Consider the following 144,179-nt stretch of genomic DNA (forward strand, 5'->3'; position numbering starts at 1 on the left):
TATCAACCCCCATTTCACCGCACCCAGCAATGTGGATATAGCTGTGTGAGACCGGTATGACAGACAAGTACAACTGGCAGATGTTACTGGAAAAATTCATCAGCTCCTATCCCACATTTCCTTGAATACCCAATGCCAAATTATTACTTACACACAAAGATATTTGTACCTGGATTAACCGATTTTAATTTGTTAAATTTGAAAAATAAAAGGGGGGGTCGTCGGGAGAAGAGAAGAAAACCACGGAAGCTCTTTCCAAACCGCGCCACCTCCGGAAGAAGGCAGGGCGGCGGGTAACTTAAAGAGGCCTCGATTGCACCGCTTGGGCGGAAGACAAAGGCTTCCTCTTTCACACATTCTTCGACTCGTTGTTCCCAAGCGGCACCCAGCTGCTTTGAGAGGAAAGAAAGGCGAGCCCAGCCCCAGGTGCTGGGCCCCCGGCCCTTAGGCTGGGGAAGCAACTCGACTCAAGGAAACGAAACAGACGCGGGGAGTTAACAGAAAAGGGCCAACGGCGCCTCCTACCTGCCAGGTGGGACAATCCGGAGTTTACCCGGTTACAGGCATCGCCTCATTGTGCCGCCATTGGTACTGCCGCCGCCATTTCACCTTGGCCGCCGCCGCCTCTTCCTCCGCCTCCTCTCAACTGTCAGGTTCTTCCATTTACCTGGGGCCGGCTACGACAAGCTTCCTCCCCGCCCCTGCCTACGCAAAAAGCGCTCCACCCTCGCTTTCCTCGAGGAAGGCCCAACTCCACGCCGTTGGCGCAAACACAGTCTGAGAATTCAAATTCTCCTACTTCTTCACCAGCGTGTCCCAGCTCGCGGCGCGCGCGCGCGACTCACTCACCTAACATCACGGCGTCTCTCTTCCTCGCACCGCGTGCCTCTTTCTCGCCCGTCCGCCTCCTCACCGTTTACTCAATAAATAAAAGAACGGGCGCGATTGGAGAGAAAAGCTGGGTTAGAGGTTAAAGGTGGAGAGATCGGCCAATCGGAATGCCGGAGACGGCCAAGAGTTTGGAAAACTGCTGGGAGAGGAAGGAGGAGTTTGGAGAAGAAGTTCACGTGCGTGTATGGCCGTATTTTAGTTCCTGAAGAGCTTTCTGGCCCTTCAAATGTATGAAACTGCAATCTTCTTACATTTTTAGCTAGAACTGCGTGATCACAGAGAGCTATAAAAATCTAGTGCATCTAACGGACTGAGTAGAAGGCAAAATTGAGGTTGACCTGTTGGATTGTTAGAAATTAACAAAATTAACTGTATGTACTCATCATGCTATTCCCTTTCAGGGTAAGCAACCTTATACAGAGCACGGAAAGGGAAGTATAAACGGAAGAAATTAAAGACATAAGAAAAATACTTGAATCTAGTTTATACTGTCGTATCTATTCATACCTTCCTATCCTGACGATCCTTTCCGCCATTTCTATATTTCATGCTTCTTTAAATCTCTCATCTCTATTTTTGAGAATCTAAACTACTTCCAACCATACGTTTCTCTGATACCATTCCTTTTTTGCAATTTGCTATCCTACTAGCATTTGCATGTCTTAAATTTCTGCATGTTTTCCTTCTGTAGTAAACATGTTATCAAGGTACGCAAACTATCACATCGTTTACTTGCAAACTTGCAATCATTCATTTTCCATACAATGCAACTGCCTCACTTTTTTATGTATTTGTTTTATGATCTATATGCCTTATTATTCCAGACAATTTATGTAACCTGCAAATCCTTCAGGTTCTCAGCCAGCAACATAGCATCTTCTGCACACCTGTTCATGCTCCCAACCAACACATATCTACCATCACCACAAGCGTTCCTTATACATTTATCTAGAAATAACTTAAATAACCAAGGAGAGATCACGCACCCTTGTCTTACTCCATGTTCAGTGCTGAACCATTTGCTGAGCATTCAATCTATTTTCATACGAACTTTCTTCTATCAGACACCACTCTTAACTACATTCAGCAACTACCCTCAACTTCATATTCACATACATTCCAAAATTCAAGCATATTTGCTTCATCATGTGCCTTTTCTAAATCAACAAATGTATAGTAAATTTTCTCATGTTTGTAACAAAACAATAAAAATCTGTTCTGCACACTGACTGGCATAAAGTACTCCCTGATCTTGCCCATTCTTTCCTCTTATGCCTGTTCAGTCAAAAATCTGCCAAACGCCTTCCCAGGCACATTTAACAAACTGATCTCTCTCTAGGTAGTCCTTGAGTTACTACTACTCATTCAATGACTGTTCAAAGTGATGATGACCCACCCATGGTCCCTGCCAACCCATCTGCACTCCATAGTGCCTGCCTGCAGAACCCCCCACCCCCTCATGGCACCCATACATCCTCTCCCCATGCTCTTTGCCTGAGACTCCTGCTTCTTCCTGCTTGATGACCTGTGTGGTTCTGGGGTTGCCATCGCTAAGCGATGTGGTCATGTGATGACGCACTTTACGACCACATCACTTAGCAGCGGTATCCCAATTGCCATCAGAACCCAAGTACCTGTATAGCTTTTTCAGTCATTCATCCAATCATCAGGCACAGATGCAGTCTTCACAAACTTGTAAACAAATTGCAGAGCTACTCCATAAGCAAACCACTTGTGTGTTTTAACATTTCTTCAGTTATACCACCTATATGTATCACCTTAACTTTTCAATTTGCTTACTAGTTGTAAGTTGTTTAGAGTTTCAGAATGATGCACCTTTGAGTATAAATGCTAGAAGAGAAGAATAGATGATACATATTTTGATTTAAGGAGCATAATTATTGGGCAGAGACTTTCACGATATACTCCTGTGCCTCAAATTTACCTCTTTATCACTGTTCCTAGTCTGTTTCATGTGACTTTCTCTTCTTTAATATAAAGCTAAACATTCAGTTTGACATGAATATAAGTTGAAAGGCTGTTCAACCTACTTAAATGTTTGATATTATGCTGCTGCTTTCAGAAAAAAATACGACAAAAACAATTTAGCATAGAAAATCCATCTCTTTTATTTGAAGCTTGGGGACATAAAATGTTTTAAGATGTTCATTATTGCATCCTTTTAAAAAGTATGATTACAGATCAATTGTTTTCCTAACAGACATCCAATTTGCTTTTCCAATGGTGCATACAATGTTTATTTACTCTGAAATATATAGTTTTAAACAGTAATTACAAACATTCATACGCTGAAACAGGAAAAGAATAACCAAAGTATAGAATGTGCTCACATTTCTATCTTTTAAAAATACATTCTTTGTTAAAACCTTATTTCAGATTGTCATTGCTTAGGAAAAATGCTATCATATCTGCAATTTTTGAGGCAAATAGGGTTTATTCCCAACGGAAGTATGTACAGCACTGGAGCCTAAATAAGTGTATTGTACTGTAGAACTTGGTGAGTGAATTGGTTAAGATGCAGCTTAATATATAAAAAAAGTTTTCTTCCGTTTGTCGAGTACATTTTAATCTTGTTATTTTCGAAAGTAGTTTTGTACATTGCCCAGAGTCCACTGGAATTGGGCAGCCAATAAATTTAGAAGAAGAGGAAGAGGAAGAAGTAGTTAAGCAACATTGATTATTAAGCCCCCCCATTATTGTCATAACAATCCTGTGAGGTAGATTAGGCTGAAAGATTACTAACTGAGGTTTATTGCTGAATGGGAATTTGAACTTATATCTCCTTCACCTGCTGGTCTAAATAAATCAGATCAATTTCCCTGGTCCCAGTAAAAAATATTAGACTTACGCATGACAATAGCTTTCCTCAGTTCAGTAACAGAGGTAGTAACGGGACAGAGCAGAAAAGAAAGGACCGATAGAAAACTATAGGTGTCCTCTGATTTTTAAAAGGAACTTCTCAACTTTTCTCACTTTCTCACATACTTAGGAGTATGGTATTGGAATGTCTTTAATTGACAGTGTTTCAGGACTTTCTCTGAAAGCTTCTGCTGGTTGCATTTGTGCTGCTGCAGAATGTACAGCTTTAAAGTAGTTGGCTAAACAATTGTAAGAAAATATTTTACAACAGTATTTTACCTTAAGAGCAAATCAGAAACAAATTGCTGAAGAGATGTTACCCTTACCCCTTTCCCTTCCACATCATAACAACATTTGGGAGGCATTTGTCAGATACTTTGGATACATGTGATACTGCTCTTTTAGGGCACAGCTCTAGCTTTTTTCCATGGAGTTGTGAATGCAGCCTTACCTTCAGTTCTATGCTGTTACCAGGGAATAAGCCTCACAGAATAGAATAAGCCTCACAGAATACAATGGAACCTGATGGTTAGGATTGCACATTGATAACAGTGTTCAGGAGGGCAGAGCTACAAATATACTGGATTTGTTGGGAAGAAAAGTATTTTCTTGGTGTGGATCAATGTATTCAAGTTTATACTAAAAGCTGCAGGAAAGGAGAGAGGCAGATGGCAACAAAGATTAACGCCATGTGTTGCCATTCATATTAGACTATTCTTCCATTTCTAATTCAACATGATTCTTAATTCAGACTAGAAAATTTGCCAGATTGATTTTATTTTATTTGCCAGATTGATCTGATCAATTCTGATGTTTGGGACAGTACTGTTGCTGCTGCAGCTGCATTTAATCTAAGCACCCTGGTTTTTTAAATGTCTATTTGATAGCACAGGAGTGGAATGGAAGGGAGGAATATACAGTCATCCATGTTTTTTTCTGGCAGAAGAATCATTCTGGAAGGCAATCAACACGACAAAGATACGGATTTTGAGGGTTTGGGCTGGTCTTTATGGAGAACTTCAATTGTTCAACAAACACGATGTTATCTTATCTTCTACTTGTAGAGACTTTGGAGGAGGACCGAAGAGGAATGGGATTATTCTTCAATTCTGCTGAAATGCCAGACGTAGATGGCTCTTGTGGTACCTTCCCCAGCAACACCTAGATTGCTTCAGCTATTTCCATACCAGTCAGTCTTTAAACAAACATTTTATACTAGAACTAATGTCTGTGTTTGCTTTTCTTCCCTTCCTTGGGCTCTTCTATTGCTTTTTTTAATTTGTAAGCCTGAGCCCAATTACTGTCTTCATTTTATATTTTTAAAATTGGTCAATAGGCTTTTTTTGGATAAAAAAACAAGTTTAAAATGCTTTCTATAAATGCTTTTGTTTTTCATCTGAAACATTTCTCTACCAATAACACTGCCAGCCCCACCAGTATCATCTTTGCTTATTGTACTACATGTGTAACTTGGCTTCAGACTCTAGTCCCAAAGTGCTATGACCATAGTTGGAATCTAAGATATCATGGAGCCTAAGTAACACTGAGCCCACAGATGATAAATCTTCACATGAAGTTAAAGCTCCACAAATCCTACCTTCTGTATTAGACTGATACTGAGTTTCCACAAATAATGGAACTAGAAAATCAGGAAATATAATTGAATTTCCAGTAAATGGAACTCCAGCTTTGGAAGCACAGGCCTCAATCCAATGAGTATGTACAACCATGATGACCAAGTGATTGGCAAGAATGCGGTGGAAGAATGAATTTATTGCTGACAAACCATTCCTGGACAGTTTTTATTGGTGTATGGATGTTACCCTTGAATGGCATGATGAATACTACCTCAATATAACATCTTTTTTTTAATCAGCTAATGAATTGATTGTAGAAACAAGTGAATAAAGGTACGTATTGACCTCATTTCATATATCGTTATGGATGAATCTTTTATTTAATTATAAGACATTTTTAAAAAGTTTAGGAGAATTAATGAAGCATGGGCCTGTCCATGGTTATTAGCTATGGTGTCTAAATGAAAGATTTAGACACCATACCTCAGTGTGCTAGATGTAAGGGCAAATTGGGCTATTCCCCTCTTGTTCTTTCTAAGCTTTCTCCAAAGATCTAACTAGCTACTGTGGGAAACTACATGGTTCATCACAAGGTCCTTTTTCTTACATTCCTATCCCAACTCTAGGGCAAAATGGATTTCTTAAAAGTTAAATACCAATCTGTTGTTTCTTTGGCTTGTATTTTTTGTTTGAATACAACTTTGAATGACTGGTTTTCTGTACCTATAAGCCTACTGGCCATTAAGGATAAAATATAAAGTTAGTAAAGGGATTCTACACTTTGTATGGGAACATGCCTCCTATTAGCCTGATATTCTCAGAACCCTTCCTTCCTTCCTTCCTCCCTCCCTTCCTTCCTTCCTTGTTCTTTTTCTCTTCTGACTTTGAACTGTGCAGTTCAGGAGCTTACTGACTCACTTTCTCTCCATAATGAAAGAGAGCATGTTACAGGTTCTTGGCGGTGAATAGATTTAAACAGTGGAGGCTTTTCTATCATTACAGGTAGTCCTCACTTAGCGACTGCAATTGGGACCAGCAATTCCATCACTAAGCAGCATGATCATTAACTGAAATGTCACATGACTGCACTGACTTACCACGTCAGTTCTGGCTGTGGTCATTAAATGAATCACTGTGGGTCATTAAGTGCAATGTCCCATGACCAAAACTTGCAACTTCCTGCCAGCTTCCCCACTGACTTTGCTTCTCAGAAGCTGGCTGTGAAGGTTACAAATGGTGATCATATGACCATGGGGATGCTGTGACTGTTGTAATTGCACGCCAGTTGCCAAGTGCCCGAATTGCAATCATGTTACCACAGGGATGCTGCAATGGCTGCAACTTCAAGGATCGGTTGTAAGTCTCCTTTTTCAGGGCCATCATAACTTCGAATGGTTGCTGAATTAGCAGTTGGTAAGTGAGGACTACCTGTAAGCTATTTCCTGAATTAAGCTTACCTTTATTTTCTTCCATGCAAGCACTAGCATCAACAATACTGACAGGGTATAAAAGTTATTCTCTAAGTTAAGTTACACTTCCTCTGTCCACACATTTTTCTGTTGTATAAATCTATCCAATGTTTACTGAAATTACAATTGTCATGTTCACTGATTCAATGTAGTTTATACATCGTAACGTTTCACGTGCCATGGCGCTGACGCGCGTTTCTGCTTGGGAGGGAGCTGCTGTGAGACCTTGTACCAAGCTCTGTATGTGAAATAAGTACAATGGAATGTGTTTGGGTTATTTTCTCTGCTCAAGGACTTTTCCCGCAGACCATCAGAAACCGTTAGGAGCACCTGGGATTGTGAACTTGAGAAGATTCTATGGGGGGAGGGATTTCGTTTGCACCGAGGGTTTTTAGTTTGAATTTGGCGCACTTTCATCATTCTCAGCTTTCTCTGTGATCCTGCTTACTGTTCTTTAATAAATCAAATATGTTTGAATTCCTGCTCATGAGTCTGATGGTGTTTTAGAATAGGCAACCATTACAACAATGCAGGAAACACACTTGTGTAATGTAATTTACGTAATGAGTATTAAGTGGCACGTATGATAAATAATCTGTAATCCACTATGTAGTCAGTTCCTTTATATTAAGTGACCCACGAAACAGCTTCATGCTTGAGCAGGGATACTGTATGAGTACCACAGAGTGATTGTTTCCCCACTTTTTCTAATATGGGAGCCACAGAGCTATTCCTCATGGCTGAGTGAAAGTGCTATGTGCCCTCTTGAGGTGGTAGGAAAGTTTGCTGGCATCCCCATCCCTATTCTGCCACATAATGAGGCTAGTGAATGACATTGTTCTTATTTGATGTAATGGCTCAGTCCCAGACTGATAAAGATCAGAAGACTGTTATGCCAACAACCACCAACAAGTTCCTTTGTTATTGGTAAAATGACCCAACAGCAATTAAAAGTAAGATACATTGGTTTCAGATGGGAAATAATTAAGTTGATGGAATTTATGTATCCTCAACCCTTTCTTTTCATTGAAAGAGAATGGGATTCCTTCCTTTATATCTAAAGCATCACCTGCATTGATTTTTCATATATATTTTAATAGACAAATGGGTCGATCCTAAACAATATGTTTCTGAAACAAATCTTGGAGCCAATTCAAAATGTGTATGTGTGTACGTATATTATCAGCCCAAATCAATTCACTGCAGTATTAAGGCTTCTGCACTGAAGGTTATGGACCATAATCTACCACATTTGTCCAGTGTGGGTTGGTAGATAATAGTTTTTCAAGTTCTCAGTCTAGGATAGAATGACTGACCCAAAGTAACCCAGATGGCTTCGGTGCCCAAGGGAAGATTAGAACCTGGGTCTCCCCAGTCCTGGTCCATCATCTTAACCACTATCCCACACTGGTTGTCTGTGTATATATTAGATTTCATGGCTGTGCAAATAGACTAGAAATATAGGAATAAGTTTTGAAGACCAGAACACTCTAAATACAGATTTCCCTACAAGATTATTCATTTTATTTTGCATCCTATAAAGCAAGGCATAAATGTACAAAAACTCCTGAATTAATCCATTAACCCAATGTCTTCACTCTGTGTAGAGCTCTCTATACAAATATATATTATATACACAAAAGTCTTATAATGCAACAGTAAAACAGTTAAGAATACCTATGGAACCAGCTCTGAGCCCAGTAAGAAAAGATTACAAGATCTGGAGCTTATTGGCTTAGAAAAAAGTAAATAAGGAGAAACCAGCGTAGTTATGGAACATGACCAAAGTGGACAGAGTATCTTTTTTTTTCATTATTCTAGAACTATGGTTTCCAGTGCAGTTGAATGATAGATGATCAGGACAGAATAAAAGTATTTCCTTCAGCAGTTCTATGAAATTTGCTCCCACAATATGTAGCAATGCCCCCAACTGGGGCAGTTTTAAAAGAGGATTAGATTAATTCATGGAGGCTAAGGCTACCAGTGTCTGCTAGTCAAAATGGCTATAAATTATCACAGGGAATATGTATGTGAGTATCTGTTGCTAGGATAATATGAGCAAGAGGATGCTATTGCCTTATTATTCTGCTAATGGGCTTCTGGTTGGCCTTTGCAGGAACAGAATGCTGCCCAGATAGGCTTTAATCCCTCCCTCCCTCCCTCTCTTCCTTTCTCCTGGCCTGTTATTTTGGCAGGCATTACTACATCCTGAAGAAAGGATTATGGGCACATAAACATAAACCTCGAGCTGCTATTTTTTATTACTCTGATGCATTCACAGAGATCAAAGGGGGCTGCTAACAAGCTGTGGAAGGAGTAATAAGCAATAAACCAGTACCCAGAGGAAAACAATGAAGTAAAACAGCTCAGGTTGGTCTGTCCGTGAAGAGCTGCTACATAGAACCTCCTTCTCTGGAATGTCTTCCTCTTCAAGGTCTTTTCTCTTTCTAGAAAGAATGCAGAAAAATAAATTACTAATGCCCATGAGCTGAGATGATCAATGGTGGCCCTTTTCCAAGTGTCCTTGTCTATAGATGTTAGATGTGTGACTATTTAACTTAAGGCCTTTGAGTCCCCATCTTCCCACCCTGAATATCAGCCAGGCATTTCAACTATTACTCATTAAGTTCTAAGGAAAGAACTTCATACTCCAAATTTGGTCTTTTGATTGTTAATTCTGGTGGTCTAATTTAATTTATTATGCCACTTGATTTGCTTCTCTAATATGCAGATACACTAAAGTAGTTAAGAGAGGCAAGAATAATTATATAACATCCAAGCCACAACTTCTCATTTCTACGCCCTATTTCCTCCTCTGTTTACCTATGCATCCACCTATCCTTTACTTCTCTGTTGCACTTTAGATTGTTAAGGCTCTTGAAGCAAGGCCCTGTCCTCTGAGGATGCTGTATAATAGACATCATCATTGTGAACACATGCAGTTGTGCTTTCTGGATAGAGCATGTTACTACTGAGGCAGGCTGCTGAGTGGGTAGGGGGGAAGAGGAAAGGAAGAAAAGACCACAAACCATCCTTTCACTCAGGTGAGTTCAGACTGAGAATTCTAGAGACTGCAGAGGGAGGGGAAAATTGGTAACAATTGCTGTAGCTTGTCATGGATCTGAAGAAGTTCTGTCCAAGAATTCTTTTCAACAGTGATGAGAATTCCACACATCACAAAAAGAACCAAAGAGGGGATGCAGATACACTTCATCAACAGCTGCAAGTTATAATGGCTCCCTAATTAGAGTACTGTAACTGCATGTGATGTCTGAGATAGTAAATACCACTCTGACACAATCACTTATATTTTAAGAGCTATACCCAGTGTTCAGATTATGGAGGCAAGCAGTTAGGTTCTTAAATAAAAATTTATTTAGGAATTGTGGTTTATTCAACAAATCATGGTTAAGCAAACAATGGCTAAGCACAATCTGAACATGTACCGAGACAGAGAATGTACATCACCGTTATAATCCTGGATGCCCTTCAGAGATGTGCTCCTCAGCTCCTGGATTTCTGCAGTCAGTATGGCTGTTGTTAAAAATTCAGGGAGCTGAAGTCCACATGTTTGTGGGCGCCAAGTCTGGGGAAGGATGCTGCCACACATTTCTGGACCTAACAACCGCCAATAGAGTTGAAAAACTGAAAGTCCTGCTGAGCCCACTCTGAGCCAGCAGTAGCAAACCAGGAAAAAAAAACAATCTTTTGGTTACAGTTTGCTGCTTCACTTATTTGCCTCAGTGCTCAGCTTAGCTTATAAACTGCAAAAATGAAAACAGAATAGTGACAATATCCTAATATTTAAGGCAACATTGCAATAGATTCTTCACCCACAATGTGAACCAGACTTGTAGCAGACATACATTTTAACATGTTAAACATCTGAGCCTGCCATCTATCAGCCTCACCTCTCACCACTCTCATCCTTCAAATGTATTATTTGAAGAGCACTAAAATTATGTTTTTCTATTGGTAAGTTCATGTTTAACAAAAAACAAGGATTTGTTGCCAATGTCACGATTGCTAAGTACCCAGTTTCATTATATCAAATATTATATCATTATATCATAATCATATTATATAATATAATATAATTTTGGTTAGGGGCTTTATTCTAGATAGGAACACCAATGGTTAAAGGTACTTTTCAGGCAGCCAAATGTTATGTTTGTTCTTACTTTTAAGGCTCAATGTACACAAAGGAAAGAATGTACCCACCTGATAGCAAGACTTGGGTATTCACTTTTGGTTGTGCTCTTTTGTACATCAGTACTGCCACTTTCCTAGAAATATTTAATCCAGAAGTTTGGCACATTATAAATATGTAGGCTAAGTTTTAAGTGATACTAGCAACTGAACTTGTTTTTTTGTGCATCAAATAATATTGTTTACCCTCTAAATAAATCTGAGAAAGGCATGGGTATTTCTTAATATAAGTACATTTATAACTTTCATTTCAGTCTGTTTATAGCATGTATTTCAATATGGGTCTTAAGAAGCCAGCTGTCTTGGAAGTCAACTCTAATACAGGTAGTCCTCGTTTAGCAACCACAATTGGGACCAGCAACTTGGTCATTAAGTGAAGCAGTCATTAAGTGAAACCACAGCTGTGCTTAAGATCTTACTTCAACTTTCCTTTGCTTTACAGACCTGTGAAGGTTGTAAATTTATTTATTAAATTTTGCCACCACCTGTCTCCCTGAAAAGGGGGGACTTTGGGCAGTTTACAAGAATAAAATCATTACAATTGTCCTAACAGTCAGGAATCACGCTGAGACGAGGAATAGGTCTCTAGTGTTTATTACTGCTACATAAGACAGAAAATCCTAACAAACTGAAGAAGCGTGGGAAAAACCCAGACAGATAAACCCCAAAAGTTAAGGTGATCTGTGACTCTTTGAATGGCTGCTTAATTCCTCAGTAGTACGCATGCGTTTTTCCCCCTGGATAGAGGCCCCCTCCTGCTCGCCATCAGTACTCATGACATCACCCTCCCCTCCAGATTCACATTCCATTTCAGCCCCCTCCCTTCCAGAGGTCTCATGAGAGTCCATCTCCCCCTCCAAGCTCCCATGGGAACTGGGCAACGATGGAAATGCTTCAAAGGAAAACTCCTCCAAGGACGAATCAGTGCTGCTCTCCAGGTCTGATAACACTTCTGGCCCAGGTGGCTGCTGCTGGAAAATAGCTAGATAATTAGAAGATTCTTCCTCCCTCCCCCTTGGGAAATGCAAGCCCGAGGTGGAGGGCTGCGGCTCTCCCTCCTCCTGTTTCTGGTGTCAAGGCTTCAGGCAGGGGTGGAGGCTGCAAACTTACGAACTCCTCTGCTTGGGATTCCTCTGCTTGCTCAGCCAAGTGAGGAATCTCTGGTTGAGTGTGAGGCTTCGGTTTGTGAGGGAACAGCTGATGGAATCGATGAACCAACGTTGGTGCATGTACATCTCTGGCATTCTCCCACGTGCGCTCTTCCTCAGGGTACCCTTTCCAGTGTATTAAATATTGGATGCCCCTTCCCCTCCTCCTAGAGTCCAGAATTTCCTCGACTTCATATTCCTCCTCCTCCTCCACAATTACTGGAGGTGGGGGGGGGGCAGTTGCGATCGTAAGGCACTTGGGGAAGGGTCCTTGGCTAGCAAGGCTCTGTGAAAGACTGGATGGATTTTCATGGATGCTGGCAGCTTTAAGCGATAAGCCACTGGATTTATCTGCTGTACCACAGTGAAAGGGCCCACAAACTTAGAGTCTAACTTCTTGGAGGGCCTGGTAGAGGTCAAAAACTTGGTAGAGAGCCACACTTCGTCTCCTACTGCAATTGCTGGCCCCTTTGTCTGTGAGCATCTGCAGCTCTCTCGTAAGCACTCTTTGCCCTGTTCAGCTGCTCCTTTAACAACTCCTGTGAGGCTTGTTGCTCTTTAAGAAAATCAGCCGCGGCTGGAACAGCTCCCTGCTGGGAGGAGGTGGGCAACACCCGAGGGTTAACCCTGTAGAGTGCTTGGAAAGGAGACATCTTGGTAGAGGATTGCACACAGTTGTTATAAGTAAATTCTGCCATGGGGAGCAGGGCTGGCCAATTGTCTTGCTGATAAGTGGTGTAACACCTGAGATACTGCTGTAACCATTGGTTAATTTTCTCAGCTTGCCCGTTACTAGCCGGATGATGCGATGATGATAGGTGGATCTGGTCCCCTAATGACTGGAAAAGCGCCCTCCAGAACCTGGAAGTGAACTGAGGGCTTCTGTCACTCACCAAGTGATTTACCATGCCTCTATACCTAAAAACATGGTCCATGAAGAACTGTGCTGTGGCTTGCGCAGATGGGAGGCCCTTGCAAGGAATAAAATGCACCTTTTTAGTGAAAAGGTCCACCACCACTAGTATGGAAGTCAGCCCCTGGACCGGGGGTAAATCAGTGATGAAATCCATGAAGATTGTATCCAAAGGCCTACTGGGGGTGGGTAGGGGTTGCAAGAGTCCTGTGGGCTTCCCTGGGAGAGGCTTGGCTCGTCTACAGGTATGACAAGAAGCAACGTAACCCTTTATGTCTGCAGTCATCTTAGGCCACCAGTAGTCTCTCAGAGCTCTATGGAGAGTTTTGAAAACACCTCCGTGGCCTGCCGTTTGATGGTCATGGCAAAGTCTCAGTACTTCTTCCTTCAATGAGGGGGGAATGTATAATCACCCACTATGCCAGAGGATTCCTGCCTCCACATTAAAGGGGGAGGCAGTGTCTTGCGGGCCCCTCTGGAGGTCATCCATCCTGGCCCTGGCATACGGGTTCTGTTGCTGCTGAGCTCTGACTCTTGTAAATAGGTCCTCTGCTTGTCTGCCTGCTGCTAAAATCTCTGTCTGGTTCCCCCTCATAGACTGATCAAAGTTGTGGGGTTGTAATATAGTAGCCTGTACTGCCTGGTGAGTAGCGGGGGTTTCCTGAATGGATCGAGACAGGGCATCTGCCAAACAGTTCTGCGCCCCGGGAACATAAGTAATAACAAAATTGAAACGGGAGAAAAACTGGCTCCATCTGATTTGGCGTGGGGTGAGGGATCTGGTGTTTTGTAGAAGCTGTAAATTCTTGTGATAGGTGCAAACTTTCACAGGAAAGGTTGCACCTTCTAGCCAGTGCCTCCACTCTTGAAATGCTGCTTTAATTGCTAGCAACTCCTTGTTAAAAACATCATAGTTTCTCTCTGCTGGTGAGAGCGTGCGTGGAAAAAAGGCACAAGGAAGCAATGTATTCTTGGTGTTGTTTGTATATTGCAATAGCACCACCCCAATGGCAATATCGGAAGCATCTGAATGCATTATGAATTGCTTCGTGGGATCAGGGTGCTTTAAAAGTGGCTGGGATGCAAAGAGTTGCTTAAATTCTTGGAAGGCTGCTTGCTCTCTCTCCCCCCAAATGAATTTTGATCCTTTCTTCAAAAGCTGTGTGAGGGGTTTAGCCCTGTCGCTAAATTTATTTATGAATCTCCTGTAAAAATTGCAAAACCCTAGAAATCTTCGTACCTCTTTCACATTTCGGGGGGGTTTCCAAGAGAGAATTGCCTGTACCTTAGAAGGATCCATGGATATGCCTTCTGTTGATATTTTATAGCCCAGGAAATGTAATTCAGTTAAATCGAAGGCACAGTTCTCTAGCTTGGCAAATAGCTTGTTCTCTCTCAGTCTTTGTAAGACATTACGTACATGGGTTACATGAGTTGTAGCATCCTCAGAGAAAATTAATATGTCATCTAGATAAATGACCAGATACTTATCTAGTAAATCAGAGAATATTTGATTCATAAATCGGGAAAATATGGCTCCTGCATTAGACAAGCCAAAGGGCAAAACAAGGTACTCAAATTTACCAAACCTGGTATCGAAGGCAGTCAGATATTCAAGCCCCTCTTTCATCCAGATCAGATTGTACACATTCCTGAGGTCCAACCTAGTAAAAATGCATGCTTTCTGTAAGTGATCCAGCAGACCAGATATTAGCGGGAGGGGATAATTTTCTTTTATCGTGAGTTTATTGAGGGAACTGAAATCGTGGACCACTCTCATGGGTGCCTCCTTGTTTGCCGGTGCCAACAGGTCAGGCTTCTTTAGTACGAAGAAGGTAGGAGCAGATGCTGGGGAAGTAGATGGTCGGATGAAACCCTTTTGGAGATTAGAATCCAAGTAATCCTTTAAGGTGGCTAGTTCCTTGGGGGACATGGGATATTGTTTCCTTGCTGGAATCTTGGCTCCTGGTATCAACTCAATGGTGCAATCACAGTCCCTATGGTGGGGGGGGGTAGTGCTGTGGCCTCTTGTTCACTGAAAACATCTGCGAAATCTGCATACTTGGCTGGCAACTGGACCCCCCCTGCTTCCGTGGCTTCGTTGGTTGCTGGAGAGAGGAGAGTGGCTTGAATCTTGTGGTGCTGGCATTCCTTAGCTGGGAAGGAGATTGCTCCCGTAGTCCAGTTGTGCCTATAGTCCTGGGCCAAGGTGTGCCCAGGACTATAGGCACATTAAGTGATGCTGTAACATAAAGTTAGATCCACTCAGTGTGGTCTCCCGTTGTTAGTTGCAAAGGTTCTGTGAACCTTCTAATCGGCCCTGCCTTGAGGGGCTGGCCGTCAATGGTCTCAACTTCTATGGGACATGGCAATTCTATGGTCAGGATGTTGAGGTCTTGTACAGTCTGTACATCAATAAAATTGGTGGAAGCTCCGGAATCCACGAGGGCCTCTAGCTTGACCTGGTGCTCTGGGTTTACGTGCATTATGACTGGTAAGTAGTAAAAGGATTGCCTGGAATCCTCGGAATGAGCCCTTCTTAATTGATTGATGGTCTCCCTGCTGAGCTCTGTGGAGGGAGACCAAAGGAGTTTTCCTGGTTGGAAGTAGAGGCGGAGGTGGCTCTTGTTTCAGCTGCTTGCCCTGGGGCTCTTACGGAATTTGCTTGGCTTCTCGCTGGGCAAGCTCTCACCATGTGCCCCTGGACTCCGCAGTAGAAACAGAGGGCTCTCTCTCTCCTTCTCTGTCTCTCAGCCTCGGAAATAAGCCTCCTGCTCACCCCGATCTGCATCGGCTCCTCTGGTCCTGAGTAAGGAGATGATACGGAAATCCTGGAAGCGCCCTGAGGCCCCTGTTTCTCCCCAGCTGCATCTGTCTGAGCTCTTCTAGCCTGGCGTCTACAACCACAGTCAACTGATATAAACCTTCTAGGGTAGCTGGTGTTCCCTGGCACACTAATTCATTTTTAATTTCTTCATCCAGCCCCTGTTTGAATTGGTCTTTCAAGGCACTCTCATTCCAGTCCAGATCTCCTGCTAACAGCTTGAAATCAGCAGTGTAGATTCCCACTCTCTTGTTTCCTTGCTTGAGCTTCCGAATTTCCCGGCTGGCAGTGATCTCTCTGATCGGGTCGTCAAAGTGTGCTCGGAACCCTGCCAGAAAATTCTGGTAGTCGTTGAGAATTGGGTCGTTGTTCTCCACCATGGGAATAGCCCATTTGGCTGCTGGGCCCTTTAGCAGACTTAAAATGAAGGTGACTCTGGTTCTGTCTGTGGGAAACTCTGCCCGTCTGCTGTCGAAAAACATTGTGCACTGGGTGAGAAAAGTTCTCAACTGACCTGCTTCTCCTCCAAACTTCTCTGGTAGACTGCCCTGGGATCTCAAGACTACTGGCGGAGCTGCTGCTGCTGCTTCTGGCACCGGTTGTGGGTTAACCGGAGCTGGTTGTTGTAACTGCTGTAGCATAGCTGCTTGTAATGTGTTGATCTGGAGATCTACTTGTTGGTGGTGTTGTTGCAGGGCTGCTGCCAATTGTTGGATAGCTTGCCGAATTTCCTGGTTTTCTGAAGACATTTTCCCAAATGTGTCTCCTTTATTTTTCTTTGTTCCTCCCTCTTTCAATGGGAGTAGGAGTTTGTTAGGATTAAAGTCCTAACAGTCAGGAATCACACTGAGACGAGGAATAGGTCTCTAGTGTTTATTACTGCTACATAAAACAGAAAATCCTAACAAACAGAAGAAGTGTGGGGAAAAACCCAGACAGATAAACCCCAAAAGTTAAGGCGGGTCTGATCTGTGTCTCTTTGAATGGCTGCTTAATTCCTCAGTACTACGCATGCGTTTTCCCCCCTGGATAGAGGCCCCCTCCTGCTCGCCATCAGTACTCATGGCAAAAATACCATAACTATAAATACAAATATAATATTGGAGATAAATACAGGATAAAATCCAGATGACGATACTAGTTGGAATATCACTCATGTGTATCTAAGAGGCCATTTTAGGGTGCTAACCATCTCCAGGGGTGATTACTCCCCCTCCTGCCCCAAGCGAGGTGGCAGAACCAGGTTTTTAGTTTTCAGAAGGCCACAAAAGATGGAATCTGTCTTATCTCTGGGGGAAGGAGGTTCCAGAGGGCAGGCGCCACTGCAGAGAAGGTGCACCTCCTGGATCCTGCCAGATGGAATTCTCTTACAGACGGGGTCCATAACATGCCCTCTCTGCATGATCAGGTAGGACGAGTAGATGTAATGGGGGACAAGACAGTCCCTCAAGTACCCTGGACCCATGCCATGAAGGGCTTTAAAGGTAATAACCAACACCTTGAATTGCACCCAGAAGCAGACCAGTACCCAGTGCAGTTCACAAAGCAATGGTGTAATGTGTGCCGATCTAGGGGCACCAAAAATTGCTCATGTGGCTGCACTTTGGACCAGCTGTAGCTTTGGGATAGTCTTCAAGGGTAGCCTCATGTAGAGTGCTTTTGTTTGTAAATTTACTTTTTCAACTCCGTCATAACTGCAAACAGTCACTAAATGAGGCAGTTGCTAAACAAGGACTATACTTCCTTTATAGCAGTAAAACTTATTTTCCTACAGTGCTGGAAATATTTTGATTTTTTTGTTTTGCTATTTATTGAAACAGCTTTTCTGAACTTGCTATGATTTGGATTTGTTGAACAGTATCTCCCATCATCCTTGGACAACAGACTGTTGATATGGTGGGTAGATATGATAGAAATTGTAGTTCAACTCCTTTGAGGGACATCAGATTGAGGAGGTGTTCTATAGTTACAGGTTGCAACAGCATCATTTATGATGCTGGTGAATTTAAAAGAGGATGCAGAATTTTTTCAAGGCGAGAGATATGTTGGACAATATGAATGTTAAACGAACATGAGATTCAATTAATTAAATACAGCTAATATTATTATAATGTATCTAATTGTGTTTCCTTTCTGGTATCTGTAGAATAAGCCAGGGGGTTGAAATTAGTTTGGAGGATGTTGGTACATAGGATTGCTTACTCTACCAGAGATACATAAAACTATGCTACTTCAATTTCATTTGGATAAATATTAGGAGGTGTACATGCTAGTTACAGAAGTAAAAGCCCACCTGCTTACCTTACTTGTTGAATCAGTAGTATTTATTTGGAAAACAACATTGGGATCACTGTGGCTGATCCTGAAATGCATAAACAAATCCATATGTAAGTGAGCCATGATTTGAAGAAAAAAAAAAAGATACTGTTCCCCAGCCTGAAAGGATTCAGGTATAGAAGTAAAACCCTCATTATCCCCATCCAGTGTGGCCAATGCAAAATACAATAACCATAATATTGGTGAGGGAATTACAATCCAACTCATCTGGAAGGCCCTGCTGGAAAAGGGTAGTCTAAAAGAAAGAGATCTCCAGTGACACAGCACATTTCTGAACTCAAGTTTCAGCTATTGAGATCCTCAAATTATCCAGATAAGTGTATCTCTAGTGTAGTCCATGTCCTCATCCTGCAACATTTCCACATCTATAGTTTCAGTCTACTGTAATAAGTGATGTTCTGGAACAATTATTGCTCTTGGCAAGAAAGTGAGCCAACTCTCAGTTTGCACATGCACTAAAAGTTCAGTAGATACTTTCCATTACATTCTCCTATTTATCGCAACATGGTAACATAAATAGGTCTTAAAGAGAAATGTATACTTAAGGAAAGCCGTGAGGAGTGTTTAACACGAGTCTCATTGATTTACCCAACAAAATAGGAAAGAGAGATGAAGAGGTGGCAGAAATTACTGAATGCCAGGGAACTGTTGAGTGAGAATGCAATTGGGGGAAGGGTTAATCAATGGCAGGGGATTAGGTAGAAGATTGAATGACTGGAAAGCATGTTTGTTTAAAGGTTGCCATTGTACTAACAAGGTTTAGCCAGTTTGGTTCAGTGCACTGAAAGATGGACTAAGAACAGTGTTAGAAAACTCAGTTGTGAGTCCATCAAGAGTCTTGGGAAAGTCTCCCTTCCTTCCTCCTCTTCCTTTTGACCTCCTTAGCTCATCTTGACAACATTAAAAAAGATGTACCACTAAAGGCTATTGAAGTTGATTTCCCAAACTGAAATTGTAAATTAAGATGAATTCACCTTATAGATCTAGCCTGCTCTGCCTCCTAGTCATGGATATATTCCAACAGGACTTTGATAAAACTGATTACTGAGTAGCTCTCGTAACAAAATCCTGCATTTAGCTTAGCAGATCAGAAAGGATTCTGGTCTGCTGCATATGTTGCATTATTGATCTTCCAGTTAGAGAACAAGTACCTCAATCCTGGGCAGCTATAATGAAACAGCAGTAAAAATATATCCAGCAGGCAGTGTTTTGAGTACAGCTGATCCTATGGCTGAATGGATCCATTTTTAATGGAAAGTGACCTACCTGTTCTTCTAGGTGATCAGCTGCCATAAAACACAAGCAATTAAAAATATTAAATTCTACAAGAACAAAAATGACAGCACAACTGAAACAATTCAGTGAAAAGCAGATGCAATGGACAATGTAAAAAATACCTTCCCAAGAAATAGTTGAGAAGGAGAGGGGAAAGAACTACACAGATGTTGTTGGAAGAAAAGTATTTTGCTTTATTATATCATGACTAAACAAAATTTAAAAATACAATACCAAGTTCATCTTTCAATTTTTTAATGAAAGAAAAAAAGATAATTACTTTTAGGCACTATTAATTTCCCTGGAAAACTGTGCACTCAATGGTATCCCCTCTGACATGATTAAATGTTGGCCAGATCATATCCTTCCAAATGCATCTGGATGTATAAGCATTTCTATCCCCCACTCGCTTCCCATGCTATAGCTTTTAGGATGGTACCCAGGAAGGCCAGTAAAACGGGAGATGTGGCCGGTAGCTACGCTTCACCTGGAAACTGGGCAAGGAAAGTGGCAAGACAAGTTTTGTGGGTGGGGACCAGAGAAACAAACAGAAGGCACCTTGACAGACCCTGATGGTCTATAAATTCTTCTTCCAGCTTGTCTAATAACCGGGTAAAGCCAGGCTTTGAACTCTGGGTGCTTTCTCCTTGGAAGATTGCCTTGTTCTTCCTTTTTTCTTTCTTTTTACTTCTTTCTTCTGGCAGTTTCCTTTCTTCAGCTGCAGTATCAGATTGGTTTGCCATAACCTATAAAAAACAGTGTTAAACATTCCAATTAAAAACATAAAGAGTTACACTCTTCCACCCAGAAATTACCTTTTTAAATGGTAAACTACGTGAAATTGTTTATTCATTAGAGAGTGATACCCTATTTTCTTCCTCACATGTTTTGTTTAATTGATTATGATTATTAACTTGTCATCACGTTAGGGTGACAAGACTCTTAGCAACTATATATATTTTTATCAGTCATGTTATATCTCCTTGCAGAGGGGTGCTGCCCAAACCATCTCTCAAGAACACGCAGCATAAAAGTAGCAAATAACACATTTTTAAAGAATATATACTAAAATACAAACAGCAGCAGCAAACTGAGGGCTGAGTACAACAATTGTATACAACTGGAAACTCAAAAGCCCGCCAGATAAGAAATGGTTTTAGGTGGCAGTCTTTAGTATAAATTCAAAGAGAAATACACATTGCCACACTAATAATGCACAAGACATATATCTGATTATAACTACATCTAAAGTACAAGCTACAAGGGACGCGGTGGCTCTGTGGGTTAAACCGCTGAGCTGTCGATCGGAAGGTCGGCGGTTCGAAACCGCGCGGCGGGGTGAGCTCCCGTTGTTAATCCCAGCTCCTGCTCACCTAGCAGTTCGAAAACATGCAAATGTGAGTAGATCAATAGGTACCGCTTCGGCGGGAAGGTAACGGCGTTCCGTGTCGTCATGCTGGCCACATGACCCGGAAGTGTCTATGACAACGCCGGCTCCAAGGCTTAGAAACGGAGATGAGCACCGCCCCCTAGAGTCGGATTCGACTGGACTTTACGTCAAGGGAAACCTTTACCTTTAAAGTACAAGCTGTAGAAAGGGGAATAGAGCTTGCTATCTGTTCTTAGCTGGGTTTCTCATTTTGGAGGTGTTTCCTAAAGAATCGCATAAAATACCATTGCTGGGTGGTGGTTATTTATTTATTTCTAAAATTCATACTACCGCCCATCTCCCCCCACAGAGGGACTCTGAGTAGTTCGCAATAAATTAGCTCAAACAGAAAGAAAAAAATCTCCTTCATAACATATCATTTTTTGAGCTGCGCAGCAAAAAAATATAATGTAGAATTATAATTGCCAGTAAAGACAGCATTGGTTATAGTTCTGATTAACCATGAGTACATGGCAAATTTGTTTAATTATCCAGCAAATCTGGGGTGTATTGTGAGAAATAGCCTTTGGAAGTGCACATGTTTTCAGCACTCTTCCCAGAAAAGCAAGCAGGTCTCCACTTACTTACTAGGATTAGTGCCCCTAACTCAGCTAATGCTGGAGTGATAAACCAAGCCCAAGGCAGTAAGCCCCGACTGATGTACCACCTTAAATCTACATTATGCCTTGATGGCCATGCTGGCTGAAGAAAATGCAGCAATAGTCCAACTACATCTGAAGAGAATGAGATGGGGAAGCCTGGCTTTCATCATGTGAAAGCACTACACCACTCAGAAAGATTCCAGTCTAACCTGCAGGAACCCACACTCACTGGCACTCTATTCCAGGAGAATGTCCATTTCTAACAGAAATCATATGAATATAACACCTGAGAAATTATATTACCATGAGAGCAGTTATGGGAGGAGCAACTATCTATTCTGCTTAGTATGTGCTAAATGAATACTTAATTAAAGTTTTATTTTACTATTCTCAATCATTTTTCCAGCACATTTGGCCAAATCAATCCCTGCCTCTGGGTTCATAGTTCACTTCTGTCCCACAGATCTTCAGATGTTCCTGGGCAGTTTTTCTCTCCTATTTTTAGCTTTTACCCTCTTCTTCCATAGCATACAAGCCCTCTATCTCTTGTTGCATCTAAGTATTCTTAAAGTGTCAGCAAATCTTTATAATGGGGTTGTTCCTGAAGAGTTTAAAGTTTCCTTTAAGAGGTTCCAAGATGGAAATGAGGTTCTGACAAAATCTCTCAAAAATGTAATTATCCACCAGCTATAGAGGACAATATGCAATACACTTAAAAAAACTATTGCCTCCTTTATGTGTTATATGCCCCAAAAGGCACATATGAAGGGCATTGGTCCCCATGTTAAAGTAGCTCTTCCCAGCCCTGCCCCTGCAATTATGTTACTTGCCTTAGATTTCTCAGATGGGAAAGCCTACATACCCAGACCTCTATGTACAAAGGCTTCCTTTGATCCCAGAACCTTGTGTGCCCCTGTTCATTGCTATGTGATGGTTTTGCCAGGAGGTTGGCTCTGCAATAACATACACTGAGTTTCCAAAGAGGCAGAGCATTATTTCATATAATAAAAATGCTTACATAATGGAATCTCATTTGTAAAGATACAGATCATGAGAATTCAAATATTTTCATTCATAGAAATTGGACTGCCACTTCTCTATTGCCCAAACTAATCACAGCTAGGTATATTTATATACATTATAATGTTCAAATTAGGTATCAGTTTGGGGCTGTTGAATCTGTTTTATGCTGCATAGTGGGAATAGCTGTGCACTACTAGAGACATAGGCGTGATCCCCAAATTCCGTTTTTCATGCTATAACCTTCATTTTTTTTTCTGTTTGACTCAAATGCCCAATAAGAGCATATGTCCAGTTTCGATGCTATGAACCTACAGCATACTCGAAGAACAATTTATATCATTCTACAAGTTCCAAATTTCCATCTAGTTTATGCACTTCTCTGCAGAGGAAATACCAAAGCCCCTATTTAAACATTACGTCATGAAAGGAGGATTAATGAGTCTCAAAACCTGAATGGACGCTATTTCAGAATGATCAAAGCCCACCCCAAAACTGAAAATAATTACAAAGAGAATTCACATAAGGGTATGCAAAACATTCTGTCACAGAATGTTTAGATCCTGGAATGGGATGTTCTGACTGCAAGTAGGCTTATCTGAGTGTTTCAGAAGTAGCCTAACCTTAGATTAGGCCAAACTTTGGAAAAGCTTGTTTTGGGTTGGAACATCTTCTTGATGGAACATTTTGTACTCCTAATTTTATACTATACATACCATGTAGAATGCAATGAGAGAAAACAATAGATAGTTACATGTGAGAATCACAATGCATATACCTGGATGTAACTAATTTTGGCTACAGAGATGCCAGTTCAATTCCTATTCAAGTTCTCATATACTGCATCATTGCTATCAGATTCCCATTATGCAAACATTGAATAAGTTACACTTATCTACCTCTTATAAAACTCACTGTTATAATGAAACTGATCGTAGCAAAGAATTATGCATATTAATTATTCAATGAAAGCCTGAAACTTGACAATTGATATTTAAATGGTGAAAATCCCAAATTTTGTCAATGCAATTAAAAATAAGCATCATCTAGATGACATATGCTGACTTTCACTGTAAGCTGTTCCTAACTTACTGATACTTTCAAGGGTTTGGACATTCATGAACCGTGTAATAAAATGTCAGCACTTGCCAAAGTGAAACCACTCTGACACACATAGCAATCTTCCCCACCCAGTTCTCCAGGTGCTGTAACATCTATCACCCCTACCCAGTATTGTTACTGGCCAAAGCCCAACAAAATGGGAGACACCAGATTAAGAGAGCCTACTACAGAAGGACAGCCAAGGACACTGTTTCAAGGCCAGCCAACAAATGGAACTCCTATAAGCAGTTCTGAGAGTGGTTATTAGAAAGTCAAAATCCAAAAGAGAATACAGCTGAAAGGCAGATGACTAACCAGGTGGCAGGTTGCAGAAGGGTTTCCAGTGATGAATGAACCTCACTAGAGGGAACAGAACCAAGAAGGTTTGGTGTTCTGTGATTTTCTGTTCTGTTATAAAGATGGGAATGGAATTGTTCAAACCTATCAAACTGTTCCAATTCATACCTTTATTTTTATAATTTAAAATATTTTAAAATCTAAAACAGCATCCCTGAAATTTGGTCACTTTGCCCCCAAATTTAGCAATGTGATCTTGGTGTACTTTAGGAGCTATAAATGAAATGCTAGTGGCTACATGACATCTATCATCCACTCCTGACATACATGGCAATGACTGTTGGATGCTTTGTACCAATGGTTCAGAAATCAATCCAGAAATCAGTCTTAGGGGTTCCTGGTCCCAATATTTAAATCTAAACTCACTATTAAAACAGGGATAAATGTTCTGATGTCTTGCTATGAGCCAGTAAAAAGACATCAGGAGAGCACCTAATCCTGCATTAAATTAAAAAAAGGAAAACCAGCCATTCTTTAAAGTTATTTGAAAGTAGCATGTATTAACCCAAAAAAATTAGTAGTGTTTAGCTCCCTAAATCTATGTGTACAACTTATAGTACAAGTTAAAATAAGAACTATTTTGCTGAACTAAGCAAGTAATGGCAAAAACAAACTTTACCACAGGAACATCTGGGTGTGCAGAATCATTCTGAGTAGCAGCCATATTGCTGTTCGTTTGGGGTAATGTGTTTTTCCCCACCACAGCAGCCTTGTTAAAGGAAGATTTGGTATGACTATGAGAATCTCTTTTCTGCTTTCTCAGGCTTTTATCATCCATTTTTTTGGACACATCCTTCATACTGCTCTGTAGATCTAGCTTGGGAATATCCCCTTCAGTGCTTTGGCTAAGGGACTCATTTTCAGTCAAACAATTCATTAGAATTTCTGAGCAGATTTTGTTGTTTTCTAAAAGGGTAATGTCTGTATCGGAGGTGGAGGTAGCAAAGACATCCAGCACGGTTGATATGGGGACATCATAATGTGGATAATAGAAAAGGTCATGAGGAATTATGGAAACTTTAGAAGGATTTGGTGTCATCATTAGTTCTTCTTCACTAACAATATTAAGGCTTCTGGAAGTATTAGTAATTGGTTGAGAAAAATATTCAGATGTACAAGATGCCTCTGAATTATCTTTAAAGTCATGTTCATCAATTTCCTGATTAGTAGCTGGGATTTTCTTTACGTTAGATGCTTGTCCTGCAGATTCATCATTTTCTGGAAGCTTAGATATTTCCTGGTTCAACATCTGTAATATGTATTTCTGTGCAGTCTCTTGTTCTACAGAATCTGGAATTACATTCTCAGGTTCATCTGTCAGATGTTCCGGTACATTTTTAGATGAATGGGAAGTCCAAGGCAAGGAGCAAATCTTACTCTTAGATGATCCTTTTGTTTCACTGGATGATATCTCCATGTCAGGGTCAAATTCATCCAAGTCAGTTGGCTCAACAGAATCTTTACGGTAAATAAGAACAGTTGATGGGAAGTCATCTCTCTTTACTGAATCAGACATGTTCAGTTGATTTCCTTCAGATTGGTTTACATTACTGGCAAGATTACTAGCAATCGGACTGATCCGAAAACCTGTTACTGGCAATGAGCTAGGCCTTTGAGGTTCTTCTGTGGAAGAATCCATATGATCAGCCAGGCTGTCATTAGGTTCTTTACTTGTATGAAAAATTTGATTCTCCTCATGAAGAGGCAAAGCACGACCATCGATTTGGCGGGGTGATGATTGGCTTCCTACTAGGTGAGTAGGATATATGTGTTCTCCATTTTCATTCAGGAGTAACACTTTTTCTTGTTTTTCTTCCCCTGGTATCTCTTTGATATGGACATAAGCAGATTCAATTGGAAATTCCTTGTCCAGATCTGAAAAATCTTCCTATGTGATATTAAATATAAATAATGACAATTAATACACATAGAACCACAGAATCAGAAAAAAGGTTGAATTCTTACATTTTCCAAAACACTGGGCAAATAATTATTCTAATTCAACATAAATAAAATGTTCTTATCAAGCAAACTCTATTACTACTGATAATAATGGAATGAAATCAGGGAAATCTCTCTGTGACTCTGCTTTTTTGACTCTTACAGCATAGATTACTTTTTAAAGTCTTAAATGGCTCTATAGGACACATCTTCCACCATTAAAAGTTGAAGAGAAGGCAATGGACAGAGTCCTGGATGAAAGTGGACAGTGTATGTCTGATTCTCATATACTGAAAAGTGAGGGTGGGGGGATATAACTATATGCATAAATTAGAGAGTATGCTGATTCCCATATTTTGAAAACCAGATTCAGTATACTGTATGTTTGCATGTAAGAAGGTCTATGTCCAAGGTCCACTGCCTTCAACAAGCCTGTCTCTGGAGCTTGATATCCTGCACCACATAGCAACCCATTTTGATGACCTTTATAATCTAAACCAGGTTCCAAACGGTTCACATAGCCCTATCAGTTATCAACTTAGTTTGGGCAACTCATCACAGTGCTACCTTCTTTCCAGAGTAAAAAAGTCCTTCATATTTGCCCAACTCAATATGGTGCATAATTGTAGGAGATAAGTGTTTAGATTGCACTTTAATTTAAAATATTAGCTGTATCAGCTTATGATCATAATGCTGAAACATTAACATAGCTGACACAAGTGGACAACAATGATGCAAGTGTGAAAGTCTGAAAATCAGTGACCATTCTTTCCTTAACCTATTCAAGATGACAATATATCAGAAAATCACAAGGAGAGATATGATGTAAGTACCTTAAAAAGAAGGTAAGTTAAAAAGTGAGGGGAAGGAAAACACATACCCCTTCCAGTTCTGGGAAGTGCTCCAAAAACTGTGCCACGTATGTCATGATGGACTGCTCATCAGGTGAATCAACCATAATGTCTGGGAAGAAATCACATGAAGCATCATTTCAATATTAACATTTATGAACCTTTATAAAAGCATCTATGAATGAAAATGCATGATAAATTACCATTCCAAAATACTGTCTTTTTAAAAAAGCACCTTTACTTTATGCTTAATTAATATCTTTGTACCTTAATATTCTTCTCCAGGTGCAAAAGTTTCTTTTAAAGAACAAGCATGACCTGGAAGATGATTCTAGATGCAACCAATGCTGGTATCTTCCCTTATAAAGAGTTTGCTAAGTTAAAAATATTGTTGATAGTTTTTTTTTCCTTTCTTCCTTTTTTTCTACAACCTTCATATCAATAAGAGTGATTTTTGTTCTTGGAAGGTTCTAAACAGTGCAGTCTGTCAGGTTGAATTGTTCCATGATTTCTGTTTTGTATTAAATGCCATGAATGTTCTAAATCTTGTTCTGAACCATCTCTCTTAAAGGTGAAGGGCATGTCATGATTTATCTGCCTTGCATGATTTATCTGCTGAATCTTATCTGCATGCTGATGGCGTTCAAATATGAGTAGGCTACCTTCTGGTTCCAGAAGCCTTGGGATACCCAGATGGTCTTGCGCAGTACAGAATGCATTCTCTAAGTTTTCCCTGGGAGATTTCTCCAAAGCTTGCTTCATATCTACCAAGCTAGAATCTATTGCTTTGATTACAGCTAAGAAGGCGAGGCCACTTCTCCAACTGCTGGTAAAGTCCTGAATTGCAACACCATATCTAAAAGAGAGAAAGACATTGTGAAAATTCATATACAAAAAACACAAAGCTTAACAACTTTTGGAACATAAAAAATGGTTGCAATACAATTACATGTTATACCTCATAATCATTAGCCCACAACTAAATCTCCAGATCTTTTCATATATTTATTTCTTTTTTATATTTATATGAAATTTTTATATGAATATTTATATTCATATATTTATTTCTTTGGTATGCTTTAATGTTACTCTTCATCCAAATGTATTCCATGGCAATATTTATGTTTAAGAAAATTATAAAAACATATCCATGTATATAACCTGATGCTGGTTAACTCTGATGCACTTTAAAGCTTAAATATGCTTCCTCTTTTTACTGAACTAACGTAGGGCTTTTTAAAACATATATCTTGCTTTATTAGCTTTTCATGTGTATGTAAAAATATACATGAGCCAGAATCCTCCTTTACTTAATAAATGCCTCTCCTCCAGATAGGCAATGATCATAAACTAGCATGCATAGAAATGCCATAAATTTGTTCATAACAGAGAATGTAATAGGCCCATGCTCAAACAGGTTTGGTGGTACCATAGTATAGGACGTTACCTGTGAGACATGAAGTATTTAAATACTATCATGAAATTAGGGGTTGAAATGATTGACCCCTATTTGGTTCTATGGGCATCACAAAATGCAGCTTGGAATCCACCTAGGAAGTGAATTGAGTCTACCCCATGATCAATTGACAGCACTCCTGGACACTATCCACAGCATCAAAAGGAAGCTGAGACTGGGATTGATTGATTGATTGATTGATTTTCTATGCCACCTTTATTATTTTTATAAATAACTCAAGGCGGCGAACATACCTAATACTCCCTCCTCCTCCTCTTTTCCCCACAACAACAACCCTGTGAGGTGAGTTGGGCTGAGAGAAAGCGACTGGCCCGAGGTCACCCAGCTGGCTTTCATGCCTAAGGCGGGACTAGAACTCTCAGTCTCCTGGTTTCTAGCTTGTTGCCGTAACTACTAGACCAGTTCCGAGAGACACCATCCACTGATCAGTGAGTAACTCAGTTTGCTTCCTGTGTGGCTTCAGACATGTCTGATAATATCTTTAAGAGAAAGGCTCGGTGGCTAAAACTTGCTAGGTAGCCTTTGGCCTAAGCAATCCACTGAGGTTTAAGAATAGATTAATGGACCTTCATGACCAGAAAAATGAAAGTAGGATCATTCTCCCTATCCAGGAATGTGCATCTGTGGGATAATGGTACTTGTAATTTTTAAGGCAGAGAGACTAAGATTTGGGTAGAGACAGAAACACAGAAGGGGTTCAGGGGGAGTAATAATTTGCTCTGTGTAAAAATTTGGAGGCATTATAAGCTACTTCCTGAAATCTAATGGGCAAGAAAGCACAGTTTGAGTGATTTAAGCTGTGAATATCTATCCCTGCACAAGCTGAATATTTGAAAATGTTGCCATAAGCTTTCTGTAATTTTCTTTCAAGGAAAAAAAAAACCTGGGTAGACAGTTCTGACTTAGAATACATTCTTACAGAAATGTCATGTGCATAACAGTATCATTCCACTGACCCACATCACAACTGTCATTACACAAAGAAGACATGGAAAGGCAAGCAGGCATTTCTTGGAATGTGCATGGAAGCTGCTAGCATTTTAGAATAGCATCTTAACTGGCAATGAAGCCACTGTCCATTCCCAGGCACAAAAGACTTGGCCTCTGAGCTGCATGAATAGAGATAAAAATTAATCTGGGGAGGAATGGAGCTTCCCTCCAGATAAACATTATTATAACCCTTTTCTTCAAGATTAATGGATGGAAGAGGGAGAATAGAATCACAAAGCTGAATTCTAATTCAATTTCCTGATGGACAAATTATGATTCTCCCCACTTTCTCCAAGAATACTCACTGAGAGAACTGGTACATTTACTCTGGTTTCACATAATCTTTGTATGATAATGTAGATTTGCACAAAGACATCAATTGCAAGGAAAATCAGAACAGTATCGTCTACACAAAGTTCACAGAACAGGAAGGATCAGGAAAGCTGATCTCCTGCTTGATAACAGACTCAATTACATTCTGGTCTTGCACTAGATCCCCTTTACATTGCTTTACACAGATCAACAAAGGAATTTTTTCTTCCATCTAACCGGCAATGAAATCGACTTACGTTTTAAAAAGAGAGGAGGGGAATCAACTTACTTTCTAGTTTTCCTCTGAACCCAAGTTAAAAGAGCCTTGATTGCTTTTCGCTGATCCTTCACTGAACCAGACATGTTTCTCTCAACATTAGGTGTGCTGGGATGAGACGTGTCCGAATCAGGGCCACTGGGCCCTGATGACAGGCTAGATGAGGAGGAATCCCTATTGAGGTTGCCTGTAAGTTCCTTAATCTGTCATGAAAAAAGCAATTGTCAGGGTCAGAAATACAAAACAAACATCCATCATCTGGTCATGCTGCGTTCCATACAAACAGCCCTTTTCATTGCTTCGGGCAATTGACTGCTTGCAGGCACCTCTAAAAGGCTACTCATTCTTGTTTGTTCGGTGCTAAGTCCCAGAGTTCATCCGAGGCCAGTTTGATGCATCTGAAAATAGTTGTCCATGCCCTACACCACTCAGCATTGGCAACTGGCACTCCAATATATATAATAAAAATGCCCAACACCTTTCAACAGTCAATCTTTTGCAATGACGTGGCTGTCATGTTCCCCGTTGCAAGGCATATGTGCATCACAACGGGGAACATGCACATTAGGTAAGAGGAAGGGATAAGCATAACCCCTAAATCACTCAAGCACCCATATCCAGAAGGGAACCCCCAACACAATAGATAAGCCCTTCAAACCAAACTTAGCACCCATAAAGAGGTAAGGGGAACGCCTTCCCATTCCCCCCGGGGATGCATTCACACCTCCCTCAGGCACGCATGTCCACAGAGGAATATCCAACATAATGGGAGCGCCCATCAGACAGGAATTAACGCCTATCGGAAGATCGGGGAAACACCTTCAGGGGACGCACCCGGTCCGGACGAAGACAGGGAGACAAAGGAGATCGCCAGGATCGCCCATCAGCTGACGCATCGCAGTCTCAAGCACCCATTCGGTCCTGGCCCGAGGGTAGAGAACACAACGTCCGCCAGCAAAGTATAAACAGGGCACCCTGTCACCACATAAGGATTCCCGTCTTTCTCTTTGCACGCACATCGTTCTAATAAAACCATAAATCCTTAGAACTTCTAAGTGAATCTGAGTCTTATTCAGAGCGTGGCTGCCCTGACAGTGGCTCAGATCTGAGGCAAACTATGGGCACTGTAAGTAAACAATCCACAAACACGCTCTCTTAAAGAGTAACATATTTAGTCCGTGGACAATATTCTACTATATTTGTTCAGCTTTAAGAGGCTACAGAAATAAGTAGATTGCATATATTACAATGGGGGCAAATGAGTATATATGTGCAACTATTGTTAAGTAAACTGCCTTTTTTTTTTCATTCAATCATGTCTGATTTTCAGAGACTGCCTGGACAAGTCCCTGAAGTTTTCTTGGCAAGTTTTTTTCAGAAGTGATTTGCCATTGCCTCCTTCTCAAGGCTGAGTGACTGGCCCAAGGTCACCGTAGCTGGCTTTGTGCCCAAGGTGGGACTAGAACTCACAGTCTCCCGGTTCCTAGCCTGATGCCTTAACCACTACACCAAACTGGCTCTCAAAAGTGCCTTAGCCATTAATAACTTAGTTGCACAGCAAAGATGTGAATATACAGTTGTAATTGAAATTATTCAACCCCCATTGCAAATCAGGTTGATTGTCAAAATGTACAGACTTTCAACTGTTTGCAGTTAAGCATGGTGGTGGCTTGGTGATACTCAGGGGCTGCTTTGCCTCCTCTGGCACTGGAAACATGCAGCATGTGGATGGCAAGATGGATTCATTGAAGTATCAGGAATCCTAGGAGAAAACATCATGCTGTCTGTAAGGAAGCTGAAGCTTGGGTGTCATTGGACCTTACAACAGGACAATGATCCCAAGCATACCTCAAATTCCACTAAGGCTTGGATGCAGAAGAAGTCCTGGAAGATTCTACAGTGGCCGTCACAAGTCACCTGACTTGAACCCCATAGAAAATCTCTGGTCAGATTTGAAGAAGGCGGTTGCAGCACGCAAACCCAATAATATTACTGAACTGGAGGCCATTGCTCATGAGGAATGGGCTAAGATTCCTCAGGAATGCTGCCAGAAGCTGGTGTCTGGCTATGCATCTCATTTGTAGCAGGTCATAACAGCAAAAGGGTGCTCTACTAAGTACTGAAGATGCTTGCCATGAAGGGGTTGAATAATTTTGAGACTGCAGAAGTCATTATAAGTTGCATTTTCAGTTGACTTTGGGGTACCACTTGAAGCATTCGTTGTATTGAGCTATTTCAATTGCTTTTGTTTGATTTGTTCATTGCAAACAGCTGGAAGTCTGTACATTTTGACAATCAACCTGATTTGCAATGAGGATTGAATAATTTCGATTACAACTGTATATGTGGACTGCTTTTGCTGATTACATCAAAGAGGTAAGCTTTTGTATTTTTCTTTTTCCAACTATTATTACTCTATCTATCTATCTATCTATCTATCTATCTATCTATGTATGTATCAGACAGGGTCACCTTTCATAAATAGATCTCTTTCTGTTCATGGAAGGGATTGTGTTGTGGCAGAAAAGCCTGCTTGAGGAGAGGGAAGTGCTTCTGCTATTTCCCCCTTAGTTCTGCAGGCCTTCATGTATCTACCATGCTGTCTGAGGGTCCTATATCCCTGAACATAAGATTTTCAGGGGAATTAGTATAAACTACCTCACTGCCTTCCTATAGCAGATTTCCCATGAATTCTGCTCCAAACCCTTCTTGCTTTTGCTAGAACAGAGAAACACATCTTCCTCCTATAAGCATTCATGGAAAAAGAACCCAGCATGTTCATAATATTTCTACTAAGTATAGATTAGCTCATACACTGCAATAACATGATTCATTAGAATACAGCATACTGCTTTTTCAGTAGAAAGTTACCAAATGGTAGAAAGAAAGAAAAAATTACTCCAGAGTTCGGAAGAGATAGCAAATAGCAAGGAACAGACACAGTTTGGAGTCGGATGTTAGTTAAAACTTTATGAAGAATTTATTTTCAGGATGACCTAATAGCAGTGAGACAATGCTAAGATCAATCCCAATGTCACTTTGCAGCAGGGCAGGCTAAACAACCTGATCTTCGATAAGCAATAGGCAGCACCAGGCATGGAAGACTGTCTTTGCCTTTCAAAGGCCTTACATGTTTACTTTTTAACAGAGGGGGGTGAGGGGAATGTCCTCTCATGTTTCCTGGCTTACTAGCTCCCATTTTGCCATTTGAAAATTTGGCTCATCTTTAACGGGAGAATCATGTTTAGGAAATATCAGCTGAAATGGAGGCAGCCTGAAAGAAAATCGTAAATGGTAAAACACTGTAGATGAAAGGAAATGGTAACAAGATTTACTTTGATTTGGCCCTTTTGAGGAAAAAAAGTTTTTAAGCATTCTAGTTAGATTTTTTTTTAGCTGACTGATACTGTATGTTTATTTTGTAGCTGTAATGGTTTTAACGAAACTATCAAAAACGCATAGTTTGGGAAAACTGAAGTCCAGTTGGCTGAGAAAAAGCATCATCATCACCACCGCCGCCGCCGCCATCATCATTTGACCAATCTTGCCTAGGCAAACATTCAGTCTCAGTCTGCAAGGCTGAATACTCCACTTAATACTTTTGAAGCAGATTCATGAGAATAATAATGCTTGTCATTTTAACAGACTCCCTTTGTCTCCAATAGGTATTGTTTTTTCCTTCCAAACACTGCAAAGTAATATGCTCACTTTAAAGTAATGTGGTTGATCATTGGCCACTGAGCAGAAACATGCTTTCAATTGATCTTTTTTAAGAAAAAACAATTAACTTATTTAAATTATGTTAGGTACAAGAGGGCACATTTTCATGTGCTCTCCTGCTGGCTATCAAGTTCTCATGTACGGTAGGTCTTAATCCTGAAATGTCCCACAGATTTCACTGCCTTTCTTAAAATTAGAGGAAAGATGATCCAGCAAATTGGGGTTCAGTTTCCAGAGAAGTACTTCCCTAATTTGATATCCTCCAGTTATGCTGAGATTGCACTTTTCAGAATAGTCCCCACTATACTTGGAAAGTTAAAGAAGGCTAGATTAAAGAACTATGACCATTTGTGGCCATTCTAAAAGATAAGGTCACTTAATAATGCATTACTGTAATGATTGCCCTAGCCCAAATACAAACTTAAACCCTTGGTGCAAACGTATCCCGCCTCCCTCATAACAGCCCCGCCCGGCACAGGGGCTAGCAATCGTCAGAGTTGCTAGCCTGGGAAAGTAACCTTGAGCGCAGTAGATAATGCAAATACATTCCAGAGCAAAGCCAAAAGATAAGTACTCCCATCCTCCCGAGAAAGATGAAACACGCATCCTGCTAATGACATGCGAAACGTTACGATGTATCAAAGACATTGAAACGGCGAACATGACATATACTTTCAGGATAATTATGGTGTGAATATATAGTTAGGGCTGTGCAGTGCTTTGGATTTGAGGGTAAAAAGGTGCTTTGGAGCATGCAGGAGCAGTAATGTCATCAAATCCCTAATGTACATGTGTCTTTTTGTAGGCTCACCCATCAGCTGTAAAGGACAGCTGCAAGATTCTGTAAAGGTGTGGCTGCTTTAACAAGTTTCAAAAAGGTGCTGTGTTTTTGCTTTCAAATTCAGGCATTGCAAAGCCCCAATTCAAATACATACAGTATTTTAACAAGTATAGCAAATAGCAAGACGTTTTTCCTTTAAGGGAACTACAAGGCTATACCCAAAGATGACTCTTCTGAAGATTACCACTTCTAAATTTCCTCAATCTCCCTTACATTAAGTCCACAATGTTTTTTCTTATCATTTTAATGTGTTTTAATGGTTTATTATTATTATTGTTTATTTATTTGTATCTGTTATTTACTGTTTGATTATTTATATCTGTTTTGTTTCTGGGTTGTTGTTTTCTTTAACTGTGTGAGCTGCCCAGAGTCGCATATGCAAGATGGGCAGCTATACAAATCGAATAAATTTAAATAAATAAACAAACAAATAAATAAATAAAATATAGAGAATCTCCCAAAACCTTTTCAGTAGGTGGAGGGGCTTGCGTACATTTGGGAGTGTCAGCAAAACTCAGTTGCCCAAATTAGAATGAGCAGAAACAATTCCCACTTAATTTAAAGGCATTAGCACTGTAGGTACAACCTCTAATATCAACCACTTCCCTAAAGATATATTTTAATACATCTAGAATTCAGCATGACATAGTTACGCAGGATTTAAATTTTTTTTTACAATGTTAGTAAAAAGGAAGAATTTCAGGAAGCATGCAAGATTTGTCCAAAGACAAATTGGATTTTAAAATTTTAATTTAAGATTTTATGTAAATATTCTACTTCAGATATTTGTGCTATTTGTATAGATGTTCAGTGCTGATTGCTACAGCCTCTGACTGTAGAGGCTAAGAAAAATAGATTGAATAGGTTATTATGATTAAATCTTCTACAAAAGTGGCAATTCTCTCCTCCTGGAAAAGGCCCAAATTCACTCAAGAGCCATATGAGCTGCTTAGGTGAATCCCACAGTATAATTATTAGGTTTGAAAGACCTGCTGTCCTCCTTCCTAGAAAGGTTTTCAAGTCCTAACTTCCACGTCTAGCTAATCTGGGTAGCATTTTCGATCTATCAAAACAGCATAAATAGAACTTTCAGTCACATTAAAGGTCATTTGTAGAAAAACAGCAACATTTGAAGAGGGTAGGAATGGGTGAGAAGTATTGTGGCCCAAAACCTGGTTCCCAATCTATAAAATATGGTATGAGATGAGTCAGATCTGAACTGGACTGATGTTTTTAAATAGTTGGAAGCATGTCAACTACATGGATAAATCAATGTGTGGCATTTCTTTTTTTTTAAAATAAGAATTTTATTAAGTTTCAAGCAAAGATAAAAACTACAGAAAAACAAAAAACTACAAAGAAAAAAAGAGAAAAAAGTAAAAAAGTAAAGAAACATAAGATCTTTTTTTTTTTTCAAAATTACAGAAAGAGGTGACTTCTGACTTTTAACAGCAAGGATATACAACAATTTTCCATAAACAATCCCTTACTCTATATTAAACCAAAATAACATTATTTCTATAAATCATTCCATTGGCACATTGTAAAAATCACTAAATACAGTTACTCCCTCCCTTATATTAAGATATATATCCATATCCATATCCTAATCAATTTCCCCCCAAAGGTAACATTTATTTATTTCCTTCCTATTACTGTTCTATACATTCCTGTCTACTATAATAAAGATCAAACTAAAAAACATGAATTGTCTACCATTGTACTTGATAATACAACAATTTTAATAATCTTTATCATATAAAACCCCAAACCATCCAAATAACATTTATTATTATTTCTTATTATACCTTAACAATCTTAATCCAAATAGTTAAAGATAAATAAAATCAGCCAAACCCTAAAAGCAATCCAGATAAATATTCTTAAACCCTTATCCCCAACGCGCACAGAGCGATTTTCTTTAAAAATATCAAACAGCCCAACTGCCCCCCTCAAAAACTCCGACTTCTCTTCAGGAGACCTCCCATACATAATAACCCCTTCTCTTCCATGGTGTTCCACCAGAAGATCAGTTTCACTTATGGCTTGCAACTCGATCTCTCCCTTTAATTTCTCGACCTGGACTATCCAATCTTCATCCAGCATTTTAACAGAAATCCTGATCTCACTCTTAGAAGAGACATTTCTGTCACTATTAAATTCCTCTGTTTCATCCACGACATCCCCAACCAGATGAAACATTTTAGACCTCACATTTGCCACAATGTCCCATTGGGGGGAGTTGGGCAGTAATATAAATTTAAATAATAAATAAATAAATAAAATAATAAATATCTGTTTAAAATCTTGGTGGAAGTCAGAGAACGTCTGTTTAAAATCCTCCATGTCCCACACAGTAAATTATGGCACCCCCTAGGAGCTTAACCAGTGAAAGTTGAAGATATGAAAGGATTTAGAATGTGTTTACACAAGTGAAAGTGAGATAGCAGTTCCGCAGGGAAAGTAGAAGCAGAAAACTGAAAGTTCAAAGCAGCCAATTCGACATGTAGGAAAAGGCTATTATCTTTAAATTTAGTACCAAAATAACAACAGGGAGACCATTATTTACTCTCAATCCTCCTTAATATTTGGAGGGAAAACAAAGTCCAAAACTTAAAAAGAAGTTTTTTAAAAAAAATTAATCCCAAAAATAACAATAAGCACCGAAAGAACCTGCTTCTCCTTGCTGTAGAAAGCCTCTCTTAGGGTACATGTATGTACATACATACATACATACATACAAATTGGGTGATTTAGAAATTGGGTGGCTGCTGTTAGTGTCCCTTTAAGGCTACAGTGTGGCTTGGAAATGGTGACGTCCTAGCCTCTGGCTAGCTCTTACCAGTCGAACGTAAACTCTGTTTGCGATCTTCTGGCTGAAAGCAGCAGTCCAGAGGACAGATGGGGTGATTCCAAGTGTTTTCCTTTTTCCAGAAAAAATATTCCTGGGCTTCAGGAAAAACCTGCCTGAGCCCGAAAAACTGCTGTGTTGTCAGTTCTGCCCGCTGAGCCCGTGGGCACAGCTGTTCAGCCATGTCCCCACCGGAAGTGGACATGTGGCATTTCAAGGTTTAATTTCAGTCTTAGTACAATGAAACAATACACATCTAAAACTGTTTTAAAAAGGAGTGCACAACTTTTATTTTTTGACCAAGTCCTGCACTTGGCTTTTATGCAGCATACTGGGGAATCACATTCCAAAAATTAGATGAGGACAGGGCAAAAAGTGGATTGGGCCAAGAATAACACCTAAATTTGATTTAACATAAATGTAAATGTAAGTAAAATTACATTACGTTGATAACTATGTATAGTAATACGTAGTCCCCATGTATTAATTTTTTCCCCTTCTACAAAATGAAAATGACAATTTGTTGGCAACTTTTTAAGGGTTTCTGGGATCTACATCTGAGAATTGAGAGGTTCAACTGCAACCCTAGCTGGGGCCTCAAGTTCCGCATTTCTATTTTAAAGCATAATTGGCAAGATACACACCATTAAAATGAAGCATGCAATGATCATTTGTTTTCAGCACAAAAATGGGAGACTCATCTAAGATTTGGATGAGAACCAGAAGCATTTAAGTCAGGCTGGACTCAAATAATTTGATGAAGGAAACCATTTGTGAGGGCAAAGGAAAGGACCAGAGGAGGAAGAGGAAGGGAGGAAAGAAAGGTAATAAGGCTCGTGTGTTGGGATCACTGCTGCTGGTCCAAACTTTGCACTATTATTAATGCCAACAAAATAAAGAACTAGACAAAAAGATATAGATGACAGCAAGCATCTATTTAAATTCTATGCATACCAGCCTGTTTTCTATTGAAAGTGAAAAATGTGTGAATTAAACATTGTTTTTTTTACCTGAAAAAACAGGATTATGTTCCATATCAGGCCCAGTACCATGGAGGAGTTCCCATCTGCTATTTCCGAGGCATCAATGCTAACCAGCTTTACCTAAAGAAAAGTAGTTTGCATGTTACAAAAAATAATGTTTTCAAGTAAATAAATAACTTCATCAAATAATTGATTTTCAGTTATGGAACTAGGGAATGTTCACCATCTACATTTTTCAGTAAGAGTAGGTAATTTTTGGTCACACTGTGCTTGTTTACAGTGCAGTAGCCATTGGCTACTGTTTCTATCCAGATTTTTCCATAAGCTGTGCTAGTTTACAATATACAGTAATATGGCCCCACCTGTCTTGTCCCTGGTAGGACTTGCACTTTCCTTTCTTGCTGCCTCCTTTTAGCAGGTGTCAGCCCTTTGAGGTAGACCAGGCCAGGGAACAGGCTACAAGGTATTGGAATTCTACTGTTACAGGGTATAACCACAGAATTTTGAAAGCCTGTTGAAGTTTCCCTCTGACCCTCTTATACCAAACAGAATCAAGTCAGGGTTATCTTCAGTTACTTTCTCACCTCTTCTTCCTTCCAGGGCTAAGTTGATCTTTACTTAATGATTCTTGCATTCCTTCCTCAAGGTTATTTCCATATTCCTCTATACCAATCAGCAGCAAAGATAACAAGTGATACTTTCTATTTTTCTTTCAATGTGAAGAAAAGTTTGGCCATACTGAATGAATGAAGCTGCACATGTGCCTGACATTTAGGTTCCCAAGTGCCCCTGGACCTCATGAGGGGAGGGACAGGAAGATGTTTTACCCAGGCCAGTATTATTGATATTGCATTTAACAACTGCTTTTGCAAACCAGTCACTGTTTATAGGCTAAACTTCCCTGCCAGTACCTTCTGCATTTTATTTTATTCTGACCTCCACAGTCTATCCCACCATACTTGCTGCTATAACCATACATGTATTATTATAGAATGCTAAATCCTGAAGGACTCTCAGTGGTGCACAGATAAGATACATAAGAAACAATATATAATGGCCAAGTGAGCTCCTTGGGGAGAAGGCAGTCCTGCAGATAACTAGATGCCAAGCCATATAGGGCTTTATAGGCTAGTACAAGCACTTTAAATTGCACCCAGAAGCCTGTTGGCAACCAATGCATGGCTCATACCACTGGTGTAATATGTTCCTACAGATGAACACATGGGCTGCTGCATTTTGAACTAATTGCAGCTTCTGAGTGATCTTCAAAGGCAGCTTCATGTAGAGCATGTTGCAGTAGCCCAAGCAAGTTTTGGTGAGGGCATGAATCACTGTAGCAAGACCCACTCCAGGTAGGGTTGCAACAGGTGCATCAGCTGAAGCCGGAAAAAGCCCCCTCTGGCCACAGCTTCCACCTGCTTTTCTAGCAGGAGCCCTGAGTCCAGAAGAGCCTGCAAGTCACAAACCTGATCCTTCAGGTAAAATGCTGCTCTGGGACAAACAAACAACCCCAATGGACAAACAGTAATTCTGTGTTAGTACAATTCAGTTTAAGCCTATTCTCTCCCATCCAGACTGTCAGCCCACTAGGTAGACGAGATCATAAAATCAACTCCACAGGATATCTACAACTACTTTTACTAAGACTGGCTATAATAACAGAATCCTGCAAGTCTGATTTTGCTGTACCTCCTCCTCCTCCTCATATTTCAGTGAAAAAGGGAGGTGGTTGTCTGAGCTGCTTCCAAACTTTATCTGGACATTCTGGGCTTAAGGAATGCTTTAGCCATTGTTACCTCGAAATGGAGCCTGCATATCTCCATCAGGGTAATTTTCCTTACTCCCTACACAGACCCACACAGCCTCCAGACACTGGAACAGGCCTTCAGTGGCATTTCCAGTCTGGCTTGGGGTAGCATATTGATAATACCAAACCCCAAACCTTTGGATGACCTTTCCTAGCAGCTTCATGTACTGTAAGTGTTAAATAAGAGCGGGAAGAGAACCAATCCTTGCACCAACCTACAAAAGAGAGGTCTCCAGCCAATCTCTCCTCCCCCACTCCACCCCAGTGGAACCATCCATCAAGAAAGGAGCATAACCACAGCAATATAGTGTCCCCATTCAGGCCCGCAACTAGGGTCTGTGTCACCTGGGGCAAACATGGATTCCGTGCCCATTTTGGCACCGCCCCAGTGCTCATTTTGGTGCCCCCCCAGCATGGCGCCTGGGGCACATGCCCTGCTTCCCCCCCCCCCGAGTTGCAGCCTTGTCCCCATTCCCCAGTCACTGCAGACTGGCCAGAAGGATACCATGGCTGATGGTACCAAAGACTGCTGAGAGATCCAAAAGGACCAGGATGGATGCACTTTCTCCATCCAGGTCCCAACAGAGGTAATCCATGACAGCATTATGTGATGGTGTGGGCTTGCTCCATGAAATGTTTTTTCATACTATTTTTATTTGCCTTTACTCTGTCAAAAGACTATTGTTTTTGCAGCTAAGATGAGCTGTTCCCCAAAAGTGACTATACTGCACCAAAGAACAAAATATACCCTCTAAATATTTTCCCAACATTCTCCTATCTAAAATCTACTACTAATTCGCTTATGAAATGCTATTACATGATCACAGATCATGCAGTTTACTACCAACAAGTATCAAAATGAACATAGTTTAGATTCAGCATCCTTATTAACAAATATATTGTAAGCCAAAAGCAATACTACAACAAATGCATATCTGCCACCAGAACATGACACTACTTTTTTTTTTTCTTCGTTCCTCTATAACTCACTCATAATTAAGACTATCCGAGGAAGAGGTGTCAAAATTTAATCAAGTAGAATTTGGGAGGGGAATTAACAAAAGCCTGCTTGCAGACTTCCGAAGGAAGAAATGGCAGACTGAAGACACTCTGAAAAGTGGAGCTGACAACCATGGCAGAATAAAGAGCTAGCGAGTAGACCGGCTCTTTGATAATTCCCCTCTGGACAAAGAGAGGACTTGAGATCACCCACAAGTGCTCCAGATATCTACTCCTTGTGAGGAGAACACAAGATAGAGGTCTCCAGTGGGCTTAAAGCTCTGGGAGATGAGGGAATAACCATCTTGCTCAAACCACGGTCAGTGCCTTTGAAAGGACACTAAGTTGGAAGAGTTCCTTTTCTAATCACTTTCAGAAATTGCTTGTTAACTGTTTTTCAGCTATTAGGAAACTTTGGATTGACAAGTTTTACTGGATGAGTTTCCTTCAAGCCTTAGCAAAAGAAGTTTTAACTACACATTTAAGAACTTAATTTTTGAGGGGGAATAAACAGCAAAATGGTGATTAAAACTTTGATTTTAGAAAGTTACAAACAGACTAAGATAACCAAATAAATTTGAAATAATATTTTGGAATTAATTATAAAGAATCCTTCCCATGGGAAAATGCTTTTGTTTTGATTTTTTTAAAAAAAACAAAGATTTTAAAAATTGGACACTAGAGGGAACTAAAGATTACAATTAAAGAAAAAGAACACATAAATTCAACTTACAATTACAGAATGAAGCAAAATATTCTAACATTGGATGTATTGAAGGATATTATTGAACAATGGACTCAGAAGTTAATTTTAATAGTGTCAATGGAGACATCTGCCTTTATGGAGAGATTGGGTCTAAAAGATTGATGGAAGAGGAACATGTTCTACCTGACAAGACTGAGACTGAGTTGAAAGTGGATTTGCAAATGAAAGGGTATAAAAATGACATGGAAAAAGATGCTACACTCGACATACAAAAGAAACCAGCTGATGTCTTAATAATTAAAAGGGATATACAAACAATAAACTAAGGGAGTGACCTGGATTACTTTTCTATATTGGATTTACAAAAGAGGCTTGTTAAAGTTTTGAAGAATCTTGTGAGAAGGGACAAAGAAAAAATGAAAATCAAGTTCTATGAAATTATTTGAATGGATTAAAGATTAAGATTGCTAGAAATAAAAGGAAGGAATATAAAATTGCTTTCTTTGATCAAGGTTAAAACAGATATGTTGTTATATCTGGTAACCCTTAATGGTCTTTTGCTGACACTAGGACTGAAATGACGATGCCTTATGAATTTGTTTATAGATAAGAGATGGAAATAGGAAGAAGAGATCATTTGTTGTATTTAAGAGAAGGTGATAACTTACTAAAATAGTTTATATTGTTGTGATGAAAGTGGGAAGTTACTTCATATATTTCTTTTCTTTTTCTTTATTATTTTTCTTTCTTTTCTTTCTCTTTTTTCCTTTCTCTTTTCTGCACTTTCTACTCTTTCTTTTTACTCTTCTATCTTTTTTTTTAGTTTGCATTAGTTTTTATTGTTGTAATCTTTAATAAAAATATTATTAAAAAATAGCCCACTTGTGCGTTTTTTGGCCAATTTACATTACTACTGGTTAGAGGCATGCCAAATTCATGTGTTTCATTAAATTTCTCATGCTTCAATGTTCTAAATTTTTTTCTGAATATACTGTACGTGTATATATAGGTCAATTTCAATCTTAGTTCATGAAAGCAGCACACCACAAGGGGTTTAAAACATAACTCCCTACTCCTTTTGACACAAATTGTGTTATTAAAATATAGAAATATACAAAGCAACATTCATTACTTCAAGCACGAACATGGTAAGCATCTTCTGATGGGGGATCTGGACAGAAGCCTGCTCCATCCTGGTCAAACTGAATGGATGCCAAAGCACACACTGTTGTCTTGCTCCTCCCTCCCAACTCATCATTGCCAACTGCAGCCAACAATGTGGGAAAAAAGTAGAGGACAACATGCTATCAAGATACATCAACTAGTGGATTCAAGGGAAGGATTAAAATATGTCTTTGTTGTGCATTACCACAATTACTACTTTGATCTTCCGTTAGTTACCTGATTTTTTAATGCTAAGGCAACTAAGTATTTATGTTCTGTGTCTCCATAATCTGACCATTTTATGGTTAAATAAGGTTACAAAGTCCATTGGTCTATTCAAGTTATATTTATCAGGTTACCTTTGATAAATGCTTTCCGGCAAACCGCATGAATAGAACAGGAATCATTATTAATTTGAGCAGCCATATGAGCTTGTGGGTGTTTGGAAATGTGAACCTAACGTACTTCTAACGCAGACGGGGGCTTCAAAACCCTCCCAGCTATCTTGGAGGCATCCGCTTTCTCCATTCATTTTTACTTCATGGCTTTTAAAACAGTCACTGCTTTTTAGGATGTAATCAATTTACTCAAGGTTAGGATTTCAACATTGGGATTCAGGGTTCCCATACTGAAGCTTATTTCACAGGATAAACAACAGCATGTATTACTCATTCAAATAATACTCACTGCAGGCAAAACCGGAAACAAGGGAATTTCTGCTGCTCCCAGTGACAGGGTTAAATTCCAGTATGATGCCTCCAGGATTTCTTAAATAATAATAAGAGTACTGAAACTCTCCCACGATCCTTTCAGATTCTGCACAACTACACACCATGGCAGTCCCTCTGCACCTCTTTCTCTTGAGGTTTAATATTTGAACTAGCAACTTTCCTTACTGCCAAGGGAATTTGAAAATGTTTTCCTATTCGCCTTTCCCTTAAGGAGTTCAATTAAACTGTCTCCTGAGGCTTACAAGAAGAATGTACAATCTTAAGAAGACTTCATTATTCTTCTGTCCTTCCTAATTCAGCCTAGACCACATTAGCTCCAACCAACATGATGACTGTGGGAACTGCAAGCCAACGTATTTGGAGTACACCAGGCTGCTGAAGGCTGCCCTGGAGTGAGGTGTTAAATGTTTAAGTAGGTGATTTTTTTGTTTAAAATAAACCCAGAGGAGGGGGCTTATGCTCAGATACTCACAAGGAGTGATGCCATGTGAAGCAATATCTGAAACACTCCTTGCTGGGCACTGGCTGGCTTCATCCATTGTGCTGAGCTATGGGTTGCATAACCATTGTTAGTAAAGTAGCACAATTAGATGTGGGCTAGTGGGCAAATTGATAACTTCAAGAGCATGGCATGAGCATTGTCACAGAATGGCTGCCACCATGGGTATCATCACCAGAGGGCAAACTGATTTAGGTTGCTCCCCATCACCCTCTCTATCACTTCAGCTTCTTCCCCTCCCCTACCAGGCAGATGACTAAATTTCCAAAAGAAAGTACTGGATTGTAGTTTCCTATTATTTTCCCTTTTCCCTTGGTCTCTGAGGGCCCAACATATTCTAAAAATAAAAGTGATGTCTGATGCTGATGATTTGCTTCATAGCATACAAGCTTTTCATTTAATTTTTTTAAAAAAATGAATCTTAAAAAAATGAAATATGAAGCAGGGGACTTCTTAGGCACCAAAGGAGATGTTGGCAGCCACACTGGTATCCATGGGCATCAAACTTAGAAATCAAGGACTAATTTATGAACCACCATGGCTAGTCACACAAAATGCAAAATCCAATGATCCGCATTTGGTTTCCAGAAATAGAAGAATGCAATCAATGACAAAACATTTCGCTCTGTCACTAAGATAGTTGGACTTACTGACTGACACAAGCAAAGCTGTTACTCCAGGAAAAAACCTGCAGACAACTGATACCTTAAGAAGTCGAGCAGACTCTGATGTTTCCCTTAGCTCTACTGCATATGATATTGATTATAGCACTTTAAAAACTTGCTATTTCTGAAGCCTTAGCATTTTTCATAGCTGAAGGATTGTGGAACTGATGTGGAATTCATTCACAGAAATCTGAGTCAAACTGAGGTTAGGTAGGGGTCCACAATGAAGAATATCTATTAGAATTTGCAAGTTGCATAGTCCTTAGTTTTTGATTGGCTTTCACTGCAGCCAGAAGTGGATCGCTATTATGCCCAAGCTGGAAGTACAAAAACTATGATGGAATTAAAAGTTGCCTAAACTATACAGAGCTAAGCTGTATCCATGAAGTCATGAGGAGGTGAGGCTAACTTGAAGGAGATTTTTTTTTAAAAAATTAGGGAATGGAGCATTATGCTGGGAGAAGTTTCCTGCGCACAGCTACACAACTCTTGGAGATTCAAGAGCTCCCCTTAGATTAGGACATACTCAGATTACACTGTCATAACTTACTCTTCAAAATCCCCCCAATATCAGTCACTTACAAGTATTACAGGCACCCTCAGGAAGGGCTGGACACACAGATCAAATCACTCCATCTGTCCTTTAAAAAGTTCAATATGCCTAAGAGCAGCTTCACCTTATATGTTGAAGATGAAGCACCTTACTATGACATACTAAACCCCTTAGCAACCGGATAAGTATGTGTAAGTGATGTAACAGCACATGCAGAATTCAATGATATAAGAAAAATAGTTCAGGAAGACAATAACCCCCAGGGTCCGCACAGCTGTAGTTTTATTTTGTAAGTCTACCTTTTAGTGCAACCCCTACTTCAGACTTTTTCCATTGGAGATGAAGTTTATTTGTCCAAGGCTAGCAATGGCCTCCTTCCAGATCCAGAATATAAGGAATTTAGGTTCTTTAGTAACATTGGTCAGGGACAGCCAGTTCAGATGATCAGTGTAATAGTAACGATCTAAGTCTACTGTGGGTCAAAGTCACACCTTGAAGGATGTATTTATTTAAAAAATTATACGACTGCCCATCTTGTGGGATACAACTCTGGGTGGCTAACAACAACAATAAAATCACAAACAATTAAAAAAAAAAACAGAAAAACCAGGCAACTAATCCATCATCTGCATCCATTCATCTGTGCAATCTCTGGGTTCCAACCTTACCATCCCAACACCTGGGGTAAAAGCCAGCTCTTTACAGCTTACCAGAAGATTAGGAGGGTGGGGGCCTGCTGGATCTCAAGGGGATGGGTGTTGCACAGGGCAGGGGCTCCTAAGGAAAAGGCATGCTTCCTAGGTCCCATTAGATGGCAACATTTAAGGGAAGGGACTTGGAATGTGCCCACTCTATCTGATCTGGTGGAATGGACAAACACCCTCAGGGAGAGGTAGACCCACAAATAACCTGGCCCTGTGCCATATAGGGGCTTAGGTGATAACCAGTACCTTGAATTGCTCATGGAAAGAAACTGGGAGCCAGTGCAGCTCACATAGCAATGGTGTAACCTGGCAAACTGAGGGGTGTCCAATTCTGCACAAGCTACTGTGTTCTGGACCAGTTGTAACTTCCAGGTGGTTTTAAAGGGCATAGAGCTTACTTTTACATGAAAGGTAGGAACTTGGCATTTGTGTATACAAAAAGGTTGTTATCAGCTCTGCAAATAGCTGAATGAATAAAGCAATAGTTAAGAAGGAGAAAGAACAGCAGTAGTAGCAACTTTGAGAGGAGAGAGAGCTAAATGATACATAATGTAATATGTTTGTTTTTGATACAGCATGATGTACAAACGCTTCCCAGGAAAGAAACCATGATTTACAAACTACAGTTGATCAATTCACCCACTATCTGTGTCACAAACCAGCCAACCAGCCACATTTTGCTTTAGTATTATGTGTAACCCAGGTCAATGAGCTTTATTTTAATAACACTGTTGTTTGAGGCTACTATATTACTATATCTGGGCTGCAAGTATCCAAGTGATCACGAGATGGCTGCAAATAACTTCTCTTTGCTGCTATCTGGTGGACACAGAGGTTTTTGCAGGTCAGATATAGTAAACCTGTTAGTAGAAAGGGAGATTCACATTTAAAGCATCAGTTCTAATTTCTTGCAGACCCCTGGGAGATGACCATCTTTAAAAAGTAAATCTTCATTTCTATGGGAGCGTGCGGGGAAATTTTCTAGGAAGAAAAGCAGGCTTGTACCAGAATACTAATCTACTGTTTTTCCCACTCCCTGCTGCTTTCTGTGAAAATCTATAGGGAAAAGCAGCAAGTATTCTGTTCTGTATTGCTTTTTAATCAATGGCTGACCTGTCTAACACTTGGAAGCTGTTCAGCAAAGTGGTGAGTATCCAAACTATGATTCTGCTGAGTCAAAATAGGTAGATGTGAACTTTTTAAATAATACATACTTGCACAAAACTTAAGAAAGAGTGTTGTTTTTTATATTCTGAAGGTAAGTATTTGTTTTATGAAGACTACTGTTGTTTTATATTGCATGTACACAGTGTACACATTATTTCCTATAGAGCAGTTTTTCTCAAAGTGGTGACTCCCCAGTTCCCAAGCTACAATTTCTAGAATTCAGTCTTGGAAATCAAGAGGTCATAATGTTCTGAAAGTCTTCTCCAACTTAATATTCTCCAATAATTTTTGACTTCAACTTCCATATTACTCAAGCAACAAAGGCCACACATTGGCTGAGGATTATGGGGATGGAAATCCAATACATATGGAAGAAAGCTGTTCCAGATTTTCAGCTATTGGATCACTTTAAAACTCTATTTTTAATAGAAAAATATAAAAACATTATCCTTAACATAACTGAAAAGGCTTTTAAAAATCAAGCAATTCAAATCAAAGCAATTTCAATTGTTCAGAGCCTGTGATTAAAAGCATTTCTTGCTTTCTTCTAATCATTTAATCCAGCTGAAGCCTTTACAACATTTTAGAAATAATCTAAAGTAGATTTTAATGTCTATTGTATGCAGACCTGGCATTAAGAAATAATTTTTCAGCATGTATGTTCCTTATTTAGCATAATTCAGCACCTCACAAATTACTTACATTGCTATCCTCCAAAAACTTAAGGGCTTTTGCAATATTGTTCAGTCGAAAAATACGATGGGTTGAGGGCTTGTACTCGTGCAGCTAAAAGAAAACCAGAGTGGATTGAAAAGGAATATCTTCATACAGATATATCTATTTATTTTTATTTATTTATTTCTCACATTTCTGCATTGCCCATCTTGCAAGCGACTCTGGGTGGTTTACAATTCAACTAAAATAACAAGAGATTAAAATCATAAAAACAAGTGCATCATAAAAATATAAATATAAAATATAGAAAATATTTAAAATTTATGTAAAATATAAATTCCTTGGGACAACATCACTGTGCCAACTACCCCCATGATTGACTATCCTGCCCCCCACCCCAAGCAAGGTGGCAAAGCCAGATTTTCACTCCTTTTTGGAAGGCTGGGAGAGTGGGGACTTGTCTCACCTCTGGTGGTAACATGTTCCACAGGATGGGGGCCATGGCAGAGAACGCCCCCTTCCTGGACCCTGCCAATCAACAGTCTCTCATGGACAGGGTCCATAACATGCCTTCTCTGCCTGACCAGGTGAGATGGGTCGATGCAATGGGTGTAAGGCAGTCCCTCAGGTAACCTGGACCCATGTCATGTAGGGCTTTAAAGGTGATAACCAGCACCTTGAATTGGATCCAGAAGCAAACTGGCACCCAATGCAGCTCCTGCAGCAAAGGTGTTATATGCGCCTTGAGGCTCCTAAAACTGCTCGTGCGGCTGCCTTTTTGCACCAGCTATAGCTTCCAGATGCTCTTCAAGGGTAGCCCCATGTAGGGTGCATTGCAATAGTTTATATGGGAGATGACTAGGGCGGGAGTGACTGACTGGAGGGTCTCCTGATCCAGGAAGGGGTGTAACTGGCGCACAATATGAAGTTGGGCAAAGGCTCCCCTGGCCATGGCTGCAACCTGCTCTTCAAGCAGGAGTCGTGAGTCCAAGAGAACCCCCAGGTTCCGCACTGGATCTGTCTGGGGCAGTGCAACCCCATCCAGAACCAAAGATGTTAAGTTCCTGGATGCCGAGGAGCCCCCAACCCACAGCCACTCTGTCTTACCAGGGTTCAGCTGAAGCCTATTGTTCCCCATCCAGACCCCTACAGCCTCCAGGCGCCCAGAGAGGGTGGCCACGGCTTCACTTAAGTCACCCAGGATGGAGATGTAAAATTGGATATGATCAGCATATTAATGATACCTCATCCTATGGCGACAGATGATCTCACCCAGAGGTTTCATGTAGATGTTAAAAAGGAGTAGAGAGAGTACCAAACCCTGTGGCACCCCACAAAGGAGGGGCCATGGGCCAGATCTCTCACTCCCTATCAACACCGATTGGGACCAGCCTGGAAAAAAGGAGGTCAGCCAGCACAAAATCACACCACTCACCCCCAACTCCCTGAGTCAACCCAAAAGGATACCATGGTTGATGGTATCGAAAGCCCCTGAGAGGTCAAGAAAAGCAAGGATGGATGCACTGCCACCATCCTGCTCCCACCAGAGATCATCCAAAAGTGTGACCAATGCCATTTCCATCCCATATCTGGACCTGAAGCCCGACTGAAAAGGGTCCAGATAATCCGTTTCATCCAGGGTCCTCTGGAGCTGCAACACCACCACTTTTTCAACCACCTTCCCTAAAAAGGAAAGGGGAGGTGGGACACTGGATGAAAATTGTCCAGTACGGTGGGATGCAGCAATAGTTTCTTGAGGAGGGGGTGCACCAGCGCCTCTTTAAAGGTTATAGGAAGCACTCCCTGTTTCAATGTTCCTGGAAAACATCGTAACGGGTTCCCATGCCATGGGGCTGACACAAGTTGCTGTACGGGAGTGGGCTGCTCCTGTTCCTTGTACCAGGCTGCAGTGCGAGGAGTGAAGAATGAGGAATGCATGTTTGGGTTATCTCGCCCTGTCAAGGACGTTTCCTGCAGACAGGCAGGAACCGTTAGGGGCACCTGGGGCATGGAATTGTACTGACTTTGGGGGGAGGGACTGGGAGCCATTTGGGGTTTTAATGGGAGACATCCTGCGCTTTCACTATTCTCAGCTTTGCTTGTGATCCTGCATACTATTCATTATTAAATCAGATATCCATGAAAGCCCTGTGTGAGTCTGATGGTGATTTTGAATAGGCAATCAGTACACCCTCAAAGATGAGTTCACCATCGCCTGGACCCACCCACATGTCACCACCCGAGCTGCCTTCACCAGCCAGGGGGGGCATTGATCTAACTGGCAAGTGGTGGCCCTTACAGTCCGGAGTACCCTGTCTACTTCCTCGGGCCCAACAGGAAGAAACTGTTCCCAGATAACTGGGTAAGTACATTCCCCAGGCATCCCCATAGGCCATGCCCCATGCTTAGCATCCAACTTGGTACAAATCTGAGCAATTTTATCCTCCAGATGCCTGGAAAACTCTTCTGCACAGCCCTGTAGGTGGGTTACTGGACCCACCTTCCCCAATAGGGATCGGGTGATCTTAAACAGGGTTGCTGGCCCTGTTTATATTCACATCAGTCCCTGCCTTTTTAAATTTTAGAAATCTCTAAATCATTTGACCTGTGGGCAGAGCCATATCAGCCCCCCCTTTTTTTTAATTTGGCAAAGGGTTTGGGGTTCTGAATGCCTTACAGAGTTTTTAAACACCATTTTATTTTATTATGGGTATATTACTCCACCCTTGATTGTCAAAATGACTAATTCTTCCTTTAAAAAATGCTGGAAATGTAATGAACAGGTTGGATTCTTTTTTTCACATTTAGTAACAATGCTGTAAAGCCCCAGAATACTGGTAAATTATTCATAGTAGAATGGAACAGATTTTGAAGGTTGTCATTCTGTATCTCAGCCTGAGATATTTGTATTAAATATCACCAAACGACATTTTCCTTCAACATTTACTGAACTAGCACTGTGTATGATAATGACTGCAAGGATTTTATATACTTATATTGGAAAAGGTCTGTAATTCCTTCCTTGGAAGAATGGCTAATGATTCTGTGGGAGTTGCTTTGATGCCAAGAATAACTTCCTAAATAGAAAAGAAATCTACTGCAGAATTTAATTCTAATTGAAAACCATTCTTGGATAACAGTGTTATATACAGTTTGTGTAACACCCAAGATTTGGGTTTACTTTTCCACAGAATCCTATTTCTATTTGATCTATAGTTTTCAATATTGATTTATTGTTTACTGTTTATAGTTCTGTTAGTGATTTGTACTGCGTTAACGAAGTATGTTCAGTTTGAAGTTCAGTCAGGATAAGTATCTGTATCTTATCTTTTGTTTTCTTACATGTTTTTATATCTTTCTCTTTTACTTATAGTTTTTTTTCATATATCTATATCTATATCCATTGGGGATGCGGTGGCGCTGCAGGTTAAATCGCTGAGCTTGCCGATTGCATGGTCGGCGGTTCGAATCTGCGTGACGGGGTGAGCTCCCGTTGCTAGTCCCAGCTCCTGCCATCCTAGCAGTTCGAAAACATGCAAATGTGAGTAGATTAATAGGTACCGCTTCGGTGGGCAGGTAACGGCATTCCGTTTAGTCATGCCGGCCACATGACCTCGGAAGTGTCTACGGACAAACGGCAGCTCTTCGGCTTTGAAATGGAGATGAGCACCGCCCCCTAGAGTCGGACACGACTGGACTTAATGTCAAGGGAAACCTTTACCTTTACCTATATCTATATCCATATGGAAAATCCTAAGTTTGGTGTGTGTGCGTGTGTGTGTGTGTGTATACACACACACACCAAATTTAGGATTTTGGCTCAGCCTACTTTTGGATTATGGCCTCAGCACAGTGCACAAAGCCTAATGTGGCTCTTAAGGCAGGAGATATTGCACACCACTGCTTCAGAGCAACATGTGCACACACACAATCATACAAAGACCACAAAAAGGAATATTGAGTTCAAAACATATGTGTAATTTACAGAGGAGTTTACTTAAATGCAGAATATATAAACAAACAATTCATACAAGGTCTGGTCCTAATTCCGTAACAGGTATATGCATTTTATACAGTCAGTGGGCATAAAATAATCAAACACTTTTACTTATCAAAGAGGCAAAGTATGCATGCAGCCTCCCCTCCCCCCCAGCTCTCCAATAGGCTGAACATTTAGGCTATTGGCATTTGCAAAAAGCCAACCCCTCATGTGGAAAGCCGAGGCATCCACAACATCTACAGCTTTCATCAGGATGATGAAAACGGTATTGTGCCATCATGCCACAAACTCTGCTCATTTTGTATATGCATGCAGTGTCATGACACACATGCAAAAAGAGGTGAAACTTGCATAATATCTGCACAACACTGCTTTTGTAATCCCTCCCCACACAAACGCCTCTGAAGAAAAGGGCTAAGGACTCCATCCACTCACCTCAATGTTGTCATTGTAGCCCCTCCTGAGAAGTATGGCTTGAAAGGGTGGCATACAAGTGTTTCAGTCAATGAAACAAGCATAGCATGCCTTGTCCACCAAAAGCAATAGGAGGGAAGTGGGGATCCCTGATGACAAAAAGGTTGCTAGCTCTAATGAAAAGGAAGCTTCCCCAGTCTTATACCCTCTAAAACTGAACTCCCAAGTTAAGAATTAAACATTTGAATGAATATAATTAAAATATTTTATTATGAATTTAACAATTAATTTAATTAATCCTTCGGGTTAGGTCAGATTCTACCATATTTGATCCTAATGTGTCATGAGTAAGGATGGCGAGCAGGGAGCTCCCATCCAGACTGTCAAGCGCATGCGTAGCACTGAGGAATTGGTCAACCATTCAAAGAGACACAGATTGGGACCGCCTTAACCTTTGGGGTTTATATGTCTGGGTTTTCCCACGCTTCTTCAGTTTGTTAGGATTCCTGTTAAATACTAGCAATAAATATTAGAGACCAGTTCCTTGTCTCAGTGTGTTTCCTGGCTGTTAGGACATCAATCCTAACAAACTCTTACTCCCATCGAAAGAGGGAGGAACAAGCAATTAAGGAGATACGTTTGGAATGTCTTCAGAAAACCAAGAAATGAGGCTCGCCATCCAACAATTGGCAGCAGCCCTGCAACAACACCAACAACAAGTAGATCTCCAGATCAACACATTACAAGCTGCCATGCTACAGCAGTTACAACAACCAGCTCCGATTAACCCACAACCGGCACCAGCAGCAGCAGCAGCAGCAGCAGCCCCGCCAATAGTCTTGAGATCCCAGGGCAGTCTACCAGAGAAATTTGGAGGAGAAACAGGACAGCTGAGAACCTTTCTCACACAGTGCACTATGTTCTTCGACAGCAGACCCGCAGAGTTCCCCACAGACAGAACCAGAGTCACCTTCATCCTAGGTCTGCTAAAGGGACCAGCAGCCAAATGGGCTATTCCCATGGTGGAGAACAACGACCCGATTCTCAACGACTACCAGAATTTTTTGGCAGGGTTCCGAGCACACTTTGACGACCCGATCAGAGAGGCCACGGCCAGCCGAGAGATTCGGAAGCTCAAGCAAGGTAACAAGAGGGTGGGAGCCCCCTGCTCGCCATCCTTACTCATGACATAATGTGCCCACTTGGAAGAAAACATAGCTGAATAGGGTTGACACTATATTGTGGTTCCTAAAACTTGCTGTGTTTGTGTAGTTTCATTAACTGCATAAAACCCAGGATCTATCTTGATTGTAACTGTTTGGCTTAGGAAACATTTCAGTTCATTCTAGGGAAGAGGAATCTATCAAGTTTCATTTTATCATAAATTCAGGACTACACTACCACCTCAGTAATTTCTTTTTACATGTTATACGTACCAGATTTTGTCCAGATAGCACTTCTAATAACGCCATCAGAATTTTGCCATCTTTAATATCAGCCAGCAAATCTTTAACTTCCAGAGGGGGGCTACACTGTGGGGAAAAAAGGAAAGTAATTTAGTAATAGCTTTGAGGTATGCATCCTCGGCTGCTTCCAATGCCTTCTACATCAATCAAATCAATCAGCCTGCATCCAAAACGGAGTCAGACAAAACCTCTGATAGTAGAATTGGCAATGTTCAGGAAAGAATAGGGAAATATTTCAGTTTATTAGAGCATTTTATAATTGCTCATATTGGGGGCATCTTTGAACAAACGGAACTTCACACAGAAGCGTATCAAGAAATTTCAGGTAGTGCTTGGTTAATGACCAGTCACTTAACGACCGTTCAGTTATGGCAGCCTCGGAAAGGGTGCTTTACAGCCATAAAGCACTTCTGACTGTTGCAAAACATTGCCCCCCCCTCCGTTATGTGATCGCAATCTGGGTGCTTGGGAACCTGCTTGCACTTACGACTGGTTGCCAAGCACCCCACGATCATGTGATTGCCATTTGCCAGCTTCTTTGCCAGCTTCCCCAGAAAGACAATGGGGAAGGCAGCGGGGAAGGTTGCAAGCTGTTGTTGCCTGCCTAGAGGACTCCCTCTCATCTCTGGGGGTGTTTCAAGGGTTCCCTGCTGAAGGATTCTTGCTCTGTGCAAGCAGGCATGAAGGATAAATCCTTCGGCAAGGAGCTCTTGAAACAGCCCCCAGAGATGAGAGACAGCCGAAATCCAAGCAGGATTTTCAGCTCCTGAGTGGAGAGACACTTGCGTGCAGCCTACGCTGGGCATCCCAGGGTCTCCCCCACCCCCGAGGCACCCCGCACTTACCTGGGGCTCCACTTAACGACCTGTGAGATTGCTTAACAACCACAACCGGGAGTGCTGATATTGCGGTCATTGAGCAAAGCAGTCACGTGCTGTCTCGCTTAATGACAGCTTTGCTCAATGACCAAGATTCCGGTCCCAATTGTGGTCATTAATTGAGGACTACCTGTATAAATAAGTTGTAGAGCAGTGTTTTTCAAACTTGGCAACTTTAAGATGTGTGGACTTCAAATCCCAGAATGTCCTAGCCAGGGAATTTTGGGAGTTGAAGTCCACACATCTTAAAGTTGCCAAGTTTGAAAAACACTGCTCTAGAGTAAATGTCTCAGATTTGCTGGGAGGCCCTCAGCTTTGGAAAGGCTGACATTTGCCATAATTACTGTGTCTTCACTGCATTTAAAAACATCTTCAGCATCCTTTGAGAACATAAGCAAATTAAACTTAATTCTTTGGGACAGTAAAGTAAAGGTAAAGGTTTCCCTTGACGTAAAGTCCAGTCATGTCTGACTCTAGGGGGCGGTGCTCATCTCCGTTTCAAAGCCTTGGAGCCGGCGTTGTCCATAGGACACTTCCGGGTCATGTGGCCAGCATGACTCACGGAACGCCGTTACCTTCCCGCCGAAGCGGTACCAATTAATCTACTCACATTTGCATGTTTTCGAACTGCTTGGTGTGCAGGAGCTGGGACGAGCAACGGGAGCTCACCCCGCCGCGCGGTTTCGAACCGCCGACCTTCCGATCGACAGCTCAGCGGTTTAACCCGCAGCGCCACCGCGTCCTTTGGGACAGTATTCATGAGTTTTCTTGACAACATTATGGCAGTGATTTACCATTGTCTTCTGGATATTTTTTTATTTCTGAGTCTAGCCAATGGTTCCCCATTCAAATACTAGCCAGGTCTGACCCTGCTTGGCTTCCTAGATTGGCCAAGGGTGGTTAAATAAATTACCTAAGGATTCACATGCTCTCCTGTCTAAAACCTCACTTTTCAGGGAAGATAACAGAGTACCAATATGTTTAGCACTCTTACCTTTTCCAAATGTAAATTAATCCACCGGGTGAAAGTCCTCTTCTGCACATTTTCCCTCTCCACTTGAGAGAAAAGAAATCAGTTAATGGAGGGGAAGTGTCTGTACTTTGCCTATATTACAAAGGCAAAATTCCAAATTTAAAATATTCATTAAAATATGCATTCGTACCACAAATGGACAACCTTTTCTGGGGGTGGGGGCACATTTTAAAAACAGACTCTAAGGACCATGGGGAAATGGCAATATCACAGGGTAACAGGGCCATACTTTATGATCCCTTTTTGGAGATGGGTCAGGGGTTTAACATGGTTGTGTTAAATCTCCTGGAGATTTAATACACCTGATTTACTATTTTCTAGAAAAGAACCCTATCCACGATGCTATTTCACAGGGACAATCTTGGGGGCTTTGGGGACTGCAGAAAAGGCGTTGGAGGGTGCAATGCAGCCTATGAGTCACAGTTTATCTATCTGATTTATAAAATCTACCAAATTATAGTAAGACAAGTAAAATCACAACTATCTGATTACATCCCAGACCTCAGCATCTATGGATCAAGTTGATCATGCTAGAAATGCATGGACATATTTTCTTGTTTAAAAAGAAACTTGCAGAGGTGGGGAAGGGATAAGGACTGGTACTGAAAGAAAGAGGACGGATTAAGATTTCTTAATCACATTCTTTAAAATATTTCTATCCACTTTTTCAGTTAAAAGAGAGAAGGCAGCTTCCAAACCATTTTTTAAAAGATATGGTAACAGTTCTGAAACACAAGCTTTAACACTGAATTGGCAAAAATACACTTATGAGAACTGTCACAAACAGGTTCTTAAAACAGGATTAGATTCAAGGAAACCCTCCAGGAAGTTTAGGGTGATACATATGACTCCTCATCCCATTTTATTCCTGAAACAAATCTGTGAAATAGGCTCAGTTAAGAGATGTTTCAAGGTTGCCCAGTGACCTTGGTAGCTGGGCAATGATTTGAAACTGGGTCCTCCCCAGAGTTCTAGTTCCAATATGCCATCATGGTTTTCACCCATCACCGTTTTCTCTGTGCCAATCCCCCCTCTTTTATGGAACCCCCACCATGAATTGCTTGAATAGACAAAGCGTGTACACACAGCACAAACATTGCATGGATTCTACAGTATGTGTCTCATTGCATCTACCTTTGTGAAAAGGTGCAGCAGGAAACCAAAATTAAAATTAAATTAGATCAGTCCAGTTTTAGATTGCGGCTCACGTGTATATAGTTTACAGCCTCTCTTGAGGGCAATGAGAGAACAGGACCAAGATTATAAATATTTTAATTACATACAACACACAGCCATGCCTGTTCTTTTAGGAACTATACCAGAAAAAAGTAACACTTGTTAGAATTCAATCACATAAGCTGGAAAAGGAAAATAGCCTGGTTTGGATTTAAATTTTACAGCATTTCGGGCTCCATAAAGATGTAAAGAACTCCAGAAGAAACTTCCATCTGACTTCATTCTCTTGCAAGTAAGGTATGCGGGGGAAAAGGAATTCAGTATGGGGTGGGCTTCAGTATGGTTTAAGGCAGGGACAGGCGATCTATCAGTCTCACTGCATAATTCCCTCACTTCACTTAAGTTGTCCCCTGCAAGTGATCAATTTAGAGGTGAATGAGAAGAGGAAGAAAGAGGACAAAATCTTTGGAAGCCCTTGCCTTCTCCCCAAGGGGCTGGAGCCAGCTGCTTCTGGACCTGCATTGCACTAGCCGGCCTCCATGATTCAAGAAGCAGGAAGCAAGTTTTGGGGCCTAACTCCATCACTGAGAGTTGCTACCAACAAAAGAATGTGGATTTGGGGGGGGGGGGAATCCCCATCTCTAGTTCAAAGAAAGCTAGAGTTTCAAAATGTGGTACACTACACCATTCTGGTTGTTTCTATTTCACCTTCCTAATGGTAATAGATTTATACAGAATAAAATAATTCCTAGTAACTGTGAAATGAAAGAGAGCATAAAAATACATTAAAATAAAACAGCCTGATCTCATGAGAAACAGCATTAATAGAATAATAGTAGAATTCAGAGCTTTTTAGGAATGGAGGAATTTTAATTTCATGCTTTTCTGAGTGTCAAATTTCAATTAAGAAAACATCTGCCTTTCACATGGTGAACAGAAGACGTAGCTGGTTCCTAACTGGGCAATGAGGGCGAGATACAGCTACAGAGTCTAACTTGTTAAAAATTGATTCAGAGGAGTTTTTACAGTTAAAAATTGATTGAGAGACTTTTTTTTTAAGCTCTCATACAGGCTTGGAGTGGTTCAGTGAATTCTCCTAATCGTATTGCTGAGACCACGTCAAGGTTTTTCAGATCTGTTTTGAAGTCCACAGCCTACCAGAGAACAAGGGCTACTACAAGCAAGTCCTAGATTTGTCAAGACATTTTAATTTGGTGGCTGTGTTCATACAATACACTGAATCACAAAACAGTCAACCACACTTTAGTCTAGCATATTGTGTGAACCAAGTCAGGGGAGTTACTTCATATTTATATTTTATTAGAATTACATCCCGCATTTAAGTCAGAAGTTCAAAGAAGACCAATTTCATTCAGGAGTTCAAGGATATCAAGGCAGCGTATCTATCACCCCTTCTTACTGTTCCCTTAAACAAGAAGCCTGTGAAGTAGGCAGGGCCGAGAGAACATTTTTAGATGTTGTATTTATATTTTGTGTATGTTTTAATGTAATGTGGGTTTTTTTGTTTATTGTTCATTTTTTGTTGATGTATGCCACCCAAAGTCACATAGTTAGAGTTGGGCAGTCTGATCAGTCTAGTTTAATGTTTCTCCACCTCAGCAACTTTAAGATGTGTGGATGTCAACTCCGAGAATTCCCTAGACGGTTGACACCCACACATCTTAAAGTTGCCGAGGTGGAGAAACACTGAACGAGTGAGTGAGTGAGTGAGTGAGTGAATGAATGAATGAATGAATGAATAAAGGCCAAAAGCTACTGAATGAGATTTCATGGTTAAGAGTGGATCAGAACCTGGGTCTCCCCTCTCCCAGTCCAACATTTTCACCACTATACCATACTGGCTGTATAGGGCAGTGTGCTGGGCATATACTAAGTAAACTGGGTTGAGTAAACTCTAGTTGGTAACCATGGTTAAGCATGTTGTATAAACACTGCCAGTTATGACCACTGGACATAACCAGGTTTGTCACCCACTCAAGATTACTAGCTTAATGACAAGTATATTAATAATGGCTGATTCATCCTACCTTTGAGTCTTATTTCAAACTAGGCTTAATTCTTACTAATAGATTTAAAGCAGGTCATCCAGGCCAGTCAGTGCCAGTTCTTTTGATCCCCTTGGGCTCCAGAATACCTTGACCATTGTGTGCAACCAAGCAACAATGCCTCATGGACATTCTATAGCCTGCCTCTCCATGGTCATCCAAGCTGAGTTGATAAAGAATATTAACTTTTCCACTCCTTTGGATTTGCACTACCTTCAGATGCCACTTAATAAGATGATGTTATTTACTAAAAATAACCTATCTTGTTCCAATGAGATTAGAACAGTAAAGCCTAATTTAATTGAAAAACAACTTCACTCTTATTCTCAGTGGCTGTTAAGGTTGCACTGCACAAGATATGGGTTGCTTACCTATTATTTTCACAGCATACAATACACATACTGATATTCTTCCTAGCAGCCCTCAGTTTTGGCATTCTGTATTGAACATTTTGGGGAGAAGTGGAAAACAATTTGTTGGGTGACCTAGAACAAGGGTCTCCAACCTTTTTGGTTAAGTCGACACATTGGGAAATTTGAGAACACGCAGTGGCTTGCAAAATGGCTGCTGGGCAGCCTATCATTCACAATATAGTCGCAACAAAGTATGTAAGCAGTTACAAAGCACCCAACTGACCAGAACACTACCTGTTATCCTCTCTCATCCGTCCCTTCTTACCTTTGCCCTTTTCTGGAAGGTGACACTGTTAGATAAAAGACCTCAACTTATAAAGTCATTTGGGGTCCAGAGTTATTTTTGGAAATAAAGTAATGCTAGAGGTTGGTATTTTGCTTTGCAGTACACCAGCTTCATATGTTTTACTTATAAGATCTTTTTAAAAAAATAAAACAGGTAAAGTCGGGCAAGATGCCTGGAAAGCACTAATGGGGATCTCTGCAAGCATCATATTAGAGACTCTGGGGCCAGAAGCATTCATCTCATCCAAAAGGACTCTTATATTCAGAGTTGGAATAGACAGCAGGGAAGGGACTGAACAAATCAAGCCATGCCATACCTAAGCCAATAGTGGAAATCCACCTCACCCAAACACCTTATACAATCTTGCTCTACTACAGACAAAGGAATGCTGCCAGCATATCAGTATGAATCACCTGCTGGCTGTGAATGGACAAATCTACACATCCACACCTCCTCCACAAACAAAAGCGCTAATTTGCTCATGCATAAAATCTACAAAGATCTAGCACCATATATTTTCTTTGTTTTTTGTTTTTTCCTTAAGGGAGTTGACTATGCAATAGTACAGCAGTTACCATTTAAACAACAGTATGGCCTGTCCATTTCAGACTCTTTTTGCAAAGAATTCTGACTGTTCATATTGTTTGCTTTTTGTGTAGACCCAACCACTGTAGTGAGACCACTACAAAATGCAGGGGCAGGTTGGGATTTTATGCACGTAAGACTTGTCTGTCTTGCCTTCCAACAGCAGGGATCCCTTTCAAAGAATCCTGCTCATCAAGAGACTTTTGAGAAATATAAATATCAGCCACTAGAAGATGGGGCCAGAACACACAGGGCACTGACTGAGAAGCATTATGGACAGGATCCAGCAAGAAGGTTATCATCCTTCACATAAAGCAGCTTTCCCAAACAGGATATCCTTCAGCTGTAATTACTTCAGTTCCCATTACACCCCAAGAAACATGTCTATGGTGGCAAGGAATGATAAAATTTTTGATCCACTCCATCTAGAATGTATAAGACTGCCAAACACTGCTTTATTTGAATGCTTCCTCTGAAATATCTATGTATAACTTTTCCTTCAAGCAAACTGGAATCAAAACATTACAGATTACCATCAGTGACTAACAGTCCAGTTTGCTTCCACTTTCTCTAAAAATCTAGATGTCATTCCATTCCAGTTTTATTTTTGGCCATTGTCAGCACACTACATATTTAAAATCTATTTCTATCTTTAAGAACCTACATAGTTCGCTATAATTTTCTCTGGTAAGAGTTATATAAAAATTCTTAACAGGATTGGCTTCTTTCTTGTTAATTATAGTTAAACGCATCCCAGAATCCTGAAATATACCACACAACTGATAATTAACCCAACCTCTGTATTACAAAGAGTTAAGGGTGTTCTTCTAGACCTCACTACTCTAGGTGAGATTAGATACAAAAGCCTGATCCACAAAACCTTTATGAGGATTCTGTAGATTGTCACTTGCTAAGCACAAAGGTTTGTTGTAAATAGGATTTTCTGAACAGCTTTTAAGCTTCCCCATTATCAGGAGTCCTTTACCAGACTTGGCTGCTATGGGAACATTTATAAGTACTCCTCCAGAGATGCTCATGTTCAATATGCAAAAGTTGGCTAAGACATGGGGGCGGGCAGGGAACTGCAGTCAAAGGCAGAGCTCTGACACACTCTTCATCTCCCCCACATCTTAGCCAACATTTGAGTATTGAACATGAATATGTACTGAAGTACAGAGCAGGTTGGCTATGTTCCCTGGAGGTACTTAACTGAGATTTAGGCAGGACTAGCATGGCACAAAAACACTTAAATCCAGTGAGTAGGGCATCTGTGTGGAGTAGGTTCAAAAAATTCAAGATGGTGGCCACAACCATGTGACCAAAGCCCTGCCCGTTTTTTAATGCATGTTGCATATGTGACACATGTAAAAAAGGATGGGCTTTGATTGTGCTACTATAGCAACCATCTTGACTTTTTTTTTTATCCCTCGGTCCCCAAGAGGTCCCTGCCTGTCAGTGGTAACTCTTGGCCTGTTTTGGGTTAGGGTGATGAAACAGCCATTTCATGTGAGCAGTCTAACCCAGCCAGAAGTGGGACAGTTGACCACCCTGCCTGCTGAGTTTTTTAAGAAAGAAGTTGGGACCAGACAGCAGTTGGAAGAACCAGGTTTTCCATTACACAATGCACTGCCAGAGTCCTGGAAGCTGTTGAGTGCAATTTGCAAAATTTGTTGGGATGTGGGGGTCACCCAAACTACTACTACCCCTGTCAGGTTGCCTGCAGACCCTCCTCCAGGAAGCACTTACTATCAGCCTTGACTCAGATGAGGAAAAACCTTCACAACCATTCCCAACAACAATACTCCAAATAATGCTATTTAATAGTGCTGTTGGCATGGTTGGCATAAACAATGGTGAGGTCCCTGGTGTCTGCTACAATCTTTTGGGGGGTCTGCCAGTCCTTCTTGACCCTCCATCTGTGCCATGTTGTGTTGCTTTCTATACCCCATTTGGAGCTGTTATAGAGAGGCTGCTTTTCTCTCTCATTAAAGGCCTTTCTTCCCTTGAATAGAGTATGAGAAGGTTTCCCTGATGATCAACCATTTTTGGAAAGACTGGCCTGACAGTCAAGGTGGTGGGAGAGAGAATGGGACCTTTCAGTATTCCCTCTGATGGTGTATCTTCCATCCTCTGAAGACATTTAGGGCTAGGTAGGCATTGGCAAACCACCCCGCTATAGTCTGCCAGGAAAACGTTGCAAAAGTGACGTCCCCCAAAAGGGTCAGACATGACTCGGTGCTTGCACAAGGGACCTTTCACCTTTTTCAGGCATTGGCAAAGTGGATAATGTGTAATGAGGGTTGGGAGAAGGGACTTGCTGGAAGGAAAGGAGAAATGTGCCTGTAGTCAGACAGCTGCCAGACTGTTGAATCTGCTTGTGAGCATATATCCACTACTTAGGAAAGTAAGTTGACTTTGCACCTTAGAAGAATGACATGAAAATTCAGAAATCTGGTTTGTTATTTCTTAGCTCTCAGTATCTTAATTTGGTTCAACTTTTATAGGCATTCCAAAACTGGAGCAAGATGTTCTGTCAATTAAGGCAAGGCAAATTCACATTTGTCCCAAGAGTCATGCAAAAGGCCACATCCCTGATTGCCTGCCAGAGAAAGCAATCTTTGTTCATAAATTAAATTTCTACATTGAGTTGCTGTTACTTTTTGATTAGAAATGCAATCTGTCCTGGATCTGTAGAGAAGGTCAAACCTCCCATATCTTCTGTACCTTATGAAGTTTTTTTCATGACACCATTACTATTATATCACTACATTTTTAGGAGGCTGTACTTTTTAAACAAAACGGAATTGCATGGCCAGATTGCCACAGTAAAATGCAATCCACTAGTTCTTCAGACAGCAGAAAAGTATGTCAATATAAAATTTGCTGCTCTAATGGCTGAGCCTATTCTGCCTCAGTAATAAGGAGAAAGTGGTGCTGTTTCTGTAGTTTTAATATGGGACAATTTGGCAAATCCCCCTGGTTTCATTTCCAGTCCCACCAAGCATCACTTGCTGGTTGGAAAAGTAACCACCAGTCACCCCCTGCTATTTCACCCCATGCTTCTCCTCCACATGTGGCCTGTCAGCCAAGCTGTTTTGGGTGGGGTTTAGTACTCTTTCAAAAGCGTGCAAGACCCATGTTCAGAAACAGTCCCATTGACAGGTCACAGGAGGAACATTGGGGTCACTCCCACTTTATCTCATGCCTCTACTCCATGCCTGTGACCTGTCAGGTGGGTCACGGAGCCAGTTGGTGTCTGTGACCAAATAGGAGTTGGGGGGACAGGGTGACACAGGACAAACAATCAGCAATGACTGATTCGCATTCTCAGTTGCAAAGGAATTGCAGGCAGTATCAAAAGTAGCCTGTGAAATAGGCAAGATGGCACTGCCTGTCCACTAAAATACTGTAACAGAAAGAGTGAAAAATACAGCCATGAGAAATGCCTCCTTGGCAGATACAGCAAAACACCTCTAATGAACTCACTGATGGAAGAACCAGCAACACAGAGTTGACAGAACTGGCTTTCTTTCCTGACTTAAATCAAGCTTCTGCGAAGCAGAGGATTACAGCTCAAGAGAGAGCTAATCCTACTTTTTAGACACATGTAACACTTTCTCAAAGAGTGCCAAACCCATGTTTAAACAACAGGTCTAGCAATCTTTCAGTTCTAAATTCATTTAGAAAAGGAATCCATGTATGACCTGAGAAGCACTTGCAACACACTGATCAGGCAGATGCCTCTGTGAAAGAGATGTCTGGTCTCTCCTGCAGCCAAGCCAAAACTATCATGAAGGATACCTGCCCAGTAGTCAGAGAGTTATCTGACTCCTGAACTCAACAAACAAGGATCATGATAAGAAAAACTAGGCAAGTGATTTACACCCATTCTTTTTGCTGATAATTAAGAGGCCACTTGTTTTCAGTGGAGCTTCCTCCAAAGCAAGCATAAATAATACTACAATTATGCTAATATAAAAGCAAAGATAAAACTTATATTATGCTGATATTGTACTGTACTGTATTACATTACACTATATTCAATCTGAATGGAGAACATGGATAAATCATACAAAAATATGGGCAGCTGTTTAGACTGTATGGGTTAGGCTTTAGTTGAATAAGCTAATTAATAAATGTTCCTAAAGTATAGCATTCACATGATCCCCACTACCACCTCATATGTTCACTGAATATACAAGGGGTCCCCAATATGGTACCCAGGGACTTCTGCTTGGAGCCCACCATGCTTCTTATCCCACCTGACTTTTTAATTGCTCTGATCACACTGTAAGTCTTGGCACTGAAGAATTATAGGATAATTTTAAAGGGTTTACAAACTTTCTGTCACTGCAGTACAGGGGATAGCAGATACTATACCTATAAGTAAAGCTAAAAATGGTAAGGCACCTCAAGTCAAACCTTTCTGGCAACTACATCCATGAAATTTTCTTGGCAGAATTATGGAAGTGGCTTGTCACCACCTTCTGAGATGTTTTTTGACCTTCCAGTATAGCTAACAGAAGTGGAGATGCCCCATTCAAATACTAAACAGGACGGACCCTACTGAGGTCGGCTACCACCTGCTGAGGACATACAGAAAATAACCTTCTATAAACTGGTTGTGCGTGTCCTGTGTAGCTGCTATTTTGTAAATGTCCCTACCTCCCATCCCCCAGCATCTATTTGATTGAGAGTACCCACAATATGCTTTAAAAATTCCGACTGGACAATCTGGTCCTCCAAAAGCTGAGGATTCATGGTTTCCATGATGGTATGGGCACAACTGTGCCAATTATTTCATTCTGCTGACAGCAGAGCCTGCAGAGTTAATGAGCATTCTTCCCTGTGATCAACATGTTTTAAGTCCACAAAATAAATGTATATTTTGAATATTTACCTTCACCAATGTCTAAAGTCTAAAGTGGTATTTGAATGGCAATTTCCTGAAAATAAAACCCCACCTATAGAACAAATGAACCATTCATATCTCTTATCTTCCTCAACTTTCAACACCCTGGCACATAAGTAATGTGAAACATGCTGACATTTTTCAACAGTGCTCCTTTAACATATTTTTATAACACTGTACTTTTTATTCTTAATTGCTTACAAACACCTTGGACTTCACAATAGAGATACAGGTTATAATAATTGGGTGGATGGGTAAAAATCAGCTATTATTTTAAAAAAAATTAAGGTTATTTCTCTGAAATAATCAATGAATATGTCAAAGAAATCTGTCCTGTAAAAAGACAGCAAACACAGCCATGGTTTTTGGATGAAAGCGGAACATTGGTAGACAAGTGAAAACCACACAATTTCAAAGATGTAAAACAGCTTAATAAGCAGGTCCACATCCATCTCAAAGCAGAACAGAATGTCCATTGGAATAACATTGAGGAAGAGCTTGAAGAAGCTGCACATTGCCAAGAATACTGCAGCCTCTACATCACATTATGCTATCTCAGAGATAAATTTCAATGCATGAATGACAATACCAGAAAAACAGACAGCACTTTTGTTTGCTCTGGAATTAAATGACTGAGTTATTGGCTTGAGTATTTCAAACTCCTTTACAACCACTCTGTTCCGGAAAACACTGCAGCAGAACCACCACCTCTTGATGGGCCAGATGGAACCACTGAAAAACGTGAGCCCAGAATAACTGAAATAAAAGCTGCCATCTATCAATTAAAAAGAGAGAAAGCTGCTGGAGCTAATGAAATTACTGCAGAAGCACTAAAGGATGGTGATATGCTAATTTCTTGGCTTTGCTCACTCCTTCAAATGGTCTAGCAGTCTAAGAAAACACCAAATTTGTGGAAAGGCAATAATAGTTAAAATTTTCAAGAAAGAAGACAATCAGGAATGCAAAAATGGAAGAATAACCGTGGAATTAGCTTGTGTCAATTGTAAGCAAGATATTTATGAAAGTAATCCAACAAAGAGAGCCAGTTTGGTGTAGTGGTTAAGGCATCAGGCTAGAAACTGGGAGACTTTGAGTTCTAGTCCCACTTTAGGCATGAAGCCAGCTGGGTGGCCTTGGTCCAGTCACTCCTTTCAGCCCTAGGAAGAAGGAGGCAATGGCAAACCACTTCTGAAATCTTGCCAAGAAAACTGCAGGGACTACTCCAGGCAGTCGCCAGGAGTCAACACTAACTCAAAGGGACAAAAAAATAAAAAATATATATATATTTTTTAAAAGAGTGAAAACAGACAGGAACAACTAGCTCAAAAAGAACAGGCCAGTTTTTTTCCTAGAACAGAATACTGTGACCAAATATACGACTACAATAATTCCTCAAGGAATGCATTTGGTGGGAAAATAGGCTGTTAATTTATAGCAGCATCTGACAGTATCCACTGGACAATGCTTTGGAAGGCATTCAGTGCAGAAGGTGTATGAGGGATCACAAAGCTGTCTTTTTGTTAATAGCAAAATATCCAAAGACTTCCCTATATCATAGAATCATAGGGTTGGAAGGGACCTTGGAGGTCTTCTAGTCCAATCTCCTGCCCAGTGCAGGAATCCTCAAACCATTCTGGATGGCTGTCCAATCTTTTCTTGAAAACCTCCAGTGATGGTCTTGAAAACCTCCAGTGATGCATATGTACTAATGTGAGGTAAGCTGCGTTGCATCTCTCTTGCTGTCCAATAGTGTGATTGATACAGTCATGTGGAAAGTCTTTGCTGGTAAGCATGGTGTCAAATTTGGACAAGATGAATTCATCACAGATCTAATGTTTGCTGATGATACCATGATTTTTGCAGACAGTGAAAGAGAAGCCTATAACATCCTACTTAACCTAATAACTACTGCTGATGGTTTAACCATTAATATTGATAAGACCAAGGTATTCAAAACTGATGCTTCTGGACAACTATCCACCTTGATGGAGCTCAGCTTGAGCAAGTTAAACAATTTAAATACCTTAGCTCAACTGGCCAAAAACTAGATGCCACAGCCAATATAAAAAAAATCAAACTGACCAGCTACTTCAGCCTTCAGAGAACTGACAAGGAGACTCTGGCAGAAAAGCAGCATAAGCATTGCTACCAAAATTTATAAATATGCTTATTTATAAGCAAGCATATTTATCAATTATTAATGCTATCAGTGCTGCTATATGATTCAGAATCTGCCTGTGCAAAATACTAGGAATTTCAATCTATGATAGTATACAAAATGGAACAATTAAAGAATTATGCTGCATCCAACCTATAGTAGCTAATGAAATTCAGAACTGTAGAATGTGATAGTTTGGACACATTTGTCACATAGTTCCATGGTGACTTCCTTATTAACTGCTCTGGGAATTGTGCCCCATGTTGGAAAGTACAATGATCAACTCCAAAGAAAACTTGGCTGAAGCATGTAGAAGATCTAACAAAACTTAGACTCAACTTGATAGAAGCAAAACAACTGATCAACAACAAGTAATAATGGAGGTACATGCTACATGACATCAGCAGACCTATAGTAGCTACAACCGCATACTCATTATACAGTGGGTCATTACCAGATGCAAGCTAAGAACTTCAAGATCAAAACTCCTTTTTTAAACATATATCTTACTACTAACAGCAGCTGAAAGTCGTTATAGTTTTGCTACTGGCCCATGAAGGGGGGCAGGGAATGGGGAAGGAGAGATCAAAACATCCTTTCAAAATAAATTATTAGCCCATAAAAAGTTTTGCTACATCACATTCCTACATATTTCCCCTACTTACCTGGAAACCAAAGAACAATGATTCAACTTTTACAGAGCCGCCCGGAGTCGTGTTTGAGATGAGCGGTGGAAAAATGTGCTAAATAAATAAATACATACATACATGCTGCTCTGACTACCTGTTGAAAGCAGGTAACCAGATGTCAAGATTTCTAAATCAAAATTTATTTTGCTTTCACTGTCTTAAACTTTAAATACATACATCCTTTACCTGAAAATACTTCCAAGTATTCAAAGCAGCTGACAGCAACTATAGCAACAATAAAACTAAAACTGGAAGTCATGTTTTAAATAGTAAAGAGAACAAAAAGCAAGCAGCCACAAAAATCCTGGGAGAATAAAACAAGTTATAATTTTAATAAAAAAAGATAAGATTAGTACTGTCAATGTGACAGTGATTTTGTCCCCCTTGGCAGAGAATTCTAATCATCACAGCACCAAATGCAAGCAAACTGAACCCTGACAAATGACATGATTCTGGTAATGTTAGGAAAATGTATAGGAGAAGTCAATCATTTCAGTACCCTGGTTGAAAGATGGGCCCTTAGACTTTATAGAGTAAAACCAAATTCTGAATTATGTAACAGGACTGAATATCTTGACTGATTTTCAGTATGGCCATCAGAAAATGTTAAGAAAAGAAATTACAGAACTGTGGTAACTCTGCACACACGACAAACACAGACTTCTGGCAACTTCTTGTGGCATAAGTAGACTGTTCAAATGCCTTGAAGCCATTTAGGATTTTCTTGGTCAGAAACTGTTTTGAATCACGACTAGCATTCCATGGCCCATAAAGTGTACAGAGAATAATGTTAATGGCACATTTTGTATTACCTGTAGTTTCCAGAGACCTTCAAGAGATGCTCTCTTATACAACGTATTCATCTATACTCTGTTGGTGTTTCAGATAGGATGACTGGAAACAGGTCCTTGTCCCCTAAGAAGGGACCTAGCTAGCACATCAGCTGAGACTGTACCATGGCGTTTTTGACCATCACTACCTGATCACAGTGCTGGATTCAAAATCCCCATCGCGATGCATATTCTATTCTTTAGAAAAAGTGGAGCCCCATCCCAAACAGGCTGCATCTCAGCTCCTGACTCATCTTTCTAATTTATTCATCCAGATGAAGACTTTCAGTAAGGAATGACAAACAACTATGAGCTGAACTTAAACTAGTCCAACCTCTGTTCTATGCAGCAGTGATGACAAAGGCCCATCCAGCCTAGGTTTAAATAGTTCTCACTGTTAAATGGCTGCTCCTCCTAATGTTCAGTTTGGGCTAGTGGTTCAGGCAGTGGGCTAGAAACCAGGAGACTGAGAGTTCTAGTCCCGTTTTAGGCATGAAAGCCCGCTGGGTGACTTTGGGCCAGTCACTCTCTCCCAGCCCAACTCACCTCACAGGATTGTTGTTGTGGGGAAACTAGGAGGAGAAAGGAGTATTAGGTATGTTTGCCACCTTGAGTTATTTACAAAAATAATAAAGGCAGGATAAAAATAAAATCTTTTTTACCTGCCCCTTATTTTAGAGATATTTGGTGACCACTACTGTTTCTCCCCATAACATTCTTCCCTACAAGCTAAATATGCATATTTTAAAAAATCCATTGCTTATAGGACCTGGTTTTCAGGTGCTTCACCTTTTTCATTATCTCATTATTTTTGCCACATCCACCCTTCTTTTAACCTTTTTTCTCCCATGGAAAGCACTAAAAATGTAGAAAACTTTCACAAAGGAGATTGTAGTTGCCTATTTCCAGTGCCTATCTAATGCATCAGAACAGCCATTATGAAATGTCCAAACTCTTCCATCTGCAACAGTAATTGGAACATAAAATTCCCATGAGGTGCTCAAGAATCATGTTGCCAGGCAGCAGTTGATCAACATGTGCTCTAAATCGCTAATAATGAGATTTGGCTCCCTGAACATATGCTCATTAAAAATGATGTATCAAAGGGGATTCTGATCAAACAGGTCCTATGCAACAGCATAAACAGTTTGTATTGTTTAATCTTGTGATTCAATGAAGCCAGTTTAATACATTTTACACAGTAAAAGAGAAGCTCCTTCAAAGAATATTCATGCACCCAAGGGTCAATGTTAAGACAGCAAACATTAAGAGGCCGCACACAACCTGTCCTTCAAGTTTCTAAGATTTTCCAGGATAACAAATTGGCTCATAATCACACGTATTGATTACCTGATGGTAACATTAATTATGTATCACTGGGGCTGTTAGTAAGTATCCAACTATATATGTCACAAATGAATCTTAGCCACATACGTCAAAAAGAGGAGATGCATTTGGGAGCTCACAATCACACTGAACTACCCAGGACAGCACACAGAAACGGAAGACTTTTGTAATGGACTTCAGCAGGGAAGGAACAATGATGTGCACTGATCCTGCTGAAAGGTTAGACACCGAGGGAGCAGCAGTGATGACTTGCCAAATGTATGCTATGTTTGTCTTCTAATCAGAAGAATATATTAATTACATCTGCTGCAAGTGCAAGCTTCTCTCCTTCCTGAGAGAAAAGGACTGGAGGACTCATCAGAGAAGTATTGCACAATGAGCCCTCTATAAAAGACCACAAAATGAGATCTCCAAGGAAAGCAAGGCATTCAAAATTGTCCAGAAGTAGAGGACCCAACGAAGAAGAAGGCTCCCCAGGGGGTGTAGGGAGCACCAGGCAGCTTCAGCTCAGTTGGTCAACTCCAATGTCATGGACTACATCTTGGTTTAATAACTCTTTCTTGAAGTATATGCCAGGAAAGGGTGAACAACCAAGAGAAGGTCCATGCCATTCAAGTTCATCAATTGATTTGACACTCTGGACATGGAAAATGACTCCCAATCACTTGAGATAGTTTTGTCATCCCAATGTCTCCAGAACTAAGGAAAGGATCCTTAACTCCACAGAGATCAAGGAAATCAAAGCTATCCACTGAGTAGAAAAGGAAAGTGATGGAGATAAGAGGCTCATTACTGTGAGAGAGTTACATCCGTGTAGACCAGACAAGCTATCTTAAGAAGTGTGGCACCTTCCTGGGACATGAATCCAGGAAGTGGTAGAGAGACCAAGGGTGATCAAGCAGAATGATCCCTATGCATTCCTACATACATACATACATAAATACATACAGGGACAAACAAAATTGCCACAAAAGGACAAATACTTCAGGGGATTAAACGCAATTTAAAAGCCCTGGGTAGGGAGGTGAAACAGCTGAAAGCACCAGTAGTGTCTTCATCTACCCTCCTCATTGATGGGTAAGTGACAAAAAGGTAAAGCAGTATACTGGAAGTAAAGAAGTGGCTAAGGAGATGTTGCTATCAAGAAATTCCTAGATCAAAATAAAGGATGCTTATGCAAGCATGACCTGCATTTCACATGGGCTTGTGAAATGAAAAAATGCTTGGCAAGAACCTTGCAATTTTTATCAAGAATGCTTTGAATAAATCCAAATGGGGAGGAAGACAGAAGTATTGACTCAGGTAGTGAAGTGTAAGGCATCAGGAACATGGCTACATATAATGAAGAAGGCAGAGGACAGGAAAGATACCCCAAAATTCTCAACACATAGCAGCACGGAGATCTGAAGAAAGGTGCTACTGCTTTAAATGTTAATTTCAATTAGTAGATTCCTTGAAGCAATCACATTCTTTTTCTGGCTTCCGTAGAAGATTGAAAAAAATGGAATACTTTAGTAAATAGCACAGAAGTACTATGCTCACACTTAGTTCAAGGTTCAATGCACTTCTGAATCACCGTCACAGTGTACACAGCCCTAATAGATCCAAATGACAGTTGAGGGTCTTAAAGTTTGGGAAGGATGTTTGATGAATATCAAATGGTTACGTGATTTAAAAAACCATCCATACACATAATTATAAGGACACGTAGAATATGTACAATTACCTTGGTCATATGGCATCATCCAATGACTGGTGGTAGAGATATAATGCATGGGCCTAGACAAATTTATTTTAAATTTACGTTAGCACTTCAGGAATAAAAAGTAGTCTTTATTTTTTTCTGCAGATCCCAGATTTCTTAAACATATACTTTGCAAGGCGCAGAACTGTCAAGACAGTTGCGTATGGTGTGTGTGTGTGTGTATGTGTGTGTGTGTAAAAGAGATTTTAGAAATGTACAAACAGAAATGTAATGTGTGAATGAGGTAAAGCTTCATGTCTTTTTGGCATACTCTGAAAGCCATAACTAGCTAACCTATCTGCTGAATGTGCACTGCATGAAGAACCTAAGCTGGTGTCTGCATAATAGGTGACATGGTCCTAAGAATCTTTAACAGTCACAGGATACTCATTGGAGCAGGGCTGTGCATGACCTGTAAAACAGCCACAATCTTGATTTTAAATAAGTAAAAGAGAAAAAAAGGAATGGGTCACTTATGCATCTGGGGAGGTAGGGGAACAGGTGACAAAATGTGTGTCGGGCCATTACAATGCAAACCAGTGATTTACATACTTGTGTCTGACATTGAGAAGCACTACCAAAAGGTGAGGTTTGTGTCATCGCACAATTTGCAATTTCTTCATCATCACCATTAGTTCCAGACGCTTGTGTGTGGCCATTCCAGCATCAATGTCACACCTCATGGTTCACACGTCATGCTAAGCCATGGTTTCTTTAACCATGCATCACTGGATACATTACAACCATTTGGATTCACACCTTACCTAACCCAAACGAATCCCAAATCCCAATTCACCCAAAATTCTAAGCAAAACTAAAAGTTTGTGCAAAACAGCTCTCGGAATGGAGCTTCAGCATTATTCACAACTATGGTTTAGTGAAACTGAATGCGTCAATCAAGTTTAAGTTCCAAACAAGTGAAATGAACTGTTTGCTAAAAACCATGCATTTTTCACTGTTCTGAACAGATTAACTAAATATAGCAAGTCCCCAAATGCAACTCCGATTACTGTACTGGAATACTTCCTGAGTTTCCCTGTAATCTAGCCTGACAATCTTTCTCAACTTGAAAGTAGACCTGCCCAGATCAATCTGGTCCTGGCTTTTGTTCTGAGTTCCATATAAAAAAGCTGGTACATGCAGAGGTCTCCTACCCGCAACAGACCCCAAGGCCTTTAGCTGAGCAAGTGACTGCTAGCAAACTGATAGCCCGACTTAGTGAGTCCTTCTTTGTTGAGACTTTTCATTCAAGCAGACGGTATAAATTAAAAACAGAAAAAAATTAAGTTGTTGAATATGCAATATTCATTGCTATATTGCAAGCTTGTTTATATCAGAAATCATCTCTGTTTGTATCATGCCTAGAAGAATAAAAGATTCTGTCCAGGAGGACAGAATCTGAACCCAGGTTTGGCAGGCTTGAGTTACCTTTGGAGTATCAAGGGGAGCTGGATTACATTCAGTTGTAGTCTAACTACATGGAATTAGATTGTGGATGTGTTTGCTGTCTATTGGGAGATGATATCAAAGATTTAGGATGACTCATTCTTTTTCTGCAAGGAAGCCACATTCAACTCTGGCCCTGATTCATGTACCTCAGAAGAATGCAGCATATAAACTCAAGGACTAATTTGCATAAAGTAGAACTCACAGAGATTATTTACCCAATGGCACACCTCACATGGTTATAATTCATAAGAATACCAGCAGCACAGGAGGAAAAAACACACATGCCGTTACTCAAGGTGGCTTGCTGCTATTTGCATGCCAAGCTTACAGTTCGGTATCAACAGCCTCCCCCAAATCCTCCAATATATTGTTTTTGATTGAGATTTAAACACTGACTTTAAATGGGTTAAGTAAGAGGCAACAAATATAACTTTAGGCTAGCAAAACGATGATTTTTATTACTTTTTTCCAATGCAGAACAAAGAATTAACAGTTCCCTAATTCCATCCTCCCTACTCTCATGTTTTCTCCTCTAGGATTCTCCTTTCCCTATTTGAAGCATCATGAATTTAAAGAATAAGCTAACATAAGAATGACTAAGAATTAAAGGTGAAAATTAAATGGTTACCAATCAGAAATAGAAGGATTCAGAACCATGGACCTCTTACTAGTTTATATTAGTTTGTAATTAATCAATTTTTTTAAAAATATTTTTTCTTCTTTTTTCTAATTTGATCTAATAACCATTCTATGGATGGGTAGGGTCAAACAGATTCTGAGTCTAACTGCATATTTTTGGGTGTTATTTGTTTTCCCATTTTGTAAAAAAAAATACGCTAAGTTTTTCATGTAGCTTTACTTGGCCATGTACAATGTCCTTTTAACAAATCCCATTTGCCTCTTCCATGGCCCACTAATACTTGGGTATCCTTTATTTTAAATGAGACTTCAAAGACCATATTGTTCCTAGTTGGTAACCTAAAGTGAGCAATTTAGTTTAGGATGTTTCCCTTTGGATCATTTTCCACACCTTAGTACTGGCTGGGCAATGGACATTGTGGATTGGATATTTGAAGTATATTAGGAAGAGGCTGCTTTTACATCATTTACCCACATTAAAAGTTTTTCTGAAGAAAACTCTTGCCTACCCATCTTAGTGATGAAAGCAAGAAGAATAAAATTAAATGAGAGAATGCAGGGTTGGATCCTGAGTTAATCAAACTTATAGTAAATTCACTGAAGTCATACCAGGATCCAAACCTACCATCTTCATATGCTAATTATCTCAACTGAACTAATAATTTAATGATTCAGAAGAAGTAGACTAATAATAATCTAAATTAAAGTTAGCTTTTATTATGTTTTATTTAGTACCACATTCCTGTACTTGTGTCTTGCAAATATAACCCATGTTTTTCTTCTATGAGGTATCTTTGAACAGCAATTGCAATGTGGAATTTAGAATCCAACAACCAACCGTGACCACAAGCATAATTTTACTGTACAAAAGACATGAACATCCATTTATAAAATTGAATTTAGAACTGGAGGAAGAATAGTGTAAGACATACCACCTTATCAGATAAATAGTTCAGAATTTAAGTTAAGATGACCTAGTATCCCCCCCAACAGAATCTTCAATCAGTCAAGAGCCTTGGTGTTCTCTCAGTTTGGTCCAGCCTCTCAATCAGCAATACCTGAATCTATGGGAATTAGAAAGTAGAGAAGGAGGAAGAGGATGCTCTTGTGAAAGGCCAAAAGTTATTTATAGCAATTTCATATCCTCTGCATTTCCATAGTAAAGGCTTTTCTTTTTCTTTTTTCTACTTGCAACAATCTAATATTTTATAACTACAATGGAAGAAAAGCAGAAGAATGTAGTAAACAACTGGAAAAGAACAAATGTGAGTGTCCTTACCCATAACTATGTATTATCAATATAGCAGGTTGTTAAAAAGTGGAAAGTTCCAGACTGGCACAATTTAACATTTTAGAAGAGGAAAGAAACATCCAGTGATTCAGCAATCAGCTTCCGTAAGAGTTGCAGGTATTCCAGGTATAAGAATCAAGGGAAGAAACCTTGATTCTGTCACTCAAACATACATGGGTGTCTCTGTGCATGTGTGGGCGCATGCGGTTTCAAGTAAGGAAGAAAGAGAAAGAGAAGTGAGAGTAAAAGCTAACAAAAAATAAACACCTGCAAGCAGGTGGCAACAAATAAAAGGGCTCTTTTAAGTTAACCAGATACCTAAACCAAAATGCTGGGCCAGGAGTTAGCTGCACTTAATCCCATTTATTTCAGCAGAAATATATTCAGTCTGAATCTAATCCTCTTACTGTAACTTCAGTTTGTTGAACAGTAACACAACCATTTCTTCACACTAGATTTTCACAGCTTTCCATTCATACTCCCTGATGGTCTGCTTTTATTTTTAAATGCATTGTAATAGTCTATTGATATTATTCTATTTATATGGGCCAATATCATAGACCCATCAATTTTCTTCCCCCATGCTAGATAACCTTGGAATCCCATTCCAGACCAACAGATTCCAGATGTGTCAGATGAACTCCAAGTGGTAAAGAATGATTATGTTGTTGGAGAAAATTCATTTCTTGTGGAAACCAGAATGACTAAACATTGGATTCTTCTTGGCAGTTTCCATCTGGCCTATTCTGATTTACAGCTGAAACATAATTTTTCTCCTATTGCTTCAGGCTGTGATTGGAGCAACACAGAAGAGTTTTCTGTCCAGAACAGCAGCCAGAGGCAGATCTGTGCTCCAAACTATTCATGTGCTACTTGTTCCTGGCCCCACTCCTAGTAGACACAAGTCTTCCTAACCCTACTTCTGTGTAAGACATATTGTTATAACAATGCATGCACGCTAACCCACAAAAGTTAATTAAATAAATTATTACACATCTATTATAATTTCTCTTGGGGAATGCATGTAAGCTGAAGTTCCAAATTCTGCTTAACAGAAGCTTTCAGTTCTATTAAAGGATAGTTCCTCTGATTATAAACAAATACATGAAGCTGCCTTGCACTGAATCAAATAGCCTGCTGATTCAGGCTGTACTACATAATAGATGCCATAAAATCAGACTGGCTGCAGCTCTCTAGAATCTCAAGGAGGAAACTTCCCTAATCTTGACACATAATCTCCATCCTTGGAGAAGGCAAAAATTGGACCACCTGCCTGCAAAACATGTGCAATATTGCTGACTGAGCTCTCATCTGAGAAACTACAGCCAGGTATGTGATCTATAGTAGGAGTAGGGAATGTAGGGCCTGCCAAAATTTGCTGAACAAAACTCTCAGCACCCTAGTCAATATGGCCAATTGCTATGGATCCTACAAACAGTAGCTCAGCAACATCTGGAGGACCAAGATTTTCTGCAGCTGATCCAGAAGTAGGGGGAAAGTTTTCCAGATGGCTACCTTCCTATTCACCTCTTATACAAATCTTTCAGGCTCACTAGCTAGTGGTCACAATCCAAACTGTCCTGATTAACCTTGAGATCTTATTCGTGTATTAACCACTTAATTAAATTACAGTTAAGCAGTGAACATGTATGTTATTATGTGTACACATGCTTCCCAGTTTAGTAATCAAGGCCTACATGTGGCATGAACCAATAACCTTAAATAAGACAGCAAAGTCCATCATGGTGATATCTTGCATGCACCTTTACTTAAAAACACACTTCATATTAGCTACAGATCATATTTCTAATAGTACACACAACTGTCAGAACAACACAAAGTCTCTTTAATAATAAAGGGAAAAGGCAGCAATGGTTCTGTATGTCTGCCACAGACTCTGAAGATGTTCCTCAAAGGTGAATGCTGGATGGACTTAAGGTATTACTCATTGCCAGACAAACAACACAGCCTGCTATTTTGAAAAGCTATGCCTAGGTATGCATAGGCATCTGTCACACCTTTGTACATTCTTCCTGCAGAGGCAATTCAGGATAGTAAACAAAAGGCATAACTGAGTGGCTAAGAAATCCTGAAACATTGCATCTGGGCATTTGCCATTCTTCCACTGGCAGAGAAAAGCCACAGTGATATCTGTTCATAAGCTATTTGTTTACCATGAAACAGGGACACAAACATAGTAGAAGGAGTACAACATGGAGCAAATATTGAAATTATATAAAAACAAGCATATCATTATGTGGCTACTTTAACAATTTAATCCAGCCTTCCTCAAATGTACGCATTCAGATATGTTAGATTACAACTTCCCATTATCCTGATCATAGTTGAGCATAATGGAAAAGGTAATACAAGATACCTGGAGGGTACCAGGTGGAGCAGGCAATTTAACACTGTCAGCATTCTTGGACAACCCTGTTTTCTCTCTAGATGGTGGTATACTTTCTCCATAGTCTCAGTTAGAGTTCACAGTTCCAATATTAGAAAGATATGCCTGCTCTCTGGGACTCCCACAACTTAGTTGGAATTAACAAATTGCCATTTGCCCTAAATTCTTGAAATAGTTCAGAAATGAAATCTAAAAATATTAGGTTCCCAATAATGTTAATTGGTGTCATGGTAGTTTAATTACTGTCATGACTAATGACCATAATTAGCTGGATTACTTAAAAGAACTAAAAAAGGAAACTCCCTCCTAATTCTTCTATGGCTTACAGCAGTGGTGTCAAACACATGGCCTGCAGGCACATGCAGCCCACAACACTCCTGAGTGCAACCCAAACTAGATTAAAATGCAACTGGGAAACATTTAACAAAATAAAATAAAAATACAATAAAACATAGAAAATATTCCATTTTAAAACTAAATAATAAAAAATTTAGTCACCAACCACTCTAACATGCTCGCAACAGCTGACCCCCTTGACTTAACTGCAGCAGCACGGACTGAGCAGGAGCCTCATGTGACGGGACTCCCCTCTCACTCTCTGCTGCAGCAGGACCAGGCGGCTTTGCTGCTCCAACCAAGCAGGGGCAGCGAGCTTGTGCCTTTCCCCAGGACAGCAGGCAGGCCACCCTGCACTGATAGCCGTCCTGCTCTGGACCCCAGAGCCTCCAGTGCTGGAAGGATCGCCTCCTTCCAAAAAGATTGAATTAATTTCTCTCCCCCCTCCCCAAACTTGGAATTTCCCTCCTTCCTCCCTCCGTCCTCCCTCCAAAACAGGTTGAATTTATGTCCCTCCTCCCTCCAAAACAAGTTTAGTTAATATCTGTTGAGTTTTGGGCTGCACAAAGTCCATGATAGTTGTTAACTTCATAAAATTTCCCATTTTAAAATTAATAATAATTAAAGTTTAAATAAGTTCAGAACACATCCAGAGAACCGGGGAGCCCGTTCCGTGCAGTGGTTAAGGTGTCAGACTAGACAGCAGGAGATGGTGAGTGCTAGTCCTGCCTTGGGCACAAAGGCAGCTGGGTGACCTTGGGCCAGTCACCCTCTCTCAGCCCGAGGAAGAAAGAACTGCCAAGTCACTGCTGAAAAATGCTGCCAAGAAAAGCACGTGGGGCAGTTGCCAGGAGTCCAAAATGACTTGAAGGCACAACCTTTAAACGTGGTTGTGATATACTATTATACTTTCTAGTTTCTATATTTTAACTATGTAAATATGTAAATATTTTACATGTCACTATTACATGTATTTGCAATTTACTAATATTCTCATATTGTGGCACACAAATTTGTATTTGGTTTGGGAAAAGCTGCACAACACAATTTTTTCCACCCGTGGGACATCAGAAACTAGAAGGAACATTTCAGGGAAGTGATAAGCGAGAATAGGAGGTGAGGAGGTGGCTTATGTGATAATTTGGCAGTAGGCTGGGAGAAAGCTCAGAGTGGAACGGTGGGAAAATATATGTATGTATATGTGTACACAGACACACACAGAAATGTTGAAAACAAATAGTCAAACTCATAATAATAATAATAAACGTTTCTTTTTATGCATTAGTTACAGTATGTGTAGTTCCTGTTTGATTTTAGTGTGTTGATACATTAATAAAAAAAGAAATATATAAATGTGTGGTTTTCTAAGTCAACATGTGGCCTAGAGGGACCCTTATGTATGGTTTAGTGGCCCCCATTTCTATTTGAGTGTGACACCACTGGCTTACAGGCTTATCATGCATCCCACAGGGCGTTACTTTTTATATCTTTGGGTCTTTCTAAAGGAGTCTACCCCAAACCTCTACATTCCAGATGTATTTGGACCATAACTCCCAGAATTTCCCACCAGCATTTTATGTCAGCTAAATTCTCCATCCTTACAAGAGAGTTCATATAAACACATCAGAATATTCTGATAAGAGCAGCTGAGAAAATTTTTATAGCTCCTTAGTTGACAATAAAACGATCAGAGCAAATAATAAGCCACACGCTACCAAGACAAGAACCAAAGAGAGATTTTATATTGGTCCTCCTGTCTGTTCTGGCTATACTACTGCAGGATTTAATAACGTCACCCATCAACAGCATAGGCAGTTCCTACACCTGTTCATCTTCAGGTGGACGGGCTCACACATCACAATAAGCCATAAGGCACACAGTTAGTTAGGGGCTGAACATGATATGGAGACGGAGCCAGTAAAAATCATGGTTTGTTTTAGGGCTGTAAACCACAATAAGAAACTACTGGTATGCAGATAGGATGCTTGGTTTCTTTGTGGTTTCCTGCCTTATTCTGTGTTTGGTTTTATACCTAGCTCAAACTTAGAGAGCTAAAAGGGAAGTTACCTCATACAGGTAACTATATTGTGCTCTGATTATTTTGCTTGCCTGCAAGACTCATTTGTTTCTAGCTTGTTCAGTAAACCACTGTTAAGATAAACCATAGTTTAGCATGATGTCCCCAATGTGATTGTTGATACTGGCTTTCTGTGTTCTGCGCAGGACAAATAAGATACTGTTTATGTAAAAATAAATAGACCCCAAAAGGAATGGCAATTAATAGTAAAAACTATTTAGGGAATAATTGATTATCCAGGACAAAGTCACTGAATATAAAATAGCCAGCCTGGAGCAAAGGAATGTTTCAGCAAACAAAACAGCTACATTACAATCCATTGAACCTTTTCTTGTAGCATCAGCAGAAACACTTTTTTATTCTACCCAGTTACAATATTACCCTGCTCACTGATACAAGAATATGTGCATTATTAGTGAAAAATTATGTTGTGAATTGCTACTCTTAGTAAAGTAATTATCACTGCCTGTATTTCTCTTTTTTCAAGTGCCACTTCCCTGTTCCCCTGCTGCCAACAAACCCTTTCCACTGACATCTGATTGCATGGTGAAAAGAGTTCTCTTATTTTGGACAGGATGTTACGTTGTAATGGTTCTCCAGCTTTACGGTTCATTGCATCATATAGTCAATACAGCTTAGCACCCTCGCCAGCTTCTGACTGGCACCGTGCAAACGACATGCAGCCTTTCCCAAACTGCCCATCCTCAGATGTACTGGAACAACTCCTTTCACCGCCCAGCGTGACGGTCATGATTGCTGGAAATGATGAGAGTCACGATCCAGCATATTCAGAAGAGAGCAGATTGGACAAAGCTGTATTACAAAACTTGGAAGATCGATTGGGTTCTTGGTGCAAGCAGACTTGGTACATCACACACTTTTTAAAAAAAAATTCAGAATACAAATTACAAAAAAATTGACAAAATGCCTGAATACACTAAAAATACACACGCTTAAATGAAACTACCTGTAACCTTAAAGGAAAAATAATAAAGATGAAAAAATCAAGCAGAAAACAATACCCCAATCTACTAAGGAGAAAACCACACCCCCACCAAAACTGGCAGGGCAAGGCACTGGACATAAACAGGGAGCAAATCCACACTCACCAGCACTGATGATGTTACCTAGTTGGGTAATGAAACGTCTGCAAGCAAACAACCCAGCTCAGAGAACACCAAGGGTCCCAAAGATGAAAAAAAGGAAAGTATAAAAAAACTTAAGCAAACAAATGAAAAAATTATATTATTAAATATAATACTTCAGCAAAGGATTGTTACCTTGTCGTGGTGCTGGAGCTTGAGCATCTCAATGATGCCATGAGCTAAACCGTGAAGGGCCACCCAAGACGGGAAGGTCATGACAGAGAGGTCAGACTAAATGCGATCCCTGGGGAAGGTAATGGCAACCCACCCCAGTATTCTTGCCATGAAAACGAAATGGATCAGTACAACCAGAGATATGTCGGTATACCATTGGAAGATGAGACCCCCAGGTCGGAAGATGGTCAAAATGCTACTGGGGAGGAACAGAGGATGAGTTCAACTAGTCCCAGACGTGATGACGCAGCTAGCTCAAAGCCGAAAGGACGGCTAGCGGCCGACTGTGCTGGTGGTGAACGGCGAATCCGATGTTCTAAGGATCAACACACCATTGGAACCTGGAATGTAAGATCTATGAGCCAGGGCAAATTGGATGTGGTTATTGGTAAGATGTCAAGATTAAAGATAGACATTCTGGGCGTCAGTGAACTGAAATGGACTGGAATGGGCCACTTCACATCAAATGACCACCAGATCTACTACTGCGGACAAGAGGACCACAGAAGAAATGGAGTAGCCTTCATAATTAATAGTCAAGTGGCTAAAGCAGTGCTTGGATACAATCCAAAAAACGATAGAAAGATCTCAATTCGAATTCAGGGCAAGCCATCTAACATCACAGTGATCCAAATATACGCCCCAACCACAGATGCTGAAGAAGCTGAAGTAGAGCAGTTCTATGAGGATCTGCAGCACCTACTGGACAACACACCTAAAAGAGATGTTATTTTCATCACAGGAGACTGGAATGCTAAGGTGGGTAGTCAAATGACACCTGGAATTACAGGTAAGTATGGCCTGGGTGAACAAAACGAAGCAGGACATAGGCTGATAGAATTTTGCCAAGACAATTCACTCTGCATAACAAGCACTCTCTTCCAACAACCTAAGAGACGGCTTTATACATGGACTTCACCAGATGGACAGCACCGAAATCAGATTGACTACATCCTTTGCAGCCAAAGGTGGCGGACATCTGTACAGTCGGTAAAGACAAGACCTGGAGCTGACTGTAGTTCAGATCACGAACTTCTTCTTGCACAATTTAGGATCAGACTAAAGAGATTAGGGAAGACCCACAGATCAGCTAGATATCAGCTCACTAATATTCCTAAGGAATATGCAGTGGAGGTAAAGAATATATTTAAGGGACTGGACTTAGTAGATAGGGTCCCGGAAGAACTCTGGACAGAAGTTCACAACATTGTTCAGGAGGCGGCAACAAAATACATCCCAAAGAAAGAGAAAACCAAGAAGGCAAAATGGCTGTCTGCTGAGACACTAGAAGTAGCCCAAGAAAGAAGGGAAGCAAAAGGCAACAGTGATAGGGGGAGATATGCCCAATTAAATGCAAAGTTCCAGAGGTTAGCCAGAAGAGATAAGGAATTATTTTTAAACAAGCAATGCGCGGAAGTGGAAGAAGACAATAGAATAGGAAGGACAAGAGACCTCTTCCAGAAAATTAGAAACATTGGAGGTAAATTCCAGGCCAAAATGGGTATGATCAAAAACAAAGATGGCAAGGACCTAACAGAAGAAGAAGAGCTCAAGAAAAGGTGGCAAGAATATACATAAGACCTGTATAGGAAGGATAACAATATCGGGGATAGCTTTGACGGTGTGGTCAGTGAGCTAGAGCCAGACATCCTGAAGAGTGAGGTTGAATGGGCCTTAAGAAGCATTGCTAATAAGAAGGCAGCAGGAGATGATGGCATCCCAGCTGAACTGTTCAAAATCTTGCAAGATGATGCTGTCAAGGTGCATGCTATATGCCAGCAAATTTGGAAAACACAAGAATGGCCATCAGATTGGAAAAAATCAACTTATATCCCCATACCAAAAAAGGGAAACACTAAAGAATGTTCAAACTATCGAACAGTGGCACTCATTTCACATGCCAGCAAGGTAATGCTCAAGATCCTGCAAGGTAGACTTCAGCAGTTCATGGAGTGAGAATTGCCAGATGTACAAGCTGGCTTTAGAAAAGGCAGAGGAACTAGAGACCAAATTGCCAATATCCTCTGGATAATGGAAAAAGCCAGGGAGTTTCAGAAAAACATCTATTTCTGTTTTATTGACTATTCTAAAGCCTTTGACTGTGTGGACCATAACAAATTGTAGCAAGTTCTTAGTGGTATGGGGATACCAAATCATCTTGTCTGCCTCCTGAAGAATCTGTATAACGACCAAGTAGCAACAGTAAGAACAGACCACGGAACAACGGACTGGTTTAAGATTGGGAAAGGAGTATGGCAGGGCTGTATACTCTCACCCTACCTATTCAACTTGTATGCAGAACACATCATGCAACAAGCTGGGCTTGAGGAATCCAAGGCTGGAGTTAAAATCTCTGGAAGAAACATTAACAATCTCAGATATGCAGATGATACCACTTTGATGGCTGAAAGTGAAGAGGAACTGAGGAGCCTTATGATGAAGGTGAAAGAAGAAAGTGCAAAAGCTGGCTTGCAGCTAAACCTGAAAAAAACCAAGATTATGGCAACCAGCTTGATTGATAACTGGCAAATAGAGGGAGAAAATGTAGAAGCAGTGAAAGACTTTGTATTCCTAGGTGCAAAGATTACTGCAGATGCTGACTGCAGTCAGGAAATCAGAAGACACTTAATCCTTGGGAGAAGAGCAATGACAAATCTCAATAAAATAGTTAAGAGCAGAGACATCACACTGACAACAAAGGCCCGCATAGTTAAAGCAATGGTGTTCCCCGTAGTAACATATGGCTGCGAGAGCTGGACCATAAGGAAGACTGAGAGAAGGAAGATCGATGCTTTTGAACTGTGGTGTTGGAGGAAAATTCTGAGAGTGCCTTGGACTGCAAGAAGATCAAACCAGTCCATCCTCCAGGAAATTAAGCCAGACTGCTCACTTGAGGGAATGATATTAAAGGCAAAACTGAAATACTTTGGCCACATAATGAGAAGACAGGACACCCTGGAGAAGATGCTGATGCTAGGGAGAGTGGAAGGCAAAAGGAAGTGGGGCCGACCAAAGGCAAGATGGATGGATGATATTCTAGAGGTGACGGACTTGTCCCTGGGGGAGCTGGGGGTGTCGACGACCGACAGGAAGCTCTGGCGTGGGCTGGTCCATGAAGTCACAAAGAGTCGGAAGCGACTAAATGAATAAACAACAAAATATAATAATTTCTCAATAGTCACTGGTTTACTAATAAATGCCATATACTGTACATCACATGCTTAGTAGTATCAGCAGTCCAAACCAAATAGATTCATTTTGTTTGTTTGATTGATTGATTGATTGATTGACTGACTGACTGACTGACTATGTGCCATAAAGTTGTTTTCAGCCCTTAGTGACCAGAGATACAGTATAGACCTTGGTAGAGATACAGTAGACCTTCTCCATGATGATCTGTCCCTAACCTGGTCCTTCATGTCTTCCAATGTTGCACCTATTGCCACCGTAACTGAGTCCATCTACCTTGCTGCTGGTCGTCCTCTTCACTTTCCTTCCATATTTCCCGGCATCAGAGCTTTCTCCAGAGAGCTGGGTCTTCGCATAACGTGTCCGAAATAAGATAATTTGAGCCTGGTCATTTGTGCCTCGAATACCATTCTAAATCTAATTGGATGGGTGTAAATTGCTGGGAAAAGACAGTCCTGCAGATATTCAGATGCTGAGCCATATAAGTCTTTAAAGGTGCTAATCAGCACATTGAATTGCATCTGGAAGCCAACTGGCAACCAGTGCAGTTCTCACAGTAGTGGTTATAACTTGGCAAACTGGGAGGTGCCCTTAACTGCCTATTATATAAGGATGTTTTTAAAAAATGTTCCCACCATTATAAATGGCACAAAAGGATAGGGTTTATAAAAATGATACCCACTAAGCTGATGTCAGAAATCAGGCCAAGAACCACACTGAGCTGATATATCCAACTTATTGTTCTCACCAAATAGACAGAATCTTGCCAGACTAAAGCTACTCTAACTAACCCAAGCACAAATAACCTGAGAGACTCTAGCAGGGGGCCACCTTGAGTCCCTTTGCTTTCCCATCAACAGCCCCTGAACTACTGAGAGTTCCCTTATCTCCCTGGAATGAGCGCCCTCCTTCCTGAGAGCCAGCGGCAGCACCGAGATCCACCACATCACCCCCCACCCACCCTTCAGGGATGCATTCCATCACAGCTAGTAACTTGAAATATGATAGCCATGATATTGAATATTGAAAATAGGAGGCAGGAGTATTAGGTATATTGCCGAGATTTATAATAAAAGGTGGGATAAAAATATGATGATGATGATGATGATGATGATGATGATGATGATGATGATGATGTTATTGAACCAAGATTGCTATAAAGATGTAAAATGTGCTAAAACTTATTTAAACTACTCCAATTTTTCAAGAGGTAAATTTTTCAAGAGCCTTTACTATGTTGTTATTCTTCTTTAAATTTATTATGGCCACCCACTCCAAAAGACTCTGGACATCTTATACACCAAGTAGATAATAGTACAGCAATCTTTTAATGTATTGACCTATACCAGTTTGCTGCCTTCATCAATACAGGGAAGCTCTCCTCTCTATGCCACAGACCATTGGCTGCTTCAGCTAAGGAAGATGGATGTTGTAGTTTAATGTATCTGAAAGGTGCCAGATTGGGAATGGTGAATTCAATGGGAAATCTTCGAACCAGTAAAATTAGAATGGTATTGCTACCTAATTATTTGGGATGTGATATTTTTAACTGTGTCTTTCCTAGCACCATGGCAACTGGTGATGATGCCCAGAATGAAAAATGTTTAAGGAGGTTTTGGAAAAGTGCATTTTTTCAGCCTTTGAGCAGCAAATCCTCTTTGTAGAAGTATATTTTCTTGAGTACTTGTTCAGCAGATAGTCTGTTGATTTGCAAAAAGATGCTTAATTAAAAGTGGAGACAGTAGTTTTAAAACTGCAAATTCTAGCAAGGAGATGTAATTCAGTTGTTTACTAAGGAGTACACCATTACGTTATAACACATACACCCCATTTCAATCACTAGGCTAGCCACATCAAGTGAACTTAACTATGATGGTCCTTAATCAGAGTATTGCTAATAGACCCAATTTCAACAAAATCTACGTACCTGGGAATAAGGAACTGTCTTCTTACGCCTCACCTAGAGAAATCAACAAGATGTGTCCCTATAGTTCAGAATTAATTTATGAAATTCTCTGGCATACGACACAAAGACAGCTATGGACTTAGACTGTCTTAAAACCTTTAAATCAGGTGCTGAAGAGGTGAAATCATACACTGCAATGTCAAAACCAGACAAAACCACATTATAGTAATCTGCAAATCCCATAATAGTTTATCTCATCATGGATCAAATATTCCTTACACATTAGGTACATTTTTTTTTGCATGCCCCTAAAATCCCTATTATGCAAGAGAAACCTGTGTGAAATTAGTCACAGAGTGCTCATGTCAAAAATTGATAATGAATTTCTTATTCTAAAGGTCAACTACAGTACATTGCTGTAAGATTGATTGATTGATTGATTGATTATGTGCCATCAAGTTGGTGTCGACTCTTTGCAACCACACAGATGCTGTAAAATACTGTATCAAATCACTCCAAAAAAGAGCCAAGACTGCCATTAGGAAGGATGTCATGATTTGCACCAGGGGTAGATTTCACATTTATTGCACTTGCCGCATTAACAGATGGCAATTCATCCAATATTTTTATAAATGCATGTAAATTTCCGAGTACGAAGAAGAATTTAGAGTTATTCAGATAATTTTCTTTATGCTGTCAGTTGGTAGAGTTTAACTTTCTATCTACAGTATTGCTATCTACAATGTCTTGGCACCTCTGTCCAAAAATTTCTAACAACCCCAGAAAGATTTCTGATCCCCATTAGGCTCTCTGCATAGCATGCAGATTTGTCCTGCTCTTTCGCTCAGATGTAGCTTCTACAAATTTCAAACTATGGAAAGTTCAATATACTTCAGAATATGAATTTTACAACGGCATCACACTGACAACAAAGGTCTGCATAGTTAAAGCAATGGTGTTCCCCGTAGTAACATATGGCTGCGAGAGCTGGACCATAAGGAAGGCTGAGCGAAGGAAGATCGATGCTTTTGAACTGTGGTGTTGGAGGAAAATTCTGAGAGTGCCTTGGACTGCAAGAAGATCAAACCAGTCCATCCTCCAGGAAATAAAGCCAGACTGCTCACTTGAGGGAATGATATTAAAGGCAAAACTGAAATACTTTGGCCACATCATGAGAAGACAGGACACCCTGGAGAAGATGCTGATGCTAGGGAGAGTGGAAGGCAAAAGGAAGAGGGGCCGACCAAGGGCAAGGTGGATGGATGATATTCTAGAGGTGACGGACTCGTCCCTGGGGGAGCTGGAGGTGTTGACGACTGACAGGAAGCTCTGGTGTGGGCTGGTCCATGAAGTCACGAAGAGCCAGAAGCGACTGAACGAATAAACAACAACAAAGTAGATAGCTTTCAAAATGGAATTGTGGTGATCCAACAATCGTAAGAACACATGGATCTCAACCATTAATTTAGAACCAATTTCTAGTCAATTCAAAGAAGCTTTTCTTATATTGTATTTGGGAAGAATCAATACATATCACTACTTCCTTTTTTTATCTTGGGGAAAAATGATTCCTAGGTTTGAGATGTCCTCTTGCAAGAGACCTGTGTTACCATTCCTAGATTTTATACCTTAACAGCTGTGCTCTGGAACAGCCTTTAGAAGGTGAAGTTGCCTTTGGCACCACAATAAATGGAGTTTTCAACTCCTACCCTACCCTACCCTACCCTACCCTATCAATCAATGATAGATAGCTAAATAGACAGAGAGATAGCAAAAGTCTCTTCATACTTCAAGCCAAAGCACTCCATGCTAACTCATAAAATCTTCTGGTGCATGGAGAATGCACATCGTATTGGATGAATAAACAAAGTAGACACTTAACTGGAGGACTGCTGTAGCTTATATGTTATATCACAATTCTGGCACTGCATGTTGTACTTCCAATTTCCCCAATATTCTCTGACCTGATTTTTTTTACCAAGATTACTGAATAAATCATAAATAACTGTATTTGTACAACCTGCTAAGCCAAAACCACACAAGCCAAATATTAAGATGGTCAGACATCAGTCATGACCCTGGAGTTTCACAATCAATCCCTAACAGAAACTTCACTGCTAGCTGGCACAGTGGGACACAGTGGGATGCTAATGATAACAGGATCACAAGTTCGAAGTCTGCATTGGCCAGGCCATGTCAAACAAACAGAAATCTTCTTGCTTGTTTCTTTGGGGAAAGAACCCAACCACAAATGCATTGGCTGAATTTGTACAACATGCTAAGTTAAAATGTGTCTGTCTACTTTGTGGCTCAATGTGTGTTGTGCAGACCTAACCAATGTGGTTGTTTTATGGCTTAGTTTTGAGAATTCAGGCAGATTTAATAAACTATGTTTCAATTTAAAAGGGGTTACATGTACTAATGCATTCAAAATATGAACAGGACAGTTCTAAAAAGCTGACAAACCAGTTTAACATGGAGTACACTTCACAAAGACAACAGATATAGCAAGTCTTACATCATATATTTACATAAATTAATGTTTCACGATCTGTTGGACAGATATTGCATAAGGATTTATTTACATGAATATGTATATTCCTGTTTGCTTTAAACACTGCAACACATACTCACATGGATATATTTTCCCAGAAGCTGGACACACTATTTTTTATGCATTGAATTTATTCCCCATACTGGAATTTACTTATATGTACCTCTGCAGCTGGTACAGTATTATCTGTCATTTTTGGAAATGGGAGCCAATTCATTGGATCCTTTGGGGGCACAGCAATTTCTTCAAATTTCTGCACATTAATCACCTTGTATTGTTCCCATGCAATTTTCTGCATTCTACCAGAGATCTTTGAAAAACGCCTTTTAAAGTAATAAGCAAACCTTTGTATTAAACATAGTAGCAAATATTATATACAGGACCTGCCTGGTCATAGCAAAGAGCTATAAAGAAAAGATACTGTAGAAACCTATCAGGATGTCTGAAATAATGATTCTATCATGATAATAATTAATGTGAACTTTATAAATGTTTCAGTGTATTAGAAAAGTATATTATGTTCATTACATGTTATTAAAAATACAATCCAGGAAAATGCTGGTAAAGCCATGTTAAGGATATTTGTTTTGTAACCTTTGGAGGCAGTGTAATATTCAGTGAAATAATGTTTTAAAGGTTGTTTCTGTAATATAAGATGCTCAATAACACAGCATTAATACTAGTGGAGCAAATTAGAAACTGCCAAATGATGAAGACAAAAAAATTGCATATAAAGGAAACATATACATATAAATAATAATATGCCAACTAACTAGCTAATATTACAATTCATCAGGCCAGTGAAAATGCTAGGATATCTTATGGAAAGTTGGAGAAATGTTAGTAAATTGCAATGAGAATGGCTTAAGAAAATAGAGGCATAAAAATAATCATAATCATAATCATGATAGAAAGTTTGTTTCAGGATTAGCCTGGTGCCCTTCATGTCAGCTAAAGGGATTTTAGCTAATGCTAAAAATGAAATTGATTCACAGTCCTTTTTGTGAACACAACCTGAGAGATAATAACTGTCATCACACGTTGCTCTATGCCACGCTTTGCTTAAGAGTTGCTTATTTACTGTATAAATCCCTACTGGCAGGTTAGGCAACAAGCTAAGACACATTATGGATTAACGCAGTTGTGACAACTGATAATGACTGACCCAAAGTCACTCCACAGTTCTGACCTAATGCTCATTGACTATATCTCACCCATGCTGGATTTACACATCACATTAAGCCATCGTTTGTTTAACCACCATTTTTAATAAACCAGAATGGCAGGATTCACATATTGTACTTAGTCATATACTATGGTTTATAAATCTCAAAGGCTGGATTCAAACACTTGCTAAGCTGGATCTAAACAAACCACATCATGCTTAATTGAGATGCCAACTATTATCTTTTAAATTTAGTTAAGTACTCGCATAAACCCCTCCTTCTTTAATGCCTTTTTGAGGAGAGCTTCGATAAGCCAATTATTTCTCTATGGGGCAGCTGACATCAGTGCTTTGTTATTGCCACAAACCTGTCTGGTTCTGACCTTGCCCATTCTAATGCCCCCACAGGAACATCAGACAGGTCACCTGTCTCATCAGACTATAGGCCAAATTCTGCTTAGATAAACTGCTAAAACTTAGATTTTCACTTTGAGCATGTGTTTCAACCCTTTTTAGGACTGCAACCTCTCCCAAAATGGGCTGTCCTGTTAGAAAGATGGCCAGTCTAACAACTATCTTTTAAGTATAATTCTATGCATACTTGTATAAGTCCTATAAAGTGTATGGGACATATTTCTAAACAAGTAACAGAGCAAGCTTTTTCAAGTGATTCCTATGTCATTTATGTATTGCAGTTTCACATTTCCAGGTATTATATTCCAAGCAGCAGCAGCTCTGAGCAAAATCTGGATCCTCTGAATTAATATGAGCTTTAGTAGTAGGAGGAAATCTTTTACTCACGAGGGCTTAACTAATGCAGAAGCCCCATGAGTGGGATAATAAGAGGAGGTATGCTGGGCCACATCACACAGATGAGTAGAATCAGGATTTTTTATTTGTAGGAAATCTTTTTTTTTCCTTTTTCTTGTTCTGTGTCTTCAGGTCAGTCTTGGCTCCTAGTGACTATACAGTACTTTTGATTAAGATTGTGCAGAGCTCTGGAACATAGCAGAATAAGCAGTTGTTTATTTACCCAAATTGCATGGCAGTTGCAGAATAGCCACACAATCCCAGAAAAGGATGTGTCTATTTTAAACAGCAGCAGAGAGGCATCAAGTTCAAATCCAAAGCACTGCATAGCCCTAGTTTTTAAGTATTTCACACTTCAGAACAGCAGGAAACTCCACCACTGATTTTTGGCACCACTTAATTTTGTTTCAATGTTGGAGGGAACTTCAGAGGATGCAAAAAGATGTTTTACTGTTAAATACAGTCTATGAGATGCACCCCAGTTCATAACTAATTTTTTTTGCAGTTATCCTAAACCATCAACCATTATGTAAGAATCAGATTACCTTAATCTTTACTGGTATTCTGCCAAACTGAAGGACTTTTCTCTTTCCGCAAGGTTAAACTCTGTTGCTGTTTAAATTCTTATGAATTATTGATTGGCTAGCTTTGTGTGTTGCATTTTTATGCTGTTTTTATTATTGTCCTCTTACCGACTTTATGATTTTAATGATGCAGATTATTATTTTAATTCTGTTAGATCTTGCAGATGTTTTGAGTGCTTTCCTGCAAGAGGGAAATGTGGGATAAAAGAAAAATAATAGTGCAGAAAACATGCAACCTTTTGTTGCTTTGGTAGAGTCTAGGGAGGCCATCAGGTACAATCTCAGGTTCTCCCTTTTCTCTTATCTTTCAGTCAGTGCTTGCAGACCGGTTGATACACAAATCCAAATACAGTAGAATAAATGGATAAAAAGCCAATTGAGTTCTATTAAAGAAAAGACTTATCCTGTCCTAAAATCAAATAGATGGTGACTGGGGGGAAAAAAGTCCCACTAAATCAATAGAATATATTTTCAACTGCTTACATTTCTGTCTGGAATGTGTGTCATAAATTCATCAATGTATTTATTACATTTATATCACCAGCTTTTCTTCAACAATTCAGTATGGCATATAAAGTTCTTCCTTCACATTTGATCCTCATAACCACCCTATGAAGTAGGTTAGCAGAAGAGAAAGAGATTTTCTAAAGTCACATTGAGAGCTTTGTAGCTGGTTTTCCCCAGTTCTAGTGTAACAGTAATAACTACAACATCTGTATGACATGTGCATTACATTTATTGACTGTAAATATAAGTTTATGTAAAACTGTGTTTTAAGAAATACACTAAGGGAATGAGAAAGTAAAATCTGAAGCTGAAACACACAACTAGCTAAATCCACAAATGAATCTAAAAGCATTTATGCTAATTCTCATGTTCTAGGATAGATCCTTGGAATAAAGGGGACATCAGATTAAGAAATTATAGCTTCCTTATGACTGCTATAAAATACATTTGGGGTCCACTTTAATCTTGGAGTGATTTATTCAGCTGAACTTTGTTTTGTTTATACTTTCAAGTGGAGTCAAGAAATTCTGCAGAGATCACTCGCTCTCAGCTTGCTTCACTTTTGCTTCAGAATATGTGCCAATGTGAAAAAAATACCACCAAACACAATCCAAACACTTTGTTGTTTATTCGTTTAGTGGCTTCCGAATCTTCGTGACTTCATGGACCAGCCCATGCCAGAGCTTCCTGTCGGTTGTCAACACCCCCAGATCCCCCAGGGACGAGTCCGTCACCTCTAGAATATCATCCATCCACCTTGCCCTTGGTCGGCCCCTCTTCCTTTTGCCCTCCACTCTCTCTAGCATCAGCATCTTCTCCAGGGTGTCCTGTCTTCTCATTATGTGGCCAAAGTATTTCAGTTTTGCCTTGAATATCATTCCTCAAGTGAGCAGTCTGGCTTGATTTCCTGGAGGATGGACTGGTTTGATCTCCTTGCAGTCCAAGGCACTCTCAGAATTTTCCTCCAACACCACCGTTCAAAAGCATCGATCTTCCTTCTCTCAGCCTTCCTTATGGTCCAGCTCTCGCAGCCATATGTTACTATGGGGAACACCATTGCTTTAACTATGCGGACCTTTATTGTCAGTGTGATGTCTCTGCTCTTAACTACTTTATCGAGATTTGTCATTGCTCTTCTCCCAAGGATTAAGCGTCTTCTGATTTCCTGACTGCAGTCAGCATCTGCAGTAATCTTCGCACCTAGAAATACAAAGTCTTTCACTGCTTCTACATTTTCTCCCTCTATTTGCCAGTTATCAATCAAGCTGGTTGCCATAATCTTGGTTTTTTTCAGGTTTAGCTGCAAGCCAGCTTTTGCACTTTCTTCTTTCACCTTCATCATAAGGCTCCTCAGTTCCTCTTCGCTTTCAGCCATCAAAGTGGTATCATCTGCATATCTGAGATTGTTAATGTTTCTTCCAGTGATTTTAACCCCAGCCTTGGATTCCTCAAGCCCAGCATGTTGCATGATGTGTTCTGCGTTCAAGTTGAATAGGTAGGGTGAGAGTATACAGCCCTGCCGTACTCCTTTTCCAATCTTAAACCAGTCCGTTGTTCCGTGGTCTGTTCTTACTGTTGCTACTTGGTCGTTATACAGATTCTTCAGGAGGCATACAAGATGACTTGGTATCCCCATACCACTAAGAACTTGCCACAATTTGTTATGGTCCACACAGTCAGAGGCTTTAGAATAGTCAATAAAACAGAAATAGATGTTTTTCTGAAACTCCCTGGCTTTTTCCATTATCCAGCGGATATTGGCAATTTGTTCCCTAGTTCCTCTGCCTTTTCTAAAGCCAGCTTGTACATCTGGCAATTCTCGCTCCATGAATTGCTGAAGTCTACCTTGCAGGATCTTGAGCATTACCTTACTGGCATGTGAAATGAGTGCCACTGTTCGATAGTTTGAACATTCTTTAGTGTTTCCCTTTTTTGGTATGGGGATATAAGTTGATTTTTTCCAGTCTGATGGCCATTCTTGTCTTTTCCAAATTTGCTGGCATATGGCACGCATCACCTTGACAGCATCATCTTGCAAGATTTTGAACAGTTCAGCTGGGATGCCATTGTCTCCTGCTGCCTTGTTATTAGCAATGCTTCTTAAGGCCCATTCAACCTCACTCTTCAGGATGTCTGGCTCTAGCTCACTGACCACACCGTCAAAGCTATCCCCGATATTGTTATCCTTCCTATACAGGTCTACTGTATATTCTTGCCACCTTTTCTTGATCTCGTCTTCTTCTGTTAGATCCTTGCCATCTTTGTTTTTGATCATACCCATTTTGGCCTGGAATTTACCTCCAATGTTTCTAATTTTCTGGAAGAGGTCTCTTGTCCTTCCTATTCTATTGTCGTCTTCCACTTCCATGCATTGCTTGTTTAAAAATAATTCCTTATCTCTTCTGGCTAACCTCTGGAATTTTGCATTTAATTGGGCATATCTCCCCCTATCACTGTTGCCTTTTGCTTTCCTTCTTTCTTGGGCTACTTCTAGTGTCTCAGCAGACAGCCATTTTGCCTTCTTGGTTTTCTCTTTCTTTGGGATGTATTTTGTTGCCGCCTCCTGAACAATGTTGCGAACTTCTGTCCATAGTTCTTCCGGGACCCTATCTACTAAGTCCAGTCCCTTAAATCGATTCTTCACCTCCACTGCATATTCCTTAGGAATATTAGTGAGCTCATATCTAGCTGATCTGTGGGTCTTCCCTAATCTCTTTAGTCTGATCCTAAATTGTGGAAGAAGAAGTTCGTGATCTGAACTACAGTCAGCTCCAGGTCTTGTTTTTACCGACTGTATAGATGTCCTCCCCCTTTGGCTGCAAAGGATGTAGTCAATCTGATTTCGGTGTTGTCCATCTGGTGAAGTCCATGTATAAAGCCATCTCTTAGGTTGTTGGAAGAGAGTGTTTGTTATGCAGAGTGAGTTGTCTTGGCAAAATTCTATCAGGCTATGTCCTGCTTCGTTTTGTTCACCCAGGCCATGCTTACCTGTAATTCCAGGTGTCATTTGACTGCCGACCTTAGCATTCCAGTCTCCCGTGATGAAAATAACATCTCTTTTAGGCATGTTGTCCAGTAGGTGCTGCAGATCCTCATAGAACTGCTCTACTTCAGCTTCTTCAGCATCTGTGGTTGGGGCGTATATTTGGATCACTGTGATGTTAGATGGCTTGCCCTGAATTCAAATTGAGATAATTCTATCATTTTTTGGATTGTATCCAAACACTGCTTTAGCCACTTGACTATTAATTATGAAGGCTACTCCATTTCTTCTGTGGTCCTCTTGTCCACAGTAGTAGATCTGGTGGTCATTTGATGTGAAGTGGCCCATTCCAGTCCATTTCAGTTCACTGATGCCCAAAATGTCTATCTTTAATCTTGACATCTCACCAATAACCACATCCAATTTGCCCTGGCTCATAGATCTGACATTCCAGGTTCCAATGGTGTGTTGATCCTTAGAACATTGGATTCGCCGTTCACCACCAGCACAGTCGGCCGCTAGCGTCCTTTCGGCTTTGAGCTAGCTGCGTCATCACGTCTGGAGCTAGTTGAACTCATCCTCTGTTCCTCCCCAGTAGCATTTTGACCATCTTCCGACCTGGGGGTCTCATCTTCCAATGGTATACCGACATATCTCTGGTTGTACTGATCCATTTCGTTTTCATGGCAAGAATACTGGGGTGGGTTGCCATTACCTTCCCCAGGGATCGCATTTAGTCTGACCTCTCTGTCATGACCTTCCCGTCTTGGGTGGCCCTTCATGGTTTAGCTCATTGAGGTGCTCAAGCTCCAGCACCACGACAAGGTATCGATCCTTTGCTGAAGAATCCAAACACTACCATGTAGATATTATTTCTTTCTTTATTGATCTGTCCAATATAAAATATTCACGGGGAAAATTAAATAAAACTTTTGGGGTATGACTGAAGGAGACAGATGGTTAGAAAATATGTAGGAAAACCTCTTAACATCCCTTACTCATATAGCACTTGCAGACAATTAGAACAGAGGCGGGTTTTTTTAGGAGAAGCAGTGGTAGCATCTAGGTCAGATTAACCCATGTAGTGTGTCTAGGTCAAGCAGCAGCCTCTAAATTTTCCCTGAGATCATATGCAAGTATCTCCTATTATCAGCCAGGTCTTTCTAGTTTCTGTGGACATAGGACTAGGACAAAGGGCCTACTGTTTTATTCTATCACTTAGTCCAATATTGTCTTTAATGACTGGCAACATTTACAGACACAGGCAAGTGGGAGGAGGCAAGGAAGGGGGGAAATGGCAAAACATATGTGATGACATATCACACAAATGCCTTGTTAGGAGTGATTATCCTGACCCCAGATGCATCATGCATGTGTTTTGGCATCACTGTGCTTTGCTGAAGTTGCCATTGATTCCAAAGTTTCAGACAGTTCTATTCATCATTCACATGGTAGCCCTTTCTGGAGATGCAAAGGACTGAACATAGCTTTCTATATGTAAAACACGAACTCTTTCTTGAAGAATGGTTCTTCTCATTTGCATCCAGAAAGTATATAAAATGTTGCTTTGTGATCTCATTCTAGGCAGTGAGATCCTAATGAGTCCTATCAGACTTATTCAGGTGCAAGTGTTCTGAGGACTGAAAAATGGAAGATATTCTACAAAGCAAGTCATACCATGATGATGCAGATTTACATGACTTACAAAGCCTAGATGGTGGCCTGGAATTGTGGGAATTGCAGAATTCAGTATATTCTGGATTGCAGAAGGTTGAGAAAGGCTGACATGTCCATTCTTCATCTGACAATGCAGAACATTCTTCACACAGAGCTATCTAAACCCTGAGTTTTATGAACAAACCTTAGTCTATGTTTCACTACAGATGTTGAATCATTAAGGACTTTGGACATATCCATCCCTAACACAGCCCTTTAATAAAATATGGCTAGGGGAGTCGAGGCCAACAAAGAAGACGTAGACATCACTGAACATATTGTGTTCAATATATGTTCAACCTCCCTCCCCATTAAAAAAAAAAAATACTGACGCACAATACAGGTATAAAAATATTCCAGAAAGCAACATAAGCATGAATATTTGTATCTTTATATTATAAAATAGCTCCAGTACCCCTTAGCTCTCAGAAACTGCATTTCTACAGGGCAGACTGTAAGGTGATGTTTCAACAGTTCCCCTTCCTTAAAGTTAATCATCCCCCCAAAGCTTCTTTGAAAAGCCTTCATTGTAATATTACCTGTTATTTACCTGATGCTATTCCCTGAAAAACTATGCTTTTATCTCGGAATTCTTTGGGGAGATAGGCAGCACAGAAACTTTTATTGGCTTTAGATGCTAGCAGATATACTTCTAGTGGACTTTTCCACTTGTCTCAGGAGAAGAATGTGAAATTACTTTTTCAGCAGCATGATATGGAAGAAAAAGCTACATCTGTTTGCAACAACATATCACAACTTTACCTACATCTTTCCTTGCCACATCTGCCTGGCATACTCTTTTTCCATTTTTTGAATCCCATGAAAATAATAATGCGTTTGTGATATTTTAGACAGGGACAGAGATAAAAGAAAACCGGAGAAAAGAATGTGCACCATAGAAATCCTCATTACATAATAGTATTGCATCTAAAAAGTTTATCCAATCCAGGGTGCTTGGCAGGAATCCCACCAATCAGCTGACTTTCGATGGCCACCCAAAATTGGCCAATAGTTAATTTCACTAGTGAACTATGATTTATTTTCCATCAATTTCATCTGAACTCAACAGATATTTTGAACTTCAGCTGCCATGATGCATTTCACAGAAATTTCACCGGCTTCATTGTACTACTGATTAATCTAAGTTTTCTAACTTAAAAAAAAAAGACAGCTCAGATACCACACAAATTAAGTCCCCCCAAATAAACCTTCCAAACACCCCCAACTTCCCCTGCAGCTCCAGGAGCAGCTATTTTATCCTGAAGTCTGTACAAGAATGCTGTCCCATGAGTCGTCCCCCCCCGTTTTGTTTTTTTTTGGACTTCCAAGCACAGCAGATCAAAGTAGCATGTGAAAAGGAAACAGCGTTCAAATGCCCAGACGGAATTAAGAACAAGACGGGGGGCGGGGTGGGGGCAGGGAAAGCAAGAGCTTCTAGTTTTTAAAGTCTCCAAATCGAATCCATCTGGAAGCCAACTTCAGGGTACAGACGTATGCGCGCGCACACATACATACATATACACACACGGGGAGGAAGGGGGGGAATATTTTTACCTTGGAGATTTTGGACTCTGATGTCGCTAATCTGTCCGATCAGCTCCTCCCGCTGAAACCAGTCCCATTCGCTCCCAGCCATGAAGGAGCAGGCAGACGTGGGGATGGTAACACCGCGGCTGCAAAAGCGGGGAACCTTTCAATGCGCTTCCCTCCCCCCAAACAAAAACTGACTCTCGGAAGGAGAGGGGGGGACAAAATGAGAAAGGAGGGGAAGGAAAGAACAAGCGGGGAGGGGGAGGAACCGCTTACCAAGAAGGGAAGCGGGGAAGGGAGAAGAGCTGCACGGAGAGGAGGGCGCCGAGCAGAGCCACCGGCCGCCCGGGAGGTGGGTCAGAGGGCCCCCGGTCCCAGGCTTCACAGACGCGGACACGAAAGGGGGGAGGGAGAGCGGAGTGCGCAGGTGAAAGGTAGGTGCTGAAAGCAGAACCAGAGGCCCCTCCTCCCCTCCCTGGTGGGCTCAAGTTTTTAGAGGGCGGCGATGGTAACTCCTGAGGTTTCTAAGCTGCATCCTGGGATGTTTCTCACTGACGCGACGCAGCCGCAAGTTTGGACAGAGTAGGGCTGAGGAACACGCACGCAGCTTCAGGTTAATGTTTACTGGAAAGCAGGACGCGTAAAGCTCACTCCAGGCGCCCATTCACGCGTCTCGCTCCCGTCCAAGCCGCGCCTCGCCTCACCGCGTTCCCGCCCCTTTTCCGCAGGCCGAAAAAAATGAACCTGATTAATCATTTTTCAATTGCCAATTGGTAAGTGGGTGGGACGATGCAAAAGAGGAAAGGAGAAGAGCTTCAAAACTCTGGAAAAGCAGACGGAGATTCCGGTGCCCAGGAGGAGGCTCCTTCTATAGGGAACAGCAGCGGCAGCGACGTCCAGTCAAAGAAAGGAAAAATAAAATGTAGCTTTGCTTTCTGGCTTGGGGACTTCAAGCCATGTGTGGCGGCGGAGAAAAGGAAAGGCAGCGCAGACAGGAGATCAAAACCACCCAAGCTGCAAAAAAAAGAGGCGGAGGAAAAAGTGTGGAGGCGGAGGAAAAACATTTCTTTAGTACATCTCTAAATCGCAGATTCTGCGAGCATTCAGGACTTGGGCAGAAGCATTATGCCCGGAACCGGATAAAATGAGATTTTTTTTTTTCCTATTTCTGATCCTACCCCCTGGATTTAACACGCAACAGTGGAAAATAATCTCTCTCTCTTTCCCTCTCACTGTGTGTGTGTGTGTGTCTCTCTCTCTCTCTCTCACACACACACACACACACAGAGAGAGAGAGAGATGGGTCTTATTTTTCCCTAACCATTTTCACATTCTATGCCATTTTTATTTACCACTTGATTGGTTCTGGAGACAGTAGTCCATGATGATCACAGGACACGCTTATGGATAACAATATTGTGGTTTACTAAAATAATACAATTTTCTGGATTCAGATGAAACCTTGAGTGTAAGTTTACCAAATGGATGGGTTTGCACAAGTTGATAGACTGAAACATGGCTAGCTAGTGGACTCAGTATGCCCTGCAAACACAGCCTGGATCTTTGCTGCCTAACATAGTCCATATTCTTGCCAAGGTTTGAGTCAAATGCTTTTTGGACACCAGGCGCTTTAGGGCATAAAGAATTCCCCTCCAAATTTAGGACTACCAGATCTGGACTACAAAAATCTGGATGACCATTAGATGACAGCAAAAACTCTTTGTCTAATCATCCAGATAGTTGTAGTCCAGACTGGAAGCCCTACCTTAATTTGGAGACTTTTCCAGATCATAGTTGTCATGAGTAAGGATGGCGAGCAGGGGGCTCTCACCCAGACTGTCAAGCGCATGCGTAGCACTGAGGAACTGTTCAGCCATTCAAAGAGACACAGATCGGGACCGCCTTAACCTTTGGGGTTTATATGGCTGGGTTTTCCCACGCTTTCTCAGTTTGTTAGGATTCTTGTTAAGTACTACTAATAAATATTAGAGACCAAGTCCTCGCCTCAGTGTGTTTCCTGGTAATCAGGACAATAGTTTTGTTATCAAAAGGAATGCCCCATTGTAAATTACTTCAAGAAGTCCATAACCTGTTCTCTATCTCCTATGGAAGTAGTCGTCTCCTGGAGATGCTTTCATTTATGCAGTGAGTAGAGATTTTAACTCAGTGGTCTATGCAGTTTCTTTATAATTCTGTGCATTGATTACAGGCCATTCACATTCTTTTGCTTCAGATAACAAAAGGGGAAATAATACCTATTTCCTAGAATCCAAAATGTAACATTTTGTTAGTATGCAAATATTCCATGCTTAGCATTACCATTACTATTTATGTTACAAAGCAAAATAACCTGAATTCATCATGGGCACTGACCCGAAAGTATGCATAAATCATTGGACACAGTGACACATTTCTCTTAGATTGGTTAGAGAAAGTAAATTCTGGATTTGACCTGAAAGAATTGTATTTTCTCTTCCTTCATTGGGAAGGAGCAAAATCAGCGGAAAGTGGAAGCTTAAAACATATATCTTTGATTAAAGCATGCATACAGATACACAGGAATGGAAAAGATACTGGGGACAGTAGCTCCAGAATTCAGTCCTCAGCATCTTCAGGTGCCAGTCAGCGCAGGTGATACTGAGCTAGATGAACCAATAGGCAGTTTCAGTATATGATTCATTTGACTACAGTTTGGTGAATAAACACAAGTTTCACTAAGCCATAGATAATAAATAAACCATGGTTTACAAATAACAAAGCCTGAATTCACTCCATCCATTAAGCTAAAACTAAAACAAGAAGCAAAAGCATGATGATGTCCTGCATTGTGGGCACCCAACCATCAAGTTTCTCTTCTGCTCATCTCATATATGTAGAATTTTATTTTCTGCTGAAATTAGGAGTGACCAGGGAATTGGTTAAACAGATCTTCTGACTGAATAAATTGTTTCTTTTATTTAGTGTATTAGGTTTGGATCCAAGTGTCTGATCATTCAGGCAACCTGCTAATCTTTCTACAAAGGCTTCAATTCATTTGCTCCCTTGGCATTTATCTCCAGTTTCATGCAGCAGAAGAAGATGGGAAGATCCTTATAACAGTCTGTTCTGCTTTATTTATTTGTCATAAATTGATTTTTAAATCAATTAAATCAAATTGATAGATTGATTTGTCATACAATCTATCCAACATTAGGGTTGAAACAGAAGGAAAAGTCAAATGCTAAGTAGGATATAAAAGCCTTTTTAATCATGAGGTAGAGAAGGGAACATTATTCCCCAGCTATTTTCAGCCAAAATACTTGTTTAGCAAATGTGGAGGAGGATATGACATAAGGAACAAAAAAAGATTTCCCTGAGCACTGTTCAATAAATAAGGCACATTAATGATTGAAATAAATATTTAATTGCGCAGTTTTTAACTCTTCTGTCTTGTGGGTGTGCTTAATGCAGGGTCCAATGCAGTAAAAATCTTCCAAGATGAATGTGGCCTGTGTTTAGTGTGCATAATATAGCAGCCATATTATTCTAGGTAGAAGTTATTCACTACTACCATATAAATGCAGCCCCAAAAGAATAATCAGATAAGAGTCTTAGGAACAAGAAATATTTACCTGTTCCTGTATCATAGATAATACAGTTTGTCTGGCACAAGAAATGCACAGTTGTTGCTCATACAGTGATTGTCAGAATCAGAATGTGGTTCTTTCCTCAACTAATATTGTATGGCTACCAAGATCTGAAGTACCACACAGCAGCTTTTCCCAAACTGATACATCCCATATGTTGACCCTAAAATTTCTTAAGTTCCAAGCCAACATGATTTTGGAGGGTTGGTAAATATATTCTGAATGTTGAAAATGTGTCATAAATATCCTTAGAACAATTCGATGGGTAAATGATTAAAATAACACTATCACAACATGGTTGACTGAAAGGGGGGTATTGACATTGACAAAAGAAAGCCACCAACAATCCTGGGTATTACGTCTACAAGTTACTTGGATTCCATATGGATCTCTATTCTATGCCCCTCCCCCTCTTACCTACACAGAGTAAACTAGTGTTTCTTACCGGTTTAGCAACTTTTACTATCAGTAACATGTACCAGATGGGGTGCAAAGGGAGGTTCAATTTGATATTATACAGTATCTGTAAAGCCATCATTCACTGAAGGTGCTAGCCAATCATGGCATGCTTAAACACAGAAATAACTTGTCCATTCTAACAAATATGATGGATTTACATCTCATTTTACATAATGTGTACTTTGTGTACTTGATTGTATATAGTTTATTTGACTAACCTGGAAATTATCCTGTACATTAGGAAAAAATACAGAACTATTTAAAGAGCGATTCTGCAGGAGTCTGTTAAAGATCTGGGCTGCATTCCAAAACAGAAGATGTACAGTATCTGACAAAAACAGCAAAAATCTTCCTGGATTTTAAAGGAATTGAGGCCAAATCCTATGTACACTGAAGTCCCTTTGTAAGCCATATAAACATATGTATTATACCTCAAGCTTTCATACATTTTTTTTCTTTGTGTAAATAAACGATTAGAAGTTTTGGTGTAATCCTAGTACATCCCCTAAAGTTAAACAAGAATTTATAGAAATTAGTGGGAACTTATTTCCAATTTTTCTTTCAGGACTGGAAAAGAGAATGTAAGTCAACTTGACAAGTTATGAGCCAGCCTACAGATTTCCAGCTCATATCTGTTGATGTTTGATCAGTTGTTCCTCTGCGTTACAAAGGCACAAAGCAGTTTAATCTGATGACTTGAGAACTATTTTGAAAGGATAAATTATCCTGAAAGGCAGATTAAAAATCCATAAAGATAATGAACTAGATAAAAATGAAGTAAAATTTCCTTTCACACCCACTCTGTGAATTGGATAGCCAAGCTTCACCTCTAAAGGGAACCTTAAACCCTGTTAAGTCATGTCATGAAGCTATGATGCAGTTGCTACCATTTGAATGAGGAAAGTTTCCTTGGTGGTGAGGGTATGGTGGTACAATGGTGGGTCACCCTTCTTTTCTTTTCTTTTCTTTTCTTTTTTTCTTTCTCATTCTTGGTAAACTGCCCCAGTCATCTGGGCAGTGTACAACAAGACATAAAGAAAAGGATAACTGAAATCAGTGCATAAAGCAGAACAGAAATTATATATAGTGTGTTATTCCTATAAAGAGGAGTGCCTAAAGTCACAAAGCATAAAGGCACAATGGAACATTTTCGCCGCTTTACAGCAAGCAAGGAAGATGGAGGCTACATATCTGAGGGAAGCATATTACCAAATATGGAATCCATTACAAAGAAAGCCTGCCTCCAAATCCAGGTTCCATGAACCTTGTATAGAGAGGGAATACTAAGCAGGATCTTTCAGGATGACTGTACCAGATGGGCAGGTTTGGGTAAAGTGGCATCTCTTGGCCCATCCTTCTTGGAAGGGAGCAGAATCAGTACAGAGTAGCCTGAGCTATGCTCTGGGGTAGCCTGCTACTCTCATGCATGGTGAAAAAAACTGGTCCATAAGAACCTCTGGCCAGTTGCATCAACTTCTGCTATCACCTCCAGCAGTGTAGAATATGGAAGAGAGGCTACCATCTTAGCCATCCCTTTAGATTCCAGAATGTTTTGGGCTGGTTTGGTCATCAGACCTCTCACTTTTTATCCCTTATCTTGGAAGCTCAGTAAAACTCAGACTGCATATTGCATTACACTCTCCACAGCTGTTATCAACTACTGATGATTAATCTACTTTTTAAGGCATGTGTGACAATGCTCTGAGCAAAAGCAGTGCCTGGAAAAAAATAAGTAAACTATGCAAGCTAAAGTAACACTGCTTTGGCTATGCCATTACAATAAGGGGCTGTGGCTCATTCCTGTTACTGAACAGAATGGCTAAACAATTCCCCAAAGATTTCTTTGGAAATACCCACTCTTCCTTTATTGTGTTGCAATTGTTGAACCCAAGAGATCCCACAAAAATGGAAAGGTACCCAACAATATTTATTATATACCTGTATATACTCCCTTCTGCTAAGTATCTAGCCACCCCAGAATAAAATTAAGCAAAGCTATTACAAAGATAACATTAAAACAACATAACAACCCATTTACCTTCAAACTGTTTGCAAAAAGCTGGGGTTCTATGATGGTGGCCAAAGGGTTCTTCAGCAGAGAAATCAGTGGGGAAATGATTCCTTGGATGACTATTTTTTTGTAGGATAACATTCCTTCATTCTCTTTCTTTCATTAACATTGTTGAGGTAGTGAACTCAAGATGAATGGTATTCGTTGTGGTAAATGTGAAACTGACAAAATGGTATAGTTTATATCAGCCTCCTCTGACCTGCACCAATCCCAATATCTTGAGACTGCACATCACAAAATTCTCAGCCAACATGATCTTGGCATCTGGAGAGTGCCTAGTTAAAATTAGTAGTTTATTATGAATAATAGGATGAGATGAGTGAAATAAATGTTTCCCCAAACTGCAGTATTTTAGGAGCCCAAATTTATTTGCCTATCCAAAAAGAGTTCAGCAAAGGATCGTTACCTTGTCGTGGTGCTGGAGCTTGAGCACCTCAGTGATGCCATGAGCTAAGCCGTGAAGGGCCACCCAAGACGGGAAGGTCATGACAGAGAGGTCAGACTAAATGCGATCCCTGGGGAAGGTAATGGCAACCCACCCCAGGATTCTTGCCGTGAAAACGAAATGGATCAGTACAACCAGAGATATGTCAGTATACCATCGGAAGATGAGACCCCCAGGTTGGAAGATGGTCAAAATGCTACTGGGGAGGAACAGAGGATGAGTTCAACTAGCCCCAGACGTGATGACGCAGCTAGCTCAAAGCCGAAAGGATGGCTAGCGGCCGACGGTGCTGGTGGTGAACGGCGAATCCAATGTTCTAAGGATCAACACACCATTGGAACCTGGAATGTAAGAGTATGAGCCAGGGGAAATTGGATGTGGTTATTGGTGAGATGTCAAGATTAAAGATAGACATTTTGGGCATCAGTGAACTGAAATGGACTGGAATGGGCCACTTCACATCAAATGACCACCAGACCTACTACTGTGGACAAGAGGACCACAGAAGAAATGGAGTAGCCTTCATAATTAATAGTCAAGTGGCTAAAGCAGTGCTTGGATATAATCCAAAAAACGATAGAATGATCTCAATTCGAATTCAGGGCAAGCCATCTAACATCACAGTGATCCAAATATACGCCCCAACCACAGATGCTGAAGAAGCTGAAGTAGAGCAGTTCTATGAGGATCTGCAGCACCTACTGGACAACACGCCTAAAAGAGATGTTATTTTCATCACGGGAGACTGGAATGCTAAGGTGGGCAGTCAAATGACACCTGGAATTACAGGTAAGCATGGCCTGGGTGAACAAAACGAAGCAGGACATAGGCTGATAGAATTTTGCCAAGAAAACTCAATGTGCATAACAAACACTCTCTTCCAGCAACCTAAGAGACGGCTTTATACATGGACTTCACCAGATGGACAACACCGAAATCAGACTGACTACACCCTTTGCAGCCAAAGGTGGCGGACATCTATACAGCTGGTAAAAACAAGACCTGGAGCTGACTGTAGTTCAGATCACGAACTTCTTCTTGCACAATTTAGGATCAGACTAAAGAGATTAGGGAAGACCCACAGATCAGCTAGATATGAGCTCACTAATATTCCTAAGGAATATGCAGTAGAGGTGAAGAATAGATTTAAGGGACTGGACTTAGTAGATAGGGTCCCGGAAGAACTATGGATGGAAGTTTGCAACATTGTTCAGGAGGCGGCAACAAAATACATCCCAAAGAAAGAGAAAACCAAGAAGGCAAAATGGCTGTCTGCTGAGACACTAGAAGTAGCCCAAGAAAGAAGGAAAGCAAAAGGCAACAGTGATAGGGGGAGATATGCCCAATTAAATGCAAAATTCCAGAGGTTAGCCAGAAGAGATAAGGAATTATTTTTAAACAAGCAATGCGCAGAAGTGGAAGATGACAATAGAATAGGAAGGACAAGAGACCTCTTCCAGAAACTTAGAAACATTGGAGGTAAATTCCAGGCCAAAATGGGTATGATCAAAAACAAAGATGGCAAGGACCTAACAGAAGAAGACGAGATCAAGAAAAGGTGGCAAGAATATACAGAAGACCTGTATAGGAAGGATAACAATATCGGGGATAGCTTTGACGGTGTGGTCAGTGAGCTAGAGCCAGACATTCTGAAGAGTGAGGTTGAGTGGGCCTTAAGAAGCATTGCTAATAACAAGGCAGCAGGAGATGACGGCATACCAGCTGAACTGTTCAAAATCTTGCAAGATGATGCTGTCAAGGTAATGCATGCTATATGCCAGCAAATTTGGAAAAGACAAGAATGGCCATCAGACTGGAAAAAATCAACTTATATCCCCATACCAAAAAAAGGGGAACACTAAAGAATGTTCAAACTATCGAACAGTGGCACTCATTTCACATGCCAGTAAGGTAATGCTCAAGATCCTGCAAGGTAGACTTCAGCAATTCATGGAGTGAGAATTGCCAGATGTACAAGCTGGGTTTAGAAAAGGCAGAGGAACTAGGGACCAAATTGCCAATATCTGATGGATAATGGAAAAAGCCAGGGAGTTTCAGAAAAACATCTATTTCTGTTTTATTGACTATTCTAAAGCCTTTGACTGTGTGGACCATAACAAACTGTGGCAAGTTCTTAGTGGTATGGGGATACCAAGTCATTACTGCAGTCCCTAATATGGTGCCCATGAGCACCATTATGCCTGTAAGCACTGTGGTACCCCCAGGCTCTGGGCCCTATGTAATTTTTTACAAGAAATATTTTAAGTAAAATAAAAGTAAAATAAAGTAAAAATAAAATCTAGCATACATCAAAGCAAGAAAGCATCTGGGTTCCATTTGGAATTTATATGCATTTTTAGAAAAATGGCAAATCCCTGCATTTTAATATTCAGTTTAAAAGTGCTTTCATCTGCCCAGAAAAGGGCAAAATGGGGATAGAATTAGGAAGCATATTTGGAGGCTAAGATGGGTGACAGAAGCATACTTACAAGTTTATTTTCTGGTAGATGGGCTTCTGACTGAAAATCATTTGTGAATGGCCCAGACCTTCTAGGGCAATCATAAGCTCCCACAATGTTCTCTCAATATTCCAGATGTGTTCATCATCTAAAAAAGGTTGGGTAATCCTGTTTTATGAGCCATTTGGGGCTTGCTTTTAAACTGGCTCCCTCTGAGCCAATTCTACAGTCGCTGGCTCCCGTGGCATGGCAATGCCTTCCATGCTAGAATAGATTGTTTTTTATTTGTAAGATCCTGGAATAAGAAAGAGTGATTTCAAAGATGATGTCTTCTCATCATTTGAATCATCCTCTTAGCCGGAGAAGAAGTTAAGGCCAGAGAACGTGACAGTCAGATGCAAACTGTTGATAGACTAGATAACTCTGAGTCTCTCTTCCTAAGGGTTATTTCTCTTTTAACTAATGTTGGACTGCACAGACCTTCAGACAGACACCTCCGAATTGAGCCCCTTCCTTTATAAAGTGCAGATACAACTACAATAATATAGACTGGTGTCCTTTCCAAACTGAGCACTTCCTTTCAGCTCTTACTGATGTCATCTCTTTGAAATGTAGAAGATTATCAGTGGTGGAACACCCATGTTGCATACGGAAGATTCCGAGTGTGATTTCCAGCTAAAGCTGTAATCTGGAAATCCTGGACAGCTGCTGCCAGTAGCAACAATAATGGATAGATGATTCTGTGGTCTGAGTCAGTACAAAACAGCTGTCCAGTTTTCTAACAATGTCTGGATGTGGAGCAATGACTCCAAGGCAAAGAAATTCTGAAACTGAAAGTTTAAGCCATTGACATGAAATAAGCAATTGTGTTAAATATCTCTAATAAGAAGTATTAAGCCACATCGAAACAAATAGATAAGGTTGATGACATACCTAAACAACAATATGCCCTTTGAAAAGGGACTGGAATGCCCTTCATGAAGTTGTAAAATTACGTGCATTGGATGCTTCTTGCCAGTACTTGGTGGTTTAGAAGTCTCACTTGTCTCCAAGCAAGGCCTGTTTAGGAGGGGAGATTAATGTGGTATCTCTGACTCATACTTTGCCATTGTTTTATATTGGAGGTAAGGGTGTGTGGTATACTTCTGCAGTGAGAAGGCTGGATGAGGAAGAATTAACAATCATTTTGAAGTGAAATCCTATCATTTTTAACAGCTTTATCATTCTTCCCCTCTTTGACATTCCCATTGCCAGTATTCAGGAGTCTTTTTCCTGATAGGTTCTATTCTTTAGGGTTTGTGTGTGTGTGTATGTGTATGTGTGTGTGTCTTTGAGTCAGCCTTGACTCCTGGAGCCTGGACAAGTCCCTGCAGGTTTATTGGCAAGATTTCAGAAGCGGTTTGCCATCGCCTCCTTCTTAGGGCTGAGAGAGAGTGACTGGCCCAAGGTCACCCAGCTGGCTTTGTACCTAAGGTGGGACTAGAACTCTCACAGTCTCCTGGTGTCTAGCCTGGTGCCTTAACCACTACACCAAACTGGCTCTCCATTCTTTAGTTAGCAAATCTATATTTCAGTATAGCAAATATTAGGTTCTGTAGTTGTTCTTTCTGTCTGAAAACCTAATGTTAGCAACTAAATTGTCTCAAACTGGTTATAACTTTGCAATAATCGGTGCAGACAGCAAGGGTCTAATGTATTTGAGTTGGCAGCAATTGTTTATGGCAGTTTTCTTGCAAGCTTATGGGGAAACTGTCACCAGACTATGACAAGTTCAGTCAATTACATCAAATTGTCATTAGTTTGTGACAGTTGCAATGATTGTTAACCACCGTATGAGTCAACCATATGACATGAATGTTGGGTTTCTTGGCATGAAGATAATTAAGCTAGTATGCAACATTCAGTGACCACATTTAAACAGATGTTATTGTAATTATCTGTATTTGGGCCATAAACATGCACAATGACTAGTATTTGAACATTATCTATACAAAAGACATTTCCTCAGTCAAGATCCATCATGGTCAAGAAGTAGAACTGAGTAGGGGGACAGGAAAAGAAGAACAGGGGTAACAGAATCACCAAAGATGTCCTGAATGTATCATCATCCCATATATAAAATAATGAGATACTATTCATGTTTGCTTGGAAAAATGCCTTGGGACATGGTTTAATATGATATATTGTCAACATGTCTTTTCATGCTTCCTTCCTGGAGTGCTATTAATTAAAACTTTCACTGTGTTATATCTGAACTGGGCAAAACAGTGGTTACCAAGTTAAAAGCAAACCATGGTTTGAAATACATTTAATTTCTGGTTTGTCACATTCTAAAAACTATTGTTTCTTGTTTACAATACTATTATCCTGTTTACAGTATGTAACAGGAAAATCTGGTTATTTATCTCAGCACGTTTTCCATGGTGGAAGGTCAAGAATGGATGAGGATGAATGCAGAGTTTTAAGGCTTGTGCAAATTTCACTTATAAGAGGGAAATATATTTTATCCAAACTGAACCAGTATTGCAAAAGCAAATCCTGACCCTTTACTTTAAAAGATTGTGTCGGGTCATTTAAAATGTGACTCTGTGTGGCTTGCTATTATATGGGAAATGGAATACATCGATTTCTGCTTTCAGTGTCTCCAGGTTAAGATACTTGTTATCTTCTCAGAGAAATCTGTAGCCCTCAGATATTATTGAACAAGAACTCCCAGCAGCGCCAAACAATTATAGTCAGTGGGAAAGGATGATGGGAGTGATAGTTCAGCAACAGCTGGAATGTCACATGTTTCCCAACCTACAACAGAAAGAGTCACATTTACCTACAAGATAATATTGCAATGTGTGCACCGGTCCAGGAATGACTGAAAGTATTGGAAGGAAGGCAAGGAGTTCAGATTTTGTTACGCTAAGGTTTTTTTTAAAAAAAAATTCTAAAGTTGTCCTTGAACATGAGGCACTGTGGAAGGAAGAGAAGGGTCTGGTATATTTCAATGTAAGTGATTTCCTGGTGTAATTGAATAGGAAAGCAAGCATACTTCCACCAGGATCCAGCATACAGTTTTGCCCCATTTGCTGTACTATTCAAGAATGTTAAGATACTAAGAGACAAAACAAACAGAAAGACATTCTGGAATTTATCCTATTTTTGGTACTCTGCCAGCCACCCAGCAATCTCAGGAGAACATATTTACTATTCCTTAATATTAAAATGATCTCTCCTTCCAAGTGTTCTGTGGCTGCAATTCAGAACAGACCTTAAGACTATACAGGCGGCTGCAGAGGTCAACACTTTGCTGTAAAATTACTGGTTCTGATAGCTGACTGCTTAGAATCAGAAGCTTTTTTTAAACCCTTTCCTTGTTAGATGTCCTACGCTGCAAAACAATGTTACGTTTCTTATAAATCTGCCAGGGTACATTAAATATTGTTTGATTCATAAACCTTTCTTCTTTCTTCCTTGGGTGTGGTGAACAGTAAAATTACGCACTACACCCAAGTATATTTACAGTTTATGCAATTTAGTATATGAACCAAGATCCATAAAATGAAGCCAGTTTATTGTTTGATGCCATAGTCTTCAGAGGGGAGACTGATGACTAGATGAGCTTTTTCTGTGTTTGCCTCCTATTTATGGAATTCTCTATATAAGGGAGCCTGGCAGCTAACAACGTTTAAAACCTTTGAAAATTAGTGAAGAAAGATCTTCCTTTTTTCCCAGAGTTTTTCTCCTGGGCTCCAGAATATTTTGCCTGGTAGAATAAATATTCTGGGAAAGGAGTATGGCAGGGCTGTATACTCTCACCCTACCTATTCAACTTGTATGCAGAACACATCGTGCGACATGCTGGGCTTGAGGAATCCAAGGCTGGAGTTAAAATCTCTGGAAGAAACAATCTCAGATATGCAGATGATACCACTTTGATGGCTGAAAGCAAAGAGGAACTGAGGAGCCTTATGATGAAGGTGAAAGAAGAAAGTGCAAAAGCTGGCTTGTAGCTAAACCTCAAAAAAACCAAGATTATGGCAACCAGCTTGACTGATAACTGGCAAATAGAGGGAGAAAATGTAGAAGCAGTGAAAGACTTTGTATTTCTAGGTGCAAAGATTACTGTGCATGCTGACTGCAGTCAGGAAATCAGAAGACGCTTAATCCTTGGGAGAAGAGCAATGACAAATCTCGATAAAATAGTTAAGAGCAGAGACATCACACTGACAACAAAGGCCCGCATAGTTAAAGCAATGGTGTTCCCCGTAGTAACATATGGCTGCGAGAGCTGGACCATAAGGAAGGCTGAGAGAAGGAAGATCGATGCTTTTGAACTGTGGTGTTGGAGGAAAATTCTGAGAGTGCCTTGGACTGCAAGGAGATCAAACCAGTCCATCCTCCAGGAAATCAAGCCAGACTGCTCACTTGAGGGAATGATAAAGGCAAAACTGAAATACTTTGGCCACGTAATGAGAAGACAGGACACCCTGGAGAAGATGCTGATGCTGGGGAGAGTGGAGGGCAAAAGGAAGAGGGGCCGACCAAGGGCAAGGTGGATGGATGATATTCTAGAGGTGATGGACTCATCCCTGGGGGAGCTGGGGGTGTTGATGACCGACAGGAAGCTCTGGCGTGGGCTGGTCCATGAAGTCATGAAGAGTCGGAAGCGACTAAATGAATAAACAACAGAATAAATATTGCTTCAGCAGAGCAATATTCAGTCAGAAAATAACATAATGGGAAAGATTAAACCTCTCTTTCCCATTGTCCCAACATGACTCAGCTACCAACCTACACATCTTTCCCTGGCATGGTGGCGTTTGCCATTTTAAAAAAAATGATATCCGGGGGTGCTACTCAAGAATTTTCACCAGCGTATCCCATTCAGCCCAGTTATAAGAAGTTATTTTGCAGAAGGAGCCAATTTCTGTGCAATTGTTAAACTGCAATCCTGGGAATACATAATATAAATCTTATTGAAATCAGAGGGCCTTGCCTGATGCATTGTCTATTGTTTTCATCGTTAGTGTGACAGTTGGGCTGGGAGACCCAAATGATCTCCTAAATACAACAGTCAACAGTCCCAGCTTCGGACCCTGGGCTGGCACAGGTATGATGCATTGCAGCTGTTCTTGCTCTCTGCTTCATTCTTTCATCTTTTTAAAAAGTTTCTACTGGTGTGGGATGTCCATCTCTGTAATTATGAGGAAGCTAGGATTTAGGGGTCTCAGCAGGTGGCAATAACACCTGGTTGATCAGGTTTGGGCCTGGTTAATGCTTTGATGTAAGGTTACCAGGGCAATAGGCTAGATTGGGAAGTTGCAAAACATCACAAAAGAAGACAATGACAAATCACTTTCATGCTGTTGGGAAGAAAAGTGCACGGTTGGCTCATATAGGCACCAGGAATTGAGCTTGACCTGTAGATGTCTTTACCTTATTTGTGATGAGATCTCCAGCTAGGTGAAGGGACCTGTCCCTCCTTAGCTAACCTCAAAAAGCTAAGCAGGCTTGGATTTGGTTTAGTGATTGGACAGGAGATTAGTAGAAAGCCCAGGGTTTGCTGGCTAGATTGCAAACTATATCAGGAATGTAGAAACAGTTGTAGAGGATGGAATAGCAGTGAGAATAAAGAATAGGGAGAAGAGAAAAGGGTGGGTGTTTGGGTGCTTTACAACTGAAATAATGCATTATGGCCACCTTAAGTCTCTTCCACACCACCTCAACAAGATTGTTAAGGCCAGGATTTAAAATCACATAGCTGCAACAGAGGTCATTGCCATTTCATTCCATAATATGCTTTTGGTAGGGTCCTGAAGGCATTCTGTCACTTGAGATATAAATAAATAAAAATAGATAAGGTTATCATATTAAACGGCTTCTATTCAGCTTCTATAGAGTCAGTTTGGCGTACTGGTTAAGGCACTGGGCTAGAAACCAGGAGGCTGTGAGTTCTACTCCCACCTTAGGCCCAAAGCCAGCTGGGTGACCTGGGCCAGTCCCTCTGTCTCAGCCCTAGGAAGCAGGCAATGGCAAACCACTTCTGAAAACCTTGCCAAGAAAACTGCAGGGACTACTCCAGGCAGTCGCCAGGAGTCAACACTAACTCAAAGAGTCAACCCTAACGAGTCCAGGCAGTCTCTGAGAATCGGACACGATTGAACGGATTAAAAATTTTTTAGCAAGCATCAAGTTATGGGAGAAAATATTTATCACATAATTCAAAACCTGATTAAACTCTGTCAGTTCTTGCAGTATTAACTGCAGCTTTATTCAAGTTCTGATATTCAGTCTCTAGCATTTGATTTTCTCCCCACTCCTCGCCCCCTTGCTCAAGAGAGGTTGGAGAGCTGCTAACTATGCATGCTATGAAGCATATTTTTGCAGCGTGCATTTCTGCACACAAAACCACCATTGAATACTGGTTGTGGCCACCAACGGCCAGTTAAAATAAAATGTAAATTATCTGAGAAGCTATTGTGTTTGGTTTTTTTTAAAGATCAAGATGTACTTTGTTGCTTGGCAGCCTACGTAAATGTTTGAAATCAAGCCTCTATGATCAATATAATTAAACACATACATACAGAGAGAATTGTTTACTTCATTTCACTTAATTCATAATTTATTTTTGGTTTCCAATCTTCTTCCAAATGTTAAGGAAAAACTGCACTGTATGTTTGGTTTTCCATGTCAGGACTTGGCTGTAGTCTACTTGCTGCAGCATTTGATAAGCTATTTATTCATTTATAACATTTTTATCCCAGTCATTGGCCAAAAATGTTTTCCAGAGCAACATGGAAAGAATAAAAATGAGATAATCTTGCTCTCTGGCTTACAGTCTAAAAGGTGTAACACAAAAGGAATAGGAATGAAGAAGGAGGAGGAAAATATGAATGTGAATTTGGGTATCAATACTTTGCTATACAAACTTTTATCACGACAAACTGGAATAGAAAGGGAGCATTCAAGGGCACGAGAAACCAAAATTTATGGCTTCCTCCCAAACGGTGACAACTCATTCTAACAATCAAAAATATTTTACAGTCTTCTTATTTCCTTTTCTGATTTTCTCTTGTCAAGAAAAGGATAGAAGGAATAATGAGAAACCATGGGAGAGATACAAGGGAAATATAGTGTTGGTGAACTCCCCATACATTTTTTTCCCCAGTTTGGGGACAATAACAACACAATAAAAGTGTTGCCTGGAAGCACCCCATTTCTCTGCTGCTGTCTCCCTTTCCCAGTCCTGCAGCTGGTAGAAATGCCTCCTGGCATGTGCCACTTCATGGAAGGAGGGGCCTGGTGAAATGTGTGCATGGCACTTACCCCAGGCATATGTGCAAAGTACTGCTGCTGAGGTTTGGAGGTATTTGGGTGTGAATAGATTGTTTGAAAGGAGCACATTTGTCTTTGTACAGCAAGGACCGTCCCAATCAACCACTTATTCACTTGCTGCCCTCCCCCCTGCCTGAAAAGTCTTTCCCTGCCACTGACACTTCTGGTTTTGAGCTGGTGTTTGTTTGCTACTGCCATTGGCAAGGATCAGAAAGCAGGTGATATGAAAGCTCTCCGAGAACTTGGCGGGCTGTTCCTACTCCAGGTTAACAAAACTGCATATAAGGGGGGCAAAACCAGTTGTTTGAACCAAATCAGTCCTGATAGGAAAAGAAAAGGAGGTCAAAATTTGAGAACAAAAGGTGTCCACTGACAAGAAACCTTTAACTTTCCCCTTCATGTGGCCTCTCTCTCCATCATTTGTTTCTTACAACCTCTTTCTGTTTTCTGCACTAGAAAAAAGCAAGCAATAGAGGTGAATCAGCTTTGACTCATTACGGTGGGAATCCTAGTTGAACACATCTAGAGGTTGGATCCATGCTCCCGTACCTTTTAAGAGATTATTATGAGTCCCACTGCTCCCTTCTAGGCGGAAAGAAAAAATAGACAACTTGCTCGTTCCATTTTTAGTGAAACATTGTCACATGCAGCTAACTTTAGCTGCAGATTAACTAACACTCCACAAGAATGCCCGGTCTGCCAGAAGCTCAGGGTGGAAAGACAGGATCTCCTTGGGATGGGACACTTCATCAAAGAATGTCACCTGCAGGTGGAGAATGGAGTGGCCCATCACCCTCCTAGGGGAAGGGATGATATCCATAGGAAGTGGTTTACAATTACATTAAATAAATAGTTATATAAATAAAATATGCTTTTATAGTTAATTATATAAATATATTTAAATGCAATACTTAACCATCATGTAATATAATTATGTTATTTATTAAGTAGCCTGCACCATTTATAGCAATTGGCAGTTCTACAGCCTTGTTGGTATCATTAGCATCATCCTAACCATAAGGTGCTAAGCATAGCATGATATTTTAGAAAATGAAATAAACGTATGGAAAAAGAAAGATCAGTAGGTCCCAAGATTAGTATTTTGGACTGGTCATGGAAGGCTAACCCATATAATCTGAATAATGATTACATTAAGCTAAAATGACATGTTTATTCATTCTTGTGGCTACAAAAAAAAAAAAAAAAGATTGCCATGCTCCACTACAGCAACAATATTTATTTTGGAAGGTCTTAATATATAGAAATGCATGGTAAAATTGAGAATTGAAAGAAGTCATAGATCTAACTAAACAAGTGGAGGATACATGAAAATAATTTTTCCTTTCGTGTTCAATTATACTATTTCATCATGGTTCATTATCACTGAATTTATTTATCGAAAATATGTTTTAAAATAAAGTTCAAAAGGCTTTATTTTAAAACACCAGGCTTCTTCCAAGCATTTAAAGGCCTGTACATGGAATGGAATAGATACTGGTGTCTGCAAGAAACGTCTGATAAAACTGTTCTTTTGCGGTAATTTAGGCAGTACATTTTGGAGAAGAAAAATGGCTGTGCTTTTACCCATACGATCAGCTCAATTAAATGAAATACAAAAGTGTGAGGGGCACTGATCCAGGGCATGGGCATGTTCTCAACCCTGTATGCCCTGCCCCATCAATTCATTTGGACACAAGTAAAACCCTAATATGATTTAGAAACTGACAAAGCAAATATCTGAAACTATAGGGCAAAGTGCTGAGTATCTTCAAGAACACTTGGAAGAAGTTGAATAGCACTACCCGTTTCAGTGTGGCTTCAGACTCTGATTTGGAAAAGTTTTAAACATTTTGGTGGATTAGCTTTGCTAGTAGAGAATAGAACTAATGAGTTCTATTGGTTCTTGACTTCATGGCTGATTATGGTACCTTATTGGGTCAATTCTACGAGATGGAAACTGGGTATATAGTGAATCCAAGTTTTCAGTCCTAATTTCTGGACCATTTCTATAAAGTGATACCGTGCTATGCATTTCACAGGGTCCCATCAGGCCTCTCATATGTTTCAAAATCTAGATGAACTCCTGGAAATGATCAGCACAGAAATTGGGGCATGTGCCACTAGTGTGCTGATAACATCTATTTCTCATCATCATCTGAATCAAGTGAGGCTTTGCAAATATCCAGTCAAAGCTCAGAAAAAATATTAGATTGGATGGGAACAAATAAATGTAGAAGCAGCCCTTTGCCTGGTGGTTCTTGGCTCTGGGAATTTAGCCAATAGTTCTAGCCAAGCTGTTTCAGACAGTCTGTTGTTGCAAGTCCATAATCTTGGAGCATTTCCAACCCAGTTTTATCAATGGATGCTCAAGTGTCTTTAATGGAATGGAGCATCCTTTTCCAGCTTTAACTAAAGGGAGATGTCAGGCCCAGCCCAAGAATGACAAAGAATCAATCCAGCCAAACTTCAGTTCTTTATTTGCTCACACCGTATAGACAGAATCTTGCCAGACTAAAGCAACTCTACCTAAGCTAAGGGGAAATAACCTGGGAAGGCTCTAGGGCAGGGCTATCCTGAACCTCTTAGTCTTCCCATGTTCCAGCTCTGGACTGTGTTTTCTCTTAACTTGCTCCCCTCCTTGGAATGTGCTCGCTCCTTCCTGAGAAGCAGCAGCGTTACTGAAGTCCATCACAGGAGGTCTTGATTAGTGTATTTAATGAATCCCACGAAATGGTCGCATTATTTGAATTTTCACTATCTGAAGTGATATTTCCACGGAAAATGTGTTAATTGGTTCCAGCTCAATGGAAATAGGCAATGAAAATTTTTAAACATAGATTTTTGTATGTATATTAATGAAATATTACAGTAGAAAACAAAAATAATGTACATCATTTTAATTTATGGTTAACAAAGTCACAGAGTAGTTATAGAAAGCAACATAAAAACAAAAACATTCTGCCGTAGATTCAGGCATTCCAACATCTTGTCCTATTTTAGCATTGCTATGACCACCTTCATGTCATTCAATTACATCCAATTTTTGCTCTAATGAACCTCTCCTTTTTTGAACTTGTACTGTTTTCCTCTGACGGAATCTTCTATTTCTCTTTTTGCACACACAAAAATTAGCAGCGTCTAAAACCCCAACCGCAACTGCGCATGCGCTAGCCTCAATTGTGCATGCACTAGCCTCGCATTAACTGAATTTTGAGTCACATTAAACGTGACCTGGTATCAATTTACAATTCACACTAAATTGAATATCGCATTGTTTGAACTTGCACTAATTGTGACTCACCTGTAGTGCACCAGCCATGACTTTTCCTGGACAGTAATAGCCAGACACCATGATTCACATTCTGGCAACCTCCGATATGATTTATTATAATGTGTTCCCCTTGGTAAGATTTCTCTTAAAACCAAAGCTTTGTGAATTACTATCACAGACATCTGTCAGCATTTATTACAGTAATTGGTAGTACTTTGTTTTTAATCATATGGCATAGCAGTTTGGTGTTCATGCTGCTTTTCTTGCTGGGAAATCCTTGTGAGGTCCAGCAGCCAGATGTGTAGACTATTTAGCCATGACAAGTCAAGTTGCCCCGGTGCACCACGAGGAGGCTAGTCTACACTGCACCAGTTGGTAGTACTGAAGTGCAAAGATCAACAAAAATGTGCTGTTGATGTTTGCAGGACTATAACTTCTCCTCCTATCACTATTTGCTTTAAACAAAAATGTCATATTTAGGTAGTTACAAACATCTACCTGTAATTGTATATTAGTGAAACAATGTGATAGTTACTTATTATCTATTTCCCTATCTTTATATACAGATTTAGCATAGGCAGTTCAGTATTTCATAATCTTTCTAGCTATGATTTGACTAAGATGAAAGCACAGGCAATGGCATACTGGCTAAGGATTGTGGTTCTTGACATCTGATACAGCTGAAAGGCATCTGAGAAAGAAGACAATATGAGACCTCTAACAACCCATACTCAAGGGGTGAGGGGGATAACAATATGCATTTCTGGTGAACTTGCAGCAATTGTTGTTATTATGTTTTTCCACCTGTTTTTTATAACAGCTTATGTAGAACTCCTTTCATTTATATAGATCTGGGATTTCTTTGTACTGTATGCACATTTGTTACTTGTTTTTCATACTTCTTCTCACCAAATGCAGTAGTTTTATAGCGTCCTCAGTTGTGTCTCCAGGGATTACACTGTGGGGCTTTTGTTTGATTTTTGCAGGATACAGACTTATTTTTCCCTTTAGCATTTCCCTTATGACTTGCATTTTTATGACAGTAGAGGTTACATCTACAGGCCCTTCTGGCTATTTGTTGTGAAATTTGTATTAGGCCTACCACTGGGGGTCCTTAGTTGGTTTCTTTACTTGTGTTTATTGAATCTGTGCATTCACTGTAATGTTAAGCACTTCTTTCAATAGTGGTTTGGTTTCCTTTCTGAGCTCTAGCAGCAGTTTCCAAGGTGTTTTTGTTGACTGAAGTACATCTTGATTTTTGAAAAATCCATCCTCTATTGAACTGAACTGTTTTCGCTGAGTCATATCCATTTCAACTTGTAGCACAAATAAATCTATGTCTTACCTCAGGTGGAACTTAAACAACACAGTTATGCTTTTTTTTTTTCATTTCTTTTCAAGAGACAGAGAAAGATAACATCTCAAAAGTTGTGGACAAGAAATAAAAAGGTAATACTATGTTCATGGAAGCTCACCTCCCCTAATTATTGAGTCCCATTTTTTGGAAATGAACATGCAGGAAACAAAGAAATTAAATTGGGCCAATTGGTCATGCTAATCAATTATAGCCTGTGTTATGCTGTTTGTTTATGAACATACTGTGTTGCTGTGTTTGCTTTTCCATAGTGAGCTTTAACAGAAAAATCTTTGTTCCCTGGAGATGTCTTGGAGTACAAGTTGATAAACTTGGATCACTAACTACACTGAATGGATCTTATGAGAGCTGTAATCCAAAATCTATGGGGAACACCAAGTTGCCTCTCCTGTATGTGACTTCAAATAGCAATATGTGGGAAATTTATTTATTTTATTTAATTAAATTTATGTCACTGCCCATCTCCCCCAATGGGGGACTCTGGGCAGTTTACAATAAAATGATACTAAAAACATATCCACCTAATTTACCATTAGAAATATAAATAGAAAATAAATAGAAAATCCAAGTGGAAATGTCATTGTAAAGAGCACAGGAAGGAATATGAGAGGCAAAGCCATAGCGAAGTGACAGAACTAGATCTTAAAGTATAGAAAGGTGTCCCATCCAAGATTTCCTGGAAGTCTCCCACCCAAGTCCTGCTCAAGTCCAACCCTTCTTAGCTTTTTTTGAGTTTAGCCAAAGTCAGCTAGGTGCTGCCACCCACTGTATTAGATTATATATAGAGAAGCTGCATTAAGGATGATGGCTAGTGATGATAACATCAGGAAAGAGAAGTTCTTTCCAGCTCAGATTGTTTGGCCATGCAGCTAAAGCTATCCATGGTGTCCCACTTAATCAGCACATCCTTGAATTTTATACATGCTGGCCTGGTTCTCTGTGGGGGAGAATTCCTCTGAAAAAGACAGATACACCCTTCTATCCACACAAATGGCTGTAATTTGAGGCAAGATGAGCAACCACTCAGGAAGGGATCATTAAAGATGCAGAGCAGATACAAACAGAGTTAGCACAAGTTTGTTAGCGCTATCAAAAAGTTCTTTTGTACTAGCCCCACTGAGTTGAATGAAATGAACCCCCTTTTTCATAACTCTTGTTTATTTCAATTAAATCTGGGCAGGTTTATGATGTGACTTTACAAAATGTACAAGACACTAAATGATTGGACATAGGATAAATTATTGCAACTGTAGAAATAAGAAACTCAGAACTCACATATTTATAAAACCAATTTGCAGAATTAAAAACTAATTTAGAGCTATCTTGGGATATGTTTGCTGCCTGTAGGGGAATTCAAATGCCCTTCTCCAACATGGAGCAGCACCCTGCCCTGAAACTGTCATTTATCCAGCGTCATAATTACTCCATTCTGCACCAGGGCTGGCCCTGATTCCCCTCCATGAATGTACACAGGAAAAGGAAAGGAAAGATGCTAATATAATAGAATTCCAGATTAAATCAATCGTGGGCAATTCAAATCCCTGAGGGTGCATTCACCCCTTGGCCTAATTTTTGCAGCCCTCAGCCTAATTTCAGAAGAGGAGTGACCAGTCCTCTGAGCAAGGAGAAGAAAAAAGAAAAGAGGGAGAAAAAGGTTGGAGACCCAGGGGCTGGGTTTACACCATGTGCCAGGCTATGATGCTGTTTGTTAGGTTTCAGTTTACCGTATTCTGTGCTTCCAGTCATTATTTAGCAAACTATGACTTAGCATGGACACATACACAAGAAGGGATTGCCACTTAACTATAGGCTGTGACCTAATGCTGGTCTGCAGCCCCCAACAAACTGCTTCTGAGAGAAAGTTCCCTTTACAGCAATACTAGTAGGCTTTGTATGGGGCCTCTTCCAAGTGCCAAGGTATGTTGGTACACAAAATTGTAATTTGACTTTAAAATAAACAGAAGAATATCTTTTTTTCCCCCAAAACACTAAGTTCATAGTCTTCTTCCATTGTCTCTCTGGAGTTCTGCCTTCTGCTGGCTGGGGCGATCAGGAAAAAATGCCTTCTTAAGTGGATAAATGGCAACAGGTTACAAGCTGCACCGACCTCTTGGCCTCCTTGCTGCCTAGCCCAGACTGACTTCAGCAATACCCCAATGATCGTTTCCTGTTAGCAAGAGATATTGAGAGAGGTGCATCCCAATGGGGCAGTGACATGAACTATACTTGCAGATTCCTTTCTTTTTTATCCCACCTCTTGGGATGGCTTCTTCTGGAGCTTTTCTAACAGCAGGAGCAAGGAGAACTTGTCACACAAGGAAATTGGCAGCAGAATGGCTGTTCAGAACAGCTGGCAGGACTCAATGTTCCAAATATTCCTCCCCCAAAGAGAAAAGTTTTATTAAAAATGGTATTCTCGGGCTCCCCATGGGAAAATAAACTTTTTAATATCCTTTCATGTGAGTTCTCTTTTTCCTTGTTCCTTCTTGGCACAGTAACAAACTCTCTGGTCCAAATGAATCATTTACTTGACAGCTCAACTCACATTGGCAACCTAAGTAGGTGCCTGGAATAGACTTCAGTGGACAACGGAGCAAAGATGTTGTACAGGAAGTGCCTTGTGGGTTCTAAGAACTCCATGCAAGGAGAGACGTAGAAGAATGGATCACCTCTCCATTTGCTTTTCCCACCCTGAATCCTGTCAAAAAGGTGTGTTGTATAATTTTCCGGAAGCTGAAGCCTCATAGTAGAGGGACCTGCCTCAAGTGATGTGTGCTGAAATGCCAGCGAAGGTTAGGGTTGCCACCAGAATTTTCACCTGAGGCTCCAGGGCCCTTACCTATGGGGGAGCCATATGTGGCTTCAGGGTGCAGGTTGTCCGTTCCTGTTTGAACACCACTCAACAAGCCCTGTTGTATGTCCACACTAGTACAAAATTAATAATTACCCCAACAGATCACACAACTACATTCATGCAGCAAATATGTGCACACAGATCTTCATATCCTAGAACTACACCAGAGATCTCCAGTTCACAGTGACTATATTTCACTGGATTTAAAATGAGAAGATTGAACTGGATTAATTAAGAAATCCTTGAAAAACATTTACCAGCTGCTATCAGCACTGGGGATGGATATGCAGAGATTTTTTGGCAGTGCTGTCAAGGATATGCTTCCCTTCTTGCCTACTTCCTTCCTCCCTCACAAGCCCACAAGCTAATCAATAGCAGATTATTCAAACTTCTTTCAGAAGAGAACATTCCTGACTATGGAAGGGTAAAGTTTTCTTTTCAAGCTAATATTCCAGCATTACAACAGCAGCCATGCTTATTTCTCTTTTAGGAGTGAGAAATACTGTATATCACAGTACGGTTACCCCACTCAAATTTTCTTACTGATGGTTCTGGCAGTGCGGCATCACACTAACTGGGTCACCATTTTGGAAATACTGGAACCCAATCTATTTTCTCCAGAAAGTGCCTGATATCTCATGAATTCTTGCATCTGGAATTCCTACGATTGCATGCCATTCAAGGACTGGGTATTGCTTACTCTTGAACCTGGTTTTCCTGCAACCGATGACAGAGTTTTCCTCCATCCTTGATGCAGCCATGGTTGCCTTATCCTGGGGAGCCACTACTACTTGTGCCTGCTGTTTGAAGAAGGACTTTCCTTTTAAGATTTTGAGGGAGAATGAGTCAGGGAGGCAGTCAGTTTAGGGTGCTCATTTGAACATGTAGGGGTTTTCCTAATTATTATCTTTCTGGATCCCTCCACAGCTACTGCAATGCAGCATTTTATTTTCTGTCAAGGATGGATAATTCTAGGCTATGGCCCTTTTAGAAGAAAATAATGCCCCACACACGTACCCCTTGCTGTGTGGGATTAAATTTACCCAGGAGGAACTAAATTATAAACCCTAAAATTTTAAACAGCATTGCTCAGGAAAGTAAAACACTTGTAAAATTTTCTTTTATGTGATTCTTCACTGTTTTAATTCAGGGGAAATAAGGTAAGATATCAGGTATGCTTATTCAAGAACTGCTCCCTGGGAAGTAGAACATTTCTTCTAATGCTGATCAGAATGTTCCTCGGACACTGGAGTCAAATTGATAAAATTAATCAGATCTGGTTAGTACTCAGATGGGGCACTACTTTGAAATCGTTGAGCTAGACTGCAAAGTCAAGAAACATCTCGGAAAAAGGGTGTAACAAACTACCTCCATAGGGTTGCAAAGAAACTCATGGACTTGGATATGAAGTCTTCAGCAACTGATCTCAACTGAGAAGAGAAACTGGAGAGCAAGTGTGGTGTAGTAGTCAAGGTGCTGAATTGGTGCTAGAGAGACATGGGATCAAACCCAATGTCAGCTATAGAAATTCACTGGGTAACTCAGGCCCGTTATTCTTTCTCAGCCAAATCTATCCCACTGGGTTGTCATTGTGGGGAAAAATAGGGAATGCTACTGTATGTATGCTGCCTTGAGCTCTTGAAAGACAGTTGGGATATATAGTAAATCTAATAAGTAAATAAATGTACAGGACAGATATCATCAGGGTCAGGGTTACTCCAAGGATTACAGACAAGGTTAATTTTTTTTTAAAGAAAAATAATAATTAAAAAAATAACCCCCAAAGTCTCATAGCAACAATGGCAAGTGACAAGAACAGGCCTGCTGGCAAGTGGAATTGCTGAGTTTTAATACAGACAGTAAAAGGAGAAGTTGAATAGATATCCAGAGAGTTCCAGAAGAATATTCTTACTGTTTAGATAGCTGTTTTATATTGACAAGCTATTTTTAAAATAACCCCAAGGTTGGAAGAAAAATCTTCCCATAAACAGTAACAGAGAAACTAAATAACCAAATTTAGTAGGGACACAAATGGGTACCTTTTAACCTCCTCCCCCAAAACATGGAGCAAGAACAAAAACAAGTAGAGCAAAAAGCTGAAAGGGCCAGCATGGTCTGAACACACTTAGTACATTGCTGGTGGTTGGAAAAGAGAAAAATGAGGCCACTGAGCATGCAGAATGGACTGGAATACTTAAGAGCCAGAACAGAAAAATTCCATGTTCTAGCACCTCTTATGTGCATAAGCACAAATGTTTCTCAAATCAACACTTTCAAATGGCCCTGAAATTCAGCCCTAGCCTTAGACTCACCCTTAGCTTATTCCATTACCTCTGCATCTCTCTCCCTCTGCAGCATTGCCTTCTTTGATAATTTTTAAGCTCTTCTGTCTGGTTTGACTCCCACCTCTTCCTGGATTATTCTTTGTTTGTTCCACTTTCGTTCTGCTGTAGAGTTTCCATCTGCTTTTACTTCTGCTTCTTTCATTTTGCTAGAAAGCTGTCATTTCATTTTTCACACACGGCCCTTTGGACTAACCATACGCGAGTGATGTTTTAACCTTAACCATTTAGCTCTTACGTTGAAATTTTCTCACTTGGTTTACGTTCTTGCTCTTCCTGATGTCTTGTGTGCAGCAAAAGTTTAGGTGCAGCTGCTCTGGATTAAGCTTTCTTGTTACCATGTTAATATTTTTCCTTTGTATATTTGGGGACAAGGCACATTGCCTTTTTTCTGCCATCTTTTTACAGTGGAGTGCTTTTATAATATCACAGGAAAACAGTTTAGGAGACAGAGATGATGGTTACAATTTTTTCTTCCTCCTGTACCCCTGGGCAAATTCAGTTGTCAGCAACAAGAAAGGATTTTGAGGGTCTTACGCCCTCTGATTTTTGCCCTGAGCATTTTTTTAAATATTTCTGAAAAACATTGTTTGCCCCAAGTCTGCTAGTACTGCCCCTTTTTATGTGGAAGGTCTTGTTTTGTTCAAATAAGAATCTGCTTTGAGGAGAAAAATTTGCTAGTAGAATCTAGATGATAACATTCCTACCATCTACCATCAATGGAACCAAACACTGGCCAACAGATACTGAATAGAGTAGATAGAAAGGATCATACAATTGGTGAGGATTTCACTGGGGAACAGATATAGATCCTGAAGAACCTAAGGCCATGAACCCAGAAGAACAGGGGCTGCAACACTGTTCCATTCTTCGTCCCCATATGCAGATTGCAAAGTCCCTTTGGTTGTTAATTCCACAGAGTGAATATGCTTACTGCACATTAAATAATTCCCATTTCATCAAATTTCGAGGCTGCCCAAAACTTAGATGACTCTGGGCAGCTTACAAATAGTAATAATGGACAGACATATAAGAAAAAAATACAATCACCTGGAGGAGCAGAACACCAATTAAAAACTACCCATAATAGAAGGGAGCTCCCCCTGGTGGACAGAGACAACTGGAGATAGGCAGTCTCTCAGACTGCCAGACCATAAGTCATGAAAGGCTTCAAAGGTGATAACCAGCACTTTGAGTTGTACCTGGAAGCCAACTGGTAACCATTGCATCTCACCAAGTAGCAGGGTCACGTGCACGTAATGTGGTGCCCCCATCACTGCTCATGCTGCTGCATTCTGGACCAGCTATAGCTTCCAGATGGTCTTTTAAGGCAGCCACATGTAGAGTGCATTACAGTAGTCTAATGTTGAGGTGACCAGGGTATGACTGTCTGAAGGGTTTATGGTGTACTACATATACTTGTGCAAAGGTCCTTTTGGCCACAGCTGTCACTTGCTCTTTGAGCAGGAGCTGAGAGTCCGGGAGGACCCCCAAATTGTATGGATCTGAGGGATGGGGACGAAATAAACACAGGCACTTGGCCTTGTCAGGATTGATCTATTTTCCTCCATCCAGACTCACACCTATACCAGGGTCAACAGCACTGAAAGCTATTGAGAGATCAAGGAGCACTAGGATGGCCTCACCACCCATCCTGGTTCTGTGACTGGTCTTCAACAAGTGCATACAATTCCATCTCCATACCAAATCACAGCCTGAAACTCAATGTCAGCTCCACTGGGTAGATCAGAAAATCAACTTCACAGGAAGGCTAAAACTACTTTTATTGAGAGTGGCTATAATAACAGACTCTTGCAAGTCTTATTCTGGTCTGCCTCCTCTCCTTCTTATAGTCCCATGAGTTAGGGAGGTGTCTATCTTAGTGGGAAGTTTGGCTGAGGCCCTCGTCTTCCACATATTTTCTGCCTGTTGTGGACTTAAGATATGTTTCTCCCCTCATTGATTTGGTAATGGAGCTTGCTTATCTCCATCAAGGTAATCTTCCTTACTCTCTACACCTGATGAAATGGGTCTAAATAATTTGCTTCCTCTGAAGCTGAAGCCCGACCACCCACTCCATCACCTTCACTAAAAAGGGAAGATTGGAGATGGGATGGTAATTGTCCAGGACTGCTGGGTCCAGTGATAACTTCTTGAGGAGACAGCACACCACAGACCACTTCGAGGCTGAGGGAACAACCTCCTCACTCACAGAAGGCAACAACATTATGTGGATACAACTATAGGTCACATCCTGGGCGGCTTTAGGAGGGACTTGAATCTAAAAAGCAGGTGGTCGAGTTTATGAACTAGAGAACCCTTTCCACTTCTTTAGAAGTCACAGAATTAAATTCATTCCAGATAACCCTCTCAGGCACCTCAACTGGACCTGTCCAATCAAAATCCAACTCTGAGTAGATCCAAGTGATTTTATGTGCCAGATAGCAAGAATATTCCTCACAGTGGTGCTACAGATGGTTGTGTGGCCCATCATTTCCCAGCAGGAGCTGGGTTGCCTTAAACAGGACCATAGAGTGGCTATTGTCAAACACAATAATAGTAGAGAAATGAAAATGTTTCCCTACCCTTAGGTACTGAGCCGCAGGGATCAGTACTCTCCCCTCTCCTTTTTAACATCTATATGAAACCGCTGGGTGAGATCATTCATCACCATGGGATGAGGTATCATCAGTATGCTAATGATACTCAATTGTACATCTCCCTCCCTGGTGAAGTAAGTGACGCCATGACCACCCTTTCCGAGTGTCTGGGGGCTGTAGGGGCCTGGATGGGGAACAACAGGCTTCTGCTGAACCCTAGTAAGATGGAGTGGCTGTGAATTAATGGCACCTCATGTCCCAGGAACTTGTCATCTTTAGTGCTGGATGGGGTTGCACTGCCCCAGACAGATCCGGTGCGTAACTTGGGGGTCCTCTTGGACTCACGACTCCTGCTTGAAGAGCAGGTGGCAGTCGTGGCCAGGAGGGCCTTTGTGCAACTTCGTGTTGTGTGCCAGTTACGCCCTTTCCTGGACCGAGAGGCCCTCCAAACAGTCACTCATGCCCTGGTTATCTCCCATATAGATTACTGTAATGCGCTCTACATGGGGCTACCCTTGAAAAATATCCGGAAGCTACAGCTGGTCCAGAATGCGGCCGCTCAGACAATCTTGGGTGCTCCAAGATTTGCACACATAACACCTCTGTTGCGTGAGCTGCACTGGGTCCCAGTTTGCTTCCGGGTCCAATTCAAGGTGTTGGTCATCACCTTTAAAGCCCTACATGGCATGGAACCAGGATATCTGAGGGACTGTCTCATCCCTATTACTTCAACCCGCCCCATCCGGTCATGCAGGAAGGGCATGTTACAGGCTCCATCTATAAAAGAATTCCATCTAGGGGGTCTTGGAAGCGTGCCTTCTCTGCTGTAGCTCCTGTCCTTTGGAACATCCTTCCCCCAGAGGTGAGACAAGCCCCCACGCTCCTGGACTTCCGCAAAAGATTAAAGACCTGGTTTTGTAGACAGGCTTGGAATGGGAGGGCAAATAATTACACCTGGGGATGGCTAGCACCATGAGGTGATCTGGAGGACCTACCACACTGAAGGTATGATTAAGATCTCTTCGCCATGAAGATTTTATTATATTTATATTTTTATTGTATTTTAATTGTAATGGTTTCATATTTTAATCTTGTTTTATTGTAAGCTGCCCAGAGTCCCCCTGTTGGGGAGAGATGGGCGGTGAATAAATTTATAAATAAATAAAATAAATAAATTACCACAATGTAATCCCTAATATGAGTCAGAATCACTCTTTGTCTTCCTCCAACAGCACTCAAGGTGTCTCTTCCTGCACTTCATTTCCTGGAGCTCTTCAGAAAACCAAGGTATGCCCCAGGATTGCAGGAAGGGGTACCTCATAGGAACAATCCAATCTAAGGCCCCTACCATATGCCCATTTCAGGCTGCGACTAGGGCCTCAGCCAAACTTCCCACCAGATTCTTAGGGAAGACTGCAGGCTCCCTCTAGCAACCAGCTGGGTCCATCAGTTGCTTAGGGTCAGCTGATCTAACAGATCCTATCCCCTGCAGAGGGGGAGTGGCACCAGCAAGATGAAAAGCAGTCAGAAAGTACAGTCATGAGACCATGGCAACAGACTAATGGGAATGTCCTCAACTGCCCTGAGACAAAAAACAGGTCTAATGTGTGACCCCCTTGTATGGTTGACCCACTATGACTTGGGACAGGTTCATGATTGTTACAGAGGCCATAAACTCCTGATCCACCATGGGCTCAACATTGCTGGACAATAGATTGAAATCCCCAAGGATCACAAGCCTCGGGGTCTCAACTATCAACCTAGCAACAGAGTCCAGCAGCTCAGGCAGGAAAGATGCAGTGCAGCAGGGAGGGAAGTACAATAGTAACAATCCCATCTATTCCCTAGAACCCAGCTTCAACTAGAAAGTATCCCACCCGATTATCTGCAGGGCAGAACCTGCCATCCTACATCCTCACTTGTCCTTGCATCACTCAAAATCCTCTCCCAGGCCAGGGCATCCGTCTGACTCTCCCAGTCAATCACACAAAAACCAATCAACCACCAAACCCACCATAAACCCACAACTAAACATGTCACAGCTATACTCACGCCAGGCCTTCACAGCAGCCCACCAACCCCACTGTCCTAGGCACTTGGCAGCCCAAGGGAGGAAGTCTTGTAATAGCTCCCTCTCTCACACACACACGCTGTCAACACCAGACCTTGTCCAAGATGAACTGGCTAGAAGGCCCAGGTGCAAGATTAGGAGCTGGTGGGCTGGCTTCCAGCTCCAGTTCAGAGGATGGTCCCATAAGGTACCATGGGGACAGCACAGATCTTCTGGAACCAAAAGAACCATCCAGCCCACATTGCTGATCCCAATTTGAGTCCTTTCAAGTCCTCTTCAGGACACATCCCAAAGTTTCTCTTCCCTGGGCTAAAGCACCCAAGGAACCAAAGTACCAGGTGTCCCAGTCCATGCTAAAAGTTTCTCCCCAAGGCTGAGCAGTAGATGTGCCAGGGCTGTGGAGTCACAGCTAGTGTCTGTGGAATTTGTTTTTACCTGTGTTGGTTGACTTGTGCAAAAAAAGGTCTACATACAAATCATCCTACCCATGCCCTAAATAAACAGAGTTTATTTGAATAGGCAGTCTGAATCCAATGACTTTTGTTAAGAATTTAACAAACTTCACTGCGTTCAGAAGTAAAAGAAGCAGACAAAATCTAAAGCAGCAAAACAAATGTTTTAAGCAGACCAGACCAGGATAGACTTATACAGAGCAGACTTTTTATAGCAGGAAAGCCTACTCAAAAAAACAAAACTTGGCTTCACTTGGTTGTTACACAGAGAATGACCATAGAATTGCTAAATTAGGGTTGCATTATGAGTGATCCCTGCATTTTACATGTTTTATTTATTAGTCCCTTTGCATTCTTTAAGGGTGATCCAACACTAACGTCATCTCTGTGGTTACTCTTCTGAATGTTTCCATCATGGCAGACGGAGACCAAGGGAAGCACTTTCTCGGTGCTGGTGCTTTGTGGAATTCTCCAGGTAGGGAACCTTATCTTGTACCTGACTTGTAATTTTTCAAGTAAAGTCACAGTATTCTTCCAGTTTGAAGTTTGAAGTGCTTTTATTTGGTGCCATGGGTTTACATTACTCTGATCTTATATCTTCTGTAAGCCTCTGGAAGGATGGCTGACAGAGAATCTACAAATCTCTGTAATATTGATTGTTCTAATGAAAATGTTTGCTGCAAACTTCCATGAAATCTCTTTTCAGATGTCACTCTATAGGCCCATGAGCAGGTAGCTATGGAGTTTAGCCAGCTGCTGTAATATCCATCTGTTCTCTTTGCATTCTAGTTTAGCTATCTGACCAGTAATTGGTCCTCCCATCATGGCCAAGTGTTGCATAAATATTGACTGTGCATGATGTGAAGCAAGACAAAGAGTGTTTGTTTTAAAAAATAAAACAAAACACCCAAAGCCCACATTTGGACATGCTTCTTTTAAGGTCATAAACTCGGGTATGCTTATTTCATTTGAAAGCCTAAAGCCAAGTGTCTGCTGTTGACTTGGCTGGAAGGCTTGTCTGGTCTAATGCAAATCAGCTCTTAACTTGATCTGGCACTTAGAGGGGAACAGATGATGAAGAAAGGGAATTGTGAGCATCATCAAAAGTGCTCTGTTGGGTATGAAGAGAAACTTCCTCTTGTGCTTCCAAGTTATCTCCAGGAACATTTCCTCCAAGTTAAACAATTTCAGAGGAACCAGAATGCCTGTTTCATTTCAATCTTGGCCAGGCCCCCCTCCCCCCATTTCCCCTGTTACAGCTTGCTCCAATGTATCAAAGTTAACTGTTTATAAAATACATTTATCTAGTTGCTATGCTTTTCCCTCTTGCTTGTCAGGCACTTGATCCATCAAAAATGACAACAGACACACACACAGTCAGTAGTCAGTTCTGATGGATCAACTCTCTCTCTCTCTCTCTCTCTCACTCACACACACACTTGTGTGTATGTGTGTATAAACAGTGCATGGGTCACAGATCTTCTCTCCACATTACATTCTACTCCCCTCCTTTCTCTGTTACCCTTCAATTCTAATTGTGTTGGGAAATATCTGTTCTGTTAGCTGCAGCTAAATGAATTATTGCCGCAGATGGCCTAGAAAGATTTTATACATGCTGCACTTCATTTGTACAATAATATGAAAGGAGGGGGGAGAGAACCCATAACGCTAATCTCATGTGGGTATTATCAGTGACAGCGGATCAGACACTGCCAGGTTCACTTGCACGCTGCATGGTACTTCTCCTAAACTAGTCAATGGCTCATCAGTTAATATTTCTGAACTTGAAAAAGTAGCCCATGAAGTCCTATGACACAGACATATTTACTGCCCCGAACTTTTCATTCTTCAGGTATCAGCTCTTCCTTGTGACTGTGTAATGGATAAGTGTTTAACCTCAGTGTGGAACTCCAAGGTTCCTGAAACATGCTGTCTGTCATGCGCTGCCTACCTCCGAGTAACACACAGACACTGATTCCATTGAAGCAGGCTCTGGTTTATTCGTAGTGTAGATACAGTGGTAGAAAAAAGCTGAGAGTGACAGGAGCGCGCCGGTGCGGGGTTTAAATACCCCGCGCCGGTCAGCGCCCCTTCACTCGAGGTTACGTCACCCCCCCTTTGTCCAACATGCTGTCTTGCCGGTAGGTGAGGGGTTGCGAGGCCCCGCTGGCGCTCCGGGATCGCCCATCATCGGTTTCCCTATTCCTCCGGTGATTGCTGTCAGCTGGGCGATCTCCGTTGCGCTAGCGCTAACAGCTTGGGTGTGCCTCGCGATCCGCTTAGCCATTGTATCTTGTTCTTGAGTCTTTGTGAGTTGATGGCTGCTTATCTTGAGCCCCTTCCCCTGTTTCCTTGTTATTGTCATGTGTGCCATTGCGCTGATGTCTTCAGCTCAACGGCACTCATGACACTGTCATTGTAACAGGGGATTTGGGGTTCTTAGTCTGTGGTTTAAGTGGAGGAACAGAACTATTCAAATGGTGCCAACCCTATCTTAGGGGTATCCAACTTCTTCAGACTGTGCCCAGATTTGACTTTTGAGTGATATCCTGAAGCAATATTTGAAAAAGTAGGGCCAGAAGCAAGAAGCGGGATAGTGGGGGAGAGAACAGGAGCAGGACCAAAGTTAAACAAGATTATATTTAAATGTAATAGGGAACACTCATATTTCCATACCCATGAGTGCTTGTGCACTGAAGCAATATTTGGTTTAGTCAACCCTAATCTGCATTCCTGGCAATCCAAGATAATTGTGAAGACGATTTGAGGATAGGTACTGGCACAACAAGATTTTTCTTCTCTGAAGTTGATCTATGGAGAATGAATTGAGACAGCCTAGAATTTGGTTGAATAAATGAACAAAAGGATGAATGAATGAATCAGTGAATGAGGAAAATAATTGTCCTTTTCCTTACAAAATGCCTATAGCAACTATAAACTCGCCGAACAGACGGATCCATGACTGATCAGGTGTGGTTTCATTTCCATGGGACCTGCTTACTCTCAATAAACATACATATGACTGGCCATGAAGCTAGGTTTGCGTAGTTTTGGGGTCCAATTAGAAAATTAGGTCTAACTGGGGTCCAATTAGAAATTCACCCAAGGGAAGTATGGTTATCCTCAAAGGTGTTTTTACTGTTCATTTTTTAAATTTAATTGCTTTTATAGTTGTTGTTGTTTTTTAGATTGCTCCAGGCTCCTTTGGGAAGAACAGCATTATAAAAAGCCTGAGTGAAGCCTGAGTGCATGAGTTTGTTCAGAGGTCTTTAATCTTCAGGGACTGGTGGACATACTGGGATGTTGTAACATAGTGGATGCTAGGGGGTCTAGCTCAGCCTAAAATAGCTGCTATAGACATAACTAATAACAAAACACACATTAATCAGAATGCTATGTGCCTCCCCACCTTTAGCCTCTCCTTTTCCTCCAAAACACTTGCTCCAACTGTTGCTATCTATCTGCATCTTGTTTTTAGACAGGTGGACTCATTTCCAACAAATTACTATGTTGCAGCCACACTGTAAAAAAATTCTAAGGAAGTTTATGGACCCCTAGGAGAAGGAGTTTTGGAAATAAAGACAGTTGTTGGAGGCCAGCACTTTTTAAAGCTAAAATATTTTTTAAAAAACATAAAAAGTCAGATGGGGCAAAAAGTCTGGGAGACATCAAGAGAGATTTGGGAAGCTCAGCTTTAGACAAGAGAAAGCACACATAACTTGATTTTGTTCACATGTTACACATTCATCAATCTGGATGTTTTATGACACAGATGTGAAGAATGCTGATGTTTACCCCTAATGAACAGTCAATGGTTGACAATATGCCCAACAATGCCTTTCAAAAAAGAGAGGGCACAGTGTTCCTATTAAGCAACCTGTCTTGTACCAGAGCTCTGATGTAGGTCACCAGTAGGCACCCCCTTTGTAAGTAAGACTAAACTGCTCATGATGCACAATTGCAATCACATGGGTATTCCTCTTATGGATGAACCTTGTGTATTTATTTTTTAATCTTGCAATCTACCCAGACAATTTTTGTTATCAAGCAGTCTAATACTATAATGATGAATCAACTAAGTGAAAATACCCTTTCAATTCAAGCTTAGTAATAGTCTGTCCAGCTGTCTGCATCAGAAGTGGGCAATCATTTAAAAGCTCAGTGGTGACACTGAAGGGTCATGGCAGATTTTTCTGGATTTTCCCCCCCTTTGGATTTGTGAGAGAAGTTTGAGGGATTTCTTTGTTGTTGTTGTTTTTAATAGACTTCACTTGACTGTGGATTCAGTTTTCCTCAGTATTCAGGTCACCTGGACCATCTTTCTGGCTTTGGAACCTTGTTTTTTTCCTATCTCATTTTTGCCTGCATCTTTTAGGCTTTGCACTGCAACCATCCTGCAGAATCTTTTAAAACTGGAAAATGAGTGGAGGTAGAGACAGATGTATTTGCCCCCTTTAGTATCTGCCTGCATTCAAAAACAGTGACATTGAGGCATAATTTGCAGGACTGATTATTTTTATAAATTAATCCATATGTTAAGCTGTTTTGTAAAATTTAATCACAGGAAAAGGCAACATACATTTAAAAAATGGGTGGAACTTTGATCACGCCATTGTTGCTGCCATCTTGACTTTTTTTATCATATTCTGCAGACACCCCTGGAAAAGGGCAAGGAGGTTTGAAGAGCCACTGACTAGTGACATACATATTCAGCCTATTCTTTGGTTTATGAGATTTCAACAATTGGCCACAGACTTTAACGTATATGTTTCCCAGTAGAGAAAAGAAACAAACTAAAAGAAGACCAAAAAAAAGGTAGTAAAATTTATGCTATGTACATGTCCTACAGGTGTTTTGTTCTCCCATGGAATTGTAGCTTAAATATATGCCTAGTTATAGGGAGCTTCCATACTGATGTCAATTATAATTTCACAAATTATTTTAGTTGTATCTTGAGAAGTAGCAGAAGATACACGACTTTTGACATTTGCAAATGATCAATGACTTAGCCATTTGACATCCCAAATGTATTGTGTAGGTCACCAAATTAACTAGTGTTTCAAGTTACAGGCTCTAAAGAATGCATCTTTTATGTGATTTACAGTGGCTATACTTAGTGGATGTTAAGAACCTCTAAAATCTGGAAAATAAGAACTGCTTGTCACAATTTTTACTTGCAGTTCTTAAGCTCTTCCATCATGATAAAGTATCTTGAAGTCAACAGTAATAAAACTGCTGATGAGAAGGTGTAATGCCATTAGGTAGCTCCCAGGTATTCCAAATGGTCCCCAGATGGCAAATGTTCTCCAGCCAGGATCTGCTGCCTGTCTCCATTTTCACTTCGCTGTGTTATCTCGTTGGAAGCTAGGAAGTCCCCACAGGTTGAGCAGATCATCCATCATCTTCTGTTTTCTGTTTTTAAAATATATCATCAATAGTTGAAGGGAAGGAAGGGGAAAAAGTAACTTTAAAAGTTCATGGAGACTTTCTTTGGTTCAACTAAGAGCCTTTAGGGGATCCACTGAAAAACAAAAAATATGCAGCCATACTCTTCTTATATTATTTATGCATTAAAACTGCCAATCAGGAAACATTCAGCTAAAAGATTAGTTCTCCTTTTATATCTTTTATTTGCTTGTTCAGTAAGGGAAAAAAAATGAGGCATGAAATGCTTAGTTGCAGTTGTAATGCACAGCAGATGGGAATAATACATATTTATAGACACTGTTAACCACATCTCTCCCACATTATTCTGATGAAGTACATGCACACACTTGGAAAAAAAAATTAAACAGCCCATTAGAACAATTTATGAACAAAGCTTCCACTGAGGGAGCTGTATGAAGAGGTCTATAGCCGATAGAGTGCAGTCCAGCTGATACCATCTGTTTGGTGTATTTGCTGAGGATTATATTACAAGCCTTGGTAATGCCACAAACTTGACAGGGAAACTGGATGAGATTTCAGTTTCATTCTTTGTCAGTAAGATAGGTTTCTTGGAAGAGATTTTTGTCCATTGGAAGCAGAGGCTTTCCTCTGTGTGGAATCACAAGAAATAAAACGAAGATTAAAGGATGGGGAGGCTTTAACTCCTCCGCCTGAAATGTTTCCTGGAAAACACATCTGATTAACTCTCTCTATTCCAGCTACATCAGTTGCCAATGCTACGTGACTTTGAGCATCACTGAAGCATGGACAGCACCAACCCTTGTGGCTGCCAGTAAGCATAAAGGGGAAGCATTCGTTAGTAGCCTCCCCCTTTGGCAGACCTGCCCCAGTCCATCCACTTGTCTAGAATTAGCAGGGAAGGTGTCTTTTGGTTACACATATCAAGGGTCCAGATTTCTTTTCCAAAATGGAATTCCCTTGAAAGAGCTATTTCAAGTGCTGAGACTTTTACGTGGCTCCTTGTAACCTGTCCAAAAGACACCTTCACTGCTTTAGACATTGGCCTAAAACGTAAACTGATTGACTGACCTAAGGCTTAAGTGGTAAGTCAGCTAAGATATGTTAGGAATGTTTTCATGTCTCAGATGCTGCAGCCCAGCTAGGACCATACTGAAAGAGAAAGAGAGAGAGAGAGAGAGAGAGAGAGGGAGAGAACGCTGCCCTCCTGCCCCCCTCCCTCCAGTGCCTTCTTGGATGAGGAATCTACAGTATTTGTGAAATTCCATGAGATAATCAGTGATCAAACTGATAATTTATTTGGATTTGGGAAGGGAGGGAGTGCTTTTCATCAACCCTACTGCTTTCTTTTCCAAAGAACTGGTTGATAAAATTGCACTGTTTTTCCTGATTAACCCTCACTACTGTGTGTGAAGCAGCAGGTGCCAGTAGGACCCTTTAAGGCAAAAACGTTTGACCAATAAGACTCAGATGGGCTCCTCAGCATTCCTCCCTCCCTGCTGACAAGAACCTCGTTGCCCTGGCACTCGTTTCTGGGCATCCAATCAGGCCGAGACCCCCACTCCCAACAGATACACTATGAAAACAAACATGGGCAGACAAGGGAGGGAAGGGGGCATCCTAAGAGGCTGATTTTGTTGCTGCAGCACAGCCAGTGAAATCAACTGACAGCACTTGATTCCAGATTTTTTTTTTTAAAGAATCCAAGCAGAGGTCAGGGGAAAAAAAGGCACTTTAATTATTCCTTGCCGGCAAAGAACAGGACAGCATCTGCAGGCTGGAGCTGGTCTGCTTGTGGCCAATCATTGGCAATTACTGACAGAAAACAAACTGGCTGGGCTGGCCAGCCTGTTCTTTGCCAGCACGCAAGGAACAAGATGTGCTTTGGCAGTATCTGAGCATGCACTCTGATGTCACTGTGCAAGCCCTGCCCTACAGCAGTGTCACAAGGTAGGCATATAAAGAAGTTCCTTGCATACCTTGTCCTGCTTTGCTAGGGACACCCCTAGCAAATGAAGAAAGTGCTGTAGGAGTATGGAGGGATTGTGGAATGGAAATACGGGCAGTGTAAGAACGCCCTGGGTCGTTGTGTATTCACCCTGGATATCTTCTATATGTTTGGCCTTCTTTTGAGGAGTACTCCTGATCCAAAACAACGGTTCAATAGAAATGTGCAGTGAGCAGAATATATTGGCAAAGTTTGCACCCATCTTAATGGCTGGACCTTTTTTTAAAGATCCCTTTCCAGTTCTACAACCAAGGGAGTTCCTGTACAGAAAGCCACAGGGCAAAGTGGACCATGAAAGACTATTCTGACATTTTGATTCACCTTGGCTAGTACAGTTAAACTAATGAGAAATGACAGTAGGAACTGAACATTCTGAACTGAAGAAACAGCTCAGTCCTGCCATCAGCTGGACTGTAACTACTTGTTCTCAGTGACTGCCCTGCATTGGTCTTCAGCAAAAAAAAATGCTGTAGGTGGATTTTCGCAAGAAATATCAGGAGCTGAGTTTAACTCAAACAAGACTTTGCCTTTTAGGTAAGACTAACCAGGAGCAACAAGTTAAACAACCATGTGCTGACACTGTCTTGCAATTAAAAAAGTACAGTATTGATCCTCATTGTGGAGTCCTTGGTGCACTCTGAGCTTGGTTGTTTGCTTGCGGATGTTTCATAACCCAACCAGGTAACATGATCAGTGCTAGTGAGTGTGGGATTTTGCTCCCCGTTTATATACAATAGCTTGCCCTGTCAGTATTGGTGGGGGTGTGGTTTTCTCCTTGGTCTTCTTCTTTTGTATCCAGATCAATATGGCCAATATGATGCCACATTCTTGGCTTTGTCATTGGCCAAAACCAAATCATTTTCAGTGCATACTGTCATGAGTAAGGATGGCGAGCAGGGGGCTCTCACCCAGACTAATAAATATTACTAATAAATATTAGAGACCAAGTCCTCGCCTCAGTGTGTTTCCGGGTAATCAGGACACATACTATCGGTAATAATCGTTTGATTATTAGTTATGTGATAATTAATAGTCCGTAATATTCTCCTTGGTAGTACCTTGATTAGGCTGTTGTTTTCTGCTTGATTGTCTGGTGGGAGTCCCTTCTTATCTGTGTGTTGGCTGCTGGAGAGGGTGTGTTCTGGTCTTTTTGTTTCCTTCTTAGCTTTTTTATTGGCTCTTTTGAATGGTGTGTAAATGTGGTTTATGTGTCTGTTGATGGCTGCTTTGTCTGAGTGCCAGGCTTCCAGGAATTCCCTAGCATTTTTAGATTTAGCTTGGTCTAGGATGCTCAGTTTCCCAGTTGAAACCATGGTTGAGCCTGTCCTTGTGAGATTAAGGAGTTTTCATTATGTCTTCTGATTGCTAGTTGATATTCATGGATGCCCTCTGCTACTCTTCTGCCTGTCTGTCCTACATAATGGCTGCTACAGTCCTTACACTGTTGTTGTAGATGACTCTTCTCTTCTACTTACCAGTTATTCTCCATATGGAATGGTGGAAGTGTACTTTACAAGATTAAATCATCATCTAGGAAACATGATTGATTTAATGACTGTTAGAATGTAGAGTGTCCAGTTTTCCCCATCTATCCATAAGACATGAGTGTGACATCATCCCAGGATGACTGGAATTCTAAGTACATTTATCTGGGAGTAAGCATTGCTGAAAACAATAGGACTTCTGAGTAAACATGTATGGGATTTTACTAGAGGATGCCCCAGTGAAGTTTGCACCATGGCAATTAGCCCTAGGGAACTGCAGAATTCATCAGCATTGCAATATTGAATTTTAGAGCCTTGACCAGGCAAAAAGGAAAGCATGCACCAAGAAGCAAATTTAACTGTGCTACTGTGCAGTTAAATGGAAAATGCATGGCAATTTTTCTGAAAGTTTATAAAGAAAGCATATATTATTTGATAGAGGTGAGAGAGAGAGAGAGAGAGAGATGAAAGATAAATAATAGATAAAAATACTTTTGGTCATGTCTGTGTGTACATGTAGATAGAGATAGATGTAGATGTACTGTAGATGTGATGTAGATCCAGTTTTGATGAAGTTTGTCTTTGGACCCAGAAACTGCTCAGGTATCAAAAGTATGGAAATAACAGGATCAAGTAATCAGTAAATGAAAGGAAGAAAGCATTTTAGAAGGAATTCCACATGGGTGTTCTGGTATCAGAATTAAAGAGGAATGTCCACTTTCATTTGCCTAAGGAACTACTTATGAGCTGGTTCTCTAGGTGCAAACATTTTTCATTATTATTTTGTGTGTCTTACCCTCAATCTCTTTAGCATTCATACTTTGTAACTGACATAAAGATAGTTAGCTGGGCAATCTCATGTAAACTGTTAGGATCAAGCAGTTCTTTAATAGGACAAGATGAATCAATGATAACAGCAAAACATGTGGGAGACAGCAGAATGCGCCTTAATCCTGTTATCCTTTTTCTCTGCACATTTTGCACTTGCAGATCTAAACAATGGTTGCTAGTACATGTCTCATGTTCTGCATTTGAAAGGACGAAATAATTTGAGTAAGGAAAGTGCATCTAAAAGGTAGCATTTGAAGTGGGTGTAGTGAAAATTCTGTCAACAGGCAATTAGCGTGTTACTCATCCAGCACATAGAAAAGGAACAGATAAATGTTTGCCTCTCACCACAATTCCAGATGATTTTTGAACAAGTTTAAAAGCCCAAGGCCTTGTACAGGTTCTTAGAGGATCCCACTACTTACCTCTTTTATTTTGAGAAGTGCCCATTTACTTCTTCTCTGTGCTTGTGTTCTTTAACCTGCTACAGGTCCATGAGAAGATGCCTTAATCTATGGCTACTAAGTTAGCTGAAGAGCCTTTCATAAGGGGCTTTGCCAAAGACTTGAGCCTTTCAAAAGGGGCTTTGACAAAGACTCATTTGTGATCCCTGAAAGTGTTAAGCATTACAGTAAGATTGCTTCCATGTTTACTTGGACTTAAACATGGAAGCAATCCTCGTCTAATGCTTAACACTTTCAGGGATCACAAATGGGTCTTCTATGTACAGTTTTTGTGCTACTTTTAGATCAGGATTGGACCTCCCCATCCCAATGTTCATTCATTCTGAAGAGTGAGCTGGCACGTTTCTGGCATTCCTCTAATTTATTTGAAATTGGAGCAAATGCAGTTTTGAGAAGGGGCAATGTTTATAGGTACTGTTTTTCTCTTTGTTGCAGAAATTTCACAATTTGCTTTTAAGAAATCTTGGGTGGCCATCAGACTTACTGGTTTGGAATGCAGTAAATTCTGCAAATGATTGTTTAATTTGCAATTTTCACAAAATCTCTAAATATTCAGTGTTTATATAGTACCATCTCAAGCTGGTATATTACATTTCTCCCTTATCAATATTTATTTATAGCATTTATAGGCTATCCCAATTACATTGCCAAAAAGAGAAAGTCTGGAAAAAAACTACCTACCATTCAAAGGACCAAGATATCATACAGGTGTCTATCACACAATCTAACCAAGAGCTTGTTTAAATAGGACCAGGGTGGGAACCATACAAATTTGGGGGGAATGATATTCCAGAGGACAATGCCATGATGGAGAAGGCCAGTTTCCTGGATCCCACCAGGAAACCTTGTATAATTGATGGGACTCAGACCATTCCAACACTGTCAGACCATGTGGGATGAGTAGCAACTACAGGAGTAGACCCTTCCCACAAATAACCAGGCCATAGGACACTTTATAGGTGATAACCAATATCTTGAAGCCTACTGGCAGACAATGTGGTTCATGAAGAGGTGTTATCTGGTCATTCTTTGGCATGCTCATCCTGCTACATTTTGGATCAGCTGCAGCTTCTGAGTGGTTTTCAAGGGCAGTGCCATGTAGAGTACATTGCAATAGTCCAATTGTGAGGGCTTCTCAGTCTAGGTATGGGTGCAACTGACACACTAGTTGAATTTGTGCAAAGGCCTTCCTAGCCACAGCTGCCAACCATGTTAGCACTGTTGGGACAGTTTTTGACCTTCACATACAGCACAGTAGTTTCTAAGATTTCTATGTCCCACTGTATACAACCTCCTTTTTTAGACAGAAGATTTGAACAACATGGTTATAAACTGTCAGGTATTTATTGGAATAAAAATAAATGCATTTTTTACAATTTCCAAACATACAGTAAGTAGCCATGTACAAAAATACCAGTTTCATTAAATGCAACTACAAAGGATTATTTCTTTTTTAGGATAAAAGTGCACAACTTCAGTTGACCAGGTATTGAAGAAGGAATCAGGCTGGTCTGTATTTTTATCTATAAAGCCAGAAATATAAGAAAAGGCTTGCTACATAAAATCTGAGTAGGTGCAGATAAATGGTGATAATTTGCACATGTACAGAAAGTGAGACAGATGTTTGGCTATCGTAATATTTACCTTAAAATGAACTTAATTTACTTCAAATGCATTTCAAAACAATCCCCTATATGACAGAGGAAAGGAAATGACCCTTATGGTTATGAATGCTGAAGGTTGACTCAAGATTAAAATTTGGTAATGGGGGCACAGAATAGGACAAAACTGCCCTGATATCCCATGTTTACTGGGTTGAGGCAAGTGAGGGACTCTGCATGCTTGCTTCAGCCATCTGGATTTTTCTACTGAACTTGTCCCCGACCCATGTAGACCACTCCAGACCAGCAGTTTGATTTCTACTTGCATTGTGCAATGTGTCTTCAACACCAGAAAATGAAACCAACTGAAATTCAATTTAGCACCTATGCATGGACTGCAACAACCAGGGCACCCTGATACCTGTTGTTCTGTGTGAAGGGGCTCCAGAAATGTCCAATAATTCAAAGAACCCTGCCACACCCATTTGTAGCAGTACCATATGCAGGCTTGTTTAGAAAAGTAGCAAGCAATGACAGAGCAGATCTACAAGGTTTACACTAATTATTTGGATGTGACCTGTAATACAGGATGTTTTGGAAGGGCCTAGCTCATGTTTTTTTTTTTTTTTTTTCATAATATGCTGGCATCTCCAGTTCAGAATGTCAGAGGTATCACATTGACAAAGATTTTTGTTGACTCTGGAGGTTCTGGGTCAGGGAAACAATTTATCTGGGAAACAATGCAAGATCTTATTCTTTTTTCTTATGGTTCTTGCAATGTGGGTTAATATGTATAAGATACATAGGAAGCTGTTTTAAATCAAGTCTGATCCATTGGCTTGTCTAGCTCAGTATTATCTATACTGTATGGCAACAGGTGATCAGGGTGTCAGAAAGGAGTTGTTTCCAGTTCTGCCTGGAAGCAGAAAAAACAAAGTATACATTATCAATTTAATTATATATTATGAAAGCATATACTTGACTGCTGTGCCAAAGTATAGAGACACCACCTTTCTTTCTGGGACAATGATAAAAGACAAACTGTCTTTTTTCTTTTCCTTCAGTGATATAATCCCTTTATTATACACGGAAGAGTTACAGAAGTCAATTAGCTACTTCTTATTACAATAAAAACACTACTGGTGGGCAACTCAGTTATTTGGCTTAAGCTTCAGGGTTGCCAATATTAACTGGAATTATTTCAGTTTAACATGCAGTTGTTTTACTGTATATTGGGCCATTCTTTGTATTAAAAGATTCCGTAGAAGAGCATGGGTCAGTGGTTTGTGTTCTGAGATCAACACTGATATATGGTCTGATGGTTTCTTTGATTGGCACTATAATGCAGTACATGAGATGTTCACACAAGTTTCCAGCATTTTAGAACTGTAATCCTGTTCATAATTGCATCCATGCATTTTCCATATTCATTATTTTCAGAAATTCCTGAGTGGCAATTATGTTTAGCTGATGTACCTAAAACAATCACAAGTGCTTCCAGATGGACTACTGCTATTAAAAAGTATTTGAACAGTTATTCTACCTTTCTCTCCTTAACAGTTTTTATAGTAAGAAAAAAAGAAGAAATTATAGAGAAATAGGTGAGGGTTGCAAACAGAAGACAAAATCATCTGGATCTCCTGTAAGATTCTGTGTTAGAAAAATAAGATATCATCTGGAAGCACTGAAATTGCTTATGGTATCAAAGCATATCCAAAATACTAGTTTAAGACATTCATCAGATACAATAAAAAAGATTAATGCCACAATTTAGTTGCGTGACTTTAAAAATAAGTTCTACACTTATTTATATAACCTATTTTGCAAACAATTTCTCCTGATTGGACACATTTTATACATTATTTTCCTAAATAAATGCATTTTTGTGAAATATTTTCAATAATATGCATTCTTATTGATAATCAGCTTTGCAAAATTCAAGGAGTTACACATTTCAAGGAATATTCGTGTTTTATTTACATATTTGTTGGAAAATGTATAATTATATTAGTTTGCATTAAAATAACCAACATTAATTTCTTATCCATCCCTATTTGAGATGCTTTGCAAATGAAAAACTTTAGAATATGTACTAGAATGAATGGCTAAAGAAAGATTTCTCCCTGGTTGCTTATAAGCTGTTATATCTTGGAATGCTAATCATGGATGCAATGTTGCCAAGGTGAAAGTGGGGAAATTCTGCCCCAAATCTTCATATCATATCATATCATATCATATCATATCATATCATATCATATCATATATCATATCATATCATATCATATCAGATATGAGTTCTTCCATCTCAGAATTCTTTGAAGCCAGTCAAATTATTTTAATAAAAAAAAAAATTAAGCTGTACAGATAATGGTACAGAACATGTGATTATGCAGACGGATGAGGGGTAAGGAAACCTCCCTTAAAAAACTAAACTAAACTAAACAAAGCAACCAGTTTATACATTTGAGCTGAAGATCCCTGATAATTTATGCATGAAACCTTTAGCATCCATATTAGGTTCAGAATGATACAGTATTCAGATTAAAACATCAGGAAGCCAAACCTGATATAACAAGAAAATCATATCCAGTACAATTCCAAGATAAAAAATAAACATATGAGAACTTAATGTT

The 144,179-nt window shown here is 40.4% G+C and overlaps 1 protein-coding gene across 1 annotated transcript; it reads right to left on the reverse strand.

Moving 5' to 3' along the window:
• Window positions 1-9,054: 9,054 nt before the first annotated feature.
• Window positions 9,055-99,112, reverse strand: CLMN (calmin). The gene is made up of 13 exons (XM_063290284.1): window positions 98,429-99,112; window positions 55,698-55,759; window positions 53,796-53,891; window positions 47,973-48,056; window positions 38,303-38,395; window positions 29,893-30,083; window positions 27,487-27,680; window positions 26,854-26,936; window positions 24,652-25,920; window positions 20,082-20,269; window positions 18,213-18,273; window positions 11,039-11,103; window positions 9,055-9,264 (listed from the first exon to the last, which is right to left on the reverse strand). The coding sequence occupies exons 1-13, from the start codon at window positions 98,508-98,510 to the stop codon at window positions 9,102-9,104; spliced, it is 2,631 nt and encodes an 876-aa protein (XP_063146354.1). The 5' UTR covers window positions 98,511-99,112; the 3' UTR covers window positions 9,055-9,101.
• Window positions 99,113-144,179: the final 45,067 nt, after the last annotated feature.

This window comes from Candoia aspera, chromosome 1 (genome assembly GCF_035149785.1).
Source record: "Candoia aspera isolate rCanAsp1 chromosome 1, rCanAsp1.hap2, whole genome shotgun sequence".
NCBI classification, from domain to species: Eukaryota; Metazoa; Chordata; class Lepidosauria; order Squamata; family Boidae; genus Candoia; species Candoia aspera.

Coding starts and splice junctions, on each gene's coding strand:
- CLMN (XM_063290284.1), bottom strand. CDS start 98,510: ATGGCTGGGAGCGAATGGGACTGGTTTCAGCGGGAGGAGCTGATCGGA. Junction 30,084..38,302: donor ACATAATCCTGTTTTTTCAG/GTAAAAAAAACA, acceptor TTTTCATGACAG/ATTAAGGAACTTACAGGCAA. Junction 9,265..11,038: donor TACCCAAGTCTTGCTATCAG/GTGGGTACATTC, acceptor CATTCTTTCTAG/AAAGAGAAAAGACCTTGAAG.